Source organism: Acanthopagrus latus, chromosome 7 (genome assembly GCF_904848185.1).
Source record: "Acanthopagrus latus isolate v.2019 chromosome 7, fAcaLat1.1, whole genome shotgun sequence".
In the NCBI taxonomy this organism is placed as follows: Eukaryota; Metazoa; Chordata; class Actinopteri; order Spariformes; family Sparidae; genus Acanthopagrus; species Acanthopagrus latus.
Window position 1 is genome coordinate 10,858,023 of NC_051045.1, and position 144,179 is coordinate 11,002,201.

Sequence of the window (144,179 nt, forward strand, 5' to 3'; positions counted from 1 at the left end):
AACATCCTCTCATCAGCTGCCCCTGACATCCTACTGCCTCTGTGCATTGCAGACTGCCTCTGCCGGCCTAAATTTTTTACATCCCCTGGCTGTGATGTGCGGATCACATCCCTGAAAACACTTTTCAGGACGGTGAGCCTTTTCACAACCAATATTTGCCGCACAAGTGATGACGGCACAGTTTTATATGGTGGAGAACGCTGTTGTTTACAGTCATAAAAAAAGGAAGACTATAACCAATTTGTTCTCCTCGGCACATATTAAAGTAAATGATCTAGATTACAGTGTGAAACCTGATGACACACTCAGAGCCAGAGAGACGGGTATCCAATTAGTCACCTAATTAGCAAGTGAATGTCGTTTTAAAAATCAAAGGTAGAAACCGTCTCTTGAAAAGTGATGGAAAAACAAAAGCACTGAGGCTAAACAAGAGCGTGCACAACCAATAGAGCATCTTTTACGATGATGATTTAAAGGGTAATCTCAACAATTTTACACATTAAAGTGTGTTTACAGGCCTTGAGGAGTACCACTGCATGGGTGGAAAAAAATAGTAGTAGAAAGCTTTTTCTGGCTCTGGAGGAAACTGCACATCATCAGATTTATGGTATTCCCCCCAGTGATGTCACTAAGCAGCTAATTCTGATAGTGGGTATAAGGTAATGTAAACTGATAAATGTATGACACGAAGACGCAGTGTGATGTCATGAATAATGAAATTAAAGGTGAGACATCTGTTGAGGCGTCTCAGGAGCAGTGTTTTCTGTGTGTTCACTGAAGGACGACTCACAAAAGCACATTCGGTCTCATTTAAACTGTGCATTTTAAGTCCAACAGTAGTAATAGTAGACCAGTGAGCTGCGTTTGAAAACCTGGTGCCTACATTACCCACAATACAGTTGTTGTTGTGTAACCTCGCTGGAGGCAATTTATCAGATTATATGCAGCTTCCTCCGGAGCAATGAAAGGCTTTATACTACTTTATCCACATATGCAGTAGTACTCATCAACACCTGTAAACACACTTTGATGCTTACAATGGGTGGATTTACCCTTTAACCGATAGAGTATTTGTCTTCCCATTTGTGATTTGTGACATCCGAACAGAAAAACTGCATGTATGTGCGAAGAAAGGTCGGGATTCATGTTTGACAGAGCCGTGGGCAGCTTGTACGGATCTGTTAGCTCACTAAAATGGAGACGCAGAGACGCACAGCGGGACTGAATTCTGTCTGCAGGGGTGTGAACAGAACCAAAAGCCTGCGCTTGTACGCTCACTGCAACGTCACTACCTTTCCACAGCCGTAGTTAGATGGCCCTGCAGGGTCACAGCGAGAGGTGACACGTGCCCGCCTAAACTGTCCAGTCAGGGAACAGGAAGGATGTAGAGCGGCTGCGACTCCCGACTCTTATTTTAAGAAGATCTTCCCCAAATAGGTTGCTCCCACAGAGACAAATAATTGGCGTGATATCTTAGGGGCACGAGCATGAGGAGCAGTCTGCATTTTAATGCCAGTCCTCCACAGGAAGAACCCAGTTATGCATGCCAGTGGGCACGCTCTCTGGAATGTGTGTTTAGGGAAACACATGCTTTTGAAACAGAGCTTAAGACAGGGCATACAGGTTAATCATACATAGTACAGATAATATTGATAGGTAGTAAAATGTTTGTGACACTGCTTAATTAATCTGCTTTTAAAATATTCAACATAATGATCTCAGCTCTGCATTATTTCTTTATGTGCACTGAAACATGCCACATACTTAACTGGTGGACCAGTTAATATCAGACCGTGACGGTAGCTGAAAAACAGAGTCGTACCTTCAGATGTGTAATTCATCTTTATATGTCAATGTTGCGAGCATGCTATTATGCTAATTAAAGCATTTAGCTCACATCCACATCCGCCGTGCCTGAGTACAACCTCACAGCGCTGGAAATATATGAAATATTCGATCTAAAAAATGATAAAAGAATCAGACTTTCAAAATGGCCATCTTAAGCAGATGTAAGCATTACAAATATTGAGAATGAATGAGGCACACACACCTGGCATTAATGCTGTCTGAGTAATCTGAGAAACAGTTTGTACATCTTGGCCTGATCACTGGATAAGGGGACTGTTACATAAAACAGATTGACAATGACAGAACGGACTGATCTGACCAAGCTCACAACAAAGCTTGGCAGATGATGGTGGAACAGCTTTCTCCCTCCTCCAAAACACTCACTATATATCATACAGTCCTCACTGGCCTGAGCACACACTGCGAGGCCAGAGACAAAGCAAAGATTATCCCACTATTTTCACTCTCTCTGCCAACAATGTGTCACGCTTTTGCACGGGTTACAACGCTGAAAGGAATCAGCCACAGACCTCATTTTGTTGCACCTCTAAATTTGAAGGAGAATAAAACTGCACCATTTGCTTTTATTTGAAATTTCTGCATTTGGACTAAATGAACCACAAAGTAATGCACACTAACAATGATGGATTGATCGTGAAAGCAATTACTGTTTTTTTTTTCTACGTCTGGATCAGAAACTACAGGGGAGGAAAAAGACATTTAATGGCAAAAGCCGGCCGAAAAAGCCATATCTTAAAAAATAAGCAAAATTCTGTATTGAGAGGCTGTAAAAAAATCACAGTAATTAGTTTGTTTTGCGTCTACCTGAATAGATCCGTCTTGACTGATACAGGCTGCTGGTGCTAAGCTACTTAGACATGGTCTGCTTATCTCATAAGCATTTCAGGGAACGCTGTATTGAAGAAGAGAATAACGTACCACATTAAAGCTGTTAAATAGAGTTTAATTCCTCTGCTCTTTGATATTTTCTCATGCAGCACTGAAACTGTGGTTTCCTCATATCGACTTCCTTGTGGCAGCATTGGGTTTTAATGTTGGCCCGAAACAACAAAATCCTTTATTCTGACTGCATGAAACACATCGGAGAGGCAGGGCCATGACTAGACACACAGAACAAAGCTTTGAACTTCTCTTCAAGGCTTTATTCTTCAGTAGCTCTCCCCATGAGTTATTTTTTCCTGTCTATTAGAAAAAAACACAACATATTTGAGCTCCTGCGTGATTTAATATCATACCTGTTACCCTTACATTGCCGTAATTATTCACTCTCAAGCTGAGCCAGGAGAGATAAAATCAAATCAGAGTGTATTGATCCCCAAGGTGGAATTTACATGCTAGGGAAGCAGGGAGAGGCTGAAAATGAAATCTTTGAATGTAATAAATAGACAATAAAATTAGAGATTTAAAAACTACTCCCGTAGACGTGAAGTATGCTAATTTCCCATCGTGCAACTCCAGCAGCTACAATGTATGAGCTATGGGTATGAATAATAACAACATAATGATATAAGGTGACATGTTGGAGGAGTGGTTAGCACTGTCACACCACAACAGGAAGGTTTCTTTGCAGCCACTGACTTCATTCGACAAAGACATTTCTGTGTGGAATTTGCCTGTTCTCCTTGTGTCTGTGTGGGTCCCCCACCGGTGCTAACTTTGGTGTCCCACCGCATGCAGCTTCTTATTGAAAGTCTGACACGTCGAAACCTTTCCTGTGTTCATGCTGCGACTGCACGTCTCCTTATGATCTTTGTGTTGTGTTTTCATTTTGACGTTGTGACAAAGCTGTGCCTATAGTCAGATTCGAGGAAAAGTTTATGTTTTGGTCCACGACATCCTAGTCGGCAGGATAAAATGCTGGCAGTTAATGTTTCTGCAAGCCATCAATACGTTCACATTTGTACCAACACTTATAAGCTGGCTCCAGTGGATATTTTAAAGGAGACTTCAAGACAATTTCAAGACGAAATGAATGTTTTTGATGAACATCTCCAGCCATGTTTGTGGCAACCAAAACAAGTGTTTTAAACTAAATCTTTTGAAATTTTACAAAGACGAACTGACACAGAGGACTGCGAGCACACAGACCAAATACACAAGGGAGGCAGGGATAATTGGATGCAGGTCAAGCACATCAAGGCGGGGGCAGGCCATCACAAAGGCGGGAAACACACGAGGGCAGGAGGTGCGGATCTGAAATGGGAGGAGAGGTGAGTAAAGCCCAATAAAACGGGAAGAAAAACAATAAAGAAGTGAAATAAAGACAACAGGTCTCATGCTTACAAGCCTACAAACGTTAAAACAGCATCTTGAACGGTTGTCTCTCACCATCATCCTCCCATCTTCATCCCGACGTGAAAGTCAGTTCATCGACATGTAATCTGCACACATGTTGTAGAAATGCTGATATGACACACATGAGCTGTACACATTAAATGCCTCAATGGTTTACGGAAACATACAATGCCAACATTTTATCCTGGCGACTGGCCAAGAGCGATGTCGCCATGCAGGTTGACTTACTGACCACTACAGCTGAACTTGGAAGCTGAACTTATTATCTACCTCGGCGAGAGACAATATGCGAGGAGATTGATGTCAGATAACTCAGCCCTGTGATGAAAAAGACAAGATGAACAGAAAAAGTACTCAGATTACAACACAACCACTGGCTGCCTTGGTGCCCCCTTTGGATATCCAGCCTTTGGATCAGATGCAGAATTATTAGTCATGGTCTTATCCAATCAGCCATCCTTAATGCTTGTGCTACTGGGCATTACTCTGGAGAGGACAGATTGTCTGTTATTGTCAGCTTGATTTCAAACTGGAGATTAGTCATTTTCATGCAGTTGCTGGTGGCACAGACCTCTCTTTGTGTGTGTGTGTGTGTGTGTGTGTGTGTGTGTGTGTGTGTGTGTGTGTGTGTGTGTGTGTGTGTGTGTGTGTGTGCGCCTATCATGTGTGCATCTGTGCCTCCAAACATCTGTGTGGCCATTATTCACCGTGACAAAACATTCACGAGTAGCCATAGCTTTTTGTAGATAAAAAAATCCAGCCGTTCACATATTGTGTGTAATGGTATTAAGACTAACAGCACATAGACAGACTGTAGCCATGATGTCATCCCAATACAACAATCCTGTAGCCGCTCCACACACAGTAAATAATGGAGCAACTGCGAGCACCCGTTGTCTGGGAATATGGGGAGAAGACCATAAACCATCATGATCATCTCTGTATTTTTTCTCCACTGACTCAATTTTCCAATTTAACTGATTTAATTTCCACTGGCTGACTTAAACGCATAAAGAAGCACACAGCACCAGAATTTGTAGAGAGGAGAGCTTGGTAAGAGAATACATTACTGTGGAGTTGAGTGAATAAATTAAGTAACGTGTGGCAAATAAATGAAAAAAGAAAGGAAAGAAAAGGAAACATAACATCAACAAATAATGGAAACACTTAATTTTTAAATACTTTATCTAGTATGAAACTAACAGCATGTTTTATAGTTTCCCCTGCCCCAGCACACCTGATTCAAATGAATGGGTCGTTATCAGAGCTTAATGACGAGCTGATCATTTTAATCAGGTTTATTGGAGCACAATCAGCACTTAAATGATCAAAAACACACTAATTTAGCAGCAGGCAGCTAACAGGACGTTTTAAAAGCTGCAGTAACAGATTTTTTTTTGGCCACTAGGGGGCAGCAGACACAAGCTGTGAACACATTGTGGATATATATGGCTTAGCTTGTTAGCACAACAGTTGATTACACATCCAGCATTATCCCTCACTGAGAGTCCTGAGAGATGAATATTTAACATTATTTTAAAAATACAGTATGGTACGGTTGTAATCCACCATAAATTTACAGCGATGCATTAAAAATACTGTTTTATGCTGTTAAATTACAGTTATCTACTGTACTTGTTAAATGACTGATTCCTGTCAACTAATTTACATGTGAGGGATAAATAACTCAATGAGACGCTCTAGGTTCCTGAAAACAGTGGTGGGATTTTTATTCTTATTATTTATTTATTTTTACCTTTTTATGAACTAATTGAAGAAAATAGTCAGTAGAATAATCAAAAAATTAAAAACATTTGTTAGTTGAAGCCCTTGTAAACTGTATCTACAGACCTACTTCAACAAAAGCCATCCCATGACATCATCATTCATCTGATCAATTGATTACAGTATTTATTGGGGGGCGGGGATTATTATTGGTACTTTCCTAAATCTAAAATAGCAGCTGCACCTCAACATCTATTTTTGAATGAACTGACCCTTTAAAGTCTCTCTCCTCTCCCCTTGAATCATCACACAGCATCACTCCGAAGAACAAAACTCACGCGCACGCATGTCGCCTCTCAGTGCGCAGAATGATTCATCAACCACCGTTTGCTCATGAGACCGTGATTTCGGGTCCGATGAGTTCATTTCGGGAGCTGCTGAGTGTTTGGTCGTGGGCCCTCGGATGCCCCCACCCCCACCTCTCTCATCCCGCGTCTCGACGGACCGAGCGCTGCTGCAGCAGCATCACCGGCAGCCTCCAAACTGCGTTGTCCCTGCCGCGATGGATCCCCGCGTAAACCGGTGAGCTGCCGCTGCCGGGGAGGAAGAACCGCTCAACTGTGTGGAAGGACCGATGGGCGATGACCGCAGCGAGCCCCCCAGCCAAACACCCCGAAGGATAAAATAAACATATAGGCTGTTTTCTATCTGTGTTATAGGACCGCGTTGTTTACCTTCCCCGACTGATAAACAGCCGGCTGACACTGATATCACGGCCGACATGTAAGAGCTGGATAACTATTCCCGTGTGACCGACACCCATCTGCGGCTGATCACAGTGAAATGAGAAGAAGGTAAGCTTGTTGACACGTTCAGGTTTTTTTTTTTTTTCTTAACAGCGGGCGTTGCGGGTTTCAGTCAGAAAATGAAATAAGAAGGTGGGAAAAAAGATGTGATGGCTCGACTGGAGCTCATCAGGCAGCATTGTTGAATCGCCAATCCCCCTTCTTGAGTTTAAAATTGGCGATTTGCCTGTTTTTAAAAAAATAAAAAAAATAGGTCGCTGTTCACCTGTCGACTCATGAGTGCGGCTGTATATGTGACTTTGTGTAAATGTCATGTCAACACGCCGGGTCTGAGCAGGAATGTGGCTCCAGACTGCCAAAGCCAACAGTTTTCCAGAGGCAGCAGGATGAATATATATATATATATATATATATATATATATATATATATATATATATCTGACAAAGTTATCAAACCCCCTTTTGCTTTCAGGATTTCTGCAGGGAAGGGAAATTAGGGAAATTTAGAGTTTTGAAGGGTGAAAACACATCTCTTTTTGAGGAACAATTAGGCACATACTCTGTAAGCTTTTAACTCAGTGCAGATTTTGAATTAATCAGCACTAAATTACCATGCACTCGTGCTCAGTTGTGTTGCTTTATGCCGGCGTTTGATGAGGCTAAAATCTCAGACTACAGCATTAACTCCTTCTGTCTCCTCTTTGAAGTTTCATCACTCTTGCTTGCTAGAACAATTTAAAGATATTCCGCTTTTTTGTCACTAAAAAGAGGGGGCCCTGCCCTCTAATCCTCTGACTGAGGATGAGTCTTGGTCCAGAGTTTAGGGATCGATCGATGCGTGGCTTGTGTCGAGGGCCTGTGTTTCCGTGTTGTCGTCCGTACAATTAAAAGCCCATTTTGTTAGTGGAAGGCTGATTAATAATTCATTCGCAGCTCAATGGGACCACAAATCTGTGGATGGCACAATGAAGGATGTCAGCGTACGAGCCAGAGGAGTGCACAGGCAGCCTGACAGGTTTACACATCACACTATAGGCTGAACGGTAAATACACCCTCTGTTTCCAGTTTCCTAAATGCGTATAGGAATTGCTTAAACAGCAGCACAAACTCAGTAGTTGAGCGGTGCAAACAGAGCGCTGGAAAAAAAAGCTCTATGTATCCTGCATGCAACCGCTGCTGGTGGGGGGCCCTAAGCCTCTCACGAAGGTGTCAATGTCATATCTGCTGCCAGGGAGCCAACAGCCATGATGATACAGTACCAGAGAGTTTGAAGAAAACCCAGCTGGCTCGACTCCAAGGTGGTGGGTGTTTTTTTTTTTCAAACTGGCTTAGTCAGGGCTACTGCAGGGAGTGATTAGACAAGATGCTGTACAGTATCACACACATCAGCGTGACGTCAAAGGACACGGAGAGTCGCATCACAGCGAGACTCCTGTGGAGTCCTTCAGTGACTGAACCGGTGCTGCGCAAACAGAGACACTGAAGACATGAAGCTGACTTTCAGATCACTGTCATGTCAATTAACTGCATGGACGTTTGTCCTTGTGAGCAACGACTGCAGTTGGTGGGTTGTGTTTCCTGAACGCTCTCAGTTCCACTAGTCACCAGTGGAAGAGTATAACTCAGGACATTTACTCGAGTGCCGTCCTTAAGTACAGTTTTTGGGGCACTTTACTTGAGTGCTGCAATCTTATGCTTCTTTAGGCTCCTTCTGCGGTTCGATCCCTGTCCTCTCCGATCCCCAGATTGCTCTCGTTGGCTGTTCCATCATTGTGTGAGTGTCTGAATGAATGATTCCGCTCATGAGTAGCAGGTTAGCCTCCTCCATGCCAGGGCTCCAGACTGACATTTCACGGTGGCTGCCCTGGTGTGTCTAACTTGTCCATGTAGAATTTAGGCTCATTTACATGTCATTTCTTAACACAATATGTCAATTATTGTAAACAGGAATAATTGATCAAATGCATGTTTTTCTTAATTTAGATCACAAGCAAAAAGAAAGTGCATTCCCTCACCCAAACGTAATCAACCAATGGAAATGTTGTGTTGTAAGACTTGTGTTGTAGTTCAGCTTGAGTGGTCTATAAGACTAGAAAAACACTATGTACAGTAAATTAGAGTTTATCAGAGTGAAATTAAACAAACAGCTGTTATTATGCAGAATGTCCTATTTATGAATCATATATCCAACTATTATATTGGAATATAATTAATGGGTTAGCATTACTTATGTTGCAGCTGCTGAAGGTAGAGCTAACTTTACTATACTATAATTTTATGAATAATCGGGTTCTTAGTACTAAAGTAACATATAACCAAAGCTGCCAAATTATTTTTTTTTTAGAAAGTATCATAAAATTCAGCAAGTCAGTACAAGTACCTTAAAACACAGTGTGAGTAAATGTATGTATGGTTACTTTCTGTCACTGCATTTAATTGGACAGCTGTAAATCCGAATTGTTTCATGATTGCATTTATAGAAAAACACATGATAAGCTTAAATCTATAATGACATGTCATGATGAAATATGACCTGTTGTTACAGATTAAACTACCCAGAAAAATATAGTTAAAACCGTCAACTCAAACAGCTACAGCAGCACAAATTAAAGCATCAGTAACAAACAGTCACATGGTCAGTTTAAAGAAATCCTGTAAATATTTCAAAAGAAATGTTTCAAGTAGTAAACATCACTAAATCAATTAAATCAACATATATAAGAATATAAAAATTATTATAAGAACGAGTGACGTGAAGGTATTTACATAAACATTTTTTTATTTATCAGCAATGAAAAAAATCTGAAGAATGCTGAATATCTGTCCCAGTATTTGGCCAGGGCCAAGAATCGATCCATGCCTAGAACTATTGCTTAAGAGTTACTGAAGTACTTGACTTTTCTTGGCTTGATTTTGGATGCAGGACTTTTACTTGTCACAGAAAAGAGTTTCATATCTTCTGTTTTGACAATTGGCAGTAGAGAGAGTGTTAAGATATTGTGTGCATGTGACCGACTGTGTTAGAGCCTCAGCATTATAAAGCTCTCTGAAGTACGACTGCCCATGTTCGGGGTGCATTAGCCGTGGAGAAAGAGCAGAAATGTCACAAGGTATCGCCCTAATTGGCATTTCAATGAACACGGACAACAGTCTCTGAAGCCTAGTGTCTTCTCTTTTTCTCTCCTAGTCTCCCATTCTCTCTTCCTGTTGTATTAACTCCCTGGCTTCCCTCTGCCAATCTCTTTACTATATCAGCCGTATGTGGTGGGTGTAAGGTCACTTGACAAACACAACAAGGTAATTACAATATAGCGGATACACCAGCCTCTCCTGTCACTCGTCAGGCTGTCTCATATTGAATGATGAGCTGGAAATGAGCCGGGATGGATTACTTCTGCTGCAGTGTAAAACTCGTGTTCGTGTGGCTTGGCAGTTTGAAGGGAGAGAAATGCTAACGTGTTTACAGCCTGTTTGACTTAAAATAGTTCAAATAAAGTAGATAATTTCAAGCTGTTGTTGCTCTATATTTACCATAGCAACAAGGCGTCGGTGTAAACTCAGTTCAGGCAGAAGAGAACGCTGCTCTGAAGTCAGCCGTGTGTACACTTCCTCCTTACCATGAAGTGTCTTAGTGCTCCATCTGATCAGCTGTTGTCTCATCGCCGCCCTCTCAAATTTGTGGATAAAGAGGGCTCAAATGGAGAGCGAAATGGATCTCTAAGGAGAGTGGCTCATCTCGCATCTCAGTTTTACCTCAACACAGAGACATTTTTTATGACCTTGGTAATGCTGCTCTCAGTCCACCTCATGCAGGAACTGATGGAGGTGATTAAAGTCTGTCTCTTCAGATGCTGCTCCATTCTGCTGAGTCAGTGACCTTTCCCTCTCTCAGGTCACTCCCCTCGAAAATCCCTTTCCTCTCCTCTCCTCTCCTCTCCTCTCCTCTCCTCTCCTCTCCTCTCCTCTCCTCCCCTCTCCTCTCCTCTCCTTTCCTCTCCTCTCCTCTCCTCTCCTCTCCTCTTCTTTCCTCCCCTCTCCTCTCCTCTCCTCTCCTCTCCTCTCCTCTCCTCTCCTTTCCTCCCCTCTCCTCTCCTCTCCTCTCCTATCCTCTTATGTCCTCTCCTCTCCTCTCCTCTCCTCTCCTCTCCTCTCCTCTCCTCTCCTGTCCTCCCCTCTCCTCTCCTCTCCTCTCCTCTCCTCTCCTCTCCTCTCCTCTCCTCTTCTTTCCTCCCCTCTCCTCTCCTCTGTTTTGGCGGATTGTTTTAATGCAGCAAACCAACGAAGGACAAAGCAAATCAAAAGATAAACAGTCTACGTCACACTAAATAAATCTGTTTCCTCCTTGAATCTCAGCCCTCTCTTCAGCATTCGTCAAACTTGTAGCAATCTCACATTTTCCACTTCTTGTGTAAGAGCTCAAAATAGAAACAACTGTTGTACAGTGGGCCTCTGACAAGCGCCTTGTTATCTCTCCGCTTGTGTCATTTTACAATAAGTCCCTGCCTGGGCTGCGGTGCTGAATGGATCCTGTGACACAAATTTGCATGTTAAGCTGAACGTTCCTCACCAGGGACGATTAATCAGCACACAGCAATTAATGAGTCTGCATCCCTTGGTGATTAATTGTGTCTTGTGTGTCCACTGTGGGGAAGATCCCAGCAACAGCTGTTTGTTCATGTCAGTGTTTTCATGGCAGCCCAAAGAATAATAGTTCCTCTGCATATTAAGCATCAAAATTGAGTCTGGGAATGCAAATACGCAGCATTTACAAACACAACTGAAAATTAATTGTTATGGACAAGAAATGAAACAGCCTTGATCGAGAGGCTGCCTAACATGGCTGAGAGGCATTTGTTGTGTGAAAGACGCAGCAACAGAGAGCAGCATCGAGGATGCTGCGGAAATAATGCAGGGTGATATTCAAAGCTCTGGGATATTTTGTTTTGCGACTACAAAGAGAATTTCTATAACCTTCGCTTGGATTTCTGGGGCAGTTCTTGGTGATTGTGTCTGTGGGTGGTTGTGTGTATAAAAAAAAAAAAATTGGACAGGGACAGAGCTCACAGGGTTTCATTGTAATATCCGCTGCCCTTGAATCACAAGTTGGCTTTAATTACTTCCGTGTAAATATGAGAAAACTGGTGTTCAAAACAGATTTAGCCTTTTGAAAAGCTGCTTCCCTCTGGCAAGGAAATCAAATGCAGAATTTCATACATATTCCAGAAAGCTGCAGGGACGACAGAGAAACATTCTCGTATTGACTTTAATGTGCTGATGGCCAAGCATGTGGGAACATTGTGGCAAACAGAAAAAATGTGCAGACAAACTTGGAAGGGAAAATTGTGTTTTGTGCAGGAAAAAGATCAATTGCTGCCTCGCACTGCCTGCAGCAGTATGTCTCCTCATTAACAGCAAGTTGAATTGATTGTGTCATTGCTAATTTCTCACTAGTGATTGGTTGTCTCAGATGAAATGTTCGCATGACATCTCAGAGCACACTGGGCTTGAGAGCAGATCTGAACCCTCCGCAGATTAACACCATGGGATGTCAGCCTTCTGGCCTCTGCCACCGATTACATCCACTTAAACTGAGACCTGACCCCGGGTGTGCCTGTGTCACAGGCCCGGCCCTGAGCACCATATGGACACGGCATCCCATGTTATCACGCCTGTTGCTATCTTTACTTCGCACACACCACACCAGAAAATAGTTTTCACCTTCTGACATACATGGCTCCACATTATTTCACGCACAGATACCAGGATCAGGGTCCCACACGTTAATAGAGATAATTAACACATCTGACCAAGGCAGATTAAGATTTGGATGTGTGCCCGTGGCTCCAGTTTTTCACACGTTGATTAAGCCTGTTTGCTAAAATAGATTCTTCACTGAGCTCGTACTCACTCGTACTCTCAACAGATCACCGAAGCCAAACGGCATCAACTCTTTTGTTAAGTATTGTTCAAGTCAAAGACAAAGCACAGCCAGCCTTTTGTTTTGTGATGTTTAGATGTTTGGTTTTAATCAACACTATTGCCAGACAGAAAAATCAATTGGGGACTGTGTTGTGTTTTTGTGTGTGTGTTTTTTTTTTATATCTGATGCTGAAGTTGTCATCCTAAGATTGAAGTTCTATCATTTGGTGGTTTGCCGTTACAGCGAGTGTCCTTGAGCAAATACTGAAAATAAAGCATAAGAGCTTTACAGTGCAACCATCGATCCTATATTGTTCCAGTAAAGATGTCAAAGACCACAATCTGATTTCTTGCAGCGCAAGTTGTTTTTCCACACAACAGCAGGACGCAGCTAAGTTTGTTACCTTGCTGAGTTGTTGTAGCCTGTTGCCTGCAGCTCTTTACGTAATAGATAACTGTGGCTGCTTCTTTCTGCTCCATTCACCTCCTACAAAAATCTGAAAGGATCCGCTGACAAACTATGCAGAAAATGACTGGTATTTGTCTTGCAATGACGTTTTTTTTGTCATTTTAGCTATTTTATAATAAAAGCCACCCTGTGTTTCCCCATTTGAACTGTCTTATTGCAGAGCAGAAAGCCATGTTCGGTTCACTGCTGGATGTGTTGTGTAGTAAGGCGAACAGTAAAGGGTGAGGCCGTTATCATTGAGATAAAATTGCGCAATTTTACATGAATGAGTCATATTCTGCTTTCATTGTGCTCAGATGGAAGATCTGATTCCACTACAGGATGGTGGACTCCGCCTTTACCACTAAAAACTACCATGTAGAAACATTCCCACATGTAAACACATTGAATGGCTATTAACCATAAATAGTAGCAAAAAAGTAGCAATATCTTGGCATGGCAGTTATGACATGGTTAGGGTTCAGGACAGACCTGTAGGTATACTGAATACATCTCTAAATACATCTCATAAATTCAACCATCAAAGAAAATTCCATATGACCTTGCAGTTTTGTTTAATCACCACAACTGGCGGACATTTAACCGATCGTGGTCATTTCTGACTTATTTCACTCGTCATAGCTGTGTCCTGTGTAAAACACTGAGCCATACATGGAAATCTTGAAATCGTACTTCCTTGTTTCTGGTTGTGAAGATGCAGACGTGACAAGAAGTCTCACATTTACCAAGAAAAATGTGTGCTGAAGACGTGCTAGGCTGCCGCGCACCACGTGCAATGCGGTGAATGAACACAAAGAAAAGTCACAACTGACAAACACTTTCTACAACAAAACTGCAACTACTTTTAAATTTACTAGTTAAAAACTCTCCCGCGTGCACTACAATTTTGTGTGAAATTTGGCATCCTAGGCTGCAGTAGTCATAGTTAACATCTGGTGAAGGTTGGGCAATCAAAGCACTTGGTTGAGTTTAGTAAAAATGCAAAGGTTGAGTACGGTTAAGTGTTGAGACTCAAATTTCAGTCTTCTGCATGAAAGTCAGACTTGCTACTCACCCATCCGTCACCCCATCTGTCATACAGAATTGACAGACACCTGCGTTTGATCGGAACATAGTCACTAGATGTAATTTGCTAGCTGTAGAATCATCCTATACTCAAAGCAATACTGGGCTATTTGAAATAAATCTTTCACCTTTTGGGAAATGAAAACTGCTCTTATAATTAAAGCCCAAATTTAAATGTTTCAAACTCAGACCAGAGACTCTGTATCTTAGTGACGGTGAATGTTAAACTTGAGGTAACACTTTTTCCTGAATTGGACATATGGCATCCAAAACATAACAGCTGAACTGCTAGAGTTCCTCACACCTTCATGATTAGCAGTTTCAACCCACATTAGCCTGGAGAGATTGTCATCGTGTCCAAAAAAATCTGGGCTAAAAATGTCCCCCTCTCATTATAAGGCCTTTAATTTTAAAGAACCCACTATTTCTCAAGGAGGACACCGACCTTTAATATGTTAATGTGCCTCTGCAGCGGCAGCAGTAACCCGGCAGTCAGCGTCCTACTCGTGTTAATTATTTATAATAAATACACAGAAAAAGTGCTGTATGTGGAGAGTACACATGAGTGTGCAGGCAGCATTGAACTCAACAACCGCGAGAAAACATTACGTCACTTCGACAAGCATTTACTGTCTACATTAACTGGTAAAGTAATGATTCACCCTGCAGCAGGCTGATGTGCAAATCCACTGACACATGCACACACAGATATACGTACACACACATTTAAGTTGAGGATTTCAGGAAGGAATACTGTAGCCCTTTGTGGAGCGCAGATTAAACTAAGCTTGAGTTGGAGAAATCACACCATGGCTTTGCTTTGACTTAATCCTTCCTGTGCACACTGTCAAGATCTTGCATAATTACATAACGTGACTGCCGTCGCTCCGGATAGCAGAGAAGTTAGAAAAACTGCAGCGATGTCATAACTTGCAATTGTATTATACCATCAACAATACGTGCTACTTGTAAAAACCCTGTCTCATGGAAATGACGTTGAACCTAATGAAAATGACTTTATTATTGCTGCCAGACTTATGTTCAGTGACAATCCTTTTTATAGAGGGACATTTTATGTCTTTTTGTCACGCTCAAGTCATAGTTGAACAAGCAGAACTTCAACACCAAAGACCTCTTTGGTTCAGATGGTCTTTGGGAAAGACTGTGGTCTCAGTTTAACATTATTTGATAGAGGTGAATAATATAATATATATATATATATATATATATATATATATATATATATATATATATATATATATATATATATATATATATATATATATATACACACAATCTTGAGCTAATTTTCACCTGGTGGTTTGAGTGCCTAGAATTAACCATACTGTCATGACCAATCATGACATAAATAATGCTTTATTGGATATTGGATTGGACAGACTGATGAATGTGCTTATGCTCTGGTTAAGTTTAGGCACAGGGGTTCGGAAAAGATCATGTTTTGGCTTTAAATACCAGTTATTGTCGGCGTGGACACGGCTATGCCCCACCAGCTGGTTGCAAAACTGTGTGCGTGTGGCTGCTGTTTGATGCCGGACAGCCATCATCCAGTAAGGTGGCTCTTTTTAGAGATCAAAACAGCCGTGTACTTTAGCTGAAAGCAAAGCTGATGGTGTGGTTAAGGTGACACAGTAAAACCGAGCAGGAAAACCAAAGCAATAAGCTACATGATGCTACAGAGCTGAGAGGAACTGCTGAGTCAGATGATTATGTAATGGCTGGTTTTCTCACCACGAACCCCCCCTTTCACATCCAGCAAGTCATTTTTTCCACATATAAAAAAAAAAATATTGACTATAGCTACTTTAATGTCCATCAACTTAATTAGAAAATGTTCATTTCAACAATATGTTGATATAAAAAAGTAATTCAAGTGGCTTTAGGATTTTCTCAAAACGTCTTCACTCATTTACATAACTTTCACAGAGCGTGAGCTCTGTAGGAACGTTAATCCATATTCAGGTTTGCTTCCTTTCTGCATGTTTCTCTGCCCCCGTGTCTTGTTTACAACTTTACTAACTCAGTTTGATCAGGAGCGACTGTGGAGCTCACCCACACAGCCCCTTCCCTGTCAGGGCCACGAGGAGTCAAGAACAACATTCAACCTTGTGACACTGCACACCCGCATCCCCTCATCCTACACACACACACACACACATACACACACACACTTCGACTGTGGCTGTAAGGAGTGATAGTGCACTGTGTCATCCTCAGCGGTGAGGCAATTTGAAGCCTGTCATCCCTTTTCACAGATAGATGCAACACGTCCCGCTGGACCGCGAAACACAAACACTCTCATGATCACTCACCCTCACAATAACCTTGAAGCTAAATAGAACAGTTTACCGCATGATGCGAGATGTGCTACTATATTTGTTCCTTATGAGTTTTTGTCCTTAGTGCACCCAGTCTGCCATCCTGGAGGCTGTTGGTGTATTAACTTACACATATACCATTCAAATACATACAGACGTGTATTTTCCATCAGCCTGAGGGTGTTTCAATTTGCTAAACATTGTGTTTTATTCACAGATAATCCCTGAGGTATAAATCCTCTCTAACTAAGTACGCTGTCGAGTGCTCCCTGTTTTATCTTCAAGATTATGAGTGCAAGATGACATTGTCGTCACATCTTCACATACTTAAGGCCCTGACACACTAGGCCAACTGTCGGCCATGTCAGGTCCGTCTGACGATTCTCTGCATCTTCATTCAGTTTGAAAAAGACAAATCAATAAAGTTGATTTTGTTTACTTCAACATAGGGAAAAGTGGTTCTGAGAACTACACCGGGGAAGCACCTGGAAAACTAAACTATTCTGATGAGACTATCAAAATAAAAAACCTGCAGTTACTAGGAGATGAAAATCATAGTTGCTTACCTCCAAAATATAACAAATTAATTCCAAATCAAATTTGACACATTTTAAACTAAATTATCCACACTTCCACTACCTTCTTAATCCATGTTAATTACTTTTTACTGACCAGTGAAATTAAATTATTGAATGTAATTACTCAAACATTAAATAAACTGCATTTAGGCTCCTACAGGCCATATTAGCAAGTTAAGTGTAAAAATAAAAATGTTGCTGTATCATAACAGTATATCGGCGCCGAGAGGTATGTCCTTCACCTCACACACACGCAGAACATACAACCTTGCTGACCGCCGGCTGTAGTCTTTGTGTGCAGCTGTTTTCGGCCGAGACACAAGAAACATGAGGCGACACAACAGTCGGCCTTTGACGCAGCTCTTTGAGTTCTTTGACGTCACTTTGGTCCCTTAACACTTAACAACAGCATTTGCACATATGATGGTTGCCTTGGTTTCCACGCTTCAGTATGCTATGTGTATATTATTCATGGTGCATTCATGTGCATTAAACTCCACACAACGTCTTGCTTGTGTTTAAGTAGCTCACAAAGTCACATGAATAATTGCACACACACGGGTACTTAAGATCTTGTCAGCTTTTTTTAATCACTATGGCACTACCTTCTTATTGCATGTTGCACAGTGTAACAAAAAGGCAAACCAGAAGCAAACGAAATGCATTAGCTTCTTAATAGGTTGATTAGTTCCCGGTTCATTAATGTGAGCTTATGGTCATGAGCGTGGTGTGTTTTCACTGGATTTAGAGAGAAGACGTGTGATGCAACACAGAAACTTGTGTTGCTCTGTCACTGCGGCAGGATTAGCAACGCAGGCAGAGAACTGACTCCTGCAATTCCACTGCTGTCTTGTGTGTTCCTAAACCTCAGCAGGCTGTCTGTATGGCTAAGATTGCTTCGACATCACTTGACCTCCGCTCTCACTGACATCCTTCTGCGGTGAGCGTCAGTCACGAGCAGGTCACCCTGAGCTGTCTGTTGTAGATTCCTAACTGTACGAAAGCGGGAACAGACTGTCGCGCAGCCTCCTTCCTCACCCTACAGACGTTATACGTCCTTGTTTGTGCTTCTACAGGCGATGCGCCTTCATTGTAAACATCGCTGTTGCATAATTCACTGCAGGAATGAGGCAGCTGTTCCTGGAGACTGGCAGGTAATGGGGCAGCAAGACGCTGCCGAGCCTCACAGGAGGCTGGAGGGCGAATCCTTCATGACTCGGAGATTCCAGCCTTTCCCATAGGAATCCTGTCTGGAAGCAGGACTGTAGGTCTTTGATAACCGAGCTGCCTTCCTCTTGAATGCCACACATTTCAATAGGTATTGTTGAAGGAACACACACATACATACACACACACACAGTCGAGCATTTGGAGCTGATGGATGACAGAACTGATGTCAGTCTCAGATCCGCCACCTGCATTGAGAGCATCTGTCCGTCAGCACAAGGCAATCTCTCTCTTTATTAATCTGTTGGGGGTGGTAATGAATTTCATCTGGAGAATTGCAAGGGCTCCCAAAGGTCACTGTTTGCACTTTTGCTTCCTCTATCTCTTGATCTCCCCATCTAATCCTCCTCTCTTCTACTTTAATTTGTATATCACACAGACGCATGTACGCGCAGTAAATACCATCATGTTCAGTAGTTGTTACATTTGTTCTTTGTCATGGAAGCTAAGAAATCCGTGTGGCTCAGCAACATTGCCATGTGATTGTGTTTGACAAGCAATTTACGACAAATATATTCTACAAGAATAAAACACATAATACACCAGGAAAATATGCGTTTCTTTAAAGAGGCATTCCAAATTAGAAGATTTATTCAGCACAGCATCAACATTTCATTGTGATTGTCAGGTTAACTCAAAGAGGACAAAGAAGATCTATATATAGGCTTTTCCTAATTTGCTCGACCATCAATTAGAGAGTGTCCTCCCGAGAGGAATAACATTATCACTTGTTTTAGCAAATCCAAAACAACACGTTAATGTTCCCATGACAGAACTTTCTCATGGCTGGGGGAAGTCAGGTGACAAACTGGATGGAAAGGTCAAAACATGAGACTTTTATATGGGAGATCGTGGTTTGTTTCCTGTTTCCAACCAGCAGTCGATGTTGCCATGGTCATTCTCCAGTGCTTGACAAAGAAGCCACCTTACATCCAAATGAATCCAAATAAAAATCACAATTTTGTTGTTGGGCCTTGGCGGGGGTTTGTGCTCTACTGAGTGCCATTCTAGTTTATTAAAATAATCATCATTAAACAAGCTGACACAAATAAAGGATCCTTTCCTTAGTATTTTTCATTGACTGAGATGGGACCACAATGTTGTAGTACTAAAGGAATAGCTTCCGTATGTGGATGCCTTTTCTTTTTAACTGTTTTTGCCTTCTTGCCAACACAGATAAAATACTGAAATGTGCCTTCACAGTGAAAAACCTTTTTATCTGACATAATATAGACACTAATACAAAATGAAGGTGGTGTTTATGTCTCTCTGACTTGCTGCTGGGGGTTCTCGAGTGCCCCCAGAGTCTAATATCATGAAATAAAGATGTTTGTCCTTGTCTCTATCAAAGACAGAACGTTTGCTGACGAGGAGAAAAAGATACGCAATAGCCATTTCATTTCATTTCAATAATTTCTAATCGAATACTTCAGTGCGAAGCCAGTGTTCGGCCCGCAGGATATTCTTGAACTAACTGAGGTTGTTGTGGTTGTTGTTCCTGCGGTAACAAGACTGATGTGTGGTGGTTGTCTGGGCTGCGCTGCTGTGAATGCTTAGTGTGCAGCAGATATGTCAAAATGTTTTAAGAATTGATGCAAAGAGAAGGAAGCAGGAAACTTTTTTTTCTTTCTGAATGGCAGAGGGTTTTCCACAAGGCAATAAGCTCGCTGGTAGCCGTGTGATTGTTTCTGCCTGATCCTCCCGCATACGCCTGGTCACTGCGCTGCGCAGAGTCTCATTAGTATGGGTGTCAGTGCCTCTCCTTCAGCTGAACCTGCCATGCCACTACTGTAGTAGAGCTGCCTGCCTGCCTGCCTGCCTGCCTGCCTGCCGCATTGTCCCTGGATGGCCGATGTGAGGCTGCCAGCTCTGTCTCCTCCCAAGGATGACTGAAATGTGGGCAAGCATCAGAAGCTGAATGTCATGATTCAAGCAAAGGAAATGCGTGTGTGCGTGCGTGTGTGTGCGTGCGTGCGTGCGTGTGTTGTGAAGCACAACAAAGCACATTTTAAATTGATGTATAAGCAACAAGGAACATAAAGGAAGCCATGGTGATCATGACCACTAAAAAATGCAAACATGAAGCCTGTGTTCGAATACATGGAGGCCGTTAAAAAAACAATTTACATGCATCTGAATGGAAGATGATTTTTCTTTTGGTCAAACTGGATCAATGTACACATTTACTACATATAACTACATATATATATATAAACTGTATATATAGCAGACGACAATCAAAGGCTTTATTTCCATCAGTCATCTCTCTGTGCCAGTGTTTCCTGTCTCTCTCCACACTGTCAACTATCAAATGAAGGCAAAGTGCCAAAAAAAAAGTCAAAAAAAGCTGACCTGTGATCGTCAAGTCAAGCTTATACTGCAGATGCAACTCCAGCGTGTAGTTTTTCTATGTCTGTACCATTTCTTGATGTGATCTTAGCTGGAAATGGTTCAACTCGTCTCTGATGCACGCAACTGACAGCCTTGTGCATTTGTTTGTTTACCCTGACACTTTTTTCGGCTGCCGCCTTTCCTCAGAAGCTTCCCAGGTGGTGAGGTACAGTACGATCCAAGGACAAAACTGACAGTGAGAAGCAAAGTGACATCACTGATGAGACCCGGTACCTCTCTTGGAACAGAACACATGTTGTTGAGACAGGCTAAGCCTTTGGAACTGGGAAGAGACAACATAAAAAAGAGTGTGAAAAGGAGACTTCTGGAGCACACACTCAAAAACAAAAATAAAAACAGAAAAACAGAAAATAAACAGCTGAGAAAACCTGAAGTTGGCAGCCACATGATCAAACTAAGGGAGGGAACCACATGCAGGATTTCACGGGGACTAGAAGTGTCTGGTCATAACTGGTCTCATAGAAACAAACTGCAAACTGTCCCACAGGACATTAAACCAGCGTGAAGGGACGGACTATAAACCTAATCTGAGGAATAATGTGCTTATGAAACTGCCAGACAACACAGGAAGTCACTGCATTTCCTCCTGAGGTGACCTGGTGCCTCATGTTACACTTACATCACATTTAAATCCTGTAAATGAAGACTTAAGGCCTGACTTTGACTTGACTTTACCTACTCAAACATAAAAGAATAGTTCAAGTTCTGCTGAAAGTTGGATAAGAAGATCGAAGTCACTCTTTTTGGTAAATATGAAGCTAGCCTCAGCAGGGAGTAGTAGCAACACGTGGAAGTGCTGTAAAGGCTAGAAAAGCTGTGCAAGTTAAAGACTGAAATTCTCTGACAATATGTGATCATTCTGAATAATTCATCTTTTATGGGTCGGATTGAAAAGGATGGCATCTCCCCTCTTTTCAATTTCTTTCTTAAACTTTAGACAGTGACATGCTTACTGTTAATATTATTTATGCTAAACTAAGCTAAGCTAAATGCCTGCTGGGTTTTGCCTCATATTCATCGTTATATGACAGAGGTTTCCAACTTTTTGTTTCATTTTCAGAAAGGATGTGTGGAGGCATAGCTTCCAAAATGTTGAACTATTCCTTTAAAAGCAAGTTTCGTCCTTATAAAATCCCAGAATGATGGCGAGTAAACACAACAGGTTCAGGCAGGTCTGGTGTTTGTGGTGCTTCACACATCGCATTTGACCATGAGGCCTAAAAATGAAATGGATCTGGGTTCAGCCGTGCCACAAACACAACTTATTGAAGGAGTAAGTTCAAACACACTGTAATTTAATCATCACCAATCACGGACTTGAAAGATCGACAGCGACTTGACTGAGATTTGCTCTGAAGTGAAGTACAGCTAACTGTTAACAACGGCCAAGACAGTCTGGTGTCACCTGACTGTTCTCTGAGCAGCTCTGTCGTGATTAGCTTTCAAACAGATTTACAAACAGGCTGCCGGGTTTTCATCAAGAACCTCATTGAGACCTCAAACTCTGCCTGACGGGCTTTCAAGTTCTCCTTATTCCATACCCCAGTGTTCAAAGCATTAAAGTAAAGATAGGTTTATACTGGATATGAATAGGAGGATGGGATGATTGTATTGGCATGAACAAAGAGCTGAGCGGAGAGATGTTCATATAGTCTTTGTCTGTGCACTCAGAGCCATTGTCCTTTGTCCCCCCTCGAGGCTAGAGGATAAACTCTCGTCTCGCTCCCCGCTGCTCTGTCATCACTCCTGGCCTTCATTCAATCAGGACGGCAATAAGATGAAACTGCACTGCCTTTGCAAAGTCACCTGCTAAGGCAATATTCTGTTTTTAGCCTTCACAGCGTCGGCTCATCTGTTCACGTGTCGTCGCGCTTTCGAAACCCCCACACGACACAAGAACTCATAGATAAAACTTATTAGGGCTTCTACTTTGAGGTTCATTGATGTAATGTTACATAAACTGGTAGACAGTGCTTGGCTTTGTTGTGCTGCGATTGCAATCCGAGGCCCCGAGCCGCGTACGGTTTGCCATTTCCCACTAAATCTAACTTTAAGTCACCACATTTCAGTCGTCATGGTTTCGCAGTCCCCCCCCCTCCACCTGCTCCACACGCCACAGGAGTGAGAGATTTCACAGGCATGACTCGGAGACACTGACACCTACCCGTTTTGTTCCTCATGTGCTCACAGTAAGACATATTGACATGTTGTCTCAGTGTTTTTGATAATGCGTTTGGTCCCTGTAGATAAGAGGCCCATACATCAAGCCTGACAGGTCTGTCGAGCAGCCGCCTCACCTCATCACTTATATTCTCTCATTCCCCCCCGTACAGTCGTTTTTTTGGTGTTGTTTTTTTTTTGTCTGCGGTACTCCAGCACATTTCTGTTTACCTACTTTTATTTTTCGCTCTCTGCTGGCAGCTTTCTATCCTAAATGCTCTTACTTCATTTATTTCCCCTCGTTGTCTTCTTTTCTCTCTCTCTCTTGCTCTAAAGAGTGTCTCCTTGTCTCTGCCCTTGTTACAGTCTGTTCCTTCTTTTTAATGTTCTTGCCATCTTGGCACCGACCCTGTCGCACTGAGGCTCAAATTTAAGTTTGACTCAGACATTTTTCTCCTCTCCTCCTTCCGCATTTCATTGAGGCTTTAATTAATGTAGTTTCTGATAAACAATATGCTCCCTCGTTCTCGTCTCGTTGGTAGCAGCAGCAGCCTGGAAGAAATGGAGAAAGTAAACACCTGACTGAAAATGTATTTAAAGATTAGGGAGGCCTGGGTTTGAAATTAGCGGTGTTAGCAGCTCCTGAGGGTAAACAGGGCGGGACAGGCTCATTTGTCACAAGCTGAAGCCTTAAGGCAGAGCGGGCTCGGCCAAACAGGTGTAGACCACAGAGGAAATGCCAGCTGAAGCAATGATGGAGAGGAGATTGTTGGTGGTGTTAGTGATTAATGTCTGTTGATATATTTCATCATATGTTGATTTAAATGATGCTGCCATTCCCGGTGCTGATGAAAATGAACGTTGTGGTGAAACGCACCAATCAATCTCTTATTTGAACGTCAGCTAAACCTGTCTCTCTGGCAGCCATTATAGCTTAGCAACATGTCCTCGTGCTGAAGTGGTTGAAGCTTTGCCAAAACACCAAAACACAGTACATGTACAGTGTGTGTTGATAGGTTATGTATTGACTGAATTAAACCCACTTTAGGTTACCTGTTTTGACATGTGGAAGGTTAACTGCCTTCAGTGAAAAAAGAAAAGAGCAGGAAAACCTCTTTCTCCTGGTTGTTGTCTTTATCCAAAAGGCTGTTAGCTAGCTAGACAGCTAGTTTACCTACTTGCTCTGCTAACAAGGGGAAAAAGCCCAACCCTTTGCTCAGCACTCTCTGAAATAACCTGCACACTAAATACGCATTGTGAATAGGACCTTTTTTAATGTAAACCCCAAATGCTTTTGTTAGTTAATGATGAGCTGATGCTTGGCCCTTGAAATAATGCCAGCTGGTTAGCTTAGATTTGGACATGCTAATAACCACAGCTGATAAAAAGTCACGTTTTTGTTATTATGCTAACAGTAATTAGGCAGCTTATTTACACTCAGGACATGAGTAACATATTGTGAGGCAACATAATATTTTATAATGGTAGTTTATGATACGGTATTTACTTGCATTAGGCCATTTTAGGATCAAGGTGAAAGAACACACAAAAAATATGGCTTTTTATAAAAATATATTATTCTGTCATATTACAATACAGTAGGCAATCATAGCAATGCTGGTAAGATTATTTTTTAAAAGCAGCAGATGTGGTTTTGCGAAGCCATGTTTGCAGTTCTGGTTTTGAATGGCCACTAGGCTGGTTCTGTCGAATAGACATGGCAACCTTAACAGAGCATTAGCTGACTTTGTCCTGCTCTTTGTCAGATTTCGGGTAGTTAACACTCCAGCAGCTGAGGTAGCCGTAAGTTTTCATAAAACACTTGTTAGCCTTTAGTGCTCATCCGAGAAGCAATTTAACTTGTAATGTGAAAAGAGATAACATAGGGCTACTGTTTCAAATAAAAAGAAAAAACAAAGCTAAGCTAAGCAGCCAACAGCCACACCTGCGAGCAGCTTCCCATTCTTCTTTATTTCTATGTCCTTTAGCCAACATGGATCGTGCAGCTTCATTTAACATGATATCATGTGTGTAGCCATGAAGTTTCAATTCAGGACTACTTTTTTTAATCTCAGTTGGGTCCCTACACCTTGATTTTGTGCTTTTAAGTGTTTTTCATTATGCTTAATGGCCGAAACCAAAAATGTGCCGAATAATGAACAAGGAAATTGATTTTCAAAATCTCATCAGCGTTGGATCTGACCTGGTTTGATTCATAGGACACCTCCTGTATTGATCAAGACCGCTTTGTTCTGAGATCAAGGCCTCCCCCTTGGCTCAACATGTGGTCAGGATTTGCATTCAGCATTTCATTACCAAAGACTTCCCTGCACGCTGGCACCCAAAATGCTGATCCCTGGTTCTGAGTGATGTATCCTTGAACAATGAAACTGTAACTTTTGCATTATTTATGTGCTTGATGTTTGGTATGCTAATCGTGAACATTATTATTTTTGTCCCTATAACATATGGCTGCATGATCCCAGCTGACCGAGACCGTCAGTGACACAATCAAAGGAACAAGGACAACTTTTTTCTGTTCCCTATTAGTATGCTTTTATAAACTATCCAGAAGTCACCTTGGAAGTCTGTTTATATTCCATTCAAGTTATAATTCTGTTTCATTAAAAGTTGTTTTTTTTTTTTTTACTCCTACTTCATCAATTTTCCATCGCAACAGCTTAACTAAGTAACCCCTATATCTTATCAGCAACAGATTTCAGATAACACAAAAATCCCTCTTAGTTTTTAACCATACGCTTATCACTTAATGTATCATCCTCTGGTTCCACCGAATCTGCTCATCAGCAGACACCACTGCAGGATATACATGAATTTTAAGTTGGCCCTCAGAAGTAAATCTGAATCATTACCCTCAAACTAACCAGCCAGCCAGCTAGCTGACTCACACCGTGTTATTTGATGTGATCAACCGGCTGTGCTGATGTCAGGAATTATTCCTGGCAGCCAGACTCTGCAGTCACTGAATCACGAAACACTTCTTTTTTTTTTGTTACTGTCTAAATCTTAAATGATTTTGTTGTTTCGCAGAAAGCCAAGTTAATCATTCAAAACTTAAACCCAGTGAAGGTACTATTATATATAGATCTGATTCATGCAGCTTTTATATCACTATGTTTCTGTCAGGGTTTGGCTATCTCTCTCTCTGCCCCTCTGTGTCTCTCTGTACCTGGATAACACCTTCAAGTCCCAAATGACATATAAAGTCTGTCTCATGCTAGCAGCACCTTTCCTCTCCTGTTCTGTAGCTTGTTTGTGGTGTGCCTCGCAGTCCTCACACACTCACCGTTGCTGCTGTTCTTAGGGCTGAAAAAACTCCATTGACGACTCCACACTTCCTCTCAGAGGCGCCTCACCCATCCATGGAGCCACAGTTTGTGTATGACCATGACAGATGGAGAGAGAAGTAGTCCCTTTAAACTGGGCATTATTTAGAGTAGACTCTGGTCATAGCATAGTTACTTTATTGTGTGTGCCTGTTGATGGTAGAATACATAATCCTAAATTATTGACTTTAGATATCAGTATTCTAACATTCTAATCAATCCTAGAAGAAAGACGTTTGGAATCTGATATATTGGTATTTTTCTATATCGATCAGCACCACACTAGAGTCAGATTCACTTCACAGGGCCAGCCTGGTGAGTGTCCGACATACATCCCTGCGTCGGGTTTGACAGGGTCTTCTTCTGTGGACCACATGTCTGTAACTTGCCTGTCTTCAGCTTCAGAAGCTTCAGAAAGTACTGAACTAGCTATACTGAGGGGGCTAAGATGAGAAAATACAAATAGCAATGACACAATTGAAAGAAACGCTGCTGCCCACATAAAAGAAACACAGCCGTCATCAATGTACCCGAACATCTTGGGTTCTTTAACTGAGCAGGGTTAATAAGAAAGTAATAAACGGGACATGGAGACTTAACGTTAGCGCACTGAGCAGCAGCAAACTTTCCAAAGCTCCACAGCTCCAAGGAGTCATGTTGCTAACTTTGTGCTGTCTGGTGGGGCGTCCTTCAAATCATGATGTCATCATGTAACAGAGCTCAGTAGTGAGTTATCGGCAGTCCAACTCTACGTCATACATGCTCAAAAAACAAAATGCAGACTAACAGAAGTGGAGGTGCATATATCAGCCACAGTGTTCAGTAGTTAATGTGAACGCATACAGCCTCCTTTATATTTTATGTTGTTTCAGTATTTGCAAATGCGTGTTTCCAGATTTGATTCCTCTGTATAACAGAAGACGGGCAATAAGAGACATTAATTAATAATCAAACAGAAGCACATTCCGCTACTGGAAGGAAGAATTGGCCTGTTCTCTATATTCTGTACAAGGCGAGCTGTAAACATGGCCCAAGCCCAAGAGTGGAACAACTGCAGTAACAATAGCTGTCAGATTATTAGTTTAAGCCAATGGCACTTTGAGATTTCCGCATACAACTATTTCATTTTCTTTGATTATTGGTATTAGAGCAATAAAAATGGTTTTTCACTATTCAGTTTGTAATCCCCTCCATATCAAATCTCACTTTAAGCTCATGGAAGGCCAAGGGTGGCGCTGTGTGGTCTTTATTTCAGACAACAATGTAAAATCCCACGAAAAGGCTAAACTAATTGAATTCCTCCAGCACGGCTTCTGCTTTAGGCTTACTTCACAAGTAGGGGATCTTCTTAGTCACCTAATCACATCACTTTTAGTTGAGCTAAAATCATAGGATTTACTCAAAACATCTAATTTCACCCATTACGAACACAATATGGTGTTACAGCAATACATTGTTGCTAACAGAATGTATTGTTAGGCCTATGTGACAAGCCTTGTCAGAATTACTTTAAAAAACAGTCTCTTCAGGCAGCATGCTGTCTCAACACACGTTGACGTCACTTTCAAACCTAAACAAGCCAAAAGATAGTAATATTTATAGATTGTTTACAGTGATTATTATATATAATATTTACTTTGTAAATGCTGACAACACATTTTTACAGACTGCTGGCTCTTTTTTCAGTTTTGTACTGACTTCTGAGAGTTAAACTAAACTAAATATGGTGTTTCCAAGACACAATGTGGATCCATATTGAAAATTGTATTAACAGGCTGAGCAGATGAATGAATGAAGGAATTGTGCTTACTTAGTAAATTTGGGGGGAAAAAAGTTCTCTTCTTCTTCTGTTATATTTCCAGCAGATTAGATTTTGGAAAAATGTTTTATTCTGATTAAATGCTCATTAAATACACATCTTACTGGATAGCATTATTTAACAACCATGTAAAGAGTTAAATTAACATCTTGAAACAGAATTATTTAAATCAGATTAAAGAAATTTTGTTCATGTAACCCCAGATTGTATTATGCGAACTACAATGCTTGCACAGAACAGAGAGTAGTTGCGCAGTCTGGTGATAATTCTCTGCTTTCTACTGCTGAATACATCCGTGTTAACAATAATTAAAGTACTGTTGGTGAAAAATCTGTATGATATTTGTACATTTTCAAAGCAATGGGAGATGGTCTTTTTGCTTGTTTCCCAGAGTGTCATATTTCATGAATCAGTAGATCAGTCACTTGATGATCTGATTAGAATGTATCAATAAAGCCTGTGATGAATACTTCCCTACAATAATTATAACACAGGCTATAATGTACAGATGATTATTATTGATTAGGACATTGGTCACTGTCTGCTCAGTGTTTACCGTTCCTTCTCAAAGCTATAACTCAGCACTGTGGCCAGAAATCCTGTGAGGGGAACAAGTGGAAGTGCAGCAACTACGCATCAATTTAGAGAGTAAGATTTCTCTTGTGACGTATGTGAACACCATGATGCTGTTGATCTTCGTCCCAACAGTAGCTTTAGGTGATAAGCACTGTTACTGAATGCTCCCCGTGTGTGTGTGTGTGTGTGTGTGTGTGTGTGTGTGTGTGTGTGTGTGTGTGTGTGTGTGTTTGGTGCAGCTGGCCTGACAGCAGTATGATGGCTGTGTGTGATGAAGTGCTCACAGCAGGCTGACCAGAGTAATGAGAAATGCATGGCTGCAGCTGATACTCCAGGGTCAGACTCACCTGAAATGGATACCCACTCACGCACCCACACAGCCTCAACCTCGCCCTAACACAATAAACTTAAAGCATTTTAGAGGACGCTCGTAACACTTCATTTATCAGGCTTTTTCTTGACCACCTTTGACCACCTGTGAGTGAGATTTATGTGTGAGGCTATTGAGGCTTTAATGGCTTAAGCCTTTCCCCACTTTGTCAGTGATATTGACCGAGCTTTCATAAATGTTGCTGTGGAAAATTGACCAGTTTAAGAGGATTGCACCCCGAGGAGACGATTTCTCCTCTATTTATCATGTCTGTTGCTGTGTCGAAGCTCGCATGTAGTTCCTGTGGTCATGGACGCTGTGGTTCAGACTTCAGGCTGACCCGTCAGGCTTGATCTCACTGTCCGATCAATAAGATGTTCGGAGCTGTCTCTTGGGGGTTGTCCTCTAGAAGCCCCTTGGCAGACGTTTGATCAGAGGGGGTTTGTCTTCAGTACAAGGACAGATAGTGAGAGCAGATAGTGTGGCAGACTTACCAAGCAGTGGAAGAGTCCTTCCACTAAGCGGAGTGTCCTTGTGGCGTGTTTTGTTGAAGATACCAGCAAAACAAGAAGTAATATCCACGAGGTCCTGCTAGACAAAACAGATTAATTGATGAAATGTTCATCGAGCACTAAAACACTTCAGAGGGGTAACCGTAAAAAAGAGCTATCACCCTAGCAGTTGGTTGATTTTTCCTTAAGGTAATTGCAAGGTAAACAATAGAAATACAGGGTTCAAGTTACAAAGCCCTTGACCACAAATGTGTCCAGTTTCAATAAGGTTTTGTTTTTGTTTTTGTGGGAACTTTCTGCAATGGCGCATTACACTGGACTTATTCAGGGCTAAAGGTGGTCCAGACACAACCTATGAATCTCCAGCTTTACAACATTCATGTTCTTAGTCTGTCATGTTAGCTAACATTTATTACTTAGAACTAAACACAGAGTATACTGTAGAATAGCTGACGCTGATCAAGATGTTAGTTTTGGAGATATTTCAGCTCAGTTGCCAGGATAAAATTTCAGCCAACAACTGATGCATTCCATTTTGAATGTATAGACATTCATGTGTCATGGTGCCTTCAGAATACGTGTGTATTAGCTTATTTACATATCAGGAGAGAAGGCTGCAAAGCCACTGACCACAGCTCAACACTGCATTTTAACATTCTCAGGCGTGACACGACTGGAAATGTTGCCATGTTTGTAGCAATCAAACATTTATTTTTAGCCAAAATGAAGTCGTTTCCTAACCCTAACCAATTAGTTTGTGTGACTAAACCTAACCAGGCAAAGCACAGCGCAACAATGAATAGAACATTTTACCCTAAAAGATCATAGCAACATAAAGAGTCTGAACACACCCAAGGTCTGCAGAAACATCTATTCTGGCAATTGGGTTGGATGTATCATAGATCAAAGTGTGGACGTGCTGGAGGTGCTCGATCAGAAGTAAAGAGATTATCAAAGTCTGTTGGCTTTATCTTCTGTGGACCATGAAAGTCTAAACAAACTTCTTGGCAGTCCATCCAATAGTTGATTTCAGTCACTAAAGTTTCGATGTCAAAATCCTTAAAGAATAAGTCTCACCACTGTAAGTCTTACCCTACACTTTATATTAAAAATAGTCCCCCTGGAAAGAGCAAAAGCAACAATTAATTAATCATGGTAACAAGTGTTATCTGTGTAGCAACAGCCTGCTATCACTTATGTCTATATGCTACTGGTGCCCAAAAAAACTGAAAACGCATGAAAAAGTGGCACAATTGTATGGTGTATCTTCATAGTGATAAAAATAAATTCAATGTAGGAGTTAAAGTCTCATCAGGGGAATTATTATGAACAGTAAACGATAAAACAATTCCAGCCTTATCCTTTGAATTCAGTGATAAACTGGTGACCTATAGCTGATGGATGGATGATTGTATGATACCTCTGCCAGATCGGCATGTTTGCAAGAAGATGGTCTTGTTCCATTAACAAGCTGTACGCTGTATGTGACAGCACAGCCAGCATTACAAATAACCATTTTCAGGCAAAGAAAAGGTGACCAGACAGCTTGATTAATAGAGAAGTGACTTGGCAGAGTACTAAGGCTCATCAGTATCTTTTACTCATTCAAATAAATGAGACTCAGCTTCAGTAGTTTAACTGTGTAGCACATTGGGCCTGTCTATTTTAATAGGGTGTAACCATTTGTGTTGTCTGTCTCACCTGCCGCTGACATCAGCCCTCTTTCTGTCTGTCTGGATTCACAGTCCATGTGCTGATGCATGACACAGTCTGACACATCCAACCAACAATGTTATTCAACTTGAGTGGGCAAAGAAGATGGCTTTCATATCAGGTGCAGACCCAAAGGGGCTCATGCTGGAGTTCACTTGAATCGAATCCCTTTTAGCAGTGTAGCAGAGACCACTTTCCTCAGCCACACCTGCTTATAATGTCACTTTTCACACTTCAGTAAACTTACTGAATTCATTGGGTCTCGACCTGGAAGAATTTTAACAGCCTAATTGGAGTCAAAGTTGGTCCAAATGTTCTGTTCTCCATCGCTGACTTAATATGATTCATTTAATTTGCATTTTTTGAGTATCAGTAGCGTTGAGTTCACTGAGAAGATATAATCAAAACAAGACCTTCAGATGAAATGATAAAACACATTTATACATTTGTGGACTGAATAATAGGAGCATTTTCAGATCTTTAGCAGTTGAGTGGACAATATAAAACACTGACTGTTGTACTATCACTTGACTGGTTCAGATCCTTACTCTGTCCACACTGAGGTTGTTCAACTTGAAGAATTCGAATTACAGTCCTTTCCATTCATGTGTTGTGTTTGACAGGGCTCCGTTCTGGGCCCCCCTATATTTATTATTTACTTCCTCAGCTTGGCCTTATATTTAGGAAATCCAACGTTCATTTCCACAGCTATGCAGATGACACCCAGCTTTACCTATCCACTAAACATTCTCAATATTTCCTCTTGACCTTCAAATCCTGACTCAAAGCACACCTTTTTAAAACTGATTCTGCCAACACGGGTTACAGTCAAATTGTTTTTATTGTATTTAACTCATGAAGACTCAGTCCCTATGCATATCTTACATTGAGCATAAATGAGACTTTATTTTATACCATAGGCTTGTTGTGTTATATTAACTTTGGAAGCAATTCTGTTTGTTTTTAAGTTGGTCTTGTTAAGTTAATGCTCTGAAAATGCAGCAATAGATAAAATGTATTATTAAAACTAACTAACTAACATCTCGTACGTTAAAGTCAGATCCATCCATCCATCCACACCGACCTTCCCTCTCAAGTGTGGGAATCACATTCAGTTACATCAACCATCATTTCACCAGCACTGACTGCTTGTGGAGGTTCCTCCCAAACTGAGCATAAATGGCATGCCTGCAGGAAGTCATTAAGGTTTGTTCTGGAGGCTGTAAATGTCCTCCAGCATCACACACCGTAGGTGAGACTAGGATGCTGCATCTTTTAAGAGCGCAGCCATTGGCTCATGCTGTTTCTCTACAGGCAATTATTAGAGCAATTTCTGTCTTATTTCTTTGTTTTGTTTTGTTTTTACACATCCAGAGAAGATGTGCTGAAACTTTTTACGTTTTTGCCTGTGACCACCCGCAGTGCTTGAATCTGCTTCCTTGTATTTGTTGAAACACAGAAGTTGTTGCCATATACACGCACTTCTGTTCATGATGTAACTGATCAGCATGACGCCTGTGCAGCGCCTTGATGTTGCTAAGCTGTTTGCAGTTTGCTGTCATGTCCTTCATTATCATGTGCCTTGTCATTGCAGTCGCTGGCTGTCAGATGGTGGCTCATTGACTCCCTGACATCATCCTGCCCTGCTTATACTATATTGCTGAAATAATGGAAGACACAGAACAGATGGTAAAACAACTGTTGTATATCCATATGTAGTTATTTGTTTGTGTTGTAAGGTATTTATTAGTACCAACAGAGGAAAGATGGACCCTTACAACCTCTTACAGTGATATGCATCATACAGATGATAATCATATATTTTTTGGAGTGAAATTCCCTTTTAGATTAGCCACTTTCACATCTTATTTACATTTTCTACGGATTTCGTTTCCCAGAGAGCCTCATGACAGTCCCAATGAGACTTAACTAATTTTATTCTGATATGAATGTAATGGAACAGAGAAAACAGCTTTATTCAACTACGATGATGATTTTTGTAATGCACAGTATTGAATTATGGTCTACTGAGACTTCTGCCAATCTAGAAATTACATGTTGTATCTTCAGTTATTTGACACATGATTCCCTCCTTTTATAACTGTGAGCACCTGTGCAGATTTGGTGCTTTAGAACAAAGCCCCTTATTATCCATAATCATCCATAATTATCCGGCATTGTTCACCGGTGTACAGTATCAAGAAACAGCACCTGCAATTCCAAAATACAACACAAGCTTTGATACTGTTAAAGTCAAACTTAAATTAATTTCATCTCACTGTGTTTGCTTTAATTTGTGTGCGTATTTGGTCAACATTGTAATTGCCAAAAAGAAGAATTAAAACTTAATAGATTTTTCTTTTATGTTTCTATCTACAGTGGAGCCATTGTAAATATTGCCGGGCGATATGCCCTTATCATAATATTTTTACTACAAAATCAAATATCACAACATTTTTAACCAAACACCTCAATATGGATATTACAACAATATTGTATGGATGACTATTGTTGCTCTCACTAAATATTATCACTATGAGATTTTTGGGAAATAGTCAACCCCCACTTAACATAAACATATTAACAAGATGTCAGTGTAATGTCTTTTGCAAAGCTGAAAGGACTTCCACTTGTGTCTTTTTAAAGACGCCTTCTCAAATTTACTAATGGTGTCCATGTAACATCTTTGCAGGGTAATGTAATTTTAGATACAGTTACAGATGAAAAACTTCTTGTCGATTTAAGTTTTATGATGGCCAAATTTTACCACTGCTGTTGCGAATGTTTCAGGGGGATTCAAATCCAAAGCCTCAACCTCAGTAGACTGCACGAAGCACACACTTTACCAAGAGGCTGTTTATCAGCTTTACTAAATGCCAATGTTTTAGTCATCTTACTTTTATTAGGTCGGCTAATGTTCCGAGGTTGGATGACCAACACATGTTAGACTGGACTCAAAATGGTGTAAATAACTGTCCTCTGTAGTGTCCTAATGGCCCTCTAGGATGCCCTCTCAGTGGAGAGGCATACAGGCTCCCTACATACTATAGAAAATGGTTTAGAACATGTTCACAGTAATTGCATAACAATTCAAAGTTTCAGTTCACAATATGAAAATGTTTGCACTCTTTACATACCAATAAGTGACCAATCTAGTGTCCTATTATATAGCAAAACAGAGAATTAGAAGAGGCTTTTTGTTGCGGTGATTAACGTTAACATTTGAATTGCATTTTGTGATGTGGATCCCTTAAATCTCACCTGCTTTGCTGTTCATTTTTGAATCCTGGAAACACCTCTGCACTCCAGTTCTATTTTCTCTCTTTAACCCTTGACAAACAACCACAAATCCACGACAAGGGGATGGGTGCTGAAATCTATGCTGGGCTTACCTCGACACATCAGACCTTTCAGCTCAGGATTTGAGAGTCAGTTTAAAGGATCTGTCGCGCACAGAGAAGATAAGATTAGACTTCATTATTCTGACAGGGCTAACGTATCTAAATTATAATGAAGAGTCTCTAAATTGAATTACTGCTCAGGCACACATGCATGCTGGCGTCTGCCAACACTCTGCGCACTGCTTCACATGCTTTACCTATTTTTCCACGGAGAAGAAGTCTCTGGAGGATGGTGCCTATTAGTGCATGATTGACATTGGTGGAATTTCTTATGTAATCCGTGGAGGGACAAGGACATTGTTTTTCTCTGTCATCTGAGTTTAGCTGTGAGTTTTTTCCCCCTTTTGGTTGAGCTCCCAGGGCCAAATGATTCAGAGATGCTGTCACATGACACGAGATAATGAGTAGACCGCACTACTGCAGCATGACAGCAAGGAGGTCTGCTCAAATACATTGCAGCAAAGTGCGCCTGAGCATCCAAGGACAATGCTTTGTCACTTAAAATGGCAGTGTGCGTCGTGTGTGTTAATTTAAAGGTTGCTTGTGTATATTTGGACTAATGTATACAATCTATATGAGCAGCTACATGCATGTGTGTGTCAGAGTGTGCGTGCGTTTGTGTGAGAAAATATACCCAGGCCTTCATACATTATGTACTTTAATACCCTGCCAAGAAGACCTGTCAATGCAGCTTCAACTTGAGAATCAGTGTCCTACATCCATATGAAATCCAAGTTGGATGCAGTTTTTAGTTTGTTTGATCCGCACACCCTAGACATTGTGAGAATTGGAAGAGAAAGTGAGGATAATTATCTCCCGAACTGAATCCAAAATGAGGACCAGAGCTGCCAGATGTACAACATGTGCTCTTCAAAACGTCTCATTTTGTCTTAAGCAGAATGGGCTGTGTGACGTGTTGTTTTCAGTTCTTCTCTGACTGACGATTGTGGCATCAAAGTTCCCCCCCAGTGGATTAGCATATGGCCTTTCAGGACTCGTTTCATCTGAGACTGCAGTAGTTTAGCCTTCCTCTGAAGAATTGCTTAAATTGTGGATGCCGTGCATTGTTCGACTGGCTTCTCAGGCAAACAGACAAAGACTTCTTGGGCTTTTCTTAAAACCTAGAATAGGAAGGTATACATTGAAAGAGATGTTTGGTGAAGCAGTAATCCAGCGATTTAGTGCTCCAGTAAGACTCTCTGGATCCTCCACCTCCCATAATGCAACTCTCTCAACATTATGATGTGTGTTCACATCACGTGTTTATTTAAGGATGATAGTTTTTTGAAAAATGATGCAATACCATTGTTGATATAATATTTCAGTGACGTCAGGGACCATGAGCGAGTCATTGTCACCTCAGACCTTGAAAATAAAAGCAGGACAGAGTGAACAGAACGCTGAAGAAGAGCTGTAGAAGTTTTTAGACAGGAGAGGTTACAGCTAAACGTTACAATAATGGAAGTACCGGCACTGCCGTACAGGTAAACTAATTTCTTGTGAGCTCTAGTTTCTTTCTGCGCTCACAAAGTAATAACTTTGTAACCCAAAATCATGACAGTTAGAACAGCATTTCCATTTCTTAAATGGAATCATGACATCATCTCTGGATAAATTTGTTGTTTTCAAGCCCAAACTGCTATATGATGACATCAGTGTGATCTCCAGAAATAGATATTTAAAGCAGCTGCAAGGAACTTACATTTTCTGTTGACTCTGACGTCCAAAGATCTGATAAAGAAATTTGTTTTAATACAGTTTTTGCTTTGTTTAACTCAGTAGTTTGCAGGATGCATGGCAATGAGCAATGAGGTAATGTTTCTATTTGATGTATAAATAACTGTAATACACCCTGATGATTACAGATATGATGAGCCTGCAGAGCAGCTTCTTTCCTCAGGCTGTGAGACTCCTCAGTACTTCCGCTGCACTCCTCCATAAAAATAGTTTTACCGTCATGACTTATCTGACCCGGTGACAGGCTCTAAGAACAGCTGGAAAAGAAAATAAACTCAAAATAGCGAATCTTCTTGCTGATGGTCTTATTTGCTTTTGTAGGTTAAGTCAGAGACATCAGAGATGAATTCATAACCAGTTTAAAACTCCTTGTGGTGTATTTAACAAAACAACTTTTATGACAGCATCATATTAAAATCTCACCTAAATGAAAATCAGATAGAAGCAGATGACAAAGAGTGCAAGGTGTGTTTATTCCCTTTCTTTAATACAATGTGAGAAATCCATTCTAAGATAATGATTTCAAGATTTGCTCATGTTGACGTTAATGCACATTTTATACATTTAGTGTCCATTAGAATGAGCCATGTATGTATTCAAGCATCGGTCAGATAAGAAATGAAACTGGACATTCTGTTGCAGTTGTGGGTGAAAATGTCCAATGGTGATTTCCGTCTGTTGGGGCTCCAGGCAAAATTTTCAGGGGCCCCTCCAACCAGCATTCACCAGTAATGAGTCATAAAAAATGTTTGAAATCCCCACTTTTTTGTTCAGACATAAACTTTTTTAGAATGTAAATAACATTTAAAACTAGAACAAGAAAAAGGAGGCCAGTAACTAAATAACTTCAATGATGTAATGCAAGTTCATTGGGAATTAAATGGTCCCCTAAGCAAGGTTTTCTACTGAGAAGTCATTGCAAAGTGTCCACTGTTTCAAGGGGGAAGGCTTTGCGATCACTGCAGTTACCAGAGACATTTCTTGGGGGTAAAGTAGCTGCTTTTTCCTGATTTCCCACTATCTTTGAATGGCTCGATTTCCTTTATTGGGGGTTTAAGGGGGTCATTGTAGTTGTCATTGCAAAATGTATCAGTGCCCAAAATATTGGTCTGCCTCTCTTAATGGTGTGCCCCTGAAAATGTCAAAGTAACACAAGCTCTATCTTCTATTTACTGTAATTTTGAAGATTTGTGACGTTATTTCCATTTAATTTCAACCTTTGCTCAACTTATATAGTGTTATGCAATATCCATTTAATCTTTAAAATGCCAGCCTATTTTTAGCCGATCACTTTGGCAAAAAAAATAAATAATAATAATAATAATGGGCTGAATGTAAAAACAAAAGCAAGCACCATTACAATAGGTGTGTTTCAATGAACTGAGACTAACATCCACCGTAGAGTGTCTTGCTCTGCTCGGCAGGAGAAGGCCAGTCGTCACGGTGTTTTTTTCTGTATACGCGAACGCTCGACTGAACATTCAGACAGACTACTGGCCCATGTCCTCATAAATGTACTATACATGTCTGTGTTCAGCATCTTAGTCTTTTTCAGCGCAGAAAGAGCAGGGAAAGATCAGTCTGGAGCATTCATGTGTATTCAGGCAGAAGGAACAACAGCCGGGTGCATTCTGTAGCGACTATAGTGACTTCTCTCTTCCTCTCCCCTTTTAGAAAGACCATGAAGAATTAACCTGCCTGCTCAGGAGTCGAGCAAATCTTCAGTTCTCGCATCCCCCTGCAGAGCGCCAACGCTCACGTATATAAACAGTACACACACACGTTTATGATGGCACTTACACAGCGCGAGCACAACATCAGGAGGCACGCACACACTCGGCATAAGTCCCCATCATGAATATAGATAGTAATGAGCTTTCCCTCTGTATCTGGGCTCATGCTGCTGAGAAGGGATTGTCTCTTATGGCAGCGGTGGCACTGTCACCAAATGAAGATATGCAGTTCATCTAAAATTGAATATCAGCCTGGCGTGGATCCATAATTCATTATCTAAGTGAAGACGTGACTCTCATGAAGTGGATGAGATTTAAAGGCTCAGTGGGAGGGGTTGATAGAACAACGGCCCGCACCAGGTGCCCTCATTCAAACAGCAGCTGAGATCACTCCCTCCGTCGCTCCCACATCCCTTCGAGAGGTGAAGTTCAAGGCTTGTCGTTCCAGGAGGTTATCTCTGTCTTCTAAAGAGCCGCCACAGTCCCTGCCATTCACCACTTATGCTAATGAGCACGAGGAAGCACTTAAAAGCTTTTAATTTGCACTGTTTGACACCATGCCATAGGTGATATGTCTAATATATAAGCAGTACAGTAGTGAGAGCGTCTGAGCTTTGCTTTGAGTTGCATTTATCAAGGAAATGCATGAAATTAACGTGGCTTTTCATGTTTTGTTTTTTTTTCAGGTCTGCAGTGTTCGTTAATACAAGACAACATAGATGTATTCTGTCACATTATGTAACTAGAGGTTTGAGCCATGCTCTCGGCCCTGTCAGGCTCTATTTGGGCACAGCGGTGCTTCAAGCTAAATGCTAACGTCAGTATACCAACATGCACACAGTGACAACGCTAACGCGATGATGTTCAGCAGGTGCAATGTTTACATGGACCGTCAGAGTTCAAAAGAACATCTGAGTCCGTTGGGAATGTCAGCCGTTCTGCAGGTGTTTGGTTATAAACAAAAGTAACGGACAAACTTAAATGACCTGGTAGTGGCCCATCCAAATGTCAAGCTCCTGGTGGCACTTTTACACAACATCTGATAAGGAAAGTATAACATTTTGTGTCAAGTCACCTGATACCTGCTGAGATTTTTCACTGGATAACTGAAAACTCTGACCTGCTGTGCTGTGGATGTGCCAGATGTGAAAGGTCAGAGGATCAAAACACTGGACCGAACACTTTTTTCTATACCAATCTTTTAAAATCTGTTTTCACAAAAATTTGCATTATACATATGCATGCTGAGCCCCAACTGTGGCCATAATATAGTGTTTTTCCTGCATACCTTGAGACAGCCAATCACCAGCATTATTAGATCTCAGCAGGCATGCTGCATGGCGCAGAGGTTAACTCCTTAAGTAGCAAAATTTGATACCAAATGTCAAAACATTTATCCAAAACTCAAAAAGTGTCCAAGCAGCTCAGTCGTTATCATAAAAGTATCAAAATTACCGGTGACACACTGTAAAACGAGTCGCAGTTAAGAATTGTTGTTAATGATTTAAACATATCCATAAAAACGCGTTGATTGCTTTGAACGATGCTGTGGTCTCTGCTTTAGAACATGTCCAGTATCTATTCTAATGTCTAATTCTACACCATTGAAAAACATGACAACAACATATAAGCAGACATAAAAAACAAAATAGGCTACATTTCTATTCAAAGCACATAAACCTCGGATGACGTATACTAATATCCAACATTTGAGTTTTCCTGCATCGCCAAGTAATTTATGAACACATGATTATTGAGTCACATTAGCGGCTCGGTTTTCAATCAGGTGATGGCCCACGTGATGTTATTAATTAACATATTGATCAGGTAGTTGTCATGTGTTGTACGTTCATATTACTGTTGGTTTGTATCTCTGCTGCATCAACTATGTATACTGTGTGCATTGCTGTATCTTTGCTGCTTTGATGTTGTATTCAAATCCATTTGCATACATGGTTAATGACGATTGAGTCTGCTATAATCTGTTAATTGTTAATTGGTTACTGATTGTTTGCACATTTGCCGCTCCTTCTATTGAAGTATCACATTAATTCTGAAGTGGTTTAGTAGGCTAGGCGGCACTTGCAAAACTAATTCAATCCACATCTCTAAGTACTTTTACCCGACTGTAGTTCATTAACTATAATTCAACAGTTAAGCAAGTTGAACGGAGTAATCTACCCGACTGTAACTGTAACTCTGAGGTTTTCATCGTGCCCTGTAGTAGCAGCTGCATTCAGTTTACCATTATGAATTATTCAGATGATACACAAGGCCACATTTAATTTAGATATTCTGAGCGGCTGTGTTTACTGCGTCATCCGTTTCACAGTCAGCACTTTTCTTTTTTCATTTTGGGTGACGCTCTCAGCGAGGGGAGGGTGGGAGGAAGACAATGAGATGAAAGAGGAGGAGAACATGAGGAAGCATTAATGCAGCAGCAGCAGAGATAAGAGTGAGCCCTGCGTGCGTGCGTGTGTGTGTGTGTGTATGTGTGTGTGTGTGTGTGTGTGTGTGTGAAGGCACACATGCTGCATCTCTCAGGTAGATTGTTGTGCGATGTGCTGCCTGAACATCTGCTGCCTGATGTTACAGTGACCTAATGAAACAAACAGAGAAACAGCCAGGGTGTTAGCACTCACACTGCTCATGCAATCCACTGTAGCATATCATCTGGCTTTCACTGTCGGACACAATAATTGATAGTCATGCCCCCAATTAGAATAGTAATTATACCTGCTGTTCTGTTGGATCCATCTAACTCCGGGGGGTTAAAGGCGAGATTTTGTCTGTACAACTGGCCCTACAAATTACCATGATGATGGTATTTACTGCACTGTACAATGAAATAAATGCACATTATCATTGACCTGCAAAATAAAATGTTATCGTAGGTTTAAGGGCTAAGTTGTCAGTAAATACTCCTCAGTTTTTCTCATGGGGCAACTAACATCACAGCGTAGAAGGCAAAGACGTCTGCATACAGGAGGACTTCTGCTTCTGTGAGCATTCGCCTCTCACCGCAGGACATGTCAGTCTGCACTCACAGCTTTAATTATCTAGAAAGATGGCTTCGCTGCCCATCAGGCTTGGGCAGGAGACAGGTGACAGTTACACAGGGTAGACGCAGGTGATCCACCACTCACCTCTCAACATGGATCCTGTGTCAGAAATGATTGACCAGTGAAGGATGACGGGAGAAGAGCAAGGACCTGAACAAGGCCGGGCTGAAGTGGCCTGAGCGACCGCCAATCTGCCCTCTCCGGCTGCAAGTTATAACTGTATCATCTGTATGCAACGTCAGACCAAATTAAATGACCGTATCTTATATGACTTCTTGAAAGCAAAGCAGATTGACTGTCATTTGACTCTGTAGCATCCAAACATGGTATTGTTTCCACTGTGGTTGCTGTTTGAACCACTGGGATGCTCAGTGAGTAAAACATCTCCATGTATGCTTCCAAACAATGTGCAGCTTGTCACATTTGAACTGTGTGATGCAAAACTGCCTTATATCGAACTTGCACTTAAAATAATCTCAGCTAACTAACTTGCTCATTACATTAAGCGTGCGTTTCTGTAGACGGTGTTTCTCTCGGGGTGTTCAGTCAGCTTTTAAATTACGAAGACCAAACACGAAAGCTAAACATAGTATCGCCAAAAAAAGCAAAGTACAAACCAAAAGGCAAAGGAACAAACCAGATGACTCAGGAACAAATGGCCAGAAATGCATGATGGGGAGATGGGACAGGGAGACGCAGGAACACAAGGGCCAAACAGAACAGATGAACTGACAGACAGAGGGGAAAACAAGTGTGACGATTCACTGTTATGGTTAAAAGGGGGACCCCACAATTTCTTTGTTTACAACTGTTAATTTCATGTTCTGCAGGGAAGAGGTGAAGTGACATGTTTATCTGATGTGTTGAATGCTGTACATGGTTGCGTGCAGTTCTCTGTTTTAGCCACCAGGTTGCACCAGAGAGCACGGGTCGGAGAGAACCGACGAAGAAGAGGTGTTTTTGCTCGGGTTGCCATGGTTACGCGGCTCGGCGCGAAAAAGACCGGAGAAGCAGCGGCGAGGTCTCGCTTTGGTGACCTGGACAAGTTAATGTGCTTGGTGACTGTAATTGTTTTTGGTAAAGAATAAAGTCAGCGTCATTGAAGACTCAAGCCCTGGTGTCCGCTGTCTTCATAGCTGCAACATATATTGGCGAGCTAGCCAGGAGACAAGTCCAAACCAGAGGGCGCCGCCATCACGGATATCCCGCGGGCCGCGAAAAAGAGGACTTTTCTCCTGAGACGAACCTGGAAAAGAGACAAAACGTCAACTCCGTGAGTAAAAGAGATGGACCTGGAGATTCTCCTAGACCGTGCCACAACTGCTCTGTGCCAATTAAGCTGGGACCGGATTGTGGACGTCTGTAAATATCTAGAGTGCATTGAAAATAAAGAAGACGAGGCAGTCGCTCTTAAAAGCCGACGGGCATTGATTAAAATGGCTGAAAGCAAGCTGGATGAGATTGAACGAGAGGCAGACACAGATGAAGCCATTCAAACCATCCAAGAACTGTTAGCTTTCATGGAGGGCGAAGCGGAAGCCCGCGAAGAGGAGCAGGAACGCCGCCTCAATGTAAAGATGAAGGAAAAATATTTGGAGCTGCAGCAGTCCCGAAAGACGCTGGATGACGAATTGAAAGTGCTTGGAGAGAAACTGAATATGTCTGAGGATGTCAAGATCAGCACCGGCCAGAGTTCACTCCCAGCTAAGGTGCCAGAAGTGACCATCCGCAGAGAGTTTCGGATCTGTGGCCAAATCGGTGAAGGCGGGCAGCGAGACAAGCTGTCGTTCACAAACCTTATGCACCAGATCGAGAGTGGGCTCCGCAAAGGTCATGGTGAGTCTGAAATAATTGAGGCTGTGATAAGGGCCATTAGCCCAGGTTTGAAGCTGCGAGACATGCTGGAAATAAAGAGTGAATTGACCCTGCCCCAGCTAAAGACTATTCTAAAGGGACATTACAAAGAGGATGACACATCAGACTTGTACCAAAAGCTGATTAACATTTCTCAGGAGCAAAAAGAGTCAGCACAAGATTTCCTGTTCAGAGCTATTGAATTAAAGGACAGACTGCTGTTTGCATCCAAAGGAAGAGAAGCCGAGGAACACTACAGTGCAGACCTTGTCAAAAGAAAATTTTTGAGGTCAGTTGCCACAGGGCTGCTCAGTGACAATATAAAATATCAGATTAAGCCATACCTCGATGACATGGATGTGACAGATGAAACTCTGATTGAAAGAGTAAATGAAGCGGCCAACCTTGAGACAGAGAGGCTCAACAAGCTCAAGCGAAACAGTACCAAAGCACCTAGACTGAATGAGTTGCAGACAACCAGCAACAAGTGGGACAACTCTCCCAACCCCCCTGCGCAGAGCTCACATCAGAGGAAGAACACAGAGATCCCAAAAGAAAAGGCAGAGACAGTCCAACCTCCACCAGAACCAGAAATGCAAACTTTGGTAAGAGAACTGAAAACAGAGGTGGCTGAAATGAGACGCATGGTGCTTGCTTCCATGAGTGCCAACAAACCACCGAACCCCAGCCATGTGATGAGGAACAACGGCACACGCAAAGGATCATGCAAAAGCTGCCAGGACAAAGGAGAGGAATCAACCTGTAGCCACTGCTTCAAGTGTGGTCAGCCAGGCCACATCTCCAGAGGATGCAGGGCTCCGCGCCAGCTGCAGGGAAACGCCAGAGGGTTGCTGCAGAGGGACCAGCAGTGACCCAACCAACACCTCCAGAGTCCCGCCACTGCAGCTACTGCCTACAGGCCTACAACATGAAACTCCACACCTGTGCAGGTTGTTCATCCACAGCATATTGCTCCAGAGCATGCCAGAAGAGCCACTGGCAGGAACACAAACCCCTGTGTAGAGCAATAAAACTAGTAGAGGGACACATAGCAGAAGTAGAGACACACAGAAACCAATTTCCAGATACAGGCCAAGTGGATTATCTCCCAGCAAAACAGGGTAAGGGGCTAATAAAACTCATAGGCAGACGGAAAATGGTGAAATGTACTTTTGATAAGGTACCTGTGACAGCATTGTGGGATACGGGCGCTCAGGCAACAGTAATAAACAACAGATGGCGAGCTGAGCATCTGCCTAACACCATTATCAGGGGTATAGATGAACTTTTGGGGCCAGAACCTCTGAGTGGACTTGCCGCAAATCAAACAGAAATTCCATTCATGGGATGGATACCAGTAGAGTTCCAACTAAGTGGGGTAGAGACTCTTAGTGCTAGCCTGCTAGTGCCAGTACTGGTTTCTAGTGACCCAAATGTAGCTGAAGACCCGATTATTGGTTTCAATGTGATCGAGGAAGTGATAAATGAACAGCTGAGACAACAGCAGGGCTCGACAGCAAGTGGTGATGTCACTGAAGTTGTGAGTGGTGCTTTTGACATTGACTCTAATGCTGCAGCAACCTTCATACAGCTAATGCATACTCACCAAGATAACACTGATGGAACCATAGTGAAAACAGGCAAGGACAAAGTTGTGTTACACCCAAATGAAGTCACCCCAGTGCGATGTCGCACACACACACAGACTGAGAAAGACACTGTCATGCTGTTTAGTCCCAAAATGAACACAAGTTTACCAGAAGGGTTACACATCCGAGAAGCACTGGTTACTGTGAAAAGAGGCAACTCTGCCATTGTCCCTGTCTCTGTGATTAACACTTCGGCCCACAGTATCACCCTAGGCCCCCGTGTTTGCCTGGGATACATCGAGAGTGTGAAGGCCGTGTACCCAGCAGCTGTAGAACCAGTGGCACATGAGCCGACATCAGGAGCACCTGAGGAAGCCGCTGAGAAGAACACAGACTGCTCAGGTATAAACCCCCCCACCACTGACTGTGATGAGGCCTGGGATCCGCCAGTGACACTGAACCACTTGTCAAGTGAGCAGCAGACCCTGGTAAGAGAAATGCTGAGGGAGGAATGTAAAGCTTTTGCCCGTGATGAAAATGATGTAGGCTGTATACCCTCACTCCGCATGCATATCACCCTGAAAGACCAGACACCAGTTCAAAAGACTTACATCAGTGTGCCCAAACCATTACATCAGGAGGTTAAGCAATACCTGCAGGACTTGATCAACAAGGGCTGGATCACAAAATCCAAATCCCCCTACTCATCACCCATCGTGTGTGTGAGGAAAAAATCAGGTGATCTGAGACTATGTATAGACTATCGTGAGCTTAATCGCAAGTCAGTGTCAGATAGACACCCCATTCCCCGTATACAAGACATGCTGGACAGTCTCAGTGGGAGCTCATGGTTTTCGGTTTTAGATCAAGGCAAGGCATACCACCAAGGCTTCGTGGATGAGGACAGCCAGCCCCTCACCGCCTTCATCACGCCATGGGGTCTGTATCAGTGGGTGAGAATCCCGTTTGGCCTGAGCTCAGCACCCGCTGAATTCCAAAGAAGCATGGAGGAGTGTTTGTGGGGCCTGCGTGATGACATTTGCCTGCCTTACCTTGATGATAATTTGGTTCACAGTAAGTCCTTCAAAGACCATGTAGAGCATGTAAGAACAGTCCTGCACCGATACCAGCAACATGGAGTGAAACTCACACCAAAAAAATGTGAACTGTTTAAATCCAGTGTCAGGTTTTTGGGCAGGATAGTGTCAAAGGAGGGGCACAGCATGGACCCGGCAGAGGTGGCACCGGTACAGGCCCTGAAAGAAAGATGCCCTACTACAGTGGGAGAAGTCAGACAAATCTTAGGCTTCCTCTCATATTACAGGTCATACATTAAAGATTTTTCTGTCATTGCAAAACCCCTATATGAATTGTTGTCAGCCCCATCCCCTGTTCCAGTTCTGTCACAAAAACATAAGATGTCCAAAAAGAGAAAAGAGAAAACAGCCAAACAGGGACAATTGCCCTCCTCATCACCAGTTTCCTGGACGGACACGCATCATCAGGTTCTGAGCCACCTTGTTGACCAACTCTCTACTCCCCCTATCCTAGGATACCCAGACCTAAATGAGCCATTTATCCTGCACACTGATGCTTCACAGGCAGGGCTTGGAGCGGTGTTGTACCAGCGCAGTCAAGGCATGCTGAAGGTGATAGCTTACGGGTCCAGAACGCTCACGCCTCCTGAGAAAAATTACCACCTGCACTCGGGTAAGCTGGAATTCCTTGCCCTCAAGTGGGCCATCTGTGAGCGCTTCAGGGACTATCTCTTTCATGCCCCCTCTTTTGTGGTATACACTGATAACAACCCGCTCACATACATACTGACAACAGCAAAACTAAATGCAGTGGGACAAAGATGGGTCGCTGAATTGGCCGATTTCAATTTCACAATAAAATACAGACCAGGAAAATCAAATGCAGATGCAGACGGCCTGTCGAGAATGCCAGTTGATTTTGAAAACTACATGAATCACTGCACACAATCAGTTTGCCAGGAAGAAGTCCACGCGACAAAGCAGGGCGTCCTAGTGCATCAGGAGGAAAGCAATCCACTCCTAAACTCAGTCTCTTTTAACACTCTGCAGACAGAACAGTTAGAAGTGGAAAACCTGCTCAACACGGTGCAGCCATTCGAACGAGAAGAGATAAAAACAGCTCAGCAACAAGATCCAGTAATTAGTAAAATATACGACCACAAAGTGAGAAATAAGAGACCCACGGCACAGGAACTAAAACATGAATGTCCAGAATTTAAGGCCTTGGTCAGAGAGTGGGGCAAACTCAAAATCAGAGCAGATGGAACTATGCACCGCGAGTCTCCAACAAGAAGCCAACTGGTGCTCCCAGATGTGTACCGTCCTCTTGTTTTGAAGGAGCTGCATAAGGATATGGGACACCCAGGACCAGAAAGAACACTGAATCTGATAAGAGATCGTTTCTTTTGGCCAAAAATGCACAGAGACATTGAGCATTTTGTGACAAATGTGTGTGAGTGCCTGAAGAAAAGAAAACCTAACAGACGTACACTTGCACCTATGATGAGTATTGAAACCACCCACCCATTCCAGCTTGTCTCAGTTGACTTCCTGCATTTGGAGGAGTGCAGAGGGGGGTATGAATATATACTTGTTGTTATGGACCATTATACTCGTTTCGCACAAGCATATGCGACTACAAACAAATCAGCTAAAACTGTGGCAGAGAAACTGTTTAATGATTTTTGTCTCAAGTTTGGTTTCCCAGAAAGACTGCACCACGACTTGGGGAGGGAATTCGAGAACAAACTGCTGCAACGTCTGAAAACACTCTCAGGTGTCCAGGGATCACACACTAGTCCCTACCACCCCCAAGGTAACGGACAGACAGAGAGGTTTAACAGGACTCTGCTCTCCATGTTGAGAACACTCACTGAAGAACAGAAAAGTGACTGGAAAAATCACCTTCCCAAAGTCATACATGCCTATAACTGCACAGCTAATGAGGCCACTGGCTATTCTCCATTCTTTCTCCTTTTTGGTAGGCCGCCCAGACTGCCAGTAGATCTGCTGTTTGGACTTGAAAGTCAGGACTGCTCGGGCTCCTATGAGAACTATGTAGAGAAATGGGGGGAGAGGATGGCTGAGGCTTATGAAATCGCTTCCAGAAATGCTTCCAAATCTGCAGACAGAGGTAAAAGACAGTATGACAAGAGAGTATATGGTCCTACTCTGCAAGTAGGCAGTCGTGTTTTGGTGAGAAATGTGGTTGAGAGGGGAGGACCAGGGAAAATCCGTTCCTATTGGGAGGACAACATCTATGTCATCAAGAGTCAGAAAGGGGACAACAGCCCAGTGTTTGAGGTGGAGCCAGAGAGAGGTGGAGGCAGGACGAGGATCCTTCACAGGAACATGCTCTTACCATGTGACTTCCTTCCAGCCACTGCAGAGGGAAATCAGAATCTCACCAGAGAAAAAAAAAAGAAAAAAAGCAGCCACACAAATAAACAAACACATGTGAATAACAACACACAGCGAACAAACAACGAGGAGGAATCTGATGATGACTTCCCTACAATGACACTCACCTGGCCTTCAGCTGCACACGAAGATGCACCTGCACTGAACCCCACGGCTCAGGAGTTTTACCCTCAAGTTGTGGAAACTGTCCCAGAAATGAATGAGCCTCTGCAGGCCCCTGAAGGGGGACAAGCGGAGCATGTCCACCTGGTGACGGACGCGGGAGGAGGAGAGGATGCTATTCCAGCAGACACAGAGAGCTCAGGGGAGGAAATGGAGGAAGAGATCAGGCAGGAGGAAGTGCATCCTCAGAGACAGAGGAGGCAGCCCCAGACTCTGACTTACGATAAACTTGGCCAGCCAAGTTTTAGAGAGAGAACAGTTTTCACCAAAGAGGTAGCTGTCAGTGGGTATTGGCGGCCCTGGTAAGAAAAAAATGTAAAATGTGAATTCTGAGAGACACTTATCACCCCTTTTGAGACACCTTAGTGCTTAATGTGATGTTGAATAACACATAGATTGTTAGCTGAACTTTGTGTTTTGTGTGGACTGAGTTACAGAATTGTTGTAAACAAATTACATAAGATATGGACTCATAGATTATTTGAATATGCAGTGAGAAGATGATTATTTGGGCATATAAACTGATAAAATCAGGAGCACTCCTGTCTGCGGTGCACAGTGGTCAGGGAAACTCTAATGTGATGGTAGTAATGCTATAGACCCATAAATTCTCATATTAACTGTGTATTGTTGTGTAAGCCTAATTGGTGTGGTAAAATGTCGGGACGACATTTCTTAAGTGGGGGAGAGTGTGACGATTCACTGTTATGGTTAAAAGGGGGACCCCACAATTTCTTTGTTTACAACTGTTAATTTCATGTTCTGCAGGGAAGAGGTGAAGTGACATGTTTATCTGATGTGTTGAATGCTGTACATGGTTGCGTGCAGTTCTCTGTTTTAGCCACCAGGTTGCACCAGAGAGCACGGGTCGGAGAGAACCGACGAAGAAGAGGTGTTTTTGCTCGGGTTGCCATGGTTACGCGGCTCGGCGCGAAAAAGACCGGAGAAGCAGCGGCGAGGTCTCGCTTTGGTGACCTGGACAAGTTAATGTGCTTGGTGACTGTAATTGTTTTTGGTAAAGAATAAAGTCAGCGTCATTGAAGACTCAAGCCCTGGTGTCCGCTGTCTTCATAGCTGCAACACAAGGACCTAAGCAGACAGTTGGTGATTACTAACAGAACACAGGTGAAGAGCAAAAAGGACGGGAAAACGGACAAAAGGAGGCAATGAAAAGCGAAACATGACACACAAGGGCAGGACTTCAAAATGAATCGCTATCATCAACGTACGTAGTGACCGATGCAAACCTTGCTACTGTAGTAGCCCATGCAGATAGGGTTATGGATTCTGATCAACAAGTGAAAAGTGCATTGTTTTAACATGTTTACAGGTCAGATACAGGGAATGTTTAAGTCCGGCCCCTTGGCACTTAACCTCTTCTAAAAAAGGCAGTCGAATACACCTGGTACGATGGGTAGAGAATGATCGGGATGAAAAGGAGGCCGATACAAACTAAATGAGAAGAACTTAAAACATAGCATAAATGCATTTCTTTGTTTCTTTCATGGAAGAATTGGGGTCCTAGCAGTGGTTTGGAAAGCACAGGTAGAGATACGGGGATGTGGTGATTTTTGACTGTTGAATCATGATAGGTAAGATATTGTTTACAGTTGAAATAAAGTGTGTGTGATATACAAACCAACCTAACCTTCACTCAGGAGAGGATGAATTTCTGACCAACATGCAGACGTACCTGGTAGAAGTCGCCTTACTTTTCCTGAACCCTCTCAGGTTAGAGCAAATCAAGCGCAACCCTGGAAAAGCGGACGCGCCGGCTCTTTTGCATCGCCCTGTGTTCTCGGTTATTTTTGTAGATTTGTACATGCAAAAACTGTCCAGTTTCATTTTCAGCAGGTCTAAAGAAAGCTGAGATGACTCATGTGGAGACTGTTTGCACTTAGAGTAAAACCATAATGGTCTCAGGCCAGGCACAGTGATGTACTTTTACCTTTTCTGAATCAGCCCCTTTTATCAGGAATATTCTGGACTGTCATTATTTTGGGCAACATAAAGAAAAAAGCCTGTCCTGTGAATAATTGATAACCAGCCGGAGATGACTCCCAGTCTATAGTTTGTTTAGAAGAGTTAACTTGCTGAATGTCAAAGCAGCCTTGGTCATAACGGATCAGGCAGAATTAACACATCATCTATCGTAGAAACGTGAAAGTTTCAGATTTTTGTCTCACTAATGGTGGTTGATCCTACATTGCCAAAAAACAAAAAAACAAAAACAGTGTCCTCTGCCTGCCAGACCTTTCATTATGACAAATAGTCTTGGCAAAGCCTTTGGCCCCATAATTAACACCAGCCCAATGAGGAGCCAGCTCTGCCTACGACCTGACAGCCTTTGCCCACACTGGCCTCACACATCAGGGCCGGTGTGTCAGAGCAGATCTCCATTCACACCCATTTCTGTCCTCACGGGTCTCGTCTCCCCGGCCAGCCTGCGTGAGCACCCCTGGGTGTTTCCAGGCGTACGTTTTCCACCAAGTTTCATAAACTGTTAGATCAGCATGGTGAACATCAGTTTCACTTTCCCTCCACATAATATGTTCACACAATAACATAGATCTAAATGGATTAAAATCATTTTTCCAAACCAAAATAAAAGACAAGGTAAATTTCACCCAGCAGGTCTTCTAGTTGTTTTAGATAGAAAACCACCATGTTGTTGTTAAATCAGCCATATCCTCCACCACTGTACTGCCTCCTCTGACAGAGTGCCTCTTTAGTATGGAGGTGGGAATGGACAAAGGGGACCTGGGAACTGAGGGCTCAGCAAGATTTGTCACATTTTGACACTCGCTTTGCTCCAGTAACCCGTGTCACACTAGGTCATCGTAATCCACCCCATTTCTGCAGAGAGATATTTCCCGGAGCAGATGGGATGATAGCGGTGGATGTGCAGTTGGTGTCTTTATGTGTGAACCAGCTGCACAGGTAGCAAGACCTGGCACTCGGTTGAAGTCACACCTTGTGGACTCTGAAGTGTTGGGCAAAGTCAAAACAGATGCGTTCGATCACATTTAGTGTAATCGAGTTTCCTTGGACTTTTTGACAACAGTTCATCTCGCATTCACAAACCAAATGGTATACATTCAGATCATAAAATGATGATCCTGAAATAAGAAGCGACGTGTCTTTACCCTCCACACCTGGACCGCACACACGGCAAGTTGCAAAGCAGGAAAAGTAACTTTGAGAAGCCGTCTCAACTGCATTATCACCTCCCCTTGGGATGCTCTGATTAACTATTCCTAACCACGGAGATTTATGTGCTGCTTCTTTTACATAATTCCTTATCTCTGTCTCTATGAATAATTCATGTGAAACTGAAGAAGTGAGAAGACATTGTGCTGGAGAGGACTGAGAGACGAGCGAGGACGTCTTGCCTTGTCTTTGTTGTAAGTTTGTGACCTGAAGTAAATACTGGGAGTATAATTGGACCACTCTTCAACTGGAAAAAAAACAAGTCTGGTTCAGCCTTAAATTAAATCCTGGCAACTTTCGCCCATGTATTTAATCATTTATGTCACTGATAAGTGACTGACTTGTCAGCAGTAAAGTATACAGACTATTTGATTAAATGATTTGTGTAATCATGCTCAAAATGATGCAAATGGACACGATAAAGCATGTCTTCAACATTTTCCTGCGTTTGCTCCCCCTCCCCATCATGCATGACTACTTTCATTAAACAGCATTAGCATTTTGTGCTTTACAGCACTCACTGCCCATGTTTCCAAAGAACAAGACGCTGAACTCTTACTGCCAAAGATATAGTTCAGTAAGCCAAATTTAGAGCATACATCTTCAACCACATCTCACAGCCTCCCTCAATGTGAAAGTGTGACCATCGTGTGCAAAATGCATCTGTAAGCTACTCAAAATGAAGCACTACTGCATAACTTTAAGCTGAATGTACTTGAGCCTCTGCAACGATCCCTTACATATAAGTTGTTACCTCAAATTCTTCATAATGTCGGCCTGTCACCCTGAAAGAGACTTGGGGTGCAGGTATCCATAGGCAATAGCAGACACCCTGTCCTGCAGGTCCCTGTGGTCTGTTGAGTTTTATCTGATGCAGCCACTTTTTCTCTGGCATTCTCGGTCTGCTGATGTTTGTCCCATCCTCTCACCAGTGTTACCAGCAGTTTTTGCATATGCCTCATACCTGTCTTTGAGCTGCAGTCGCAGAAATCTAAGCTGTTTGGAAAAACATTGGGGAAAAGCAAAACTAATCAAGTGTACTTTGAGTTTCCACAGTAGAAAAATGAATTCTGAAATGTGACTCAGATATTAACTGATTGGATTATAGTCCAGTTGAGCTGTTTTTTGTTTTTTGGATGGGTACATTTGTAAATAATAATATCACGATCGTTTGACGGATGCTGAGATTCTGACATGATTTATATTAGGGGTAATGATCATTTTTGGATTATATTTCCAGCAAAATATAAATAAATATATCTAAATTATTTTCTCTGCCAGTATCAAACAAACACGTTTGCTTACTTCTGTAGAATATGATTTGTTAGCACATTTTACCTTTACCGTCCAAAGAATTTTCAGTTCTTGCAATTAGGATATTTCACTTGACCACAGTGATGTTTCGCGGAAAATCATTCAGCCCCGAAGTCACATCAACCTGCTTTATGTTACAGACACAAGAGGTGGTCCTGTGGCTCCAGCGCTCTGATTCAAACATGTAATGTATTCAAAGGCGTTTTGGTAAAGGCGTTTTTCCCCCTTTGAAAGGAATTCAAAGCCCTGGCTTTCAGAAAAATAGCCAAATGATTTTGGGTTGGAGCTAAGCCTTCTTTTGCCTTTATGCATTTTCAAGGATAAAGGCAAAATCAACCTCTAAATCTTTCACACAAACTCCTTTTCTCTACGTCTCTCTTCTCCGCCTGCTTTATTTTCCTTTTTCCATTTCTCGACTGTCTTGAAAGTCATTGATTCAGCCATCTACCAGAAAAAATGTCTGTGAAGGAAAAAGACATGACGGCTTGCTGGAGTCCTTGAGGGCCTATTCATACATATACAATGACAGAAGGTTCGCTAAGGTCTCCTGGGTTTAATGTGTTTGTCTTTAATCCCCTCAATTTATGCAGACTATGAATAGCTTTCAAAGTAAACTGTTTATTGTGCTTGTTGTTCGCAATTTGGTTGTGTGCTAGTACAGATGTAAAACGCTTGCCTAATGCTCCTGGTTCAGCTTTTTATACACAACAGAAAAAAACTCTTAGAAAGAGTGTTTGTCAAGGTTTAACAGTTTTGAATGGGACCCGCTTGATGCCACACTTGAAGTTACTACTGTGAGTCTGTTTGTTAACGCTAAACATATTCAATCAGTTTTATAGCTGTGCAAATCTGTATATTTTTAAGTCCACATATAAAGTTTAACAATTAGTAGAAGACAAGAGAGCCTCTCATTCCCATCTTTGAAAATGATGATTCAATATCTGATGTAAGGTGTAGTCTGCAGCTGTTCTGCTGATTTATAACTGAAGACTGGAATATTTCTTAAATGTTGAATTTGAATTCAAACCAACATGTCTTGTTAATTAGAAATGTATCTGGCTTTGTATCAACAGTAAATCAGTAACAGCTCATTAAGCTCCGCTTCCTGTGTTGTATGTAGGTGGTTTTACACTGTCAAATAAGAATCAATTACCTGAGTTGAATTGTTTTTCTTACATGACAATGAATGAATTAATTTAGTTTTAATTTAGCGTGATGTGTTTCTGTCTAAGTAGCTTCGTTGTCAGGCAACACTGGTAACTGTCATTAATAAATGTTAGATTATAGTTAATTTCACTTTAGTCAATAGTTATTTCCCTGATATCAAAAAATGAACTCCTTTAAAAACCCATTTATTAAGCAATTTTTGTTATAAAGTAGCAAATGATGTTTATAGTGCTCTGTAAATACTCTGAGGTTAATCCATAACCACCCATGATGTTTATAAACCTTTACAATAGCTTCATAAATGAGTGAAATGGTCAAATAGTCTCATCATTTGTTAACAGTCTCACATCCTGTACTGAATTCTGTTTAATGTAAAATATTTATTGTCAAACGGATCAGAACTGTTCATAGTACAGCTAAGCTAACATAACTGTGCACAACAGTCCAACATCAGTTTCTATAGTTCTATAGATCATAATTCTTAGGCTATAGCTCAGGGGACTTTATCCAAAAAGTCGGTGGTTCGATCCACGTCGAAGAGTCCTCAAGCAAAACATCGATCCCCAGATTGCTCCCAGTGGCTGCTCAGTTGGTGTGATTGGGAGAGCACTGAACTATGGTGGGACGCCTCACACAGGAAAAGTGCTGTTTGTTGTTTTCAAGTTGTTGTTGTTGTTTTGTTTAAGTCCTGCATGGATGAATAAATGATCTAGAGACGTTTTTAAAGAGGCCATTATCATATCTGAGCAGATCAGTCAAAATGATGACAGTTAAGTGTGAGATGTGGTTTTGTTTGCTGTACAGTTTATGAATCATAATAGATATGATAACTTGTAACCATATGCTTTTAGTTGCAGCTGTACAAGCTACGTATGAGTCCAGAGTGTAGACTGCTGTCTGAGGATCCATCATTTATTCAAGCAAAATCACTAAATCACAATTAAGTGGACACTAACTTTTGTGATATCGTGGACAAAACTTCTCCTGCTGACTGTGATCTTCCTGCTTTATCTTGCCCTTCAACTGAGAGTCGAGCGACCTCAGTTGAAGTCTAGTATATAAATAGTGATGACGCAAGTGCAGGCCTTAATTCAGATGAAATTCATCCCAGGGTGATTAAAGCAAAGATTTCTATCTCCGGATCCCAGTGTCATCCTAAGACCGATGAAGAGACAAAACAGCATGACCTTTGACCCCCTCAACTCAAAGGCGCAAATGAGATACAGCTGGAGAGGATGCGACATGTGATGTTGCTGCGTATAAGCCAAGGGCTCACAAAGGGCTCTCGAGATCTGTGTGTTTTTTTAATGCTGAACTCCTGCTGCCACTCTGACAGACGGTTTTCCTCGAGCTGATGGCCAGAGAGGTCGCAGTTGACGGAGCTGTCCAGGGTCCTGACCTCGGCTGCTGCTGCTGCTGCCATCTTAATATGATGAGTGGCACAAAGCACACAGCTACTTGAATGATTTAATATGAGTGCAGTTAAATTTAGGTCAATTATTTATTCAAAATACATGTTAGTATTCATTAAAATTACAGTCACTCTTCTCCAGAACATGCTTTGTGTTTTTGGCTGTCTTCCCTTCGTCAGGATGATGTCTGAGCCAGTTGTGTATTGATTAGTCATGTGACTGACAAATTGCCACACATACCAAGGATACAAGAAAGAAAGAAAGACAACAGATCTTGTTCTGCTGCATTGGTTTAGATCCTTTCATGAATCATGATACAGATATTAACATTTTGTATCCATGAGGTTCACATTTGTGGTCCTTTAGTAAAATGGCTCAACAACAGTTTAATGGACTGCCATGAAATGTAATACACATGTTTCACACTGAATTCTAACCACATTTATGATCCTCTGCCTGGTCCCCAGGGTAAGTGTTGAGTATTTCTGCAAACGACTGATAGATTCACATCTGTAAGTGCCATAGGCTGCATACCATATTGGCATTTCAACAAAACACGTCATATGATGTTCATGTTTATGACTTGACTGTCAGGAGATGGAGGTGTAACTGCTAGTTAGCCATTGACCGCAGTTCAGGACCGCTTTATAACACCCATAGATAGTTCTGATAAGGTGCCATTTGTTTGAGGTGGCAAAATCGGATTTTTTTTTGCAAGACCTAGTGACATCTCCAGCTGTGTCTGTCGGTGGTGACAAAAACGACCTTCTCCAAACTCTGACCAAGGGGTTTTTTTTTTTGTTTTTTTTTTTGCCTAAACCTTAACAGAGCATAGGCACAGCATCGCAATGAGGGAAAAGGTAAGATTTAACTGAAACTTAACATAAATAAATGTAAAGCTTCATCAGGTCACACCCCTGTGTATTTAAATCTGCGGACAGGCGATGAAGAGGGGTTTTTCCTGGCAGAGCATCGTCGCCACAGATCGTGTGAGAACGGCCTCTGTGTTGTTGCCTGCTCGGAGCATTGTTCCTATTAATCAGAAAGCCATTTGTGATGCCGCATTAAACCCTCAGATGTCTAAAATGTGACAAATGATGATTACCTGGGGGAAATCGATGATGATCACCCCACTATTAATGGTCCCTCCGCGGGAGCGGCATCCATCGATGCACAATACTGGCAAGATTCACCGGCAGAGAAGGAGCTCTAATTTAGAACTAGCTGTTTGTCGGGCTATTCACTTAATCACTGGGGTTTGGGGAAGGGATCCAGTTAAAAAAAAACAAAAAACATAACAATAACCAAAAAAACCCCAACAACTTGCATTTGCTACCTCATGCCTCTTTTAACATCTAGAGAGAAAGAAAACAAAACCTGCATTGTCTCATCCCATCACAGCGGATACAGTGTTGTGTGAGAACAGCTGGTGAGTCAGAGTGTGTAGTACTGGATTGCAGAGAGAAAATGAAGGGGGGTAGAATAATTACTTGATGGCGTATGGATGCTGTTCAGTGAGTTTCTTCAGTGTCACAGGCATCTTCACTCATCCCCTCTTGCCCTTGGCCCCTCTCAGGTCAGCGATGGCCGATGAGCTCAGGCGGCGCTGACTGTGGCCATGTGTTCGTCTCCTCGTCTCTCTCGGGGATGAAATCCATATGTCACCTGCAATTTATGGTATTGCTCTTTACATGTTCGCACATATGAATAAGTTATCATATATGAGTGTGACTACAGTGCTTTGAGATGGTGCGATGAGGGATTTAACGTTAGTGTGTGTCCTGTGTGAGCCTGAGATCAGGTGTGTGGAGCAGACAAGGGCCGAGGGGGGTCTTTACTTATGCATGAGGCAGTGCTTTTCCAGCTGATCACTGATTTGATTTGCCATGTGAGATCGCTCCCGAGGTCTGTCTGACTGTAAACCCTCACAGTGAAAACATCTGTGTGCGTGTCTCCTGCATCAGAATACATTTGCGCCTTTATCGCGGAGGATTTTTCACACTTTATATTTAGTTTGTTTGCTCCAGAAATATTTGCTTCTTTTCACCTTGTTTCATTTACCTCAGCTGCTGTTAGTGACTGTGGATATCAACCTGTTTGGCCTTTTGTACTGGTGAAAGGGTGATGGCTATTTTCAGTGTAATGTCGGCTTTCTCAGTTAATATTGAAAGAGTCAGTTAAAGGGTAACTATCAATTTTTCACAATAAGGTGTGTTTACAGGTCTTGAGGAGTGCTCCCGCATGTGAAAAGTAGTTTAAAGCCTTTTGTGGAAGCCACATGTTATCTGATAAACTGCCTCCAGTGATGTCATTCAGTGGCTACGTTGCATTGTGGGTAATGTAGGTGCCAGGTTTTGAAAAGGAGGATGAATGTACAGGAATGAAAGCAGCTGCTGCTTCTGTATCAAATCTGTGTGTTTTTAAATTGTCCATAATGAATCCAACAGGATTACAGGAGTACAATCCTAGACCATTGGACTGCTTTTCAAAACCCACAGTGCAACTTTGCCACTGAGTACCAGCTCCTGAGGGAAATATCTTGCAGTTTAGCTGCTTAATGCTCCACTATGTTCCCCAGCTTCGTCCACCTGCTGTATGGTGCTGGCCAAGAGTTGTACAGTGGGTTTATTAGAGCGTTTTACACAAAAACAAAATGACCTTAAAAACCTAAAACAAAAAGCTTGAAGACACAAAGGTCCACAAAACTGGGTATTTGTAGAATCAGGAGGACGATCTCTGGGTTAGTCAGTTACACAATAATGTTGGTTATTGCCACTTTAAATTGGAAACATGTCTCGTGTCTCGGTTGTAAGTTGAAAAACATGTCAGCAGGGAAACAGAATGTAACACAACACCAGCGAATCAAGTGAATGCCCGTCTGATCACTCTTGTTTTACTAGGTTCCTATCACTCTCCATCTTTGCTTCCATTTTTTGCCTCCTCCATCAGCCTGGTTCTATTGTTTTTGCATTGAAGAGTTTCTACAGTTCTTCCAGTGGTTCCACTGTTACCTGGGGGCAGGGAAAACAATGCCGCTTCCTGTTTTGGTTGAGATTCATTTGTCTGTCGTAATTTCGTAATTGAAAGCACAGCTTACAGAGAAGGTCTATCTTTAGTGTATGTTTTCTACAGTCATCACACTATGAAATCAGTATTTACTTTTGAATGATAAGTTAAAACAAACAGTTCTCTATAACCAGTTAAGTATTTTGATTTAAGCAAAATGCAGCTCATTCTTTTGTTCCAGTTTCTCAAACATGACATTTCTCTGCAAGCTAAATACCTTTAGGTTTTGGTCCCTCTGTTGAACAGAACAAACGAAGATGTCTTGGGAAAATTAGCTTTGAGTAACCCTGAGAGTTAACAAATGTGTTGCCAAGCAACCTAGTTGCCAGTATAAATGTTTTGGCTTGAAATACTTGTTTTTGTCACCATAAACTCGTTTGGAAATTGCCCAGGCTTTTTTATTTTCTGGCCACTTTATTGTCCATTAAATATAGGCAATATTGGAAATTCTTCCTCTGCTGGTGCATGACTCATACAGAAGTACAGCACAGTGTAAAAAAGAACATGACATGTACATGTTAATTAATTTTATGCAGTTAAATAATCATATTTCAAACAAGTCCACTTGCCGATCTTTTGGACTTGTTTTGTTAACATCAGTGTTTCCAGCAGTTTACTTTCATTATTTTTCTTGGTGCATAACTGCCACCTGTAGATCAGCGGAATAATGTAATGCCACTGGCAATAATGTGTATCACACCACCCACAGTCACCTAGATGACACAAACAAAACACTGCTCTATAGCAAAAACTATAATAGTGTACATTTTTTTTTAAACAAATGATCATAAACATTGTTAGTTTCTGTCCTGTGCAATCTGGATAGCATGTAGCATCTGTGCGTGTGTTGTTTCCTGCTTGTTGTTCTGTTGGCGAACAAAACCGAGTGGCTAAACACCAATGAAGTGGTGGTGGAGGTGCTAAAGAGGTTAGGAGAGAGTCTCATTGTCTTGTCCTTCCACGAAGCAATCACAGGGCCAGAGGAAGATTGTGTACGAGAGAACAGACACAGAGAGGACAGTGTGTGTGTGCGTGCGTGTGTGTGTGTGAATTTACAGTGTGTGTAGGTTTGTTTTTGTGTGTGACAAGGGGGGAAATGGAAAGGGAGGGGGAGATAAAGAGAGAAATAGGTATAAGAGAGAGGGAGGAGATGAGGGGATGGTGAGAAAGAAGGAAGAGAGGTGGCAGGCAATAAAGCGCCCCATCAATCTGGTAAATGAGTGTCCTTCCAGCAGAGGGTACTCGGAGAAATGCAGGCTGCTCCTTGTTCATCAGTCACAGGTTTAGCACTTACCCGCGCTATCTCCCCCTCCGCTCCGACGCTTCCTCACCAGAGAAAGTAGCAGTTGAACAAACGCTGCATGTATGGGTCACTCTGCAAATTAGACCCCATTTACTTACAGTATGAACTCGTCCACGTGCTTCCTTGGAAGGATCGTACCAGGTTGCAGTATAAATGATCAACCTGAATCTGACACCATTTGTGTGTCTCTTATTATAATGCGTAGGTGTTCATATGTTGTGTCCTCCATCAACCCCACTCTGTTCTATAAACCTCACCAAACTTGTAAAGTCTGTTTATATCTGCATTGATTTCTCGAGGGTAATTTATTTTGTTGCCAGTGTCCGAAAGCATGATAGTTACTGCATTCATAAAACTTTCATTCTAACAAAACCTACAAGACTATCAGCCTTATTTTTACAGCGTCTGTTAGACGTGCTCTCCAGAGTGACATTGATTCTCTGGGAACGATCTCATTTGGGTCAAACTGGTTATAATGAGGCTGCACTGATCAATATTTTTATGAACAAGGGATTAAATTACTATGTATGATGTGAAATGCAAAAAAAATGGGACTCACCAGAGTCAGCACTTTCTCTAAGCTCCACAGAGTTTTAGCCTCTTTCAGCCCATTGTTTTAGTTTGGAAGTCTGAGACTTCACTGTTTCTGTTCATGCTCATTACCCTGTTCAACCAGTTTTCGGCCATGACTGGCAGCTATTTTTGAGTAAGTGTGCTTTGATAATTAAATCTGCCGGTGAACTCAGTGAAGCATTTTTAGCAGGTGAAGAGCAAGATTGCTGTCTCAGGAGTTGGTAAAGACAAGAGGTAAAAGTCAGTGAATATTGGTCTTAGTCAAAAAATGCTAATGTTTCTCTGCACTTGCTGGATTTACCATTTATCAATGATGGTTATCATAAAGTGTTCCCATGGGTTCATCAGTGCAAAAATATCTTTTTCACCTACATGCAGTCGTGTAATTGTTGATATAAATGCATCTTAATTAGAGCCACTATGAGAGAAGAAATTAAAATGACAGTAGGAAGAGCACAGTGTCAACATAAATCAGCCATGAAGGGAACAGAAGGCACACGAATTTAGCCACAGATGGATAACTTTCATGAAAAAGTGAAATCTCTGAGGAGCTTTAGATGCATGGGGAGTTTTTAGTGGCATTCTTTGCTAAATGCACCGTTCTGCATATTTGGAAGCTTTTGTAATTTATTTTTGTTCAGAGCAAAGCCGAATGCCGTTGTCAAGGCCGAGCATTGTTGCTGGAATTGCTTTGTGATGATATGATGCTCGGAGCACAAAGCGAGCCAAGCGTTTGTCATTGTTGTCACAAGTATTGTGACTCGACCACACAATCCCATGGCTGTTAGCGGTGGCGACAATGTGAGAAACAGTAATACACTTCTGAGATGAATGTTAAGACTCTTTTCTGTGCTTGCACAATGATGCGAATGTTTGATATCAGTGTCAGTCATATAGTCATAGAGAACGAAATCATACACAGATTAGAGTTTAATGAATGGGGGATGTGGCTACTCATGTCTGCATGTTTTGTGCTCTAATATCAGCTTTCTGTAAGAGTACAATATCTACATGGCACATGGGTGGTTACTCTTTTTGTGGTGTTGCTCATTGAGCCATATTTTATTCCTTCTCTTTTACCACTGATGTGATTCACTGTACTTATCAGTGCACAAAAACTGAATGAATGTACCAAAAATCTCATTTTCTGTCGCTTGTAGAAAAACACGACTAGAAAAATGTCCCTCGGGGAAGTCGAGAGTTCTTTTGTACGATCATGATATGGCGTTCTTTCTGTCCAAGAATAAACTGGACTGTTCCCAAGAATAAATAGCAGAAAGGAACAATTGTGTGTTTAATTAGCCTTGCATCTTTGTATAATTAAACAAATGGCAAGTGAAAATTATCCTCACAGTAGATGCACACTTAACAGGAATCACCTAGAAAGGAAAATGTGGAGAGATTTGAAATTACAACTGAAAACTGGCAAGCAGCAACTTCCCGACCTTACACTGACCTATAAAGGCCACACAGTTGGGCGTCCAGACATGTTGAAAGAGGATCCAACTAAACACTTTCTGCCACTTGCTGATGGCTGACATCAGAATATTTCACTGATAACAGTAATTTACTCGATGCTTTGATTCCCTTAATAATTGCCGTGATCCTGTGGCTCACACACCTTCCCACAGCCACAGCTCTGTGGCTCTGACTTCAGACAAGAATACCCAGGAGACAGGCCCAGTTCAACGCTGTGTCCTACAGTGTTAAACAGTCCCACAGGGATGGACTCTCAAATCCTGTCTGCTCTTCTTTTAAAAGCTGCCGCACTGGGCCATCTGGCTGCAGATGAAGCAGAGCAACCTGTCCACTGCTGCGGTCTGCAGTCCTTTCAGCTCCAGTCATATTTTTAGTGAAAATAAATAGTGTTTGTGCTGCAACCCTGCAATCACCTTTCCTTTGTTTGTCTTGAATAAAGAGAGAAATACAAATTGAAAACAAGACATTCATATTTTATATTTTTGGTTTCTAGAATCCTGTTACCATGAATGACAAACTCTGAACAACAACCCATATTTGCTTTCTTGCTTCCAAACAACCACATGTCTCGTCCTTCACCCAGCTTGTTGAACAAGTGACCAAGCAAAGGAATGAAGTACACGACGCTCACTGTGAAATCTTAGTAGCCAATCAGCCGAGGCACGTTACATAGCTTATGAACGTAACTGAAAATGTCACCTTGCTCTGATTATGGTGTGGTCCTTACTCTACAGTCTACACTCTGCTAACAACACAAGAACTGCACAAGTTTGCTTAGTTTTTCTATTGTTCCCCTGCTGGTGCTCAGCCTGCCAGCTGCTGTCAAACAAATGCGTCTGGCTCTGATGAAAAGAAGCTTTTCTGATATTTACATACAGACCTCTTTTCTCCCTTATAAGACTAGTAACAATATATTTTTAAAAAATCAAGTTTTGATTATATCATGATAGGTGAAGTAATAGATATAAATATTTATCTGGTATTTTGCAGATTTGGTATTTAGATGTCTTAGTGACATGTCCTGCAATTATGTTTCTGTAAATCGTATTACTTGTAATGCGGTTCTTGGTAATCAGTTGTTGTCATGGGTAGTAAAATGTTGTAAAACTGACAGCATGTTATCTGATAAGTTTTTTAAATTTTATTTTGAACATAACTTGTATTCTGCTGCCATATATAGAATTGATTGAATTAGTGTGTGATGTAATCTGCCATGTGATTTTGTCACATGATCTTGATGAGCTTTTTCGAAAACACGTAGGCAATCCATTAATTATTAAAGGGTATTTGTTATAATCACGAGTGTCATTTTAAGTCTAGACTGCGTTCCAACATGATGGACTTCCATTATTAATAAGCTCAGTCAAACAGTCACTGTTTTATTTTTAAGTTGACTGCAAAATATGCCTAATTATATGTCATGTGATAACTAAAACATAAGCCACTGATGTCATTACATCTATCCTCAAATCCTCTGAAATTACCTAGCACACCATAACCCTGTATTTTTTGTAGTTAATGCCACACCTGACAGCTTCACCGAGGTGAACGCCAGTTAAACTGCACCGCTCCACCTACGCTGATCTCAGCTGGTTTTCTCCCTCTAAGACACTATTTTTCTTCATCCTTAGCCATGTCAGACAGGGTGCACTCTTGCATTTGTGGCAGGAATGAATGCTTGACTATAGAATTCCTTGGCCAGAAGAATTTTGCAGTGTGGACTCTGGCGTTGTCATAGTAACAGCCCATCGGCCTATGGGTAATGAAGTATTTGACATATTAAACCAACTGAAATGCAATTTCACAGGAGCAGAGATGGAATATCACCATACATGCAGTGCTGTATGTGTACAGCATCTAATGTGGTTTAGTTTATAAAGAACTTTTTGTTTTTTAGTTCAATTCCTACATCGTCTTCGCAGTTGGAAGAAATATTTTCAGACCCAGCAGTATCCCCACATGTGCTTTACATTGTTGACTGTGGATTTAAGATGTCAGACTGTTCACAAAAGAAGAGTGAAACTGTAATCATTTTTTCATGCCTTCATCTTATTGTATTCTCTTCTACTCTTGAAGCTTTGGTTATTAAAGGCTTTTTCTTTCATAATGGAGCAGCTCTCCACTTCATCACTGGGGGAAGTTAAATATGTAGATGCTGTACTGTACTATAATCCCAGTGTGTTGGCAGGCACATCATGAGCTGTGAATATATATATATAACTGAGAATGAGTCAAGCTGGTGTGTGACACAGTTAGGATTACATTTGCAGACTTGTCCCTTTTGCTGTTGCCAATAAACTCTGTCTCGCCACTGAAATCTGTAAAGTGAATGGAAAACAATGTGACCCTGGATGCATTTAGATGTTGGATAATACGCCTCCTTCTTCAAAATAGCAGGGATGGAAGAACAAATGTAAAAAAAAAAAGAAAAGAAAAAAAAAAGAAAAAGCTGTGTAAAATAAACTTAACCTCCAGCTGCTCAAAGCCCAAAAACAGCATCTAAACCCACAGAAAGATGTTCTATTTTCACTTCGCCCGCTCCATAGGCTTAGCCACTCATCTCAGTTGCAAGATGACAGCATAGTCAGGGATGAATTAGTCTGACGCTGCTCTGGCTAAACGCTGCCCATCATACCCCGTCTTGGTTGCTGCCGTAGATCCACATTTACTCTGCTTCATGTCCTTTGGTGTCAAGCACGCATCGGATCACCGACCAGCGGGAGAGCACCGACTGATCAGCTTTGTCAGAAGTGAGATGGCAGCAATAGCAATGGAAATACTCCCAGCACTCTCTCAAGATGGAGATACAGTGCGTCATCTGTGAGACGTGCACTGCGAGGCAGAGTGTTCAGTGTCAGCATACAGCCTGCTAACAGGTTTCTACAGGGCACTCTGAGGATGTGTGGATGGTGATGTCTGGAGCCTCTGCCGCTCAGGAATCCTATTGTCAGGTTCAATCAGGCGAATTCCGAGCAGCGCTGTTTTGTCGGAAATTCCCCGATTAGCAAATGTGCTCGCCAGACTTCAAGTTCGAATGTGTGTGTGAGATGCTCTGGGATTTGAAAGCTGGATGGTGGATGATAAATTTACTAGATGGTCGTTAGCATGTTGGACTTGGTGGCCCTCATAGTAGGATTTATAATTTGGCCGAACATGTTGCCATGCAGTGTGTTGTATCATAACTTAGTCATTGTTTGGCTGAACCTGATTACTCTTCAACACAAATACAGGGAAGATCCCAGAGCATCCCTCTTCCTAACCAGCAAAACATTCAGCACCTCACTGAAGAAAGAGTTGAATTATCATGTTCCTTTGACAGCAATATCCTCTAATCATGCAGAGTTCTCATCCAGAAGACAGGACTTAGTGTTAATGGCAAAAAAGAAGTGTTGAACCACGGCCTTGGTCATTGTGCCTCACTCCGGCCCCAAGCTTGTCCCAGCCCCAGCTATGACCAATGCTCCCCCTGCTGAATCTCCATTGCCCTCAAGGTCCTTTAGTAATACCAGCCTGCTCTCACAGCTGGTGAAATGGCCTGCCTCATCCACTAGCGGCAGTGACTGTTCAGAAATATTTTTTTGAATGTGTCTGATGCTCAGTTTTTCCTGTTTTTTTGGCCAGAAGTCCTGCATTTGTGTCCGCCAAGCTGTCAGATGTACTGCCCACATTTTAAGTATCCTCTTCCTCATTGAAGGCAGATGATTTTGTCACAGAACACTTAACGGACAGCTCTCTGATTTATACAGACTCGTCTTTCAACTCCACTGGCACTATGCTCGATGCAGATGGACGAGGCAAAGATAAATCCAATGTCCAAACATAAGAAAATCCATGAATTTAAACTCCTGATTAAGTTACTCACCACTTACACTCACTCATTGCTTTATTACTCCAAGAAAAAAAAGACTGGCACATTTCCAAGATGCAGGAATGCGACAACAAAATATAACTTTGTAATAAGAAAAGGTTTACATATACATTCAGAAAAAAACAGTAGACTACACGCTACCTGTTAAGTGTATTGTTGTGGGCAGGACATTGCTTTAAAGCACAGAAAAACATTTGAATGGCATCCCCAATAACTGGTCTATCTGTAGTTAAGAGCAATAATGTTGATTTATTTTCATTTTTTATAAAGCCGGTTCAGAATACATTTCACATTTCTGAATTCTGCTTCTGACATTTGCCCGAATGATTGACTAAACATGCCATGTTGAGGCTCCACGCTGCGATGTATTCAGTACTAACAGTTATAAATGTGATCCCGTGGCTTCTCCTGATCCTATTACGTTCATTGCTGGCTTCATTGCTTTGATGTTCATTCTAATTAGACCACTTTGCAGCCCTTTGTAGGAAAAAAAGAATAATATCCGCGCATTTTTAATATGACCTTGGTGTAATCCTCACAACAGCCTCTTCTCCTCTTTAAGTGTGGCTCTTAATGGACAGATACGCTCCTCCTCCAGCCCTCCGCCTTGCCCTGCCTGACCATGGCTACTGCAGTTGAACCGCTCTGCCTGGTCATGTGTAGTACGCGCTGAATCCTAAATCCTGATACCGTTGGATGCTCTAATCCGTTCACATCACAGAGAGCAAAACAGCATATTAATTTTGTTTTGTTTTTAGTGCTGGAGCCAATTTGCGTGGCGAGGGACAGCTGCTGTGAGGATTGCCTGATCTTACCTCCCGCAGGATTTATGTTGGACCATCTCTGAGAAATCCGTTTACTATGACACCTCGGGCTGCTATAGGAAGTAGCTGAAGCTGCTGTGGTTTATGGTAATGCGACTGCAAACCCCAGATACAGCAATATCTTGCTCTATGTGTTTGAATAAACACACAGTAAATCAATTACAGGGCATACTGTTTTAGATTAACCTCATTTTGTGTCTGATGTGGTCCAGATTTGTATCATGTTAATTGTGATCTGTTATCCTTTTTGTCCTCATGAATGAAACTCAGAGAGGGCTTGAAATGAGTGCACAGCAAACAACAAGGATCATGGGTTTTGTTTCATGTGCATTTGATTAAATGTGTTAAGATCACTTTCCTGCTGCATGTTGGAGAAAGTCCAGCACTCTGGGGGGTCGGATAGCTTTGAACGAGATAAACCACACGCAGCCCCCAATCAGATGGATAGATTTAATCCAGCCTGAAAAGAATTGACCCCAATAGTTTGAAAATGGGTTAGAAATGCAAGATACAGTTGTGCAGAGCACGGTGCCAGACAGCAGATTAGTTCAAAACTCAAACAAAGCAATTGTACTACTTCCTGTGGCATAGCATTGTCTGGATTGCCTTTTCTGCTTCCAGAGTAGACTGAAGCGTTTTCCTCTCTAAGCCCGAGCCCCCGGGACTATTAAAGCTTTGACAGCATTTTAAACGAGCACTGGTGGAGGATTCACCCTGGCAGCGACGAACCAATAGCATGCAGTAATTCCCTGGGGGCTCAGTGGCTGCGCTGGATATATGGGTAGCGTGTCTTAACAGTATATACACTGGGATGTGCATGCTTAGGATGCATGACACAACGGCACATGACTGCAGAGGTTAACGCACAACACGCAGCTTATTGGCTGCTTTATGTCCTGTTTCGCCTGAGACCAGTACAGTGTCAAAGTCATTTTGTCAGGGAGGGAAGTTCACAGCTCCTATCACCCACCCTACAGCTGCTGCTACAGTTGCTGCTGTTGCTGTTTCTGCCACAAAGACACATTTCTTTTCAAACCTAGAAATTTTGCCTTTTGATTGGAGGCCTATTATCTTATTAATATTCTAGTCTCACTAGCAAGTCATTGTGGTAATTTACACATCCTGACATTACCACATTATCGCATGGCTATCCAATAGGCCAATATTAGTGTTACAGCCTTTTTTGCCATTTCCATTAATTACATGCATAAATGTTAACCCGTGACATGCACTCAGTCTTGCAGAGTCACTGAACTGGATCGCTGTGGTCAGGCAGCGCTGAAGTGCTGGCACAAGATGTTACCAAATGAAAACATGCAGAGAGGAACCAGCAGCACTACAGTGAGGATAGTAAATGGCCCAAGGGAAAAGTGCAGCCGCTCTCTGTCTCTCTCTTTCTCTCTCTCTCTCTCTCTCTCTCTCTCTCTCTCTCTCTCTCTCTCTCTCTAATTACACTTCGGTGCGTGCAGTGGTGAACGAGGGAGAGCGGTGCACTGGGATCGCTTTAATGGGCAAAGCACTGATGAGAATCCTATGAACACCAAATGCTCCTAGCTCTGAATATTTCAGCAGGCGTCACATTTTGTGAGAAACATCCCCCGTGCTCAACAATGTGAAAGGAAGATGCTTTCAGATTTTATTTTTTTTTTTTTGAAGGCGTGCATGCGTGCCATCCACAAAGTTCCCTCAGCTCCCTGACAAGCCAGGCAGTGAATGAGATAAGCAGGTGTGTTGGATAGCTTCTACTTACAGTAAATACATGGGAGCAGGATGAAAGTCGTCAGCTGCTCCAGCCTGTGCTTTAATGTAAAGCATGGTTGACTAACTGTCTTCCCCACAGTCTTACCATATGAACATACGCAAAGCAGTCCCACATTATTAACTGGGTAGTCTTCAGGTCTTATTTACAACCTGAATAGAGTCATTTTTAAAAGAAACTGTGTACATCTGTAGCTCCACTGTAGATAGAAAGAACAGATAGATGGAAGTATGCACTGTTTTAACGAGTACAGTTTTCCTACAGTTGATTCTTTCCTCCAGCCATTTTAACAACCTCTGCCTCTTCCTTTGACACGTTCGACCAACACTTGGCAGTCACATCCCTTCTACAGAGAAAAATGTCCAGATAAAGCCTCTTGCGTGTATAAATGTTGTTTAAATGAACGAACGGTTGGTTGCATTTTGGATATATACTGCTACGCTGTCGGACTCACTCCGTTATATCTCAGTATCTTTAGCCTCTGGCTTTTTGGACGCTCAATTGTGCTGATAATCCTTGAATAATAGAAACAGAAATAAGTCTCATTGTGTGTTTGTACACGTGATGTTAAACCCTCCTGGTTATGGACTTGGACTATTAAGCAACACAGAAACAGAAGAGACTGGAGAGGGTGTATTGTTGTTTTTTGGTCATGTTAAAGAAAGTATCACATTTTGAGAACCAGTTTTTTCCTTCCTCTCCCAGCTGAGCATTGGATGAGAAGACTGACACCAATCTCATGCCTAGATGAAGATCAGTATCCCTCTGTTAACTATCGATTGACCCGTCTGTTTAACACACAATTATCACCAATGGCTGATTAGATTAGCTTAGCAAAAACTCTAGAGGAATTTTATCTTGTTTGTTTGATATGTATAAATACCAAAATGTAAAAATGAAAATTCTATGTTTGAAGGGAGGTTATGTGTCTTACTATTTTCAAGAAATAACTGGTCCCATCCAAGAAATAATCTGGATCTCAAGCATGAAAATAAAACACCTCAATTCTTGACAGATGAATCAAATGAGATTTAATGTGTTAATTAATAAGCTGCTATTGTGATATGTTTGGATAAAGCCAGGCCAGCAGTTTCCCCTTGTTTCCAGTCTTTGTGATAAGTTGAGCTAACCAACTGCTGGTCGTAACTTATATGTATGATTTCAGCTTTAAAATCTCCTCAAATGACTGGACCTTTGTAATGTATTGTTCAGTTGTGTACTTACTAAACATTATCCCAAATGTTTCCAACAATGTTCAAACCCAGAGAAATCCTTAATCTTAGGGGATGTTGTGTTTCATTTGGTTGCCTGTTGAGTGAGGAAGGAAGTCTGGGATCATTTGTGTTTATTTGCATTACTCACTGAGTGTTTATTCACCCCGAACAGCCAGGTTAGTTTACTGTATATCAGCCGTACGCTAGCAAGCAAAGACGCACACTGAGGATGTATGTGTCTGTGCTTTTCAATGCAAGTCAACCTCTCACTGAACTCAGCACTCAACAGAGTTCTCTCTACTTTTTACTCCTCTCTGTAACGTGATGTTCATGAAGTACATTCCCCTCCGGCTACTGTCAGCAGTCAAACATTACAGTACATAGCATCCGACAATGAAGGTCACCTCTGAGGACGGCTGCTGCAGTCAGCTTGATAAATGGGAGTGAAGATACATTTTTACAAGATTTTTAATGCCAAAGGATAAACACTATGGCTTCAGATCAGAGCAGAATCAGGTGTGACTCTGGGTGTTTATTCCTCCAGAGAATCTGGACCTGGCTCTTTCTTCCAGAGCTGGATGAAGAGGCGTGTAATTCTTTAAATATCAAACTGTTCCTTTACTGTTGATCAATCATTAAAAAGGCTCATGGAGATTCCACAATGGAAGATTAAAAGGAAATTCAAGATCTTAATAATCCAAATGAGCCTTTCTGCTCTCGCTATTCTCAGTCAGAAGAGAATAACACTTGCAACAGTCAAAAACAACACTTGCTTCAGTGACAGGAAGCCCCGATGACATAACTTTGTGACTGAAACAAGCTATTAGAAGACTCTCACCAGACAGTGGGGATAACGCATGGCTCATCCAAGGTGTTAATGCTGGAAACATGGACCCTGTACTTGTTGTAGCACAAAAGAAGAGAGATATACTTGGGGTTATCAAACACAGGATTATTGAATCTGAAATGAGTCTACGTTGTTAGGGTCAGGGGTTAAAACAAGGACAGATAAACGGCTGGATTTAAAACATGCACAGTTGATTAATTGTAGTGGACTGGAGTGTGAATGTACTGTACAAATGGCTGAAAGAGAGTGGATGACCGGGAGGAGCAATGAGAAAAAAAAGGTGATTATTGAAGGAGACTGCAAAAGCCAATACCCGGCAGCTGTATATTCACCTTTAGAACAAGGAGCGAGACCCAGATCAATACCTCTCTGTTTCTGCAGCGTCTCTCAGCTCCCTGTGCTCATCACCGGAGGCTAAAGGGGAAATGCACAGCTACAGGAGACATTTATTACAGGCCTGCTTGGTGGCTCTGTGGGACACAGCACAGCAACTCTTGGTTCTGCTTGTTAGTGGGCCTAGTGTAGATCTAACAGGGGCTGTATGTCAGCATCGGGCTACATGACATCACCTCCCAACGGGCCAATGGTGGGGGGTTTTGACAAAGTAGCAGTGATTTCACTGGCCCTGTGAGGATGATTGTTTTGTCAAAGTACATTTATGGGCAGAGCTCCTTCCCAATTTGTTAAATTTCATAGTTCTGCATAAAAATATCCCCAATGTATTCATTATGTTTCATTTCACACATTTCCGGCTTTAACTTTACCAGAAGAAACCCACAAAGTATCATCAAAGAGACTTCACACTCCTTTATCTTAGTTTGACTTAATGAAGTCAACGCTGGCAGGGAGGCACTGGTAAAAACTGTATCCACATCCAAATAATGAAGTCTAACCATACTAAAGAGCTGGGAAAAAAACTTGAGAATTAAATTTTCTTTCTTTTTATAGTCTGCATGCAGGACTTTGGATCAGTCCATTTGTATTGATTTGTGGGAGAATTGATTTTTCATTAATGCTTTCATGACTAAGTTAAACACAATTTCATGGCTGTTATTTATTAGGATCTTAAAAACTGATGTAAGTGACTAATTGATTCGGGTTCTGTGGCTCATGTTTAATTGATTTCAGTGTTTTATTTTTAACAGAATACACTGAAGCTCTCCGGTGCAACCAAATCACAAAAAATGGAACATCACAGACAGCTACAGAGGGAGGGAATTAAAAATACGATACCTAATTATACCCCCTTGCCCAGCAACAGACAGTATCTATTCAGCTGGAGTGCTTTAATTATCAAGAACATCTCTACGTTGACAGCTGAAAATTTGATGCATAGCTTAAAGGATACTATAAATATTATTACGTCCCACTGGGCTCTTTTTATTGTCAGCGCAAGCTCTAGAAACACCATTGCATAACTACAAAGTAGTTGGAACGTCTCAAACGTCTTCCAACAAAAACAATTTGCAAAGCTGCAGCCTCGATAACATTTTGTGCTTGTTTATTGTTTGTCATCTGGCTTTGATTTTCCTACACAATAATATGTGAAAGCAGTGTTGTGTAGGAGCCAACTAAGAAGTCCCAGATCTCAGATAGTCACATAAGCCCAATATGCACAGTTTACAGTTGTAGCCAGCATAATAGATAAATAAATGGTGGGTTTGGTATCAGACGACCCCTGTATCATAAAAATGTCAGTTTCGAGACACATTTGATCGAATAACTGGGAGAAGATGTTGTTAATTCTAATCACTGTTCGAATGTCTTTTCTGTTCACTGCAGGCCTTGTCTACAGCACTCTCCTTCTGACCTACTCAGACTCTGATAAGGAAAGAAGTTTTCCTTGTAACATACTGTATGTTAAAGCTTGAGACAACACTATGCTTTTTAAAAGCCCGAGTGGATCAACCATCCAGTTTTAGTTCTTCAGACCTTATCAGTAGTAAGTAGTGATGGTGGAGTGGAATCTACTCCAGCTTCTGAAAGGACATTGTTACAGGATTTGTGAGTGGGAGGATTTGGTTACAGATAGTGGCTGGATAAACCGTTTAGAAAATGACATGTAAATATCTAGTTGTAAAATAAAACTGTATGATATTGTTATTATTTTAGTTAAATATAAGAGAATACTCACTGCCTGTCATCGTATGAGTCTGAAGAGTGTTATTCATGATTTTTCAGGTAGATATAATGTGGTTTAGAAAATTAGTAAAGACAGAAACTGTTCTAATACTGTTCTCATAATTTATTGTAGCTTCACATCCACATACATAATTTATCACATTACTTTTTCTGTGTTTAAACAAGAGCTTGAAAGGAGTAATTTGTAAGATATGGCCCGAATTTCAGTTTAAAACACTCTACTAAAAAGTCTACTCACATTATCAACAGAGTGTGAAGAAACAGCAGCGTTGACATCATGTCCAAGACACGTGCTGCAGAGGTGTCTACTGAAGTAAGCATGCTAACCAGCCTGCCCTGTCCTGTCTGGCCACACCATTTTGTACTGGCAAGAGGCGAGTTTTAGCTTGGAGTTATCACTGTTGGCCCAACAAATTAATGAAATGAACTCATATTATGTCAAAAATTAAAATAGAAATTAGATAGTTTTACTTCTATTTTCCTTACTCAACTGAAAAATATAACAATACATCTGCTAAATTCAAGCTTCTCTCTTTTAACAAACTAACTCTTTTCACAATCACAACTTGGTTGATCAAAATTAATCCTCAATTCAAAGAGTATTATGTTATGTTATGTTATAATATTCCAACTGGTGTTTCTCTCACTGCGCCCCTCTGACATCCCCGCATGCCATGTCTTGTCATAATCTGGGACAGAACTGCTGCAAATCACCTCACACTGACCTCTTGGTGGCTGTGTTCAGTCCCAGTTTGGGGATCCAGGCAGCAAAAACCAGTTGAGATGGGCCCTGTCTCCTGTGGTCAGAGGTCCCGGTCCAGACAAACGCTACGGCCACTGGCTCTGTGGTGAACTGAGCTATGAGCTTATTAGCTAAACTGACAGGATAGCTAGCAAAGAGCAGCACTTGTTGGTCTGGTGATATGCTGCCCCCTGTGTTTTTGAAGACGCCTCTGAATTCAAGCCAAACTGTCTGTTAGTATCTTAAGTGTTTTTCTTGTTTATGCTTTATATCCTAACATATGCCATATTGTAAGTAAAATGTGTTTTGTGACATGCTGCATAAATCTTCACTGTAGACACAATCTGCCACAACAAGGTTATGCTTGTCAAATCTCAATTTCCATAATGTTTAATGGTGATTGTGGTTTTCCATCAACTTAATGCTTGCACGAGTTTTTGCCCTCCAAATGACCCTCACAGGCCCAGAATACACAAACAACTCTAAGATCACTCGCTGCGTTACATAAGCAGACTACAACTGCAACCAATATGGCACTTATGTACAAGATCATTCGGGGTGGCGTTTATGATGATGCAGGTTCTGCTGGCACGTAGCTGCTGGTGTTAAGAGACGTAACGCTCCTGTCACTCAGTGAATGTTCAAGGGATAATTCCCACAGACGGTTATTGCTGCACTGTGATGTGTGTGTGTGTGTGTGTGTTTGAGGCAGAGATATATTTTCTGACATCACACACAGTCCAAGGATTTATTCACCTTGTGAATATGTAAGAGCCTGCCGGCCACCATCACACAGACAGACAGATGCACTGAACCTGTGACAGAATCACATGAACTGTGAACGTTATTTCTATCTCATCTTACTCCTGTGATGCTCAATACTTGACAGGGTTTCGTTGGTGCGCTGGACGGGTGGGTGGGCGCTTATCACGTTTCTGCGTGTGTGTTGGTGTGTCAGTGTGTAGGTGTGTGTCAGTTTGTCAGCAGTGGCGCCTACAGGACGTGAACACGTGGGGCTACAGTCAGCTTCGGGTGGATGAATTGCAGCAGGCTGCACTGTTGTAAAATTGCTGCTGTATTTGTCAGCACACCACTGTGCTCATCCAGGAACACTGACTCAGATAAGTGGCTGCTCTCACACTGTAGAGATTGTATGGGAGGTCAGAGAGACGTAAGAAGTGGCAAGCCAACACAGTGGAATATAAATGTGTGCAGTTAACAGTCCACATTGAGCTCCCAGGCAAGATTTCATGCTTGCTGTGGGAGCTGGGCTCTTACCATTGACTGATCCGTGAGTCACTCCACTGTGATACAGACAGCATCTGTTAGAAGGAATTTAATGCAGCATGGATTTCTGCTGTGTGAATTGTGAGTTTTCATAACCTTGATGCACTATTACTGTCTCCTCATAGTGGGCTTTGACGACCGTGATAGAATAAGAGGAGACAGCCGCCCTTAAATATCTGTTGCCCTCATTTGCTCAGAATTGCGTTATGTGTGTTTCTATACTTGGGGTCAGGCCAGCTAGGCCGCAGTGTTTGCCTTCATAGCAGACTCAGAGATGTATTATATACATAAGGGAATCACTTTGAGTTGAAAAGTGGCTGGGAGATAAGGGCTTAGATGATGTCACTGACAACCTCAAAACTCTCGCTGCTCCTCCATTAAGAGAGTTCATAACACTGCACTCAGACATTAGAAGGACGACCAACAGAGGTGACTGTGTAATACAGCACAGATCTTCTGAGTTTGTTAAATCAACCCTCTCTATTAGAGCGACACATTTTTGGAACTCAGTACCAAGTAATATAACAAAGTGCTGCAGTTTGACAGATTTGAAATTAAAGATTAAATCATGGCTAAAAATCAACCCAATCATGTGCCCATCACTCATAGGTACAAACACTTAATCTCATTAAGTCTGGTTGTTGTTGCTGTAGTGTTTTAATGTCTAATGAAATCTTGCTGTTTATTGGTCTTTTGTTTTCACTGCAGTGTTAATTTTCTTAACAGATATGTTAAATCTGTCTCCTTCCTGGGGCTGACAGATTTGATTTAGCTTATAGCTCATTCTTGTAGCTAAGAAATCCTACACTTGGTTCAGAAAACAGGTCAGTTATGTTTTGATATAAGCCAGGTCGAAACTCTTTTATACATTTCATGGTCTTCTCAAGCCATTCTCAACGACAAACTATTTCAAAATAAAAAGGCCATTGGTTAATAAAGATGTTCACATATACCAGTATATACCTGCACCAGGGATTTAGAGGGTTTCATAGAGTTAGTAACTACCTCCCAAAAGATGTAATCAACAATGTTATCCAGGTATCCTTCGCATTCCTTTCGGATGACTTCAATATCAAACATATGCAAATGAAAGAAATAGCAATAAAATAAAATAATTTTAAAACTAAATAAAATATTTAATATTATTTGATTCAATTAATTCAACTGAATTAACCTTTTATACTGAATCTATCTGTAATCTAATTTTATCTTTTTTTCTGTAACATGTTGATGTAGGTTCTCTTGCTCCCAAAGCCTTCCCAGCTCAGTACTGAAGGATGAAGCTATAAGGTCTTCAACATAATATAACTTTAGGCAATATAATGAGGGGATCATATAAGATGAGAGTAGATAATTACAGCAGGAAAGAAAAATGCATAATGACATATCAAAATAAAAAAAGTCTCATTTGTTGGTTAACAGAACTGGTCATGTCCCCAGCATCCCCAGTGTAAATGACACCTTTGCATATACATGGCAGATAACTTTGTTGGAAACATATTGACCAGAATATTAGTTTTACCCGGGTAAAGCAGTGAGAAAGAGACCTTTAGCTATACATTAGAGCTGTCACCACCTGTCAGCTGACAAGTTTTCGAAATGTTCTTTAAAACAAGGAGCCATTCTGTGAATGAATAACAACTTACAGGAGATAGATGGGACAGGACATTTGAGCGAAGTTTTATTAGAGTGAGTTAAGTTTTCGCCCGCTGACAAAACACCTGTAAAATATTTGCCTTTGTCCCAGAATCCTTCAGTTTTCAGAGATCATCAGTGGAGACTGTTCCCCACAATATCCCATAGTAAGTGGATTGGAAAGTATGGTGTAGTATCAAAAAATCATTTGTAGAAATGAGGTTTCATTTCCTGCTTTGGAACAAATATTGCTCCGTGAATATAAAGCTCATTTACATGCATGAGTCACAGTCCTTCTCCTATGCATTGTCAGCGGAGTAGCTCCAGGCCGTACATCACTGTGGTGCTTTAGATTGGGCCTTGAGCTATCTGGTTTCCTGCTCGAATGGAACAGTTCATGCAGTAAACTGAATGGGATGTCCTTTTTAGTTGGAATAATAACTGATTTTGTCTGTCTGGATCCTTTTTCTTTTTTCACCCTTGTGGTTCATTTTTCTTTATTTCTTATCTGTTTATTGGCAGCATGATGGAGACTGTAAATCAAAGAAAAACTGAGCAAGAATATTATTTATGTTGCCTTTAAGAATCAGAACATATTAATTAGATTTTAAATCATGCAGGAGGATTGATGTTATAACTCATACACACATGATTTAACAAACTTGGACATATTTATTTTCCCCCGAACGTAAACATGTCCCTTGTGAACTTGCTACTGGTGCGCCACCTAGTGGTTTGTTGTGTGAATCAACTTATACGGGAACATAAAGGAGAGGACAATAGCTCAGTTTTCCACATTACTGGCTGTGTTATGCTGCCTCTGTGAAATGCACCACACAGCAGAAACAATAATGTCTGTTTTAGCTCAATTACTGTTCTGTAAATTCAAGGGCACACTGAGAAAAACACTTCTGAATGGGCTCTAACTCTGATGTTTTCATTAGCTTTAAGTATTGATGTGCAGAACTCTCCCTCTGAGCCTTTATATTGCACTCAAATGGCTGTTTTACAGTCATGCACTGTTAACTTTAATCTCTATAAAGAGACAAACACTGGTACATTTTTATATAAAAGTCCTCAGAGAACTGGCCACTAAACAAGGATAAAACTGTGGTTAAGCAGAGAAAATAACCAAAAATGTGACGGGAATGTGCCAATAAGTCTTGTTACTATTTTAGAAGTTTCCTTTTGATAAACTCCTACACAACTTTCAGAATGAATCACAAAATAACTAATAATTTCTGTGTCCTTCTGTGTCGCAGGATGAGGCCTTCAGGTCAGTAGACCCGTGCTGATTGGAGACATGTTCTAAGGACGACATCTCAGCCACCATGAAAGGGTTAGGAGCCAACCGCAGTCGTCACCTGTCCGACTCCTGTGAACCAACGGGATGCACCCAGAAGCCTCTGTGTCCTTTGACCTCTGACCCTCATGGCTCTTTTCTGCTGAGCCCCACCATAAACCACTATGGCACACTGGACCCCCATCTCCACCAGTGCCCCCCCACCAGCCCCACCCCCCTGCCCCCGGACTGCCTGCTGCCATTCAGCCAGATGTCCAACAGCAGTACCTTCCCTCGTCTGCACTTCACCCCCCAGACTGAGCAGGTTGACTGCTCACAGGCCTGTATGGCTGGTGGTGGTGGGGTAGGGCAGGGCGGCAGGGCGGGTACACTGTCCAACTCCTTGTCCATGGGCATGGGCTTGGGCCTGGGCCTCACTGGCGCTTCAATGATCACCAGCGGATCAGCCACCATCTCATCTGCAGCAGCAGCCAAGATGAATCGGTTACCCTCCAACCTTTTGGATCAGCTAGAGAGGCACCTGCCCCTGCAGCGTGATGGCTTCAGTACACTGCAGTTTCACAGAGGACGTATGTCAAAGCAACGCAGTGAGAGCCCAGGACGCATTCGCCACCTGATGCACTCTGTGCAGAAGCTGTTTGCCAAGTCCCAGTCCCTGGAAAACTCTGCACTCAAAGGCAGCTTGAATGGGCGATCTGCTGGAGGAACGAGTGGCACCATGTCAGCTGGTGAGGATGGTGGGAGACCATCCCGCAGGAGCAAGAGTAAAGACAGGGCTAAAACTGAGGTGCCAAAGCTGCGACCAAGGCCTAATGCATTAGGCCTTTGGAGTTCAGACGATGCCCTGGACACTGACACCACCAAAGCTGGCACTATTGCTGTAGGTTACCGCAACCCACTGAGCATGATGACTCTTGGCAGAGCGGTGTCAGACAGCCAGGCCAGACATATCCCACAGGGCTACAACACCATTTCTGCACATACTCTCAAGACCTCGAAAAGCAGCAGTGACCTCAAGTTTCTGGCTTGCCAGGCGACACAGGTAGGATCCAAGGACGAGGAGGGAAGAACCAACAGAAGTAAGGATGATACACTGGTGAAGAGGGGCTCCTGGTCCACTCTCACCCTCAGCCAAGCCAGGCAAGTGTTGCAGAAGGGCTCTGCTACAGTCAACAGGACCCTTCTTAAATCAAAGTCATGCCACCAAGACTTGGCACAGCAGTTCCTTCAGGTAGGAGGGCCAGTGAGTATTCATCTTCATCATCATTCTTTGTAAGTTTGCATGCCTACTTTTATCATTTCTCTGAGGTTTGTTGCTTTATTGATCAGTTTTGAGCACTTGAATATATTTCCTCTTTTACCTGATAATTTAATTACACTGACCCTTATTTTGTTTGCCATATATACTTTATCCTGTTTATACACACTGTAGATTTTTCGCTTTTTTAAATACCATTGCTGCACAAAATCCATGAAATACACACAGTTCCTGAAGAGTACACTTGAAATATATTATTATACGTATTGCATGGTTTAAGAGATCCGCAACAGCATGTTATGTATTGTGTTTTCATAATCCAGGTCCCATTAGGGGACTGGACAGGTACTCTGGGTCGTGGCCGGGCCAGAGGAACTGAGATCCCGTGTCGAAGGATGCGCAGTGGCAGCTATGTGAAAGCAATGGGAGACCTAGAAGACAGCGAGGACTCGGAGGGAAGCCCCAAACCCTCCCCCAAATCTGCTGCCCGTCGCCACAGCTACCTGAAGGCCACACAGCACTCCCTCAGTGAGCAGCAACCACCTCCACCTCCACGCAAGTGAGTCCCACAGCACAGAAATTCCAATCCATCATACTGGAATTATGATGACCTTGATTATCATGCTCATTGTTTTACCATAACTGTGTTTGTGCTCTTTTACTTTACATTCATTGATATTTGAAAAAGGCACTCAAGGGGGATTTATTGTTAAAATTCCTCATGTCCCCAAAGGTAGTCAGCAGGTGGCAGCATGTGGTCACAAATAATTGTGCAGCTGCACTTCATCAAAACAGGCTAATAGAATCTATTAGATTAATGAGAGGCGGTATGAAATGACACACAGTATCATCTTTATTTGGTACAAAAGCAGTGGGAGATGAAATTATTCCATGTGTTTCACCCCTACATCCACGCCGACAGGCCTCGTTGCTACGCTCTCATGCGGGAGGATTATCTGTGGTCGCCACTACAGAGTGCATGCTCTATGCAGCATCTGAGGTCAGTGTCATCCTTAGGCAGACAGTGTGGCCCTCCACCCACCCTCACTTGCCCTACCACCACTACCCACCGCCTATTTTTGCCAAACCCTCCCGGTACTTTTCCTCTCTTCCCCCGTTTTCCATCTCTTACCTCACAGGTCCCCTGAGTGCTGTGTTAGTACTTTACTCTTACCTGCTTCCTCAATCCCTGATTTCATTACATGCAAATCTTTCATGATAACCACACCACCACACCCTGTCGCTGCGTGTGCACACACATTTTCACTAACACCAGCTGCCTTAAAGACAAGTCAGAACAGAGGAAAGTTCGCAGAAATGTCATAGATCAATTAGTAGGTCAATTTATGAAATCATGTCAGAGTACATCTGCAAAAACTGATTTTAAAACATTCGTGAAATAAATTAAACCAACACCGGTTTGCAGTGATGTTCCCTTTACTGCACTACAAAAAGAAAACATGATTCAAAAAGATTTTAAAAATCTGAAATCTTAGCCATTAGAACACAAGTTTGATTTATTTCCTTGGAGTGCATAAAAGGGCTTGATTTTGGAAAAAAAATCTAAACTGAGATATCTGTTTTTTGCAAAAGATCCCTTTTATTAATGAACAATTGTTTCCTCTGTGCTGCTATTTTAAACTGCTAGCACATATCACGATTCACACATCTCAACAATATTTCATTTTAAAAAACGCTCAGGGGAACTTCTAGAAGTGTTATTTAAAGTTTCTCCTGGATAGCATCAATTAAACAAAGCCCCTCACTTGTTCCGGTCTCTGAGTTCCAGGAGGCTGATTGTAATATTCACTTCCACAGCTCCCTGCCGTCCCTGAAAGAGCTGTCGACTAATCGGAGCCTTGATAACTTAGACTGCCTGGTGAGCCCGTTGGAGGCCCCTCCACGCCACAGGAACAATGATTTCAGCCAATGCTCTGGCACACTGGGCAGAGGCTCGGGCACTCAGGTATGTCGATTATCTTATCAAAGCTGCAGTGTTGCTTTCACTGCAGCTTGTCATGACACCATATATATATATATATATATATATATATATATATATATATATATATATATATATATATATATATATATATATATATATGGGTTGGCACTTCTTCTTGCGTCTGTTGAATTCAGATGTAAATTTGAGCCATGACAGTAATATTTAATGTATTTTTTTCTGGAAATAAATATTCATACCTTATGAATCGAAGGAGCTAATAAGATCATTTTGGATCGACTCCAGTGACCAGAAAAAAAAATGCAATGAAAGTTTGTAGCTACCGTGAGAGAATATTTAAGAGTACATAATGTCTGCTGACACTGCTGAGATGCCATATGAATCAGCCAGCCGGGGAACAAGCTGGTGGAATAGGAAAGATGCTTCAGTGTGTTTGCAGAATGTCAAACTGGGACATATGCCTCAGTATAAACCTGTGGGAACCCTGTAATATATCTTCATCAGCAGGATTGGACTGGGATAAAAAAAAAATAGAAAAGCACACAGTTGACTAATCCAAACATTCTTTATAAAGACACAGTGGTATCAGTCTCAACTTGTACCTGACTGAGAGATTCAAAGCTAAGTCAATCAGACTCAGACAAAACATTCTGAAAGAGCTGATCTTTAGGGATTATTATCCGTGTTTACGTACACCTACCAGGACACGTTAATATTTGCTGCTAAAATGTCAAACATACAAATACTACTGCTGGTTGTTTTTCTGCTTCTTTTTATGTTGCTTGATCAAACGTTTCAGATGGTGCAGGGTGTCACCGCTTATTCCCATCATGCATTGACAACACGAGTTCATGCAGCGAAGGAATACTGATGCGCAGCTATTTTTAATAACTCATACAATGCTGCAAGAATATCTTTATACTGTCAAGAATAAAACTGTCAACTTTGTAATAGCTTTTATATGTGTTGAATTTTTTACTACAGTTTGCGTGGTTACAGCATGTGGCCAAAAATACCTACATAATTTTATTCAAGCCAGGCATATTCAAGTAGAAGTACAATTTTGAGGACCTTGATTATGTTCAGTATTGATGTTTCTCCTGCTTCTTCACTACTACAACTCAGAGGGAATGATTTAACTTCACACTCCACTACATTTATCTAATGGGTATAGTTGCTCATAAACCCCCATTGGGTGATCCTCTGTAGGGGCATCCCATGGGGTGAGATTAACTGCCTAAATTCAAGTAAAACATTTAAAACTAGCTTCAACTAAAGCAGCTACAAAAGTAATGTAAAAATATTGTCTATAACATTTTGCTGCTAACACTCATGTGTATTTGAATTGTTATACCTTGTTGCATTGGCTTTTGCCTCAGAGTACTTTTCCCGCCTTTGGGTATAGACCTAGGAAAAGCATGATTCACAGTTTGCCCTCTGCCCTCAGCGTGTGAGTCTGCACACGTTCTTTCAGGTATGCGGGCAGGGCTTCGGGCACTCGGTACCATACTGTGAGGGGGAATCGCAGGCAGTGGAGGCTCTGGATCTGCCTGCGCCCACGTGCTTCCGGTCGCGCAGCCACAGCTACCTGCGGGCCATCCAGGCGGGCTGCTCCCAGGATGAAGATACGGCCTCTGTGGACTCAGACTCGCCACCACCCACCACGACAGGCTACAACTACAGCTCCAACACACGTAAGTACTAGTGGGGACGAGGTAGGAGAGGGCTGCTGGAGATAGTCTTGGATTACAAGCTGAAAGGGAAGGACTACTTGCCATTAAATATTATCTACACATCTATTTACTTTGCTTTATGATAGCAAAATAAACAAGTTGCACAAGGCTGAAGAATTGTCACATTTCAGTCTACACAAGGGCTGTTGTTGCTTCATCAGTCAAAGTCCTTGATGAAAATTCACATAGACGCAGAGCACTCTGCTGGATCGGTGAGTAAAGGAATATAAGAGAATAGCAAGATATTGTCTGTGTTATCATAGCTCTTGTTAAAAGTGGAACTTAAAAGCTTTCCTCCATTCAACCTATGGATTGTTTTTCACTGTACATCTTTTGATTTACGATAAGTGTTGTGTTTGAAAGTTTGATAGAAATTCAAACCATCTGTCCGTTTTCAAATGAGCGCTGTTTAGTTTTCAAGGTTCAGTCTGTAATAATGTCGCTGTTGAGTATCTCTATGTTGTTAATAGCATAAAATGCTGGTAAAGAATTGTATGAGCTATTACACAAATACTTCAGCATGAAATGAAAATGAATCATATTTCTATTATTGGAGTTTTAAAGAATATGAGAGACTTCAGTCTAGACACACTCAAAGCCACCTTAAGTTACCAGGAGAGGTGAGTTTAGTTGTGTGAGGTCCAAATTGTGCAAATTATTTGGATTTGAAATATAATTGTGGATGTGGTGAATGTATGAGGGACATTAAGCCGTTTTGTATGACTAACACTTTATGTTAGATTAAGATAAAATTATGTCAAATTAATGTTAGATGTTCTTCTGGATGGATTTATGTGTGTCCCTTATCAAAATATGGCCTGAAGCTGGTGGGTGTATCTTAAAAGAAAGGAAAGAAAGAAGATGGCATTTTGTAAATTAGATAGAAGTTAAAAACTCCAAACCACTACAGTGCTAACAGCCCATACATGCCTGCTGTTGAATCTTTTGGTGCACATAAATGTGTCATGTTTATCATCATACGGTGTTATTTACAAGCTGAAAGAATGGACATATTCTTTCTGGGGTACCTATATGATAAATTGCAATTCCATGCCAGTTATATCAGTGTTATGTATTATTGCTACATACATCCAAATGCATTAAAATGTCATGTATTAAAAGCCTGTATGGGACTTACAGTGTGCCTCACACAGTGCACATTTGCTATTATCATGATGTCTTGTGCCCATGGATACCCCTTTCAATGGAGGAAAACCTCTATGTGTCTCTAAATGGTTAGTGCTTAACAGTTCCTTTCATGTTCATCACAAAATAAGTGGCAATAAATAATGCAATAGATAATAAAAACAAGCTCAAAGGAGAGCTTTCTGTCAGTGAGACTTGACTTGACTTGAGATGTGAAGATTAAAATGCTGAGCTAACCTGACTTAGTGACACAGTAATACTGAAAAAGCCTGGTCTGAATATACAGCATTGTGTATTTGACAGCGCTGCTGTCACCAGAATAAAGGCACTTCTAAATTCAAATGTGTGCACCCTTTAGTAAATCAATAGTATTTTTTGCCCTTAAGCCATGAAAATGTTCTGATCAAATCACCTATGTGGGCTATAATTTCTGCTGTAAGTGAGAGTGAAATTGATTATTGATTATTATAATCTATCCATTTTTACTCGAAGCAATAATAACAATAGATTTAATATGAATTGAACTTATACTACATTATGACCCATCATTTTCCATCCAACAAGAATACAAGGCAGCCTATATGGTCAGTTGGTTAAGGTGTGCCCATTATATTTTACCCTGCATAATATAGAGATATATAATTATGCCATTTATATCATAAACTGCCCACCACCAAATTCACCATGTTGCCTTGTTTTAATGGGACACTAATGTATAATTATGCTAAATAAATATAAATTGACATATACATATTTACATACATATTTACAATAAATACATTTTGGATTGCACCCATCAAAATGTATAAAATTGGGGCACCCCAAAAATCAATTTGCATAACCCCCCCATAAACTGGGTGCGGCCCTGCATGGTTAATCATATAGGCTTTACAAACCATTGTGTCTGATTTTATGTATCCCAAGAGGATTGTTTTGGTTTAGACGTCTTTCACAGAAACCGTTTCAATAGGATGCTTGCCTTTACAGAAACAATGGAGGAGACTGAAAAAAAAAATCTAATTTAAAAACAGCTCCATTGTTCGGATGGCTGCCGGTCACAACGGATCGAATATGTATGATTTGGTCGAGACAGTCTGTTTCCCGCGGCGTCAGGAGCCGAATGAAACGCACCTATCGCGGATTCACTCACCAACAACGTAGCGGACAGACTTCCACCAATCCCGTTCGTTTTCGATTACCTCGCAGAATAGAACTGTCCAATCGTATTCAAGAAGCGGTTACGGAGAAAACGTGGACTCCAATCCTCGTCGTCAAGGGCGTGTACTACAAATCTTTTCTTCACAGCGTCGTCGCTGTGTATCTCACGGCAGGATCCCGTAGCCCGTCTGTATCTTGTCTGCCTTTCATGAATGACCAGAAAATAAGGATTTTCCACTCTTTCACCACACAGTAAGGTATTGTGGCTTTTTTCTCGATTGAGCGTGAGTGTTCAGACTGTCAATTGTTGTCGGCTCGTTTGCAACAGCAAGCTAACGCGAGCTAATCGTGTGGTAGGTTAACGTTAGCTAGCTAACGTGGATGAAGAAAGGGGATGAAACCCACATACTAACGTTACTGGTTAGCAAGCGGGCGATGCTGGTTAGACGGTAACGTGGTGGGAACGAGTCAAAGGCGTCTCTCTGTCTGTTCGCTCGAATCTCCACCACATGATGCCTCCGACCAGCGTTGCTCAACGTTAAATGCCCTGTGTGGGATCACACCGTAACGAGCATTTACTGGCTAGTTGCAGAAGCTAACAGTAGCCAAGGCGTCAGCAGCCGGGTATGGACAGCTTGGTATCCGGCTGGTGCGGCTGACTAAACCGTTAACGTCTCTTACAGCCGATGGCGAAGATCGGCTAATGCTGTGCGACATAAACATCATATTTAAACAAATGCTGTGATGTTGAGATGTCACAAATGTAACATGCTGGCACGGTTCATACATTAAAACGAGAAAGATAACGTGTAATGTTAAGTCGGGTTGATTGAACCATGGTTCATCAAGTATTTGGCTTATTTAACCGGTGTATGGATGAACATGAGGTTAGCTGTCAAACGATGGAAAGGAACAGTAAGCGTTTGTTCCCTCGTATCCCAGACTCAACATGTGACAGTGATCTGACCTCACAGGCATGGAGGAAGCTATGAATCACGTTTAGCTTAACTTATCAGTCCATCTACAGTGTAACGTCAACGCTGACAGTCATTTCTTCCTCAGATCGTGATTTGTGTCAATACTTCTGAGCAGATCCTGTGTCTGTAGTGCAAACCTACATCTTTGAATAGATTTTATATCAACTTCCCAAACTACAGAGGCCTACAGTTTCATGTGTCATCTTTTATATAGTGGCTGGCTACTCTGCGTGTTAAGACCTGAGGACATCATCAATAATTGATCAGCTTCCTGCCCTGTGTAGTGCTCTGCAGTTCAGCAGTTTGGACACTGGGCTTTTATAAGGGCCACCTGATGGGAGAAAGGATGTGCACTTAAAAGGAGTGTAACATCAGAGACTTACCCTCACAGTAATGTTACCTGCTCATCTCTATACTCACAGACAATGCTGTTTATATTGGCTTATTGTGCCATAGAAACCAGTCTGTCTTGTTGGATCTTTAAAAAAAAATGTTTTAGGAAGTGATTTTCTTTTCTTTAAACCTTTCAAATCCTCCAAACAAACTACTGAGCAGGTTGCTGGGTTTCATCAGAAACACTAGCTTCAAGGTTTCATTGCGGCGACAAGGCGTGTTCATTGTATCCACCAACAAATTACACAAGACATGGTGTGTCTGTGCATTGCCATGGATAGACTGTGAGTCATCCTCCACTGTATCACACTCTCTTCCTCTCACTCTCATTGATGAGGTAATCTGTCGACTGAATGGGCGAAGCAGCTATAGCTCCAGCACAGTAAGGTCAACAGCAGACAGGCTTCCTAATGATGTGTGTGTGGCCTTTAGTTTACATGTTTAGACATAGTCAAGGCCGATCCCTTTCCTGTACTAATCCTGTGCACAGGTTAGAGAACTACTTGATTGGAAGCCAAAATAATCCAAAATGCAAAATATTCTCTTGCTCCAGCCTCTCAGTTGTGAAGATTATCTGATTTTCTTTGCGATAACCATGTCAACTGTCATCACGAATTGTAGTTTAATGTTATCACATATATTATGTGTTGAAATGAGTCTAGTATCAAAAAGAAGTCAAATTTGCTCATGTACAGTACTACTGTAAACTTTCCCATCCTAAAAGGTTAAAAACCTCAGAGGCAGGTGACACGCGTCTTTACATCAACTGATAAGTCTGTAACCCAGACTGTTGCCTCAGTCCAGCAGGTCAGACTAAGAACCACAGACGGTCCAAAGGATATCAGACTATACCACAGCTAGGTGTGCCCAAACCAAGTCTCCAGCAGTGTAAAAGGTGGACTTAATTTTTTCGGACTTTGTCTCAGTGTGAATGGCTGTTCTTAAGGCAAGCGTTTTTTTTTTCCTTCAGTTGGTACTTTTATATTTACTTTTGTAATAGGTAGTAGTAGATAATGAACAACACATTTCTTTGCTATTAGATAAATTGTAACAGTTTGTAAACATAGCCTGTTTTGGTTTTTGATGTGTGGCTCTGTGTGTTGTGCAAGTGGTTTACTTGTTCCTATCTGTATGTAAGCATTGTCTCCAAAATGGCAGCCTGCTTGTCTTACTGTCTCAACAGATAGTGCTCCCTGTCGTGAGGTGTGTCTTAGGATTTGCCGCCTCAATACTCAGACCTTTTGAGCTAGTCGCTTTATTCATGAAGCTCTTGTGGAAAACATTGCGGATTGGATCTGATTCTCAAAACCATTTGTCAACAAAGTCAATGTAAATCATGCAGCAGTGGCAGCAGCAGTCAAATGAGGACTAAATAACGTCAACTTGTCATTTGATTTACATGAGGACTCAAAAAACCTTACACGAGTCACATGGGCAGAAGCACAGCAAAAGATCTACTGTTGTATTGCTTTACTAGAGAAATGGGTCTTCTAAGAGTTTTATAGTCACATGTACATGTAGAATTTTGTTTTGGGTTTTTTTTTTCATTTTATTCTTTTTCCCATGCATTGTGCATGTATGACATTTTCCCAGCTGAGTCGATCTTCAGCTTAAGACAAAAACTTAATGAAATGCCAACTTTTACAGTTAAATGAGCAGGTTGGATCAGCTTTCTGATCAGTTTTGAATATGCAGTATTTTCCTGAATGCTGCCCCTTGTGTGCTTAATCTGTCTTTACAGAAGTCATGCTCAGCCATGTGTCCTGGTCTAATCTTTCAGTCTTTGACTCCCACAACCTGTCAACCTGCCATACTATCCTACAATAAGACTGCTAATCTCACACAGAGCTTTTGTCACCACCTCTTTTCATGATACTTGGCCCCAATCCAGAGTTTCACAAATGCTCATCCACAGTAAGCTACAATATGATTTAAACTGCCTCGTGTTTACTCTGCTATTGTGTTTATTGAGCTTGGCGCTTCAGTAGAAACTAATGTGGAACTGCACTATCTCCCCTTGCAAGGAATATCCCTCTGCAGTCTAATTAACACACTTGACTGTAAGCCAAAATCTCTCAAGAACAAGTTCAGTTGTAATCAAGTCTTCTAAATCCCAAACCAGACAGCTAAACAGTAACAACCAAAAAGTGTGTCCTGCTTTAAAAAACAATAGTGCAAGTGGTACCAGCAGTGAAAATAGCTCAGTGCATTTTAGTTCAGCGTGGAGCTCACATTAGTGGTCATCCGATAGCACTCAGACAGACCTGCTGATGGAGCGGGAACATATCCTGGGTCAGAGACTACATAGCTTTCATAAGTGATACAATTTAGTGAACATCTGATGATCATAGTCTTGTTGACAGTGTTGTAATTGATCTTAATTGTTTTCAGAGTAAGAGAGAAAGCATTTAGGCTCCTCACACAAGTTATTCATAGACAGCTGCTGTCTGCATAACTCGTCAACTTAAAGATGTAAAGCACTGAGCTTTCTCTTTTGCATTTTCTTGTTAAACTTTGCTGGCATGTTTCTCTGAGTAGTTGGACTAGGAATTAAAATTGTAATCAACATCTTTAATCAGCTGTTAGCCATGTGATCATTAATCAATTTAAAGTTAAAATCTTGGTCAAGTTTGATGAAAGATTTATTTAAACAAATTATGTGGCCTGTTCTGTAGCAGGGGCCAATTAAATTGAGAATAATACAATCATTGTTTAATAAGTTGAATAAACACAAATATTATCAAATTAAGCAAATGATTCTTACTCAAAATTGTCCCTCTTGCCCTCAATCTGCTTGTTTTTATTAAGTCAAATAAACAAAGCATTCTTTAAATGAGGAAGCCTGTTCTTACATCAGTTTGGGTTAGTGTTACTTTATAAGTAAGGGTACTTTTTACTGTGACATTTCTGTAAAATGTTAAATCAGCTGTACCATCACAGGCTGAACTGATTCAGCCAGCTTTCTGCACCACGTTCTATACGGTGATTAATTGAGCAGTTAATAATTCACATCTGTAATTTGGACTGATACTCATTCATGCACCCTTTGGTCATGCATGACCGTGACAAAGGACCTTCTGATGGTTGAAAGTGGACTTGCCTTCAGGGCTCTGAATAAGTAGCATACAAGGATCAGCTGAAGGCTATCAGCTGGCCCTGCCCCAGAGGCCCAGGCTCTTCTGGGCAGCTTATCCATCTCTTAATCACCTCTTGGCACTATGCCCCTAGGTAGGGGATATGGAGCCAGCCACCACGCCACATATTGCACGTGGACGGCAAAATGGATTGTGCTCTTTGCTTAAGGGTGCGAATAATCTGCAATTAGCCCACTTCACTATGACTGGATGGTTGTAAACAGCATGTAGCCGCCTTGTTGTCATAAATCGTGCTTTTTCAGAGCTAAGTGAGAATTATATATTTGTGGTTCACTGATGATTGATATTTGGCATGGAAAAGATGATCTATTACAGTGTAAATGCTTATAAATCAACTTTATAAGTGCATGAGTAAGAGAAGTGCAGCCATGTAGACACAACAAATGTGACAGAGGCATGTGTTGAGACTCAGGGTGTAGCAGGACACATTAATTAACTTTGGGAATGTCATGCATGTGTGCTATGAGCACTACAAGAAGTGTCTCATGGTTGGGAGTAAATGTTCTGCTGTTGGCTGGATATGTTCTGTTAGATGAGACGGGGCTCCAGAAGCAACTCATGAACTACAGCGTAGTGGATTCCACAGCCATGTATGTGTATGTTGGTGGGATTTAATGAGGGCTTTACTGGTGCTGTGAGTCACCAGCTGATGACGGAAGTGCGGCGCCCTAACAATTACAGGCTGTTAGGTTGCTATTTAGATTTTAACCACTACTGGAAAGAATAAACACTACATTTTTATTATTGATCCAGTGTCTTGAATTACTTTCTTTGTCAGGTAATGTTAAATAAATAATTCATCCATCATATGTGTCAGTGAATGCAGTAAATGTGTAGAAATATTTCTCTGCTGTCTGTTTTGCAATTCTTTCAGTCATATGTCGAGAGTCAGCCAGCTGTTTAAATAGCATCTACACAAAACCTCCTCAGCCTCCCCACAATTCTTGAAGAAAGCCTGTGGTTTTTTCTGGGTTCTCATGTTGTTGTAATGCAGTTAACTCTGAATCTTTCACCGCAGCCCTGCAATCAGACTGATGACAGAATGAGAGACCAGTACCATTCCTTGTCCCTGAGTCAGATTGTCTCTGCCCACTGGTAATCCATGTTCAGGCCTCATTTCTGTATCTGCTGAAAGAGTTTGGGAATCCAAGTTTCACATGCTGGTTGGCATCAAAATGTGACACCAGTCTGCTTAATGTTTTTTTAACTACCCGCTTTCCACTGTGCCTCCATTTGGCTTGTGTGAGACAGGCAGAGGTGGTTGAGAGGGCTAGCAAGTGAACAAGAAAAAGGCAGAAGCGATGAGAGAACAAAGCAAATGAAGATTTATGAAACAAATGGCTTTATCCCTGTTATATTCTAATGCAGAAATAAATGATAATCTGAACAATGTCTTATTAACAGACGACCATTGTAGAGTTTGTAGTTTACTTCTTGAAGACTCATTTTCATAAATGTATAACATCCTCTTCAGACTGTTCCCTAAACATTAATGATTCAAATCATCAGCTCAGAAGCCCAGTATCAAATGTCATGCTTTAAGCTGCCTCATTGTACGCAAAGCAATACAAGATAACATTGTGGCTCACAATTTTTAATGAATATAGAGAGCGGTGATGGAGATGGTCTAAAATTTTAATTCTGAGTTCCAAAATTCTGATATTGGTACAGGTCTGCATTCAGAAATGTCATGTATCTGTAAATGCAAAAACAACAAAACAACTCTGTTGTTGTTTGCCTGACCTTCATGGTTCTTCCAGTCTAGTGGAAAAGCAAACAGAAAAGTTTTTCTAAGGCAGTGTCATCCTGTGGAACAGACTCCAGGGTAAAAGCCCTGTGAAGGTGTGGCATGTAAAGGACGATCCCCAGAGACAGACTGAAGTCAATGGAACACCAGCAGGTTGAGTGGAAACATAGAGGTAGCAATAAGGGCAAAGTGCAGGTTTATATTTCAGATAGGCCATGTTTATGTTTTTATGTTTTCGATCCTGACAGGCACCAGCTGGCTTATATCAACTAGCGCAGTTGTATTTTACTTTCGTTCTCTCACAGCTCTCAAATGACAGAGCAGGTTTCTTATTCTCAGCTCTCTGTTTTCTTCTGTCTGCAGTCAGCAATAGGAAGGCTCCTCCTCCTGTCCCACCCCGCACCACCTCCAAGCCCCTCATCTCAGTGACAGTGCAGAGCAGCACCGAGTCGGCCCAAGACACATACCTTGACCAGCAGGACCGTGGCAGTGAGGCCAACAGCCAGTCAGGACGCAGCAACTCCTCTGACAGTCTCTGTAGCATACGCACGGGCAGCCTGGCTAAGGGGACCTATCCTCCACCAGTCCCTGTCCCTACTGTTACCCTTGCTGCAACCCCGGCAGCCACTGCAGGCACTGTACCTCCTGTCCCAGCCCCCCGTGACCTCCCTCCCACAACCACTGTCCCCCCCACAACCACCACGACTTCCAGCACCGCTTCCACATCTACCCAATCCCAAAATGACACCGTGAGCATTTGTATCACCCTAGAGCAGCCCCCAACCCCACCCAAGAGGAAACTGTCCTCTATTGGAATTCAGGCAAGAATGATCTACTTTGTATTTTTATGGAGACACAGTCATTCTTGGATAAGATTAAACCCACCTTCGCAGTTGTATTTGACTTGTTTTCTATTATTTTTCAGGTGGATTGCGTTTTGCCAGTTGTAAGAGAGGAGCCAATAACCCTGACAACACCCCTTAAATTTCAATCAATTGGAGTTCAAGTGGAGAACGGCAGGCCGTAAGTATACTGTCACGTTATCTAGCAGTGAATGGTAGCTACATGTGATCTGTTGGTTTATATATATAGGTGTTGCACTATTCAACAAGGATGCTATAAATACATGATGTACTCTGTAGGGTATCAGAAGAAAGGATATTAACCTATACTAGAACCAGGCTGTTTGCTGACATTATCAGCAGATATTGGCCGATCAGATATATTGCTATCTGTGCATATGTTGTCCAAAATGCACAAACATAAAACCCCTTTTCTTTGTGCTCTCTAGTGATTATAATGCAGAGAAAGCTGCTTGGTAGTTAATATACACAAAATACATTTGTTTGACCTCAAGGAAACACAGAATACATTTCAGTGAGCAACACTGGAAATAGACAAAGGTTTCGTTTGTTTACAAGAAAACGCCATGGGGTACCTTTGATATTGCAACAATCATTTTAATACTATTGCTCAACCCCAGAAGTGAGGCACCCCTCTGCTTTTCCCTCCAGAACTGCTTGCACTCACAGTCTCCCTCCTCTGTTTGACCGTGTGGCTGGTGAATCTGCAGTCTGGGCTCTGAGTGTTGCTAAGGTCATTCAGCAGTCAGCCTGGCAGCAGGGCAGCGCAGCAGGCCAGGGCACTGATTGATGTCCTTTTACTCTTGTTTTGACTGTAGTGAACTGAACATGGCAAGAAACTCCCATTTAGACTTTGTCACTGCACAGTTATTTCCCTTAATCACATTTGTTTGACAACCCTCTTTTCTTTTCTCCTGCACATTATCTCTGAGGCCAGCAGTCTAAGATTTATGTTCTATACCTGATTTGCTAATTCCCTCCTGCATACCATCCTCGATACCAAGTCTTTTACAGACTCTTTGCGCTCCTTGCCGACTCACACACTGCGCCATCAACTGCGAAAATGTCCTGTCAGTCAAACACACTGACCCCAAACTGTTACTGTGATACATGAACATGCACATCACTTCATTGTCTTATTAATTCAACTGTCTGTCAGCCGCTGATGTTTATGCATGTCTCTGCAGTCTCAGCAGGGATAGCAGCATGGCCTCAAGACAAAATACGGAGTGTGAGCCTCAGGAGCCCCAGGAAGCCACACCCACAGAAAACAACACAGCCAACTGCACCAACAGTCAAACAGTGAATACCACTGTACCCAATGCACAGGACAAAGCCATGGAACAGCAGCCCCTTAAACACATCTCGGCCCCATCCAGGATATTGACCTCGCCCCCGGAGACTCTCGACCCAGCTTTAGACCCCTCCTCGCTGCCGCCACCAGATCCCAGCCTGGAGACCGGAAACTGCAGCACCCACGGTGATGCTGTTCAGACCAGCACGCCAGCCTGCCTCCGAGACGGCAACTGGTTTCTGAAGCTGCTGCAGGCAGAAACAGGCCGCATGGAGGGCTGGTGTCAACAGATGGATCAGGAGACCAAAGACAACAAGCTGTCAGAGGAGGGTATGTGACGGAGGTCTCACTTTCGTAACATTACTCATCATGTCAAGACTTTTGCATCAAGATGAAAATCTGATTTTTGACACAAATTTCTTGAAATCACCAGAGACTCTTTTCTCAGTGCTTTACTGAGGCAGCTAATCTCAGTCTAACTTTCTCTGCCATCATCAGTTAACAAACCCTGTGAATGGTTATTTATACAGAAGTTTTACTTATAAATAGAGTGACGATCAGAAGAGGTGGGACAGTTGGGCGATCCTCCTACAAACTAAACAGATGTTGAAGAAGTGTAAATGATGTCATGATGTAACTATATTAATTAGGCAATTTGTGCAAATAGCCACTTGCTGTATTTTCTTAACACATCCATAGTTTGTCTCCTCTTTTCCTATGATAACAGCAGTTAAAGTTGTGCTAAAATTACCCTTAAAACAGCTGCTATTCTCCAGTGATTTCTATAAGTATGATCAAATTAAGCTTGGACGCACTGGGCTGCCATTAGCATCATTTAATCACGGATCAGTTTGGCCGCTCAATAGCCTGTATTGCTTGTAGCTCATCCATAAATACGATATGTCGTGGAATCATTTTAAGCCAAGGCTAGCTTAACTGTTATTTTTGTAACATAACTACTAGACTGCAGAAGTAATTCTTTCTCTGGTGTCTTTTTGGCGGTTACCAAACAGCTTTAGGTGATTTACCATCTCCTTCTGGTCCGAATGAGGGCCAACCCTGGTTTGCATACAGCCAGTGAAAACACAGATGGGTGGATTGTAATCAGATTTGTGATCTGGCCAACAGATAGACATATTTGGAGTTTAGATGATAGTGTGACTGTCTGTATTTTATACCGATACAAGACACTTGAAATTACATGTGAAAATGGAGCTTACGTATGAGTAGTGTGCTCAGAATTCCTTCATTTATATGTAAATTCTTAAGAGCTAAATGCCCTATTCTTGAAAAAGCAGGGTTTAGTTTTAAAGCTCCAGAAATGTTTTGGGAACTTTCCATCAGCATAAAGGTGAAAAGATAATGACTGAATTTTTCATTCTTGGGTGAACTTATTCTTTAAAGACAAAAGAGAGACCTTGAAAAGAAAAAGTAGTACAATACAGTAAATGTCTTGTCAAGTCAGTAACATGAAGAATTGATTTGAGGTTCACAGAGAGGCCTCGTCCATGTTGGCTAGGGGCGATGAGACAAAGCACAACAGAGTCATTACTGCCATTGACTCACCGGCCGCTGCTCATTAGAGTCGGAGTGGGCTTTGTTTTATCTGTAATAGAGCCACCGCAGAGTCATTTCACTTTCTCATCTCCCAGAATACCACTGAGGCTTTTAAGCAGATCTATCTCTGCAGTGTCTTAAATATGAATGAGCGAGGAGCAGACTAGCTGTAGAGGCTCCATCAGATTTCCATTCCTCCTGCTCTCTGAGGACCTGAATATTATGAATTACCATTTACATGCAAATATTAGCCGGAAAATAGCTAAATAAAGACTAATTTGTTATCCTCCCTAAGAGAAAGTTAATATATTACGTCTAAGGAAATTACTTACTGTCATAGTGTTAAATGGTGAATGCAAACATAAATATTTCATGAATAACTTCTACTCTCTGCTACATCTTGATGCAGCTCTCTGACCCTTTTATGTACTGTTCAGTAGAATAGGGGTTTTTTTTTCATCCTTTTTGATGTTTTATGTGTATTGTTTAAGCTTAAAATGTTTATAGTGGCTCTTCAATGAGCTTGTTGATGATTCATCATTCTTCTCTTTTGTAGTGTTGGGGACAATCCGCAGTGCAGTAGGCAGTGCTCAGCTCCTCATAACGCAGAAGTTTGAGCAGTTCAGAGGTCTCTGTAACGAGAATTTGGTGAGTGGCTCCATCACATTGTTTTACATCACTCTCTTGATATGCTGCCCTTCGTACTACATGCTTATGTTGGCCTCTCAGCCTCTTAGTGACCCAATTTTCTTTCATCTTTCTTCTGCCAACATCATTTTTACCAGACACACTGACATGCAGAAGTCTTCTTATTACATTACATTTAGAGAGGAAATCAAGCAGAAACATGAAGCATTTAGGCTTTTTGCATTCTGATCTGTGCTGATAGATTTCTGTTCGCTTGGCTTAGTTTTTGTCCTTGCCAGATTTTCTCTTGCTAAAGGTCCAATATCTCTGAAAGTTTAAAGCTGTCAGATTTATTTTCTCTACATCCATTTGCTTGAGGGGAAGCTGTCTTAGAAATGCATCTAGGAAGAGCTGTGATCAGTTATCTCTGATTTGACCGAAGCCATTCATCAATTGTCTCATGTTCCTGTCATCAGAACGTAAACGCCAACCCACGACCAACAGCACAGGACCTCGCCGGTTTCTGGGATCTGCTACAGCTCTCGATAGAAGACATCAGCATGAAGTTTGATGAGCTCTACCAACTGAAAGCCAACAACTGGCAACTTCCTGAGAAACCAGAAAAGAAGGTGATGTTTAAAACAACTTGATATAGAGAAAATGTCTGGCACCACAGTTGAGCATATCAAGTAGAGTTGGTTTGATGAAAAACATTACATTTAATCAGCAACTGTTTTTTTTTGTCTGTGTTTTTGTTTTTGTTTCAACAAAAGTGCCATTTACTTCTGCCCGCTTCTTAAAAGTGAGGAATGCCTAATTCTCTGGGGGATCACAATATACCAACAATGCCAATAATTGAGATATTTAAAAACAAAATATTGATATTTTGATGGTAATACCCATGGTAATTGTAGGTTTTGTCTGATAAAACAAGGTACTCAAATTCTGCCTTTCCCCAGTAACTCGTAGCTTTTTACAAATAGCTGAGCCCAAAACATCCCAGCAAGGCCTATGCCAAAGTTCCTGTACTTTTGGAAAGTCCTAACTTAAATGAAGGGACACTTGGGTGGTAAAATAATGTCCCTGTCACTGTGATGGAAACACACTGATTTCATCTAAAGAGCCCTGTTCCCTGGGGAAGGTTCTGGTGGTGGAAACATGGCTGAGGATGCAAGCTTTGACACTGACAGATTATAATCAGTATTTTAGAGATGAGGTGACTTATGAGTCGAGAAATTTATAAGCAGATAAATCAAATTTAAAAATGTTTAGTTGTAATCGCACACTCAAGCATTGAGGGGTTTAACTTGAACTAGCCTTCAGTCAACTGTGTATCCCCACAACTGGAGGTTGTGTTTTCAGCAAGTACCACACCATACCTTATTCTTTCTCTCTCTTGATGTGATTCCCCTCAGGATAACAACAAGCAGCTTCCATCATCTGTGCCAAAGAAGCCAGCTAAGCCCAAGCTGTCAGCGGGGAAGGACAGGAGTGTGGACTCTGCTGTGGACAAGCAGCGGCAAGAAGCCAGGAAACGGTTGATGGCAGCAAAGCGGGCAGCGTCAGTACGACAGAACTCCGCCACAGAGAGCGCTGACAGCATCGAAATCTATGTCCCTGAGGCCCAGACACGCCTCTGAGGGAGAACCAGCACCGATCATGGAGGAACAATCCTGACTCACTTCAGACATTCATTGACACAAACACACACAGATCCTGACACGAACACACAGATGTACAACGGATGCACAGAGGCCGATCCCTCATAGCAGCACAGCTGATGGCAGGAGGAACGTGGGGATCACAGGGCACAGAAACAATCCAGAATAATGCAGATCATCACCCTGCTGCCATGGGACTGAAATAACCTTGACAGATGTTTAATACTATTGTTATTGTTATTATTGACACTATAATAATTATTATCTCTTAAAGTATATCAGGACTGTCTTAAATGTACAAGTATCTCGGATAAGGACATCCTGTACCTTGTGAGCTGAAGAATCTTGGTATCCCAGAAGTTTACTCTCTTAAAACTCCCTTCACCGCTGAGTCTACCGGCAAGTTGTGGCTGCCTGGTTTACGAGCTGAGCGACCATCCACACACACTCAGGACACACATGCAGGTGTACTCGCTGTCCACAGAGTCTTCCTGTTCTCTATTTGTATTAGGCTGCCACTCATTGGGTGTGGTGTGTATGCTTTACTGTGTAAGAATTATAAGATGGCGTCAATGTACTCAGAGGTTTAAGATGAAGAGAACCAGAGGAAGGCAGTAGCATATATATTAGAAATATCACACTATTACAATGTTCATTTTGTAAATGTTGTATACCAGATTATTTGTTAGAAAGAGGTCAGTGTTCAGTACCAAGGTAGTTTTTTATAGATCGAGTACATGTACTGTCATGATATATTAGCACTTGATGCAATCATTCACTCCGCCTCTCTCTCTCTTTCTTCCTCTCCTTTTCTTTTCACAAAGGCACACTCCACATCCTGTGTCTGTGAATACCCATGGTTTAAGTCTTACATTTGTTTGTTTTTGTGAAGAGATGTGAGGAATGACTGCCCAGCCAGTGAGCTAATGGAGGAATGTATGAAGCGTATGCATTGACAGCTCGTGTCGACTTGATCACTGCACTTTCCATTCACCTCCGATCAAGTTTTGCCCTCCTTTGTTTGCCCCATCTTTCTGACTTTTCACTGCATCCTCACGTGATGTAGGGGACCAAGACATTCACCACTTGATATGGCATTCCCATTCAACCAGACTATGTGTAAGAGGGTGGGTGGTGCTTGCTACTGGAAAAGAAATGGAATAGCATAGCAATAATAACATCATTGTAGAGCAAAAAAAGAAAAGAAAATGCAGTTGGTACACAGTCTTAAATTATTTAATTCAACATTTCCAAGATGGTGGCTTGAAGGATGAATTTTCTTTCTTTTATGAACAGACTCAAATCTCAGGTCGAACAACTCAACAGTTAAAACCACTATGGATGGATTATTTATTATGTAACCTTAAAAGAAATTGGCCAAATGCTTACAGCCATTGCCAGATAACTCAGTTGCAGACCTGCTCTGTGTTCTTCAGTAAGAAAAATAATTTGGCTGCTATAATGAGCAGTTTCCTTCACTCCTCTTTCTAGCAGCTTGAACTCCCACCCCTGTTTGTTGAGAATGAAAAACTGTGGTACATTTTTATTTTTATTTAAATCTTAATGACACGTTTTGTGACTTTCATCCAAAAAAGGTCAACCTAAACATGTCGTCTGTAATTATGATCATTAATGGTGCTGCGAGGGACTTCATATTGTGCCAACAGGGCAGTGACCATCAACATTTCAGTGTCATTTGATAAAGCTTTTATTTAAAGTTTTGTTTTTTTGTTTTTTTTTAAGTTAATCTGATCATGAATTCAGCTATCTGTGTGCGCATTCTCAGCAAAAGTTTGTGTTTGCATCGGCTCACTCCTGATACGCTCATGCCTCGTCTCTGTAAGACAGACAGACATGACACTTTGATACAGGACTGGATTATATTTCCATAGTCTCAGTTTCTTAAACGGAAACGCAAGTGCCAAGGGTACATGAGTAGAACCAGGCATAGCAGATGCACAAGTGTATGTTGACTCACTAGTTATTTTGATTTTAGTAAGAGCTGGCTCTCCCCCTACTGGTCAGTGCTTGCGTGACACTCCAGACATCTTGTTATTCTCCATTTTGAATTTAGTTGACATCAACCTAGAAATGAAGTTGAACTGGGAATGCAGACACAGCACCAAGTTGTTGATTTTCTTATTCTCTTGTTTGTATTACATCAACAATGGACATGTGCATTTCATTGTCCAAAGAAATCATTAAACATCCTTTGCTACATGTCCTGGTCATCATTCCTGCTGTCTTTTTTACTGCACTCATCCATAATGAATGGTAATATTAGCTGCTAAGTTAATATTACACACAAAATAGATCATAAGCATTAGATTAGACATTTTATTGTTACTGTGTAATCTCTTCAAAGCATGGCCTTCTTACATATAAAAATATACAATGATCCTCACCGGTGAATTTTCAGTACTCCTTTAAATGGGTCTTGCAAATGATCTGAAGTTATTCAATCTTGTGTAAGACATTCAGGGTATGTACTGTACTGAAGAGTTTATAACTGTGATAAAACGGTGGAAAGGTTGGGGGTTTTTTCCAATCAGTTGAGAGCTGGATCCCTTTATTTGCCCACACGCTGAACTTTAAGAGAGCTTGACCTGATCAGGGATCCTCAAACAGTTTGTTTACCAGTACTTCCTGAGTTTTAAAGGGCTACAAAATGGACTAAACAAGGACCAGAAGGTGCAACTCTGGAGGCATAAGATGAGTGTCAGCTACTCAACAACCACGTGGACGAGGCAATATTGTACGGTTATGGGATTTCTAGATGCCAGTTGTCATGAATACCTTTGACGTAAATATTGGGACATTGTTTATGCTTGATGGACAGAAGCAGTGAGAATCATGAGCCCATTCTGACTTCACACTCTGCCTAGAGATCCAGCTAGGAAAATGAGCAAAAACTATGTAGATCCAGATTATCTTGTACTGACAAACATTATTTTACAAAATAAGCACATATCTTACACACGAAGGGTTGTTTAATGTTAATGGTGTAATAGTTAGACACTGTGAGGCTAGCTTCTTTTAAAAATAATAAAAGCATTGTGATTGCAATGAGTTATGTGGCATATTTTCTGTATGAAATAAGCTGTAGAATTAAAGGGGAATGCCACTCAATTTTGGAATGCATGTATGTTTTTCCTTAGATATTTATGTTTAAAGGCCCAGTGTGCAGGATCGATTTGCAAAAATGTTCATATTTTCTTATTATCACCTGAATTTTTTTTTTCATCAACTTAAAATGAGGAGGAGGTCTTCTTCCATGGAGTCTGCCTTGTTGCATCGCCATGTTTCCCAGAACCAACCAAACACCTGCTTTGGAGGGGAGGTGAGTGACATTCAATCGGTTGCAATCTACAACCTCACCACTAGATGCCACTAAATTCTACGCACTGGCCCTTTAAATAGATTACCTCAATTCTATTCACTGTTGTTCTCTGATCCTGGAGTAGGAAAATAGTGTCCAGAAAACCTCTCTTTGTGATCCCAAAGCAACAGCTGTTAATTTCTCTGTGCTCAGTTGTTTTTATTGTTTATAACTTAAAATAAAACAAGGGTCCACAAAACACTTAAATTTGGTCCACCTTAGTACATGGTCGTAACAGACAATATTTTTTGTAACAGCAGTTTATATTTCATAGCGTCATACACCACATGACCAAATGTTTATGAACAACACTGTCCACACTGTGTTTGTGGTCTGAAAATGTCTCTTACAGAGGGAAATATAATTTAGATTAGAAATCCAGCATCCATCCTCCACCGACATCTTACTTGTAATAAAATAAAAGATTATGTTTGGAATTGATTACATTTGCAATGAAAATATAATCCAAGATTTGGTGGAACATTGAGTGACACAACCCCATCCAAGACTTTTCAGATTAATCAGAATGCTGACTCCAAGTCAGGTCTTTTCAGTGTCCAACCACACTCATACTCTGAACATGCAGACGATTGGAGCACAATGGCGAAGAAGACATAACAAAACTTCCCAGGCATTGTTGTGGTTAGGTGATGTGAGTAACATCGATTATCTCGATACATGTTCTCCTAGGAATCCTTGGGTCCTGGCTATGTGGACTGCATGTCTTCCATTCTATAGGGAATAACAAACATGATAACATTAGAGTCTCCCTCTTGTCAGAAATGTTTTTTCTTGTTCCTACAGTTGAATGTTTGAGCTTCACTGCGTAGAATGTTGTATGTGCAGAGTTTGACACTAGAAGGCTGTTTTCACATTAATCTGCTGCTACTGTGGGCCCTGCTCCAATATTCAGCAAACACAAATGTGATTTGAAAACTTGAGGCCCAAAGTACACATAGACTGAAGATGGACTTTACAGTGAAGTAGGATACACGGGATCATTTTTATGTGCCCTCACACATGCGTGAAGAGGATTTTCAAGGTGCAGGCTGAATTGAGTTTCTTTCTCTGCATTATGTGCATGCATTATGCAGAATCTTTGTGTTTGTAACTAGCTCTATTTTGCAGAATATGACTGATACATACATGTTTAAACTGACTCAAACAACCTACTGACCGGAGAGTCTTCAGCCTGTAGTTTGGACTCTCCAAGGTGTCAGAGAGCATCTTCGCTCCGGCTTGCTGCAGGTTGTTTTTGCTCAGGTCCAGCTCTTGCAGATAGGATGTGTTGGACTTCAGAGCTGACGACAGGAAAGAACAGCCTTCAGCCATGACCCGACACTGCTTTAACCTGCACAGATTGGAGGATTTTTCAGGAGATACTTTTCAATTTTTGTGACATTTGGAATGACTATTATATCAGGGAATCTTGGTCATTGTTTTTTCATCCCCCCAAATTGTCTGCTTTTTCCAAAAGTTGATTTCCATCAACCAAAACACTGAATCCTTTTGGTTTTTCAAAATGAAATCATTATCAAATCATCTTGTGTTTGAGAAGAAGATTAAGAAATTACTTACTTCAGAGTCTCTAGCCTGCAGTATGGACTCTCCAATCCAGCACACAGCAACTTCACTCCTGAATCCTGTAGATCATTTTCACTAAGATCAAGCTCTCTCAAACTGGAGGAGCTGGACAATAAAGCTGAAGCCAGAGAAGCACAACAACTCTCTGACAACCATCCTCCCCTCAATCTAAGCAAAAGAATAAAGTATTAGCTTTTGACTTTCTAAAATTACATGCTCAATAACCAACTTAAAATCAAACAACAATCCAGGTTCAAAACATCTTCCTGCAACAAGCAAAAAATGTCATCTACTAAGTGTCATTTCAACAATGTAATTACAGGTTCACCATTACAATGCATCTAGCTCTAATATCTGCCTGAATTTTCTCACAAGAGCCACATTTTTTACCTGACGTGGAAATGCAAGATCTCATGTGTAAGTATTTCACTGAACATTAAAGTGTGGCCCCATTAGAGGACTTAGAGGTACAGGGAATTATAAATTATGAATTTGCAACTAAATACACATTGATTATGTTGGGCTCTTGACATCAGCTCCTCTAAATCATCACCACTACATATATTTAACAGATATAATTTCTAGTTACTGTAATATGAGGCAGACTGATCATACTAAAAGATCATCTACTTTCAAATGGTATATAAATAGAAGTTAATCAGCTTTACTCCAATAAGCTATGCCATTAAATTAATGATGGTTACGTTGCAGCCCTATGATAGCAGTAGGTCTCTATGGTCCCTCGTCCTTTCCTGCACCAGACATTAGAGGTTGTAGAACTCTCTCCCTTTGGAGACACTGTGGACAACTTTAAAATTAGCAGCTCAACAACTATCCATTTACATTTGTCTTATTCTCATAGATTTTTATTTTTCATTCCTTTAATGCCCTTTGTTGTTCGATTAACATGTGACATGGCTGCACAGCCTAATCTATTTTATAGCCAAACAATTCCTCTGTTACCTTCAAACTGTACCATGGTTAAGTAATGTAAAAGAAGCCTTGAGCATTTGTTGTTGTGTTGGACACGGAGGTCACTCCTGAATTTACTTGCATCTAATAGAAATGGCCTTACCACTCTCTCATTTGAACTTAATAAGAACAACTGGAATAAAGAGGATTTTTAACACTTAGATACTTACTACTTACTTAGATACTGATATTTTCTCTAACTTACTTGGTGGATCATATGTTCTATAATAAATATAGATTTGAAAAAATTAACCAAATCCTGTTTCCTGTACAACGGGGTCACAGACTCTGAGTAACCAATGTAAAGCCAGTTTTGAGCTTTGAAGGTGTTTAAGGAGATATGGCTTTGACATTTGGAAGGAATCATTGGGTTCAAGAGAGTAAGAGATACTAATGAAAACATTTAGAAAAGTCAGAACCAGATACTTAGTTTATCCATTGTTACTTAATAGTTTTACATAATAGAAAGCATTCCAATGTTATGCAGCATTCAATACAGTTTAAATTAAGAACAGGTTATGACTAGGGCTGTCAGTTTAACGCGTTAATTAGATTAATTAATTACACTGCAAATTAACGCGTTATAAAAATTAACGCAATTAATTCTGAGATTCTGAGTGGCAATTCAATGTGCGAGCATTTTAAATTTGGCCCATTGAATGACCCGTAGGCTACTTGGCAGTGGCATGTCACGGTAGCACTAGCACCAAGGAACTTGTCCAGACCTGTTCATCACTTCCCACCTGCGCTGCTTGTCAAAGCAGTGTGACAACGGGCATGAGCCGTTTTTAGACATAGCACCAAGCCGCCAATTGGCCCGTCCTTTTGGCGGCTTGGCCCGTGGTTTTAGACAGAGGCCGGCAAACTGGGGGTCTGTTTTGGTCTGCCGATTTTCCTCCTTGGAGGGTACACTTATTTCCGCCTCGCCTGCTGTCGAAAAACGAGGCAGAAATGTACCGGCTTCTGAGTGAGATGGGAGGAGATGTCAATGACCTGCACTGTTGTGCGACCCTCAGCCGGGGAGTTTTAAAACCAAGAAACAGCTGATCACAGCAGTCAGTCCATCACTTCATCTGCGGACATTAAGAAGAACAACTGGACAGCCGCTGAGATCCAGGGGAAGCAGCGTCTCCTCGGTCTCTGTAGCTGTTTGGTTGTGTTGACTTGTTGTTGTGTCGGCAAGCTAAGGATGGTCGCTACTTTAAAATTAAAAGCCTCCCACTAAGAACCCAGTTCTAAATGGGGTGCAATGTAAAGCTCTTATTTTGAAGACAAATTCTATCTCACTGTTAAGCCTTGTACTTCTACTATTCATTTTGAATTGCCATATTTAGTCAGCTTTGATATCAATTTTGAATTGCTGTATTGAGTCAACTTTAGTGCTCATTTTCAATTGAGAGTCTGCTTAAGTGCCTATTTGAGACTCAGCCTCATTTTATTTCTGAATTTTATTTATTTAAGTGCATCTGTATTGCATTTTTGAATAATGCACCTGGCTTAATTGGTTTGCTGGGATGTGCTTGACCATTTTCTTTTAAATTTCATTTATGAAACGTATTTCACCAAAAAAAATGTTGATTTCAAATCTTCTCTTCTTAGTGTATTCAGTTGATTAGTCATGCAATACAATTTTGTAATGTCCTAGAATTCGAATTCTTTATTTGGGTACTTTCAGCAGATATGAGATTAAAATGCGATTAATTGGATTAATTAATTACAGATCCTATAATTAATTAGATTAATTTTTTTACTCGCCTGACAGCCCTAGTTATGACATTAGCTTTGGTCTGTGTTGACCAAAATACTGTTATTCTTACACTGATATATCACAGTCATTGTCACTGTAACACTGATTTGATATTCATGTCATTGTTAAATGAAAAAATAAAAAGACTGACCTCAGAGTTTCAAGTCTACAATGTGGACTCTCAAGTCCTGCACACAGCAGCTTCACTCCTGAATCCTGCAGGTCGTTATTACTCAGTTCCAACTCTCTCAGGCTGGAGGGGTTGGACTTGAGAGCTGAGGCCACAGAAGTACAGCAATTCTCTGTAAGCCCACATCTATCTACCCTGTAATTGCAGGATTAATATTAAATCTGAAATGCAGTGCTAAATAAAAACATTTGTAATGCAAGTTCAGTGGGCTCAGACAAAGTCTTATCTAAAAGGAACACAAGAGGCCTTATGACTTTTGTAACCTGCCAGTACTAAGCTTGTAAAAGTATCCATCATTCTATCTCACACAGACTTGAGCCCTTTAAGTCTCTACAGATGTAAGACATTAAAGACACCTGCACTCCTTGTCATTGTGCTAACACAACACAAGTTTGTGTCAAGTGTGTCAAGCAAAACTGTCAGCATGGTTGGCACCTTGCATGGCAGCCTCTGCCATCAGTGTCTGAATGTGTGTGTGAATGGTTGAATGTGACACGTATTGTAATTCCTTTGAGTGGTTGGTAGACTAAAACAGTCCTATATAAATGCAGTCTGTTTTCCATTTGTAATTGATGTCAAGAGCTGAAAATGACAGGCAAAAACCTGCTAAGCCCAAACAGGCACAATCAGCTACCCACCCTATGGCCAGAAGGCAGGAAAAGAAGCAACCTACATGTGCAGTCTTGACAGACAAATATAACTAGGATATATTCTGGCTGTCTGATTACGATCCTGACACACATTTTCTAAAACACCATTACAGAGAGGAGATGAATATTGACAGTGCTGAAAGTGCTGAATCAGAGTAGTATGATGACTAGACACGCTTTCAGGCAAGCAAAACTCAAAAGAAAGCAGCGCTCTTCTGTGTCCATCTGTTGGGTTGGGGAACATTGAAGAGAAATGGCTGACTGCTCCATTGCTGTATTTCTCACCACTTATGCTAACAGTGCAATACAACTTTCATTTAACAACTCAGCAAAACAGAGAGTGAAAGTCTATATAAAAACATATTATTCACAACATCAGCTTCCAGTTGCCATCTGCTAAAAGTACAAATATATCATGTCAAACATATCTGATCTACAGGAGTGAACTCACCTTAGAAACTCCAGTTTACACTGAGGACTCTCCAGTGCCGCAGACAGCAGATTTACTCCTAAATCCTTCAGTTTGTTTTTACTCAGGTCCAGCACTTTCAAATGGGTGGGGTTGGACATGATGGCTGAGGCCAGGTGTCCACAGCCGATCTCCGACAGCCTGCAGCAGCTTAGTCTAGATAAAGAAGTAAAATGTAGCTAATGAACCACTAGATGCAGCTAAATTCTATATACTGGTCCTTTAAAACAAACAACTTCAATTCTATTCACTGTTGTTCTCTGATCCTGGAGTGGAAAATAAACTTGCATGCCTGGCTTATCTAAACCCACAGATGTGCCAGGTTCAAAAAGATACTCGTACTGAAGTTGCCAGTGTTTATATAATGTAAATATATGGCATAAAAGTAAAAAATATCAGAACAGATAAGCATCACAGAGGAATTTTAAGTGGGAAGTGGGGGACAGGGCCAATAAAGTAGTGCTACCTAATAGATCATATTACTCATATCCCGTAGGTCAATAATATAGACTGTTTCTAGAGCCCCGGCTTCTGTGCAACCCCCTGAATGTTACCACTGTAATTTACTAAATTAATCACTGCTCAAAGTGAAAAAAACAAAAGGTCTAACCTCAATGTCTCGAGCCTACAGTGTAGACTTGCCAGTCCTGTGGACAGTAGCTTCACCCCTGAATCCATAAGGTAGTTGTTGTTACCTAGTTCCAGCTCTCGCAGATGAGAAGAGGGAGACTTCAGCACTGATGCCAGAGGATCACAACAACTTTCTGACAAACTGCAGTTATTCAGTCTGAAAAATGCAATCAAGTAATAATTTAGACATATTTTAATCAGATCTCTTGAGGTCTACATCTGTAAAGTCGCAATGCTCTGATCAACAGGTGCTGATGTTAACAAAATTTAATGGCACATTTACTAATGTGAATCAGCATAATGTTCATAAAATCCAAAATTCATAAAATACAGTTAAATGAAAATGGTCAAAGCTCAATAGAATACAAATCTTGTTAAGAGCACATTATTATAACACAGTCACCTTCATCTAATGTAAATACTCTGAGTGTTTAACATGTACATCTAAATATCACAGTTGTTTTCTGTAATGCAAATCACCCATCTTTTACATGAGTACTTAAGTCTCCAGTATGATCTCCAGCACAAAGCTGATACAATGTAATAAAATGTGTATTTAACAAATTCAGTGGCGACAGCAAAAGTCAATGATCACATCACATCAGACGCTCACATGCAGTTAAAACACTGAGTAAAATATTGTCTGAAAGCTGTCTGACCTTAGAATCTCGAGCCTACAATTTGGACTTTGTAGTCCAACCGACAGTAGCTTCACTCCTGAATCCAGCAGATAGTCATTTTCACTCAGATCCAGCACTCGCAGATGGGAAGGGTTGGACATCAGGGCTGAGGACAGAACTTCACAATGCCACTCAGAGAGTCCACATGCAGAGAGTCTGCCAACACATGATATTGAATGTTAAATCAATTATAACTGATGCACATGGGGACAGAGCAGGTAAAATCAAACAAATTAACTAGCATTAGACATACTGCATTTCTAAACTTAGCTATTGTTGCTCTATGTTAGCGGAGCAGAGAGAGGCACTGAGACGAGGCACACAAGAACGTGCATAAAGTCCTATTGTTTGGACTGTCATGTGACAATCCACTCAACCACTCACATAGGGCCAATAAAAAAGTTATTTGTGCATGTAAATTGCAACACATTTGTACATAAACAGGAATATCTTCACTGTAGCAAAAGCTGCAATAGGTAAAAAGGTAGCTTTACACTACTGAGGTTAACATCTGGACTTACCGAGCGTCTCTGCAGTTTCTCACAGCTGGGAGCAATCTCCTTCTTCCATCACCTGATGAGTTGTACTTCTTCAAGTCCAACACATCAAGAACCTCGTCAGACATTTGTAGCATGTAGGCAAGAGCTGAGCACTGTGTCTTTGTGAGTTTCTTGGCTGATCGGTTTTCCAATTGCAGGTACTCTTGGATCTCCTGATGCACCGCTTGGTCATTCATCTCCATCAAACAGTGGAAGATGTTGATGCTTCTGTCAGGAGAGATATCATAAGCATTCATCTTCTTCAGGTTGTTTATTGCTCTTTGGATGCTTTCTGAACTGCTTGCTTTCCATCCCAACAGACCTCCCAAGAGACGATGGTTGGATTCCAATAACAGGCCGTGAAGGAAGCGAACAAAGAGGTCCTGATAACCATTCCCACTGTTTAGAGATTTGTCCACAACTTTACTAAGGAAGTTATCCAGACCTGAGTCACTAATATCTCCCTCCCAGTCTCTTTCCAAGAAAGCTGCCAGTACATCTGTGTTCTTGTTCATGTAATGGTGGACCATGTAGACAGCAGCAAGAAATTCCTGAATGCTCAAATGAACAAAGCAATAAATCATTTTCTGAAAGAGAACACACTCTTTTAAAGATCTCTGTACACAGTCCTGAGAAAACTAAAGCTTCTCTTACATCAAGACCAAATCGCTCCAAGTCTTCTTGGTAGAACATGATGTTCCCTTTTTCCAGATGTTCAAATGCAAGTCTCCCCAACTTCAGAAGGACTTCACTGTCAGTCAGCTCCTGTTGGATCATCTCATGTCCTTTGGCATACTTCTGTGTCTTCCTCTTGGACTGAACCAGCAGAAAGTGCGAGTACATTTCAGTCAGAGTCTTGGGAAGCTCTTCTTTGTTTGTAGTCGACATGTGCTCCAATACTGTAGCAGTGATCCAACAGAAAACTGGGATGTGACACAAAATGTACAGGCTCCTGGATGACTTTACATGTGAGATGATCCTGCAAGACACTGCTTCATCATTGAATCTCCTGCTGAAGTACTCTTCCTTCTGAGTTTCAGTGAATCCTCTTACTTCTGTTATCCTATCAACATATGAATAAGGGATCTGACTGGCTGCTGCAGGTCTGGAAGTTATCCAAAGGAGAGCTGAGGAAAGCAGATTCCCTTTGATGAGGTTGGTCAACAGCACGCTAATTGATGATGTCTGTGTGACATCAGACACAACTTCATTGTTCTGGCAATCCAACAAAAGCCTGCTCTCATCCAGGCCATCAAAGATTAGCAAAACTTTACAGAGAGCAAGCCTTTCTGCTGTCACCATGTGCAGTGTTGGATGGAAATCATGAAGCAGCCTCAGAAGACTGTACTGCTCCTCTTTGATCAAGTTCAGCTCCCTGAACGAAAGCAGAATCACAAGGCTGACATCTTGATTTTCCAGGCCCTCCGCCCAATCAAGAGCAAACTTCTACACTGCAAAGGTTTTTCCAATGCCAGCAATGCTGTTTGTCAGAACTATTCTGATCAATTTCTTTTGGCTGGGGAAGGCCTTAAAGATGTCATGGCACTTGATAGGAGTGTCACACAGTTTCTGTATTTTAGATATTGTCTCAAGTTGCCACACTTCATGTTGCATGTTTATTCCTTCCCACTGCCCTTCTGTGATGTAAAGCTCAGTGTAGATCCTCTTCAGGTAGGTTCGGGGTCCTGTTTCAGCAGTTCCTTCTATTGCAAATTGACATCTCTCTATTAAACTGAGCTTATGATTAGCTAAGATCTCCTGCATACTACCAGTGGCTGAAAGGTAAGCAGAAAAAGAATAATTGATGTTAATTAATGTTTTGGAGTGTTAAATCAGCACTAATTGCTACATAGTAACTGATTAGTATCACACTTAACTCATCATTAGGAATGTGTTGTAGAAGATGAGAGATGAGATTGTGGGGACTTTCTCCATGAGCATCAAAGAAGAAGGCTTTGTTACTGCTTAAGGAATTTGTAAAGGTTTGACGTGTTTATTGTCGATTAAATGTCTTCTTTTCTTGATTTATTGTAAATGGTGACATCAGTAGAAACGTGTTCAAACAACAGCTGAATGTTGAGAGGTAACATGCGACCGGGACCACTTCCAAATATAGTCTGAGCGATCAGATCTCAAATGTGTCATCAACACATCTTGGGGTGTGCACAACTGCACTGAGAGCAGTCCACATGTGATTGGATCACTAAGAACATTAATATCAAGTGTAAACAGCCTTCTAGTTCCATACAGCTGCTTTTTTTGTGGAACACGAAGCAGAATACAGAGCACATGATGTTGGTGCATGTCAGTGTAGTCTGTAAAAGAAAATGTGCTTGGTGTTAACATCTGTCTCTTTAACGGCATGATTTATATTGTTATGTTGTAACATGACTAACTGTATGGTGTAACTGTCACACTATGTTCAAACTAAGCTACATTTAAACTTAGGGTGTATTCCCACTTGGCCTAGTTGCTCCATATTATGTCACTGGCCCCCACTCACATTGCGCCAGCCCCAACTGGGTGTAAGCACAGTTAACTCTTGTACATACAACATCACGTCGTAATACAACACGTACAACTTTACGTCATCATAAGGCATCATTTGTTAGACTGCCCTTTCACATCACTGGATTTCTTTATTATAAAAGAATGTATTAATTATACTTCATGTCCACATTGCGTACCCGTGCTTGTGCTTATGCACAAGCAGCCATACCGTGCTGAGGCACACCTGCTCCAACTGTGCAAGGGCCCAGAAAGAGCACTCACACCAGTCAAACAAACTGTATTTTGGGGTCAAACATGCTTGGACATGGTACGGATCACCTAGTGTGAGCTCGCTCGTACACTTACTGTAACTGCTGCAACAGTATGTAGTGCTAACATTTTGTATAACATAATTTTTTTCTGTACGTTAAAAAAGAAAACGAACACATGAAGTTCTGTTTTAGAAACAATAGAAAGCCTACTTACTTATCTCAGTAATGTTTTGACAGGCTGTCTGCGGTTCAGGATATTTTCTGGATCTTTTTCCACATTTGGGGCAGGCAGGTTCTCCTGTTGCTTCATTTTGTTCCTGGAAAGAGACATTACATTGCCTGCAGGGGCAGTGTCCACAGCTGGTAGTCCCTGGATCCATCAGGACGTCCTGTGACAAAGCACAGCATGATAGCTGCTCCCTGATGCCATTACTAGTCCTTTTCCTCTCACTGTAAAGATAGATATTTTCATTTTTGCTATTTTTTTTTTTCAAATGGGGCATGACAGAGAAAGTTGATAGCCACTAATAACTTCAATCATACCAGGACCCTGTTACCTCTCACATGAGATTAAGGAGAACTCTTACTTTGCGTCAGTTCGTCCAGGTTCAGTGCTGAAGGCAAGAGGAGTCTCTTTGGACTGGTCACTCTTCAGGGACAGACAGCAGGACAATGGAGATATCGCTCTGTCCTCCTCATCCTTCCCAGAAATATTTGGTCTAACAGGAAAGTCAGTGACACACAATGTTATCTTTCTCCACTACAGCATTCATGTAGAGATGAAAAGAAGCAGTAAGAACATGTTCACTAAATGTTTTAATTAATTAATTGCAGAATTCTGCATGGCCCACATTTCTAAGGTTCCAAATAATGATTATAATTATTGTCATAAAATCTGTCAACTGGTTTAATTATACTCTTATATATTAGAAAACTATGGATCCGTTTCTTAAAGAAGCGCACATCTACAAATGTCTTGTTTTCTTCACAACCCAAAGATAATCAGTTTTCTAATTCTTACTTCAGGTCAGATCTTCCAGGTTCATTGTTGAAGGCAAGAGGAGTCTCTTTGGACTGGTCACTCTTCAGGGACAGACAGCAGGACAACAGAGACACCGCTCTGTCCTTCTCCTCCTTCTCACAAACATTCATTTCTGGTCAAAGAGGAAAGTCAGTGACACAATGAGGGTGGTTTGCACAACAGCATTTATGTACAGGTGTAAAGAAAGGTGCAACACATACATAGCATAGACAATAACATTAAGTCTGAACATTTCTTCGATATTCCTGTTTATTTCAAATGCACATAAACAGTTGATCACATGATTTACTCCACAAGGCTACGAGATTAAGGAGAATTTAATTTGTGGAAGGTGTTCATGGACACTAATTTAAGTAACTCGTCACGGTACTACCCCAGACTACCTTACAAATCACGTGGTTTTTAGAGTTGTTGCACCATTAGGAGAAACTTAAGAAAATTAGTGTAATGGCTACTGCAAAGTTAAAATCACCGGTGCCCTCTTGTAAATTCGGCGTTACACACAATAGATTAAGAAAAGTTTTTTTTTTTTCTTGTAAAAAGTGTCGGTTTGTCGCGGCATCGCTGTAAAAGCTTGTTTTTCTTAATGGAGGTGTATCCTGTCTGCTGTCTCTGATGTGTCTCACCTCCCAGCGGTTATTCAACCAGAGTTTGAACGGATTTCACCACACAAGATTTATAAAGGAATACAAACCGTTGGCGGGTTAGGGTTAGGGTGAGCCATTTTTACAAATCCAGTAAACAGTAACTAATATTGATTTCCTCTTTGGGGAAACAAAGTGGAAACAGTCACTGGACTCCATTAAAAACACGCCCCATTTCGAGACTTGTTGCCTAAGAAGAAACTGTAGAAACTTGTTGAAACGCGGTGTACAACAAATTCTTCACTATTTAGGCTTTCTTGTTAATTCGGCATACGTAATACATGAACAAATTGCTATCTTTGCGTAAAAAAATCTCCTCTGGGCATGACAGCCTATCTACATTATTTTTCCTGGTATGGTAAGACAAGTATCTATAATTTGTGTGCGTGTGTGTGTGTATTGTCTTAGCCGTGTGTCTTAATAAGTTTCCGAAGTCAAAACAAGTCAAAATATGTCCCTCTGTAAGATCATACCAGATACACACCTTTAGCCAGCCCTCGCCCATATGCCTAGCAGTCTTTGGCCCACGACATCCATATACATCCACCCATTCTCCGCGCCTGTACACGATCTTTTATCTCAAAATAGTTATGTTTACATCAACTTAGTCACCGAGACTGACAGTTTCAGTTTCGCTGTCGGTACCGTAACGTTCAGAATATAGGCACACCCTGCTTGCTCTTGTAATCGCATTGAAATGCGACGGGAAGCATTCGTAGCACTAAGCTTTTCTCACATCAGTCTCCCTGCACCAAATGTCTGTACGATGAGTGTATCTGTGGTCACAACATTGGAGTCTAATACTGTCATAATGTCAGAAATGACAGAAAGTAGGCCTAATTCAAAATTGTATTTTCATCACAGTATTGTAATTTGAAGACATTCGATAATACAGAGGGATCAGAGGGTTGGGAGGTGCTAAAAGCTGCTACCTGTTCAGTTTAGCCCTCATGTAATTACACATGTTTAACGCCAGAGGGAGACAAACACTCATGTTTCTCAAGCTGCTGATTGTCCTGCTGCTGTGAACCAGGAAGAGACGCCACTCTTTCAACGATAATTTTACATTAAGTATTTTCAGTTAAATTAAAATCATTTAACTTGTCCCCAAATAACAAATAACACAGTACAGAAACAAAAGAAAGCCTACAGTGCAGATTTGTTGATTTGGAGTTAGGGCATACAGTGAAAAAAGGGGGATTTACACATTGGGATTCTAATTAAATATTTATAAAAGTAGTATAATTGTACAGTGCAATATACATGACATGAGAACGAAAGCCAGCATTTGCTCAGTGGCTCTTTGTAAGAACTTGTTCCACTGGGAAAATGAATAGATTTATTTCTTAATTCATGACATTATTATCAAATACTCTAATTGATCAGTCAACATCATCATTATTTAAAAATCAAACCTCTGTGCTCCAAGTTAAATATGAACAGAACAACTGAGACGTTCAGTTTTCTCAAGATATGATTGATAAAAACATTGTTATTTCAACCAGGAAGGTTATCTCGCTGAAACACACCATGCTGATGCACTGTGGGCGGGCACACACACACACACACACACACACACACACACACACACACACACACACACACACACACACACACACACACACACACACTCTTCCACATCCTGTGGCACTGTGGCAGGCAAGGAATATCCACCACACACACTCACACTGTGCGCCGGCAGTACCAAGGCCAACTGCCGGCTAGTATTTTTATAATCTTCATCCTCCCTGACCTGTTGCTCCCCTCCTGGCGCCAGTGGTCTCAGCCCTCCCCCTGCGATGCCTCAACTTTACACACACACACACACACACACACACACACACACACACACACACACACACACACTTGCAAGCACACATGCTCCTGTACACTCAGCAGCCGGATAATTGAGACCAGCTGTTGCAAGGTGCCTCTTCCCTCGACCCTGCACCCCTCCTTCACCCCGCTGCTGCACTTGCCTTCCTAGCAGAAAGCTATTCCAAAGACTCCCCCCTCCCTTTCCTTTCTCTCCCCTGACTCACACCCTCTCCTTCTCACATGCCTCTGGGTGCTCTTCCCATCACTTTTGTTGATTGATGGATAGGTGTGTTTTGTTTTATTTTCTTTATCCGTCATTAATGATAGTGATCCTTCACAAAAACTATAATTAATCAAATTTTAGTATCATGAAGTCACTGGAATTTTACTTAATGTTTTTGCCTTCAATGTCTATTTCTCGGGCCCATAACACACCAGACCCACTATGTGTTTAGATTTCTGCCAGAAGTTAGTTTCATACACAGGGCCACATTTGATTAGTTAAGCTTGCAGCTGCAAAAATCGAACATTTTCATTAAAGTGGTCTGAGCCTCATGCCACATTCACATGCTCCTCGGATGGTCCCCCTTCCTGAGTTTGGAAGTTGTTCTTCCAGTTTTGGTGTGTTCATGTACTTCAAGTTGGAACGCAGGAGAAACATGGATATCAAACACAAAAATGTTTTATGTTAATTTACCAGTTACAACCTAAAATACAGCGAGTCTAAACTTGATATGTAATACGTGACTTTCATAAAGGTTTCTTACCATCACTGTTTACTGCGTCTGCTATGTTTCAGCATCATGTGACGTCACCTTGGCAACTGCTGTAGCATAAATATTTAATTTCTCTTATTATTCTGACACAATGTGAACGATCTGTCATTTGTGATGATGGTTAGTTTTGCACTTGCGACCTCAAGCACGTATCTGTTTCTCATCTTTTCCCCTCTGGATTCAGGTATATTTGGGGGGCGAGACATGACCCGGCCAGTGGTGACTGCGAGCCGCTGCTGCCTGGAATTCATGGAGTTTGGGAGAGGAATGGGGGAGGCGACGGGGAGGAGGGGGAGGAGGAGCTGGAGGATTGGGACAGGCATGTCAGACTCTCTTTTCCAGCTGGTCCTGAGGGGTCAAACTGTGTGTGGATGTGTGCATGTCATGGCCTCTCATTAGGGGGTGAGACGCTGCGGCTCCAGACCCCCATGGTAGGATTGCTGGGTGAGTCTGCAGTGATCCTGCCACTTTGATGCCCCTGACCCCCACACCCCCCCATAGGGAGGTTAATGAGCCACAGTGAGCTCTGTAGGCATGCTGTTATTGTGTGTGTGTGTGTGTGTGTGTGTGTGTGTGTGTGTGTGTGTGTGTGTGTGTGTGTGTGGACTTGGGGGGGGGGTATTAAGAGGAGGTGGAGGAACCTCCAGACCACTGATATGCTTTTGACCGAGGTCCCTTGCAGTGTTCAGATCAGATGAGGCTGTTTGTGTTTGGTTGTGGTGAATAATGTTAGTATGACTCCACCTGCTCCACACGATGGAGTTTTTCCATCCCCGCAAAGTGAATCACCAAACTAAAATAAAACCTTGATTTATAAAATGGACATCCGAAACACTGTCAGCAGTGAAAACGCTGTTTTGAAGGAGCATCAAATAAGGTTTCAGCTTCACAGCAAAACGTATTAAAAGTGTTATAGCATTCTCCAGAACGACTGAAGTTGTTGGGGACGAAAAACATACATAAAAAGGCTCCTGACAGCTTGTCTAATGAAAACAACTCAACTCAGTTTGGAATATCGGGGCTCTCGAAGACTTGGTTACTCTCTTATTTGTCAGCTGCAGGGAAGGTTAGTCCTTGATAATTGATCATAAAAGCCAAATATTATCCTATAATCAAAATCATGATGGAGGAGAGTTTGGCAGAAACAGCTACTTGGTGGAATGAGTAACCTTCTTTAGACGGATGCACCTGCGTTTCAAACATTTTGCCGTCTTTCAGTTTGTTCTGATCCAAAATGACCCGCGTCTGCAACCTTGTTTGTGATGAAGTTCTTCCACATCTCTACTTCGTGCATGCATCGTCTCTGTGAGGTGACCCTAAACTCTCTGTGGGCCTACAGCTCAGTTTGATTCACTGTCACTGACCTTAATTACTACTCCTTCTTGTCTCATTATCTCTAACATCTGCAGATTGACCCTGCACCACTTCACATAGCTGAACAGGCGGTCAGATGTGAGCGTGTTGTTTTGGGTGGGGCGGTGCAAGCCCTGGCCCGCCGAAGGAAGGCACGGCAGTCCAAAACAGGTGCTCTCATGTCTTTTCATCATGCGCTCCCTTTCCCTCTTTCTTCTCCCCACACCTGCTGAGGTGTGAGGACTCATGCTGGTTCAGCCGAGCAGCTTAGCCAAGCCTCAGCTATGGGTAATTACCTAAATAGTATATACTTTATCTGCTTTGCCACCTCCCTCTGCCGTCCCTGCTTTCCCTTGATGTAAGGTGTTGCTTTGAGATTGATTAGTCGAGTCTTTTGGGCCAAAGAGGGGGGGAGGGCCTAACAAGGCAAAGCAAATTTGAAACCCTGTAATTACTTTTGTTTAAGACAAAATGTTACAGATGGGTTAAAAGGAAATGAAACACATCATCGGTGCCATCTGCTCAGAGCTGAGTGTGTTTTACTGTAAAGGCTTAAAAATCTAAGTGTCAACGGAGACCTCCAGTGATTTGATCCTGGTGTGACTGATGGCTCCAGGAGGGACAGGTGGTCCTGGCCCCATGGTGGAGCACCTTACTGGGCCTGCAGTAAGCCCTCGGCCCCCTGTCTGTTGTCACCATGACAGGGATCAAGATTTACCCAGCTGTTTAGGATCTGGAGGTCTGAGGGCAGCCAGAGAAAGTTTACTCTACAGAAGAGCGTCACTGTCCGCTGTAAATCACCAGAATGAATTTTTTTTATTTACCAGATAAACTGAAGGGTCTCACAACCTCAGAAGAAGACTGAGATGATATAACTTTGCCAGACTGCATTTAACTCTATTTGTCATAATGTCCACTGAGTGCTCGACTTCCTTTCTGTCTCTTAATCTCTAAGTCTCAACTTCACAAAGTGGCTTTATGTTTTTAGGAAGGTGTTTGAGTCGTGGGAGTAAAGCCTCAAATATACATTATTTTACTGATTCCAATACTCAGAGGCAAATTTTACCAGTATATTAACCTCAGAAAAAAACCCATATATATCCCTTACTTAAGGATGTTTTGAAGATTATCGGTGATTTCCCAGTAACATGTGATCTTGTAATTTCATTACCTAACCCTGTTCATTACCACCAACTGTAACTGTTCCTTTTGATGTTTGATGTTGTGTATCTCTCTGTCATAAATGAGATCATTTGTGTTGTCATGGCATAAAGACAATCTTTGTATTTTTCAATAGAAGTATGTCGGCACTATGTTTACACATCATTGTGTTTGAATGAAGAGGCAGCTCATTGAAATACAGTTTGTATTTTAAACATTAAAGGTCTTTAATTAACTCTGATTGCATCACATTTAACACTGCAGCTGGGCCGCGTTGCTTACTCTGCAAATGTTGTAGAGTAACCAGTATTTTATTTGTTTAACTGATTTTTAACCAAATGTAATTAACAGTGCATTTCTTTGTAACAACTGTTATTATAGTGAAACTGATTTGGGCACATCTGGAAGATCTTTGTGTGTGTGTGTGTGTGTGTGTGTGTGTGTGTGTGTGTGTGTGTGTGTGTGTGTGTGTGTGTGTGTGTGTGTGGGTGGGTGGCTGTCATGTGGGAATCCTCTCAGTTTTCTCCACAGGGGGTTGTTTTCCTTGGCTTTCAGAAAACAAGCTCTCAGGTAATGACTTCAGTGTGGCGGTGTGTGTTTTTATTTCATTTGTGTGACACAATCAGGTGGAACTGATAATCTGGCGCTGCAGTGATCTAAATCATCTAACTGTAACATCCAGTCAACACAGCATACTGCAGTGTTCAATAGATGTTGGCGCGTGTGTGTGTGTGTGTCCGTGCTTGTTTGGGCACATGTGCGTGCATGCATGCCACCCTGTCCTCCTCTCATCTGGTCGGGCCCTCTAGCTGGTAATCTGAGCATAGAGATTAGAAAGAAAAACAGCGGAGAAGAATGTCTTTGGTTGAGCCAGCGAGGAATTTACAATGGCCTTCAGGCTGCTTTGACCTCTCCCTCCCTTTCTCTCTCTCAAACTCACTCACACACACACACACACATACACACACAGACACAAATACCACAGGGAAAAATCAAATGTTCAAATCATAACATAGATCCTCTGCTGTGGTTACCCATAATGAGGGGGTAGGCAGAGGGTAGATAAATAGTAATACATGAATGGCGATTACTGTTTGTGTATGGATTAATGTCAGATAATTTGTGGTGCGGTTTATGTTATGAGTTTTATTTGTTCAATCAAGCTGAATCCAGTATCGACAGCCCTGTTTCACTCTACATTTAAAAACATCCATAACAGCTCAACAGATCAAAGATCCGAATCCAACTGTATGAAATCAGACCAACTGTCAGTTCTACGAAACGTGTAATATCTTGTTCAGTTTACAAGTTTATGATCTGATTGTCATATCAGGAGGTGGAGGTGGTGGCGGTGGAGTTACAGATGAGATTTGTGATGATTTGGAGTTGTGTGTGGTATTTTTCTGCACTCAGCGGTTTTGTTTTGTTGATGTGTTCTCAGAGGTGCTTTGCAGAGGCTGGGCGTGGCTTCCCTGGATGGCTGGAGCTCCTGCCTCTCACACATCTTACAGCTCATCTGATCATCAGCGGCAGCACAAGTGCCCTGGTCTTCTCTCCACCCGCTGCCAGATTGTTTCCACTTGTCACGGTGGTATATGTGGCAATACAGCTAGTGCTACCTTTAGTGACTCTTTTGCTATTGCCTGTGCAACTCCTGAGCTCCGGCACCACTCAGCATCCTGCACCTCTGCCACCAGCTAAAAGTCCCCAGAATCGTCCATGTCTCCTTCACCTGTGCCTCCACCTAAGCTTCAGCCTCCCAATACCACGAGCCCTCCTCCTTTTAAGCTTTCCCCTGTCTTGGTGTCCATTTTTGGGTCCGATAACCACTACCTGCAAATGAATACACTGACAAGCCAGTGACTGCTTTTTAACATTTTTGTAAACATTGATTTCTATGGAGATCCACGGTAATTTCCAGCCATGTTTGTGCTGCCAAAACATGTATTTTGAGACAAAAAACATGAACTTTTCCGATCCTCACCAACTGGCTTTTGTGCCTTAACCTACCAGACAGTGAGCACAGCATTGTCAAAACACAAAATAGAAAATTGAACCTAAATAAAAGTAACAACATAAAAAAATGTAAAGTTAGCATATGTGTGGTTTGCAGAAATGTACATTGTTAAATTTTATTCTAGCAACTGGGTGAATGATATTGGTGAATCACAATCCATAAACATGATGGAAAAAAAAATAAGAAGAAAAATAAACTGTTGTAGTTGGATGCAGACAGCAGAAATATTTTGATACGTCTCCATCTGTTGCCACAGGGATGTCATGACCTGCATAAGCTCTCCGACAGATTGCAGCAATGTCACCGTGCTGCAGGACAGCCAGGGGTCTGAAGCTTCGATGGAGTTCTGGTTTCAGAGGGACAGCTGTGTGGATACTCAAGACAAAACTGGCTACCAGACCACCTGATCTGATCCCCCTCGCTCTGTCACAGCCCAGCAACCTGCCTTCCTTCCAGACAACCCTTGGCCAGCATGTGTGTGTGTGTGTGTGTGTGTGTGTGTGTGTGTGTGTGTGTGTGTGTGTGTGTGTGTGTGTGTGAGAGAGAGAGAGAGAGAGAGACGGAGAGGGGGGGTATACAGGTCTCTGCACAGACGAAGGGGACAGGTGTTAGGGACAGGAGGTGCCGTGTGGCCCGGGGGTGTGGTCAGGTGGTGACACACCTGTCCCTACTTGCACAAGAGGCTCTAGTTACTCTTACACACACACACACACACACACACACACTCAAGCATGCACATCAGCCTGACCATGTGTTCTGACATGCAACGTTAAACCAACCATCCTGTCATGCAATGTGAATCTGCTCACCAGGACAAAAACCCGGGCTGATCCCTGTTGTGCCAAAGACAACTTGGCAAGCTCGACTTTGTGGCAAAGTAATGGGATCATTATTGCGCATGAATTGAGAAGCAGACACACAAAACGAGGCTCTATGCGGAGATTTGGTGACCATGAAAAAGTCTGTGTGACAGAAAGAAAAAGGGGCATTGAGTAGAAAATGTCTCTGAATGTGCTCAATTATTGTTTTCCATGCACGGTTGCTTAAGTGTCTCTCCATGATGTCTGTGGAAATAGATGTCTGTGGATAAATTTGAGTTTTCTTTGTCTTTTTATCAAATCTGTGCAGTTTATCAGTTTACCACACAGCCAGCCACTCGTAATTCAGTAAATACCATTTGGATATTCAGTTATCTCCAAGTATGCATGAATCCAATTTGAAACTCAGATTTCTGATTTTACAATGTGGGTTGACGTCCTCTCTGTGCTCCGAGTGTAAGTGGACGGCTGTGTGTGTGTGTGTGTGTGTGTGTGTGTGTGTGTGTGTGTGTGTGTGTGTGTGTGTGTGTGTGTGTGTGTGTGTGTGTGTGTGTGTGTGTGTGTGTGGCATATGCAGTGTTTCTGTAAAACCTTGGAGATGGGGGAGATAGGCGTCTGGCCCTGGGGTGTGGATTTCAGGCAGGTGCTTTTGCCTGCCCTGCGGCTCCTCGAGGGACAGGACAGGACGGGACAAGGCGGGAGGGGAAGGAGAGGGGAGGCACTCACACACACACTCAAACACACACACACACACACAAACTCTAGATCCCCAACTTAAAGGCTGATCTCCACCCGTCTTGCCCCCCCGCCCCCTTCACCCAACACCCTCCCTACCATATCCTTCATTGACTGGAATGTGTCGGGACAATAGAACTGTCCTGGTCCTTCGGCTGGTGCCCCCCTTCCGGGCCCACACAGGCCCTGACAGGAGGACAAAAGTGCACCTTGCACCTCTCAGCACCACCAGCAGCACCCTGGGGGCGAATACCTGAATACCTGCGGTAAATAAGAGGGAGCAAAAGAATGACACAACGTGAGGCAAGAGGGAGAGAAGAGGGAGGGATGAATGAAAGAAAAATACTAAGCATGGGTGATTTTCTGCTCTCAGCTGCCAAGTGTAACACAGACTCATCCAGAGGTCCAAGAAAAACACGACAGCAGTCTTCCTATTCCGATACCCTCTCCCCTTTTATTAGTCTAATTCACCATGTGGCTCATTCTTTTATATCCACTCTGACACCTGCTTTCTTAGCACCAACCCCCCCAGTATGTATTCTCCACACATCCGACCTTCTATCAGCACTCTCTTGCTCTCTCGTGTCACGACTTGCTGGCCAGTGCCGGGCCTACTCTGTGTGTGGTTTGTGCAGCGCAGACACTCATTTTCTTGCAACACACTGTGGCCTGATTGACTCACAGTTTAATCTCAGTCGATGGGTCTGACATTTCTGTGGAACAACCGAGTGTGCAGGAGACCAGCAGAGCCCAAATGGTTTCCCTCCAAGTAATCCCTGTATTTCACCAACTCGTTCCCCACCCGCCAGCCCCCCACCACCACCTCTCTGGGTGAATGTGTGCTAATCAGTGAAATGAAGTGTGTTAAGCCACGGTCACATTACCAATGATGCAACCACAATCACTTTGCTCCATACAACAAATGTGGGCGCAGCGAGGCTGTGAGGTCGTGCCACTGGGACGAGTGCTCTGGAAAGTAGAACAGCTAATAATGAAAGACACAAATACTTCACCTCTGTGTGTACTTAATATACTATACACTTAATATATTCATAATGAAAAGTACTGCATGTCCGGTCTTCATGCTTAATGTAACCAGAATTGTATAAAGGCACCCAAAAGTCATATTAGAATAAATGTATATCGTGTTAAAATATACCTTGGTAAAAGTGAAACTCACACATAAGTTAAAGTTTTATAGTATCTAATATGACATGTACTTAAGTATCTTTAAAGTACAAGTAAAAGTAAATTAATCATACAATATATCTACTTTTATGTATAAACTGACTACTGTACATTTTTCTGATCATTTTTCTCAGAGTCTGTGTTTTTTTTTGTTTTTTTTTTCCAATTGCAATTGCATATGCTGCTTTTGGCTGATGCTGCATGTAATTTGCAAAGTAACTGGTAACTATATTTATCAAATAAATGAAGTAGAGAGAAACGTATGATGCTGCATAATCATTACCTCAAAGTTGTACTCAAGTGCAGTGCTTGAGTAAACACATGAGTTTTTACCCAACAGGTAGGTACTCAGCTGTAAAAAAAAAAAAAAAGTGATGTTAAAATATTCCTAAGAAGAAGAACTTCATGTAGTGTGTAAACCATCTCCTCCAGGTGAGCCACCACACAGCCAGCCACTCGATCTCCCTTTTTCTTTCGCATTACATAACATGAATCAGATAAGGTGTAATTGTAGATGCAGGACCCTGCAAGATCAGACGCGGAGTTGTGACACTGGAGCCCGAGGTCACTGTGAAATGGAGCACCTTGTGGTTGTGGAAGAAGCATTCAAATCTTTTTATTCAGGGCTACCACCTTATAAAACCCCTCAAATGGAAAGCCTCCCCTCTACTTTAAAGGGAACGACGCGTACTTCTTAAAATTCTGGAGACAGGTTTTGGTTCATAGAACAGATTCGAATAGAAAAAAATCTCTCAGATTTCTTATTTATACTGTATATATATCTATATTAATCTTACTATGAAGAAGGGAATCTTTGTTTGCCTGTCTGTCTGTCTGTATGTATGTATGTTATTCAAATATCTCCAGAACTGTTCATCTGCTCTCCCTCACACTAGGCAGGAATTCCAGTGCTGGAATTTGGTGCAATTTGAACCTGAAACACGTTCGGTATTAATAAATATTGACCAAACAGCGAACGTCACTCTGTGCAGCAGCAGGGATGTGGCCTCAGCACTCTGGTTTCATGGCTCTGCAGACTGAAGCTGGAATCATCTCATGGGCAAGCAACTGGGGATTCGCGTTGTGCAAAAGCTTTCTGTGTTACAGTGAGAAAAGAATAAAAGAAGAAGGTGAAATGAGTCTGGATGAGTGGGGAGACACGGTCAACACAGCTTTATATCCTTTAGCACAAACTAGAGGTGAGATTTTAAGTTTCTGTCAACAGTACTATGCTAGCTGATGTTAGCTTCAAGGGCTAGAATGTTTGCCGTTGCTTGGTAGGAACCTCAGCTGCTCCAGGATGCCTCTCTCATTGGTTGTTCTGGTCCGTCTTGGAACCAATACAATCATCCAGATTTTAAATCTTAGATATCATGTCTGATATTATCATGGCAGCCCCAATGAATCTGTCAGCAGCACAGGAGGTTTAATATTGAATCTGTAAACCCGAACATCAGTACAGATGGAGGTCCCAGACCAGATTTCTTATCTGATTGTGGGGAGGGAAGAATCGGACTTACATCAGCCCTTAACTCCTGACTCTTCTCCTACATCCACAGCGTAACTACTACAGTGTGTCATCCCAAGTGTCTTGTTCAGTAACCAAGGAAGCTCAGTATCAAGTGTAATTTAGTGTGATTGAGCTCCAAGGCTACAAGCAGCAACACCAAAGACAAGCCAATCAGCAGGTGATGTGCAGGAACTGACGGGCCAGTGTGTTGTTTAGATCAGAGCTCAAACTAGTTACAGTTACCAGGAAGTGAGGGAGGGAGTGCTACTGAGAGGGAAAATGGCAGAGAAAGGAGTTCAGCTGTATCGGGAAACTTTCTCCTGTGTGATCTGTCTGGATCTACTGAATGATCCAGTCACCATTCCCTGTGGACACAGCTACTGCATGAACTGTATTCAAGTCCACTGGGATGGAGGGGATGAGAAGAGAATCCACAGCTGCCCTCAGTGTAGGCAGACCTTCACACAGAGGCCTGCACTGCTGAAAATCACCATGTTAGCATTTGTTATATCTGCTCTGTGGGTGAACGTAAAGGCCACGACACAGTGTCAGCTGCGGCACAGAGGACTGAGTGGCAGAGAGAGCTCGTGGTGAATCGACAAAACATCCAGCAGGGAATCCAGGACAGAGAGAAGGCTCTAAAGGCGCTTCAGTGGGAGGTGGAGGTTATCAACTGCTCTGCTGCTAAAGCTGTGGATGACAGTGAGAAGATCTTCACTGAGCTGATCCACCTCATGGAGAAAAGACGCCCTGAGGTGAAGCCATACATCAGATCCCAGCAGAGAACTGAACTGATTCATGTCAAAGAGCATCAGGAGTGGCTGAAGCAGGAGATCAGCGAGCTGAAGAGGAAAGACGCCGCGCTGGAGCAGCTCTCACAAACGGATGATCACAACCAGTTTCTGCAAAACTGCCCTTTGCTGTGACTGCTGCGTGACTCTATAGACTCAAACAGCTCCAATATCTGTTCTCTGAAGTGCTTCAGAGAAGTGACAGCGGCAGTGTTAGCATGTCGGCATTCAGATTCAATGACAAATCTTGGAAGTTGTATTGTCTCAAAAACACTTATAGCTTTTATCACAACCGTGTCGAAACTCCTGTCTCAGGTCCTCAGTCCACTACTAGAGTCGGGGTGTTCCTGGATCACAGTGCAGGTATTCTGTCCTTCTATAGCATCTCTCAAATGATGACTCTCCTCCACCGAGTCCAGACCACATTCACTCAGCCTCTCTATGCGGATCTTGGTCTTTGTCCTGGAGTCCCTGCTGAGTTCTGTAAACTCAAATAGGCAGCAGTAATTTAGGGGGCAGTGGGTTAAAATGGAAATAGTGGCGTTACTGTCAGCAGTGTTGGCAAATGAAACTGTTCCACTGTTACCAAGGAAATCTGATTCTTCCTGTTTGGCATCACAATAGCAGATGTGCTTTTCTGTGCCATAATTTTAGCTTAATTTTTCTTGGAAAATGCAGCCTGCTGGCAGAAACGAACATCACAGTGTTTGGTTCATCAGTCTATTTCTTGACTTGGGGGGAGTATTTAATAGACTCGATTCCTTTCTGCATACCTTCTCTATGAACTTTAAACCCTGATTATTTCGAAAAAAACATCACTTATTTCTATCAATATGGTTGATCCACACTGGCCTACTTTCTCTTCCCTTCTTCATGCTTACGAATGGAGCTCAGCAGTGTAGTTTAATTATTACTTAACTATTTGGGTGCAGTGGAAACCTGCATGTGAGAAGTTCTGGATGGCACACGGTTGGAAACGCATCTCATCTGTTTACCCTCCTGTCCCTTTATGGCTCATCCTCTACCCTCTGACCCTGTGGGACAGAGGGGCCCTGTGTTTAGGAGGAAACACAGCACCAGCCACGTAACACACACACACACACACCATTGAAAGGGACAGCAGGAGTGCGGAGGTGGGCAGGAAATGGCGTGTACCCCCTCCTAGAGGCCATATCCTGTCCTTGGGTAGAACTAGTTTATTTGTCCAGAGATCTGAGCTCTTTTGTGAGTGCAGCAGCGTCCATGTTGAGATGTTAATGAAACCCTGAAACTACCCAGAAATGTACGGCAACTCTTAAAAGAAGAGCATCCACGGAGAGCGTATCTCTCTGCCCTCGCAACAGCACGTCATTGCTCGAGTCTGCATTGCAACATGTGGCATTCCTCCGCAAATTCTACTCCCAACTGATTTGATAAACGGCCCGCGAACAGAAACACTCATTCTTCACCAGACACCCACTAAACCCCACCCCACCTCCCTTCTCCCCCGATGTCCAGTCTCGTCTTCCTCGTCGCTTTGTCTTTTCCTCCTCCCGTTATCGTCTCCTTATCCCCAGTTCACCCTCTCCTTCCAACCTCATCCTATTACTCTCCCAATCCTAAATGCCTGTTTTTTATGCAGTCTTGCACAGAAATGTTGTCTTTAGTTAGATCATTGTATTAGCTACCAACTGTGTAAGAATTTAGGTTTTACGACACATAATTTTATACAATAAGTAATATAAGTTTCATGATTTTATTTTAATTAGTGTATAATTGGCAGAAACAAAAAAAATGTTTCTACTGTAACACAACAGACAAACCAAATGCACTCAAGATATCGTTATATGTTTTATTGTGTTTTGCGGTGCTGCAGTAGGGGAGCGGGAGACGAGGGGTATTCAGTTGGTTAAAATCGTGAACCTCGCTAGATGCCACCGAATCCTCCAACACACTGGACCTTTAGAGACAAGCCTGATGGAATATGGGGGCACTAGTCCAACAACAACAAGCCGCAGATTTACCCTTGTTCAGCCTCTTGCGTCACTCTCCCTTTTTCTCCTTCTCTTCCACCATCAACATCCCGTTTAGTCTCTACGCCTCTGCCATGACATTGTTACCAAGAATACTGAGAGAGTGTGTGACATACAGCGCTACACGATTCTCACAGGAGATTGTATCATCTCAAACAAAGTTACACAGTGCGTCAACAGGCGTTCAGGGTGTGTGGGAGTGGGAATGATAGAGGCAACATTCTCCTTATTACTTATGAGAGCACCATTGAAATTATTTTGAAGCTGATGTTTGAAGTAAAATAGTTGCATTATGTTGCTTTAGTGTCTAATAAAGAACAAAGGTGGATAAGAGACTCTCTCTCCGGCAGAGGAGGTTGGCGCTTAAGCTCTGGACGGTGACATTGGGCAAGAGCACTGCAGCTTTTAAGAGAGTTTGAAACTTTAACCCAGTGACTTAACCTTCTTGGCTCGAACCGGATCCTCCAGTGATTCAGCTCTGAAACCCCTAAAAGCTCTGATTTCAGCAATATACTGTACGCTCCCCTCTTCCAGGAACCCCGGACAGAGAGACGGCAACACTTCACAAACACTCACAAACACACTCCATCCATCCGTGTACACACAAACAGCTGTAGCCGCACCCAGATGCTTTATATCAGCACTTTTTCTGGAAGAGCCGTGTTTGCACAAGACTGACAGGCCGCTTCCTGCGTCCCAAACATTACCGCAAACACATACGGTGAGAGAGGAGCGGCAGGAGAGAAAACTGCAATTTGAGCTGTCAAAGATGTTCGTTTCGCGTGTCGGAAAAAGGTTTGTTTGATCGTCGACATGCAGCGCTGCCTTCCAACGCTCAAACCAACGGAGCGGAGTTTACACGGCCCAGTAATCTGCCTACGAAGCCCCACTTATAACTCTATGCAGAATCATTGTTTAGAAAGAGGCATATATTTTGTGTTTCCAGGATGACGGCACTCCGGCTGCACACTGTCAAACATCAGCTTTCGTGTACACAAAGTTGAACTCGTGCAACCACAAGAAGAAATATAATTGTATTGTTTTTCATTCATCAGAGCGATAATGCTACGACCTTCTTCTCATGGGAATAACACACGTGAGAAACCTAAATGATTGTCAGTCCCCCTTTCTCTCCCTTATTAGGTCAGCGCAACATTATTTCCTGTTAGGGGAAAATCAAATTATTACTCTGACTCAAGAGCAGCCCGCAAGGACAGCAGAGCGGCCCTCTTTCTCAGTCCGATGGCGGTATTGTATGTCTGTCACTAATGGCTCAGGAATGTCACATTAGTCAGGGGGCCGCATGCGTGACGCTGCGAACATTAACACACTTTGAGGAGACCAATATGATATCACACACGCACACACACACACACACTCTGAAGAAGAAAGGTGACAGGTCTGGTGATCTCATTGCCTCAGAGCTACGAGGTGATAGAGTGCCGCCTACACACTGCCATCTTTAAAAATGTCCCCCCAGCAACATGTCAGGGTTAGATTACATGTCAGAGATGACAGTCTGTTTAGCGGTCTGTTTTTGTGTACATTTTGTGGAGGCAGAGTTTAGATATCCCAAGGAGAAAAACTGAACATCGTCTCATTCTGAAGCACTATTTCAAACTTGACGTTTCTCCTCTGTCTTTTAACTCATCCGGAGATGCCGCCCCTTCTCCGTGCCCAACAAATCTGGCACTGTCGGCAGTTCAAGCGGAGTTCAGTCCCCTGTGGCCTGCGTCTCTGACTCACCTGTCTGTGTAGGTGTGCAGCAGCAGCAGGCCCACAGAGGTGATGGCAGACAAATGAAAAATCCCCCTTTATCAAAGTATTGCCAGAGGTGGCAAAAGTACACAGTACTTTACTCAAGCAGAGGTACAGATACTTGTGTAAAAGAAGACTCTGGTGAAAGCACAGGCTCAGGGTATAAAAGTTTCCCTCTGAAGGACTTTTTGACTGACGCTCACATCATATTAATAATATCCAAAGAGTATTAAATTGAAAAGGTAGAATCAGTGAGATTTGTCCAAGCTGTTTGTAAGCGTACCAGAAATATAATTGATTGTTGGGTCTCATACACAGGATGTAAAATTATGACATTTTGGGTTGGCAAAGCGTCCCGAGCAGCAAAAAAAATGGAGAAATGAGAAAATCCAGGTAGTGGGCCGATGCCCCTCTGCAGATACGAGACATTAACACACCCTATCTCCACATTTGAGTCTCCTTCTCTGTCTGTTTCTGTCTGGTTATGTCTTTTTACGTTGTTTTGTTTTGCTTCATCTCCGGTGTATGGATACACTGATGGGTTGAAATCAGTCATAGAAGAATTGATAAATGCCCTGAAATGCAGTCAAACTAACCTCATGAGCCCATTTTTAAAAATGTCATGAGCAGAGTAAATACTCAAGTACTGATAGCTGGAAAATCTACATAAGCACAGTAACAAAGTGAGTGTGTGCAGATGCAGTCTTGTTGGGTGCTGTTTACATTGGAAGCTAAGTCATGCAATCTGATCCCAAGCTTTTAGAGAGCCTCTTTAACCCCCTCCTCCTCCTCCCCACCTCTCATCACTGGGAGCTATTGGAGGAAACGTGTTGTTACCTCACTAAGACATGCTGGCGTCAGTGCCTGTGGGTCAGGAGGGCAGCCGAGATTGCAGACACATTGCTGCCATATGTGCACCCTCAGCTGGGCTCGTGAGCTCAGACTTCCTCCAAAAGTTCCTACAAGGTAACCCGAGTTTAACCATTACCGAGCAGATGGGCCGGACGGACCGAGCAGGATCTGTGTCAGTCCTGCCAGAGCTCTCTGGCGAGGACTCTCTGGGGTGTGTTTGCTGGTCTCCAGTCTGAGCGTCTGCCTCCATCTGTGGTCATTTCTGAAGCAGGAAGCGGGTCAGTGGGATTCCCACAGTCAGCTAATTTCACACTGACTTTCCTCTGCGAAAACTCCAAACTCCTTCTTCTTTCTCCCACCTGCAGTCAGCCCCCTCGCATTGTTTTTAAGCATGTGTTCGCCATGTGGGCCTGCATGTGCTGACAGCCAGGCAGGTGTGTGCAGGTGCTCCCCGCATCACTCAACACCACACAAACCTGCCCCTGCTCCTCCCAACACACACAGCTCTATCTCCCCATTCACAAACTGACATGTCTGTCCTGATGAACTCATTTAGAGCCCCAAGTTAACACAATGCTTGTTGACATATTAATTAATGTACAAATGTGAACCAACGCAGGTTTTTTTTTTTAAACAAAGCTTTTTATTTACATGTGGCAGAAAAAGGCACAGTATTCCCATTTCAAAAGCAACAAAATGGTTCATAAAAATTGTCAGTAAAACATGTGTCACTATAAATGACAGTATTGTTGAAGCCATGGTTGTCTTTTTTTTTTTTTTGGTCAAGTTTAAAGTGGTCCTTTCATGTTCCGTAACACACAACAAGCACGGCATGAGGAGGGGCGGGCGGAGGGTCACCTGTCGCCGGGGTCACAGCTAACGCGTCGCTCAGCGCCCTGCCTCCAAAGCGCACCACGCACGGACAGCTGTCTCAACACACACTTGCTCATACAGACACACACATCCCATGTATGTATAGTATGGTGAGGAATGACATCCCCTCATACACACAAAACACACCCAAGCAGCTGCACAGTGGCCAGAGTCCCGGACCGGCCGGCACCGATGGAGTTTCCTGGGAATTAACTGCATGTCCAGCTGCCCCCTGGTTCACACACACACGCACACACACTCACAAATGCGCCCTGAAACCCCACATGACCTCAAAAAAAACATATACACCAGTCCTGAAAAATGTAAGGCACTTTGGAGTCTTTTCATAAAAGCAACACATGTCCAGGTTTTCTGTCCAGCGATGGCTTTGTGAGAGAGCTCACACCAATGCGTCCAACCAGCAAGCAGCTTCAGCCGGCTCATAAGAAGATGAAGAGTTCAGGGAATGTGTCGTCTATGCCTATGAGGCAGGGCAGCAGCCTGAGGCGTTGTGTTTGTGAAGCAGGGACATGCGGCTGAAGGTCCTCGCGCAGGAGCCGCACTGGTACTTCTTCACCTCCGAGTGGGTCTGCAGGTGGGCGCGCAGGTTGGAGCGATCAGCGAAGGCCCGGTTACAGTGCTGACAGGCGAAGGGGCGCTCACCTGGTGAAAAGGAAAACAAAACCGTTAGGAAAACACTTCACAGCAGGCCAAAAGGTCTGTCCTCGGGTCATTGTTTGTCGAACAATCGACAGGCGACTAAGAAAAGAGCAGGAACACTACCCTAACTCACTTAATGCAGATTGGCTTTTTCTCATGCGTGAGATTAGATTGTGCCATGTGAGGCAACAACATTTGCTCACACATCAGGAGACATCAATGAATATCAATGAGCACAAGGTGCACCCAGCTGTTACATTTACAAGCCAGCAGAGCCTAGAAATCAATATGAAAAGCTGTGTTTTGACGCTTACCTGTGTGCGTGCGAATGTGTCCTCTGAGCAGCCAGGGCCTGGAGAAGGCCTTGCCGCAGGTGGGGCACACACAGGGAAGAGTGTGTGAGCGGATGTGCATCTTCAGGGCTCCCAGGCTGGTGTACTCCTTCGGGCAGTGTTTGCAGTGGAAGGCCGGGCGCGTGGAGACTTCAGCAGGCACCGACGGCTGCAGCGGAGCGTAGTGGGAGAGCTGGTGGTGGGTCAACGCTGACAGACTGGAGTAGCTGTTGCTGCAGTGCATACAGTGGTAGACGTGCGGGATGACATCTGGACTGGGGGGATCTGAGGTGCGTCCACCGTCCTCTTCCTCCTCGCCACTGCTGCTGCTGCTGCTGCTGGAGGAGGAGGGAGAGCTGCTGAGGTCCAGGGGGCCCAGCGGTGAGGGGGACAGGGACACGGGGGTGATCGGGGACAGAGGTGCCGGCAGGCTGTCCGCGTTGCTGAAGAACGGGGTGGTGGGGTAGCAGGTCAGGGCAGAGCTGTTGTCCTGCGTTGGAAGCTCAGCTCGTGGAAAACTTTCTGGGACAAAAGCTGGCGACACAGAGGAGAGGAAGTCAGGTGGGCTGTCACTTAATGGACAGATAATTTAATAAAGCTCTAATCTTGTTTTCATTCCTGGGTGTCCCGTTACCAGCCTGTATTCAACATCTATCTGGTAGAGTTTTTGCCATGTGACCAGCAAGACTTTTCTGGTTGCCTTTTGAACATTTCTCTCTCCACATTTAAATGTCTCATCTTATCTGCCACATGGGTTTGGCAAAGCTCTCTCTGTGTGATTCACTCAACATGACAAAAACAATCCCAGATGCATCAAATTCAGCCAATCAGTGAGGGAGGAAGAAACTTACCAGTTTGGCTCTCCAGGTGGCTCTCCCTGTAGTATGGCTTCTTGTTGGAGAAATACTTCTTCACAAGGAATGACCGAGGCATGTTGAGGTCTGGCGTCACTTTAAAAAAAAAATAAAAATACTTGTGTAAATTCCCGGGTGTGCGCTCGGATCTCCCTCTCAGGCTGCTGCAGGACGGAGAGACTGAGAGAGATCAACAAGTCCACTAGCGAAGTTGAGCGTATCTTGTTGACTGAGTCGCCTCTTCATATAGTGACCAGAGGGGAGAAGTAGCGGAGTGGGTGGGCAGGTCTCCGCCCAAAGACACACCCCGCGTGTCGGGGCGCCACCAGCCCAGCTCGCCACAGGTGCCCAATGTGCCAAAAGCTGCAGCGAGGCGCAAATCTAATTGTGCATTTCACGCCTCTAATGGCTCCCTCTTTACCTACATACATGCATGCATTGTCCTTAACTGTGAATAGATGATTGTGCAATTCAAAGTGAAATAAAGCCAAGAGTTGTCTCTTGTTTTTTTTTTGGGGGGGGGGGGGGGGGATTTTCTGCACTTTGATGATTTCAAATGTCGAGAAAACAGGCAGAGAAATGTAGGATTTTATTTTTAAAAAGTATCTTACACCTCGCACATGCCTCCACTGTGTTTTCCAAAAATATGTCTCGGCAAACTGAAGCTGGAGCGTCCTCTGTCGGCTCGTAATTTATCTGTCAGTGTGGGGTGAGATGAGCCTCAACACAAACTCATCTGCAGAATACTGTGCGTAAAACAGCGATCCAAAAAATTAGGTTTATGGGCGCGCACTGCTTTCGGAAAAATGTCCACGTGAAAAGAGCAAAAGGTGGAGTGAGATGATGTCACAAATTAACAACACAGCTGTTTGTAGTCCGAGTTAATTGACACTTTGATTAAATGCGACTGTTTTATTTAATTCAATGAATCCCATCTGCTCTGCCTAATGCGTGACATTTTGTGGTGGCTCTTTGCGCTCCGTGCCGCGGGGCTGTTACGCACCCTGGTGAGGTGGAGACATTTTGAGGAGGTTCAGGAGACAAACACCTTGCTCTCTTCGCTGCCTTCAACACAAGACACAAAGCACTCACTTCATCCTGACCCCATAGCGACTCTCTGCGGGGAATAGGTCCGTCTGAATAAAAAAAAAAAAGAAAGAAAAAGAAAAAGAAACCACTGTTCTCCAGGTTGCTCACAGCACGATGTGAGGCCAAATTAGCCGAGCGGACGGATCCAGTATGATGATGGCTCTGTTAAATCCTGTGCCCTCAGGTGGCATGAAATGCAGCGACTCAGCCTTGAGAGGTAATGGGCTTCACATCCTCTATTTGGCGTCTCATGCGTAAAAAGCGCGTCAACATGTGTGCGTAACTGAAAGCAGCTTATTAACTCCAATTCTTTTTTTTATCTTTTAATCACGGGGTGACTTTATTCATTCAGCATCTTCAAAAAGATAGTTGACAATGTGCTCTGACAGACGAAGCAAGTGGAGGAAATAAAAACTGATGGACGCTGAACAGTCGAGAGAAAACAAGGAGGCGAAATAAGTTAAAGGTTTTAAAATCTGTTTCGGGAGACTGGTGGAATTAAGCCTGCTTGCATCTTATTTTTATCCTTATTTTACTGTCACAATTAATTTCCTCCTTGCACATTACCAGTATATTGTGTATACAACGTTTTCTAGTATTGAATGCCTGATAGACAGATCTCTAAAGATGGTGGATGATGTGGTGGTGTTATGATCCGAGTCTGATAATCAGGTGTCGGGTCCTACACAGGAATGTGACAGTCCTCCATCGCTCCTCTTTAGCATCGCAAAGGGTCTGAAAATCTCCCCGGTGGCAGAGCACGGCAGCGGGGCGACCCGCGGTGCGTGATGGGGGTGCTGGGTGCACCTGTCTGGAGGCGCCATTGTCGCGGCATGCCCAAAAGTTCACACGTCGTTAGAGCGCTTGTTGACGCCGACGCCACGTAGACTGGAGGTCAGGGGGGCAGGACGGCAGTAAAAACAAAAAAGCAAATAGCAAAGACACACGTGAAAGTAATCTGCGTCATGGCCGCGCTGCTGAGGAGTCACGAGGGTTCACGTGCTGCTCGGGAGAACTCAACTCTTCCTGGCAGGAATTAATAAATCACTCAGTCAGTCAGGGTATAAAGTGTTTGATTTCACTCTTTAAAGGTGCACGGTGTAGTTCTGGGAAAGGCATTTTAATCAGAACAGAGAGATCTACAGTCACTGATGTATTTCATGCCTAAATAAACGGAATAAACAGACTGACTTGAAAGGACAGGATTTCAATTAGTTTGTTTATATGTGGCGGACCCTGCCACCTTTTCTAGCTTCAGTGTTCTGGGGACCTGATTTTCCTCTGAGAACAGCTTGTCAAATCAGTTATGCAAAAGATAAATCTTTCTGACTTTGTATTATTACCTCATCAATATTGTAAAAATTCTGAGTTTAAACTTATTATCCAAAACGCCATAGTGCCCCTTTAACGAGAGAATAATCATGGCAATAACCTTTGAAGGGATTAAAGGTGCACTGCGTAGTTTTGGAAAAAGAGATTAAAACTTCAAATGGTAACATTCAGAATATTAATGATGTAATAATACTACACCAGAAGTATTTATTTCATTTTTTCTTAGTTTATTCATTTTTTTCCAATATTTGAATACATTTGACAACTTCTTAATATTGTTTTTCTAATAAAGCTAAGTCTAGTATTAGTTATATCATATTTTTAGATAAACGTTTAATTTAGGTCTACTTGGCAGAATATATAACCTGAATATACAAGAAAACTGTTGGCAAAGTCATGATAAAAGAATTTCTAACATAGTAGTTGAAAAATATTTTTCTTTTGCCTGCCTGGTTTTACAGTTAATCCCCTAAAACAAGGCTATAACATATGCTGAATTAATGCTGACCCCTCAGCTTCTCTCCGCCATTTTGAATTGATGATGCTATATTTCAAGTAAAGATAATAATCAGATATGTGGACGAGGCCCCCGGTCACTGGGACATGGTTCATCAACTTAAGTGTTTACAAATGATGTCCAATCATCTATATATACCATGCATGAAGTGGTTATGAATTTAATTATATAAAGAAGGTAATTATAGAGTAATTAATATACGTGGGAAGTGTTACTCACACAAAACAGAAAGATTACGACAAAGTGAAGTATCCACCTGACACTCACACTCACACACATGGTGTAGGAGGCTGTACGAGAGAAAACAGCTGATCACACACTGTTGAATTTGCACTTTGGGGGGGAGCAGTGTGTCTGTAGGGCTGACCGCAGACAATTTGTGTTACAACAGGGTCCGAGTGACCTTATGACACACAGAGGACGTGAAGACATGTAAAGTTTGCTGCTCAGAACAGATGTTCTCTCCTCTCCGGCCTCAGGGACGAACCGGCCGCTGTTCCCACACAGGCTCAAAGTGTCTGCAGAAAACCTCCTCAGATGAAAGATAACGCAGAGGAAGAATCTTCATACGGTCTGATCTGGGGGAGGTTTTACCTGCTAATGCCAAGAAATACAGCAGCAAGGTGGATGTCAGATAATCCCCCTCCATCAGGAATGTAAATCACCGAAATGAGTGGTGTGCATATTTTAATAGGAAGCTGCCTGAGAAACATGATTAAAGCTTTTTGCTTTGGCACCAGTTTAGTGACTAAATGGAAAATCTTTGCTAAAATCAGTTATGCTGTCCTTATTCAGCCTCTTGCTCATAACCATGTTGTGTTTTTGTCATAAAAAGTAAAAGGAAAGACATAAAAAGACATAAATGAGATCGGTCAGGATGTCATTGTACACTTGTTGACTTGTGATGAGTCTTCAATAACAGGCTTATAGAAAAAAAGTGAAAAATCAGGATAATCCTGGAGTAGTTTACTGACACTAAACTCCTGATGAGATGAGAAAATGTCTTACGAAGCTACACTTAAAGCAAATTAAAGGAGCTCCTAGGAATTTTCTTTCTCAGCAAAACTTGGAGTCAAGCACACATGCTGAATTAATTTCCTTCCTTCTTTGTAATCCTGATATTTGCTAGCTTGCTAGCTTGCAGTTACCTTCACTTCCTTTTTTATGCTTTCAACCACAGGACAACAAAGTAGCATGAAACAGGTGTAAGGAATGTATCCTGCGTCACCAGTACACAGACAAAACAAAAAAAAGAAGCAACTCATTCAAAAAAGTGTCTCCATAGCGCTACAAGTGGTCAAAAACTCCACCGGGCACCTTTAAAGCAGGTTGTAGTCGAAGGTGAAGTCTGATGTTTTGTCTTCTTCTAAACCTTCTCCTGGGAAATATTTGGCACTTAAAACAACCAGTTCTTTGGAAGTGTAAGCTTTATGAACACATGATGGATGGGCTGCTCTTTCACAACCCAAGACTGGTACTGTTCAATATAAGATAGCCATTCTTTATCAGAAAATCCCTGAATAAGATTACTTAAAGGAACTGCAGATGTTTCTAAAAGGTCACAACTAGATGGAATGCTTTTGATTTCAAAGCTGCATGATTTATACATTTTATTGTGACATGAGTTGAATGAGGAAATACATTGTTTTATGTTGCTTTGTTACTTTGTTCCAAGTAAGTGTGAATTAAAAAATGTGCAGTAGACATATGTGAATATACAGATTAATCAAAAGTAACATGGAAATTGCAGTATTTCCTATTCATTTTTGACATTTTACCTGAACATACTTCACACCATGTCGGAGCTGATGGGTGGACACCCCTCTGTACTCCAGAGTCATTTCATGTGTTTGAAAAGAAGCCAACTCCCAAACACCTTTTGTGATTTCACAAATGTTTCTGTACAAGTGCCAAGTACACAAGTGCAGCTTAGAGCCAAGTTTTACATTTGAAAAAGCCCCTCGCTGATGGGCTTTGAACAATCAGGTGCATTGTTGCCATTCAGCACAGTCAGACGACAGGTAACGATCGCTCGAGCACATTTACATTTGATTTCCAGGCTTGAACCCTGAAGCACAACAACAGGTTAATCAAGTTCTCTTTGTCCGTGTGACGATCCAGAGGATACAGTAGATCTCCCAACATGTCGGTCAAGTGGGAGGATGTGACGAGACACTGATGATCAAGTTGAATCTGAAAGAAAACAGAAGAGTCGGTGATGATAATCTGCGGCACCATCGTGAATTGCACCGCCCTCTTACCACTGCATGTTTTTTTGTTTGTTTATACATTGGGATTTGTGTGTGTGTGTGTGTGTGTGTGTGTATGAGTTGCCCTTCAGGTTCAGAGGTCCATCAGACCAGCAGGAGGGAGATAAGATTATCCCACTGGAATGCAGAGCTGGTTGTCACATACTCCCACACACACACACGCACATACACTGTAGGCTATACACGCTTTAGTGAAAATCCATCTTGCCTGAGGCGTCCAACGTGTTTTGCAGATCTCCCTGTTTGTTGCATCTCAATATGGTTCCTGTAGTAGATTTAATATTTTGCTATATGAAATTGAGCCCAATTCATACGCAGCAGTGTTATTCAAATGGTTATTGTAATTTAGAATTAGTTTATTCCCTGGACTATTTATTTCTTGGACCTTCTGAGCAGAACAATGCAGAGGTCTTAAAATACACTGTTTATAACAGACTGTATATCTCAAAGTTTGAATAAAGGAAAATAATCTTCAGAAGTCAAAGAGTGAAACATTACTGGATTAACTCTGTTCAAGTAAAAAGAAAATATATGTTTAGATTTGATAGTTGAATTATGCCTTTTGTTGTATTCAGTGGTGGAAAGTAGCTGTGAATATCTACTCAAATACTTTGCTTCAGTACAACTTTGACAGTGGTGGTATTAAGAGAGTATAGTAGAAGTATGCTGACTATTTACTGAAGTAAATGTTGCAGTACTTTGCTATAAAAAAAAATGCTATTACTATTCTTATTAGTATGTACACAGGGGGAATAAAGTGCTATGAGGCTGATATACTCAAGTAAAATGCAAGACCATCACAATTGTACTTTGAAATCAAAATTAGAAACAGGTTTAACGCCACATACAAGAAATGTATTTTCCTTCTACTTCTACTTTAACCCACGTCTGACGCCAATCCAAAGCATCAGTATTCGGCGAACTGGGGATGAGATTCAGCAATCAACTGTCTGTTCTACTGATTCTTACTTTAACTGCTGATCAGATCGCGAAAAAAGCAGCAGCATTGAAGACAAACTTCTCTCCGTCCTACGCCTGGTAACATTGTTTCTTTGCTTATGCGACCAGATGCTGTCGAACTGCCAACCCCTCCTTACCCTCATTTTACTAATATCGAAACCCAGTGGGTCATATTTTGAATACACGCTCAATTCAAGTCACACTGTGTTTTAGTGTTCCTGTTAATAAAGCAAATGAATAAACCGATAAAGCAGTTTCCTTGACTTTTGCAGGCTTGTTTTCCATCTTGATTTCTTAACATCTGATTGAAAAAAGGACTCTAAACGTGAAGGAAAATCAGATCTCTAACTTTAACAGAATCGTCCAATGTTTTGTTTTGAACATCAGCGAACCTTAACAGCATTGCAATCAGTGTTTTGACATGCAAGTTTTCAAAGCGACATGAAGCGACTGACAGAAGTCAGAAAAGGTGAAAAAGTGTCATACACCTGAACAACAGCAGTGTCAGGAATGATCACAAAAAATGTGACGTTGAATCTTGACTCAGATCATGTGGATAGTATTTCAAATAACAGAGAAAATGATTGAATATAATTCAATAAAAGCTGTTTTTTTTTGTTAAATATTTGAATGAGAGCACTTATTATTTTTCCATTTTTTTTTAAATCCCCTGAGGCTGACACATTTATAATCTACTGTTTGAAATGGGAGAAAGTAGCAGTTTATATTTTCATGTATTCTCACTCTCTCACTTTATTTGAGCTTGAATACAGAAGAGCCAGCTTGTGTCTACTGGGGGGTAATAAACTTCTGATAAATATGCCTGTGGGTTTAATTTATCTGTCATCACCAGATAATGAATAACACATCATGATTGTATTTAGAGCAGAGCCGCTGCATGATGGTCTAAACAAACATTTGACAACTGATAGAGTTACATACACAGTCCAACTTTCCACTTCAATTAATGCCAACAGAGGTGGAATTAGGTCAGAGGTGTGTGTGTGTGTGTGTGTGTGTGTGTGTGTGTGTGTGTGTGTGTGTGTGTGTGTGTGTGTGTGTGTGTGTGTGTGTGTGTGTGTGTGTGTGTGCGTGTGTCTGGTCTCACCTTATCTGGACGACAGGCAGACACCGCAATCCAACTGCAGAGGCATCCTTTGATGTAATATATGGCACCACTGAAGGTCATCTACTGGTCGGTTGTTTACGTTCAGAGGGAAACTGACACTTTTTGGAGAGACCACAGAGCATTTAAAAAAAAAAAAAAAAAAAAAAGATATTGTTAAAGGGTAAATTCACCAAAAAATGTAAATTCTGCCATTATGTTGGCACCCCCATACTGAGGGAATGTTGGGTGAGATTTCTGGAGCCTCACAGCAAAACAGCTTTGCAACATTCTTCAAAACACCTGAAGCAGATTTGTTTATAAATTAAAAAAAAAAAAAAAAAAAGCAACCAAGAATGAACACACATGTCTGGAAGCCATGAGATCCCAAAGTGATTTGTAAGCTCAATATTTACACCCTCAACACGTGGTCATGCATGAGCAGCAATTTAAAGCGGCCTAAAAAAGAATATAAATAACAACTTTTCAAACCAATTTGGGATTTCAGGCCTTCTGGAGACTTGGAATCTTCTGGATTGAGTTGCACGGAGCCTTTTTTATTATTTTTTCACTTGTTTCGTTTTGCTCTTTTGGCACGAGGGTGAGGAGATAATGACTGTTTATCTGTATTAATTTAGACTTTCTCACCTTTTTATTTCCAACACCAAGAAGAAACATGCCCGCTCCTATAACCCTGTAATGATATTAGATTTTCTCATTGTCATGTACAAAAAATATTTTCTTTAAAAACCCAATAATATCTTATGTGTAAAAAATTTAAGTACAAGCTCTTCAATTTAAGCCATAATTTTAAAAAAAGACATCAGAACATTACAAATTGAAGAAATGAGAGACACAAATTCTAAATAATCAGTACACTAAAATGTTTTGTCAGTTAATAACCCACATAAGTCCAAATAACTTACAAACCACCAAACCTCTTTAGTCTACATTAATTATTCTCTGTAATCATCCAATGCTTTACAGTAACCTACTACAACCTGCCATTATACTGATTTAACTGATTTCAATTTAGTCATTTCAACATCTCTAAATTCAAGCATCACCAGGGTTATGAATAAAAAACAGTATAAAAATGCCAGAAAATTTCAGTAAACAGAAAATGTAAAAAGAAAAACGTTATAATGTTTAGCTAACATAAATCAACTAAAAAGTGGAGGAACTTCAAGAGAGTGGGTGAAAAACGAAGGCTAGAACTCATCACGTTATCAGTGTTTCACTACCTTCTAATTTCTTTGATTTTTGTCCGACTAGCCAGACAAGAATCCAAAATCCTAAAATCCAAGCAGCGTTTTCTCGAATCACGTCAAAACCTGTGACCACTGAACTGCTGGCATCTGTGGAGGCTGCTGAATAATGTACATCGCATCATCAGATCTCAGTCGGGATCACTGCGGCTCAAGAGATGAACATCCTGTGAAGTAGCGACACCTGCTGGTCCACATGGTGAAGTGATCTACAGAGACGCTGTTCTGAGACTGACCAGCAGGGGGCAACAACACTCCAGTAATGACGATGTGACTGAGTGTTCTCAGATCAGAGACTGAATCAGATGTCTGATGGAGAATCACTTTGATTTCATAGATACACAACATGTTAGTGAAGGTGCAGAGATTACAGAAGACATCATGGGCTGACTAGACAGTGAGAAAGGTGTGTGTGTGTGTGTGTGTGTGTGTGTGTGTGTGTGTGTGTGTGTGTGTGTGTGTGTGTGTGTGTGTGTGTGTGTGTGTGTGTGTGTGTGTGACCTGACAGAGGTCAACAATGTTTGTTGCAGTCCAGCTTGAGGTGCCAGATCTGCATCGACCTGTTTAGTCTGATGACTCAGCCTCAGAGCTTCAGGTTGGCCAATACAACATGTCCACTATGATCACTGTGTCTGCCTGGCGCCTGATGACTCACACTGTGTCTGTGTCGGCAGCAGGTGAAATACACCGGAGATTGTTTCTTCTCTCTCTTGCCTTTTTAAAAAACTTGATTTTAAGATTTTACCACTGATTTTAAAAGTTTTACCCCTGATATTTAAACGTTTAATTCCACAGTGTTAGCTCTGATATTTAAAGGGGCACTATGTAGATTTGGAAAAGAAATTCAAACTCAGAATTTCAATACTTACAATATTGATAAGGTAATAATACAAGCTCCAAGAACACAGGTCCCAGAACACTGTCTGAAGTTAAAAAAGGTGGCAGGGTCCACCACATATAAACAAAGTAAAACACCATGAAACTGTGTTGTCTTTTAATGTCAGTTTGTTTATTCAGTTTATTCAGCCATGAAAATGAAGAAAATTTGTTTATTTAGTTTGTTTAGGCAGAAAAAGTCAGTCAATGAGGATCTTTCTCTTCTGATTCAAATTTCATCCCCAAAAACAACAGAGTGCACCTTCTACCTCTGATATTCAAACTTTTACTTCTACTGTTTAAACGTTCACTCCTTATTTAAAGTCTGGAACCTCTCCGGTCTGACTGAGACCAACCTGTTCTGGCCTGAATGTGTTCTTTTTTTTTTTTGAGCAGGTTTATTTTTACCCCTGTGGTTCACCATCTTCTCAGCTTGAATCGGGGTCTTTATGTTTCTTAAAAAGCAAACTGGGACACATCTTGCACTACATGTTGCAGTGACTAATGTTTCTCCTCCTTTTTCCACCATCTGACACGTTAGCTTGACACCTGCAGGGATGGATATGTGACAGTTATGTAAAGGCTGTTCTTTAGGTCATAATGTACAGACTTAATGTATGTGGATTAGGCAGTTATGGCCATCTGAATAGAATATGCGAGGGTTTGATCCTTGCTTGTTTCACAGCAGTTACTAATGTCTTGCTGGACGCCCAACTTCGACTGACTTGCTAAAAGCAGATAAGATTAATCTATGTCAGCCTTATTTTTTTTCTAGGTTAAAGGGTCTATGTGTGTGTGTGTGTGTGTGTGTGTGCGTGCATGCTGCTCTACATAAATGTTTTCCCCAGAATGAGTGTCTGTCCTCAGGGTTTCTGTCAGTCTTTTCATTCCTTCCTCTGACAGCAGGCTGAGACAGCAAACCTCTGATTTAAACATCTCCATTGCAGACTGTGTTTCTGTGGCAGAGAGTAAACAATCAATACATCAATATGGATGCATATGTAATATCACCATATGCATGCTCTCCATTAAAGTACATCCATCTAAACCTTCTTAAACTTGAACTTAAACGTAACTTATCTTGTACTTTTTTTTAGCTTTTATATCTTTTTACGTAGACGGATTTTCAAGAGAATTATGAGATTCTTTTTTAAAAAATTGAAATTCCATCCATCCATCCATCCATCTTCTACCGCTTTATCCGTTACCGGGTCGCGGGGGCAGCTGTCTGAGCAGGGACACCCAGACTTCCCTCACCCCGGACACTTCCTCCAGCTCTTCTGGGAGGATCCCAAGGCGTTCCCAGGCCAGCTGGGCGACATAGTCGCTCCAGCGTGTCCTGGGTCTTCCCCGGGGTCTCCTCCCAGTGGGACATGCCAGGAACACCTCCCGTGGAAGGCGTCCCGGGGGCATCCGAAACAGATGCCCGAGCCACCCCAACTGGCTCCTCTCGATGTGGAGGAGCAGCGGCTCTACTCCGAGCTCCTCCCGGGTGACAGAGCTCCTCACCCTATCTCTAAGGGAGCGCCCCGCCACCCTGCGGAGGAAACTCATTTCAGCCGCTTGTATCCGGGATCTTATTCTTTCGGTCATGACCCAAAGTTCATGACCATAGGTGAGGGTAGGAACGTAGATTGACCGGTAAATCGAAAGCTTCGCCTTTCGGCTCAGCTCTCTCTTCACCACGACAGACCGGTACAACGACCGCATTACTGCGGCCGCCGCACCGATCCGCCTGTCAATCTCACGCTCCATCCTTCCCTCACTCGTGAACAAGACCCCAAGATACTTAAACTCCTCCACCTGAGGCAGTAGCTCTCCCCCAACCCGGAGGGGACAAGCCACCTTTTTCCGGTCGAGAACCATGGCCTCAGATTTGGAGGTGCTGATTCCCATCCCAGCCGCTTCACACTCGGCTGCAAACCGCCCCAGGACATGCTGGAGGTCCCGGCTCGAAGGAGCCAACAGGACCACATCATCCGCGAAAAGCAGAGATGAGATCCTGTGGCTCCCAAACCAGATCCCCTCCGGCCCGTGGCTGCGCCTAGAAATTCTGTCCATGAAAGTAATGAACAGAACCGGTGACAAAGGGCAGCCCTGCCGGAGTCCAACATGTACCGGGAACAGGTCTGACTTACTGCCGGCAATGCGAACCAAGCTCCTGCTCCGCTCGTACAGGGACCGTACGGCCCTTAACAGGGGGCCCCCGACCCCGTACTCCCGGAGCACCTCCCACAGAATGCCACGAGGGACCCGGTCGAATGCCTTCTCCAAGTCCACAAAACACATGTGGACTGGTTGGGCAAACTCCCATGAACCCTCGAGTACCCTGCGGAGGGTATGGAGCTGGTCCAGTGTTCCGCGGCCCGGACGAAAACCGCATTGTTCCTCCTGAATCTGAGGTTCGACTATCGGCCGAATTCTCCTCTCCAGTACCCTGGAATAGACTTTCCCAGGGAGGCTGAGGAGTGTGATCCCCCGATAGTTGGAGCACACCCTCCGGTCCCCCTTTTTAAATAGGGGGACCACCACCCCGGTCTGCCAGTCCAGAGGCACTGTCCCCGACTGCCATGCAATGTTGCAGAGACGTGTCAACCAAGACAGCCCTACAACATCCAGAGACTTGAGGTACTCAGGGCGGATCTCATCCACCCCCGCTGCTTTGCCACCGAGGAGCTTCCCAACTACCTCAGTGACCTCAGCTTGGGTGATGAATGAGTCAACCTCCGAGTCCCCAGCCTCTGCTTCCTCTATGGAAGACACGTCAGCGGGATTGAGGAGATCCTCGAAGTATTCCTTCCACCGCCCGACAATATCCCCAGTCGAGGTCAACAGCTCCCCACCTCCACTGTAAACAGTGTTGGTGGAGAACTGCTTCCCCTTCCTGAGGCGCCGGACGGTTTGCCAGAATTTCTTCGAGGCTGACCGATAGTCCTCCTCCATGGCCTCCCCGAACTTTTCCCAGACCCGAGTTTTTGCTTCCGTGACTGCCCGTGCCGCCGCCCGCCTGGCCTGCCGGTACCCGTCAGCTGCTTCAGGAGTCCCCCGGGCCAACCAGGCTCGGTAGGACTCCTTCTTCAGCTTGACAGCA

General features: G+C 42.1%; 3 protein-coding genes and 3 long non-coding RNA genes across 15 annotated transcripts; 2 read left to right on the forward strand and 4 right to left on the reverse strand.

The window, feature by feature from the left end:
- Positions 1 to 6,207: 6,207 nt before the first annotated feature.
- On the forward strand, positions 6,208 to 99,095 carry dlgap4a (discs, large (Drosophila) homolog-associated protein 4a). Of its 6 annotated transcripts, XM_037105323.1 has the most exons (13): positions 6,208 to 6,471; positions 6,609 to 6,743; positions 77,303 to 78,586; positions 78,925 to 79,160; positions 79,524 to 79,601; positions 80,420 to 80,567; positions 82,012 to 82,258; positions 91,237 to 91,694; positions 91,799 to 91,896; positions 92,924 to 93,360; positions 95,144 to 95,235; positions 95,691 to 95,843; positions 96,630 to 99,095. In XM_037105323.1, the coding sequence occupies exons 3-13, from the start codon at positions 77,372 to 77,374 to the stop codon at positions 96,852 to 96,854; spliced, it is 3,387 nt and encodes a 1,128-aa protein (XP_036961218.1). In that variant the 5' UTR covers positions 6,208 to 6,471; positions 6,609 to 6,743; positions 77,303 to 77,371; the 3' UTR covers positions 96,855 to 99,095. The 6 variants fall into 6 exon arrangements, with proteins under 6 accessions (XP_036961218.1, XP_036961217.1, XP_036961220.1 ...); XM_037105322.1 differs by having other exon boundaries at positions 6,208 to 6,743; XM_037105325.1 differs by having other exon boundaries at positions 6,208 to 6,743; positions 82,039 to 82,258.
- Positions 37,448 to 58,686, reverse strand: LOC119023414. Of its 4 annotated transcripts, XR_005076257.1 has the most exons (4): positions 58,585 to 58,686; positions 56,679 to 56,966; positions 56,407 to 56,552; positions 56,078 to 56,333 (listed from the first exon to the last, which is right to left on the reverse strand). It is a non-coding gene; the product is annotated as an uncharacterized LOC119023414 (long non-coding RNA). The 4 variants fall into 4 exon arrangements; XR_005076259.1 differs by lacking the exons at positions 56,078 to 56,333; positions 56,407 to 56,552 and adding an exon at positions 37,448 to 40,672 and having other exon boundaries at positions 56,792 to 56,966; XR_005076258.1 differs by having other exon boundaries at positions 56,078 to 56,552; positions 56,792 to 56,966.
- On the reverse strand, positions 98,607 to 112,771 carry LOC119023412 (NACHT, LRR and PYD domains-containing protein 12-like). Its single transcript, XM_037105329.1, is given in 13 exon segments — positions 98,607 to 100,986; positions 101,432 to 101,605; positions 101,833 to 102,006; positions 104,709 to 104,882; positions 105,849 to 106,022; positions 106,477 to 106,653; positions 107,156 to 107,332; positions 107,698 to 108,320; positions 108,322 to 109,490; positions 110,692 to 110,927; positions 111,065 to 111,196; positions 111,499 to 111,631; positions 112,648 to 112,771. Coding segments are annotated over 12 exon segments (3,366 nt in total). The 5' UTR covers positions 111,630 to 111,631; positions 112,648 to 112,771; the 3' UTR covers positions 98,607 to 100,961.
- Positions 112,772 to 129,572: 16,801 nt separating this feature from the next.
- On the reverse strand, positions 129,573 to 131,893 carry snai1b (snail family zinc finger 1b). Its single transcript, XM_037105332.1, has 3 exons — positions 131,669 to 131,893; positions 130,800 to 131,351; positions 129,573 to 130,488 (listed from the first exon to the last, which is right to left on the reverse strand). The coding sequence occupies exons 1-3, from the start codon at positions 131,748 to 131,750 to the stop codon at positions 130,307 to 130,309; spliced, it is 816 nt and encodes a 271-aa protein (XP_036961227.1). The 5' UTR covers positions 131,751 to 131,893; the 3' UTR covers positions 129,573 to 130,306.
- A 197-nt stretch (positions 131,894 to 132,090) lies between these two features.
- Positions 132,091 to 135,528, forward strand: LOC119023416. 2 transcript variants are annotated; one of them, XR_005076261.1, is made up of 2 exons: positions 132,091 to 132,977; positions 135,001 to 135,528. It is a non-coding gene; the product is annotated as an uncharacterized LOC119023416 (long non-coding RNA). The 2 variants fall into 2 exon arrangements; XR_005076260.1 differs by having other exon boundaries at positions 135,089 to 135,345.
- Positions 135,529 to 136,156: 628 nt separating this feature from the next.
- Positions 136,157 to 140,570, reverse strand: LOC119023417. The gene is made up of 4 exons (XR_005076262.1): positions 140,189 to 140,570; positions 139,593 to 139,638; positions 138,948 to 139,066; positions 136,157 to 136,802 (listed from the first exon to the last, which is right to left on the reverse strand). It is a non-coding gene; the product is annotated as an uncharacterized LOC119023417 (long non-coding RNA).
- Between the last annotated feature and the right edge of the window lie 3,609 nt (positions 140,571 to 144,179).

Bases quoted from the DNA above. Each gene is read 5' to 3' on its own strand.
- dlgap4a (XM_037105322.1), top strand. From the start codon at position 77,372: ATGAAAGGGTTAGGAGCCAACCGCAGTCGTCACCTGTCCGACTCCTGT. The intron at 78,587-78,924 runs GTGAGTATTCAT...TTCATAATCCAG, and splicing joins TCCTTCAGGTAGGAGGGCCA to GTCCCATTAGGGGACTGGAC. The intron at 95,844-96,629 runs GTGATGTTTAAA...GATTCCCCTCAG, and splicing joins CTGAGAAACCAGAAAAGAAG to GATAACAACAAGCAGCTTCC.
- snai1b (XM_037105332.1), bottom strand. From the start codon at position 131,750: ATGCCTCGGTCATTCCTTGTGAAGAAGTATTTCTCCAACAAGAAGCCA. The intron at 131,352-131,668 runs GTAAGTTTCTTC...CTGTGTCGCCAG, and splicing joins CCACCTGGAGAGCCAAACTG to CTTTTGTCCCAGAAAGTTTT. The intron at 130,489-130,799 runs GTAAGCGTCAAA...CCTTTTCACCAG, and splicing joins ACACATTCGCACGCACACAG to GTGAGCGCCCCTTCGCCTGT.